A 144,179-nucleotide genomic window follows, 5' to 3' on the forward strand; every position below is an offset into this window, starting at 1 on the left:
ACAAAGCTATCATATAGCTTCAGAACATACAGAGTGCAAGTCATATAAACTACTTTTATGGTTCTTTTATGGTGTTTTTGGCCTTTATGGATCTTGGCAGATAGCTGCATGAAGATACTTTGCTCATATCCTAGAGGCATAGTTAAACCTTAAAAATGTTCTAATTAACATATTATTATTATATTAACAGCTAATTATCTGCAGATTCAATGAAAGGGCTTGACATCAATGGAAAACAAAGCTTACAGAAATGGTGTTCCACTAGAGGAACTTTAGGTTTTCCTTTTATATGTGGTTCAGATCAATGGATTTGAATTTCAGAGATAAGCTATAACAATGAATCTCTGCCTGCTCAGGGGAAAGAGTGACAGAATGAGAAGAAAGTGACAAGCAAGAGCATCATGTTGTGAAGACAAAGGCTTTTCATTTCTCAGCACTATGCAGCCAACTGATTTATTAGATTAGCCAACCCACTGATATTTTTTCTTTACACATTTGGCAGATTTGGCAATTTACAGTGCCCTTATAACAGGGACAATCCCCCTGGAGCAACCTGGAGTTAAGTGCCTTGCTCAAGGACACAATGGTGGTGGCTGTGGGGATTGAACCAACAACCTTTTGCTTACCAGTTCAGTGCTTTAGTCCACTACACCACCACCACTCCATGATATACTATTTATCACCACTCCATGATAAACTATTATAATCTCACATACAGTTCTGTGCAGAAGTCTTAGGCACAAAAGATGTTTTACTAAAGCATCTGTCTTAAGATGGTTATTTATATCTTCAGCTGTAGTGTATCAATAGGAAATATACATTTTACACCCCCAAACATTCCTTTTGTAAATAGAATAGAATAGAAGAACAGGGAGCCCTGTAACAGATGGCGTGGCCCCCACAGAGCCCCCCACTGAACATCGAGTCAGTCTGGGATACATGAAGAGACTGAAGCAGTTGAGACAGACTAAATAGAAAGAAGAACTGTGGCAAATTATCCAAGAAGCTTGGAACAGCCTATCTGCCAACAACCAAGAAAAACTGTGTCCAGGTGTACTTAAGAGAATTGGTGCTGTTTTGAAGGCAAAGGTTGTCACACCAAATATTGATGTAGCTTTTTTTATGTTTACTGGACTTTGTATGATGTTAATTGATAAATGAAAAATATTGATGGCATTATTTTTGAAGACATCCTCACTATGCAACATTTTTCACAAGTGCCTAAAACTTTTGCACAGTACTGCACTTATTATTATTATTCCGTTCCGTACACTTTTTCGGCACTTAACTCGTCCCGCACCGTTTGTCGTAGACCCACAAATGAGGTGTCAAAACGACCGGCCTATTGAGGACACCTGTGCTATGACTTTTTTTTGCCTCCCACACCTGGAGGGCAAAAACCCATCTCAAAAAGTCCTATAGGGTACTATGGGAAGGGATTTTTTTCCTACTATGAAAGTCAATACAAGAAATTTAACTGTCATCTTGGAAATGGCATAGCCACCCTCTAGCAACCATTTACAGCATCCTAGCAACCACCTCCATCGACTTCCATTCAAAATGGCTCAGAAGGATATCTTCAGAACAGAATGTCCTAGAGACTTGGGGATTGACTCTTTTCAGTCAGGTTATTAATCAGCCAATAAGAATCACTCTGGTTACTGGCTAGCCACGCCCTAGCAACCATTTAGAGCACCCTAGCAACCAAGCCCCATTGACTTCCATTCAAAATCACTTAGATGGGTATCTCAGGATCAGAATGTCACTGAGACTTCATTGTTGGCTTGTATGACTCAGGACAACAAGCAGCCTTCTTAGTATCACCTTGGCAACTGCCTGAGGAGAGGAAGAAAACACATCTCACAGTCCAGATGCACTCTAAACTTTCCAAACAGCTTCAGGTGATGTACTCGCAAAGTATGGGGGAATTATAATGCAGAAATACAAAATAAGTAAATACAGAAGCACTCTTGTTGTGGAATAAGCAGAGCCGGAGCTGACGCTCAGCTTAAGCAAAACTTGCGTGTTGAGTGTCTTTAAAGGAAACACCCCAGCGTTACTTCTATAATGCAGTTCTGTTTAATGCGTTATAGCTTTATTAAAGTTAAAATAATAAGGAAACTGGCATTTCTCTGTGCGGTCAGCGCCTCTTCTTTGAGTTGCGCGAAGTGTCCCGATCTAAGGGGGAGAGATTGAAACTACACCCGGCTGAGGTACACTCTGTTGCGGGGACGCTCATCCCTCGAGTGCGTGCGCTTAATGCAGCTAGATTATAATGCGATGGCAACTTATTGAATCATAATATACAGGTGCTGGTCATATAATTAGAATATCATCAAAAAGTTGATTTATTTCACTAATTCCATTCAAAAAGTGAAACTTGTATATTATATTCATTCATTACACACAGACTGATATATTTCAAATGTTTATTTCTTTTAATTTTGATGATTATAACTGACAACTAAGGAAAATCCCAAATTCAGTATCTCAGAAAATTAGAATATTGTGAAAAGGTTCAATATTGAAGACACCTGGTGCCACACTCTAATCAGCTAATTAACTCAAAACACCTGCAAAGGCCTTTAAATGGTCTCTCAGTCTAGTTCTGTACGCTACACAATCATGGGGAAGACTGCTGACTTGACAGTTGTCCAAAAGACGACCATTGACACGTTGCACAAGGAGGGCAAGACACAAAAGATCATTGCAAAAGAGGCTGGCTGTTCACAGAGCTCTGTGTCCAAGCACATTAATAGAGAGGCGAAGGGAAGGAAAAAGATGTGTTAGAAAAAAGTGTACAAGCAATAGGGATAACCGCACCCTGGAGAGGATTGTGAAACAAAACCCATTCAAAAATGTGGGGGAGATTCACAAAGAGTGGACTGCAGCTGGAGTAAGTGCTTCAAGAACCACTACGCACAGATGTATGCAAGACATGGGTTTCAGCTGTCGCATTCCTTGTGTCAAGCCACTCTTGAACAATAGACAGCGTCTGAAGCGTCTCGCCTGGGCTAAAGGCAAAGGACTGGACTGCTGCTGAGTGGTCCAAAGTTATGTTCTCTGATGAAAGTAAATTTTGCATTTCCTTGCAAGACAGGAAGAGGCACACAATCCACGTTGCTTGAGGTCCAGTGTAAAGTTCCCACAGTCGGTGATGGTTTGGGGTGCCATGTCATCTGCTGGTGTTGGTCCACTGTGTTTTCTGAGGTCCAAGGTCAACGCAGCCATATACCAGGAAGTTTTAGAGCACTTCATGCTTCCTGCTGCTGACCAACTTTATGGAGATGCAGATTTCATTTTCCAACAGGACTTGGCACCTGCACACAGTGCCAAAGCAACCAGTATCTGGTTTAAGGACCATGGTATCCCTGTTCTTAATTGGCCAGCAAACTCGCCTGACCTTAACCCCATAGAAAATCTATGGGGTATTGTGAAGAGGAAGATGTGATATGCCAGACCCAACAATGCAGAAGAGCTGAAGGCCACTATCAGAGCAACCTGGGCTCTCATAACACCTGAGCAGTGCCACAGACTGATCGACTCCATGCCACGCCGCATTGCTGCAGTAATTCAGGCAAAAGGAGCCCCAACTAAGTATTGAGTGCTGTACATGCTCATACTTTTCATGTTCATACTTTTCAGTTGGCCAAGATTTCTAAAAATCCTTTCTTTGTATTGGTCTTAAGTAATATTCTAATTTTCTGAGATACTGAATTTGGGATTTTCCTTAGTTGTCAGTTATAATCATCAAAATTAAAAGAAATAAACATTTGAAATATATCAGTCTGTGTGTAATGAATGAATATAATATACAAGTTTCACTTTTTGAATGGAATTAGTGAAATAAATCAACTTTTTGATGATATTCTAATTATATGACCAGCACCTGTATGTCACTGTGCATTTTTTATCGTGATGAAAATTGGCAAAACGCAGCTTTATTAATAAGAGAGAGTTTGCTTTTTTGTGAGTTAAAGATGGATTGAAGTGAACAAAAAGGTGAGAGAGGGTAGTCATCGCCCCATTATACACTGAAAAAAAAAATACATTTTTTATTTGTTTTTGTTTTGGCTTGTTTTCCAATATAAATATCTAAAACTCCTTTAAAACAATGTACATTTATACTTTAGAAGAATTTTTTTTTATCTGAGAACATTGAATATAATATTAAAAATACAAATATTTTAAAATATCTAAAAATCCTTTAAAAAAAGATGCATTCACCTGAGAAGCAGCATATAAGATGTTTAGATTTGCTTTTAGAGGATAGATCTTGAATATAAGTGTATTTTGTCTTTACTGCACTCGCAGAAGTATAACCAAGTGAAAAAATACACTTATATACAAAATACAATTATATTTAAGATACATTCTCTTAAAGCAAGTCTAAATATCTTATATGTTACTTCTCAAGTAAATGTATCTTGTTTTAAGGATTTTTAGACAATTTTAAATGAAAAACAAAACAAAAAACAAATACACTTGATAACAATAGGATTTTTTTTTGTAGTGAAATTTTTACTGAATTAAACATAATAAAAAGTATTTTTTCCCTTTAATTCAGTGAATGTCATTTAGAGGTATTTTTAAAAGATGATTGTGTCCTCTTTATTGTTAGCAAGCACGTTTAATACAACCTTTTAAGTTGGGGCACAAGCTGAATAGTCAGTTTAGAGCTAATGATTAATCATTGCAATAATCGCTCGAATAGTCGAATAATCGTTCTAATAATCATTAGATTAGTCGATTATCAAAATAATCGTTAGTTGCAGCCCTACTCTGCACCAAAACATTGTAGAAACTTCCTGTTTAGCTCGTTTGACTCTAGCAAGGAGCCTTTTAAGTATCACCCTGGTAACTGCCTAGCAACCAGATGGGGTTACCCTAGTAACCAAGTATCAAAACACATATCTCTGCACCAGAACATTGTAGACACTTCCGGGTTGGGTCATTTGACTCAGGCTGGCAAGGAGCCTTTTGAGTATCACCCTGTTAATTGCCTAGCAACCAGATGGGGTTACCCTAGCAACCAAGTATCAAAACACATATCTCTGCACCAGAACATTGTAGACACTTCCGGGTTGCTCATTTGACTCAGGCTGGCAAGGAGCCTTTTGAGTATCACACTGGTAACTGCCTAGCAACCAGGTGGGATTACCCTAGCAACCAAGTAATAAAACACATACCTCTGCATCAAAACACCATAGACACTTCTGCGTTGCTCATTTGACTCAGGCTGGCAAGGAGCCTTTTGAGTATCACACTGGTAACTGCCTAGCAACCAGATGGGATTACCCTGGCAATCGAGTAATAAAACACATATCTCTGCACCAGAACATCATAGACACATCCCGGTTGCTCATTTCACTCAGGCTGGCAAGGAGCCTTTTGAGTATCACCCTGGTAACTGCCTAGCAACCAGATGGGGTTACCCTAGCAACCAAGTATCAAAACACCTATCTCTGCACCAGAACATTGTTGACACTTCCGGGTTGGCTCATTTGACTCATGCTGGTAAGAAGTGTTATGAGTATCACCCTGGTAACTGCCTAGCAACCAGATGGGGTTAGCCTAGCAACCGAGTAACAAAACAAATATCTCTGCACCAGAACATCGTAGACACTTCTGGGTTGGCTCATTTGACTCAGGCTGGCAAGGAGCCTTTTGAGTATCACCCTGTTAATTGCCTAGCAACCAGATGGTGTTACCCTAGCAACCAAGTATCAAAACACATATCTCTGCACCAGAACATTGTAGACACTTCCGGGTTGGCTCATTTGACTCAAGCTGGTAAGAAGCATTTTGAGTATCACCCTGATAGCTGCCTAGCAACCAGATGGGGCTAGCCTAGCAACCAAGTAACAAATCACATATCTCTGCACTAGAACATCGTGGCGACTTCTGGTTTCATTCATTTTACTCAGGGTAGCAAGGAGCCTTTTGAGTATCACCTTGGTAACTGCCTAGCAACCAGATGGGGTTACCCTAGCAACCAAGTATCAAATCACATACAGTATCTCTGCACCAGAATATCGTAGAGACTTCCGGTTTCTTTCATTTGACTCAGGGTAGCAAGCAGCCTTTTTAGGATCACCCTGACAACTTCCTAGCAACCAGATGGACTTACCCTAGCAACCGTATGGCAAAACACATATCTCTGCACCAGAACATCGTAGAGACTTCCGGGTTCATTCATTTAACTCAGGCTAGCAAGGAGCCTTTTGAGTTTTACCTTGCTAATTGCCTAGCAACCAAACGAGCTCACCCTAGCAACCAAGAAGCAAAACACTTGTTAGTATCACCCTGGTTACTGCCTAGCAACCAAATGCAAAGCAACATGCTAGCAACATGCTAAAACATGCTAGCAATGTCTAGATAACTGTTAAAACATGCTAGCAACATGCTAAAACATGCTAGCAACATACTAAAACATCTTACCAACACCTAGCTAAGTGCTAAAACATGCTAGCAACATGCTAGAGACATGCTAAAACATGCTAACAATGCCTGTCTAAGTGATAAAACATACTAGCAATGCCTAGCTAAGCATTCTATCTATAAATAAACTTTCAGACTAGGCTTTTTCAAGCCAACCTAAAGTTTGTCCACAAACTTTTCAATCTAGTTATTATTCTTCTTCTTCTTCCGAGACTAAATTTCTGACTCTAACTCCTCCTAGAGCTTTCAAGCGACATGCACCAAACTCGCCACATACCTTCTGACTAATGATGTGCTACCTGTATATCTTTTCTAACTAATCGGAATTATGGTATTCCCGTATAGGACTTCCGAACAGGCCACATTTCACTTTGACTTCCATTCAAGGTATGAAAACTTTTTCCTGTAATAACTCCTTTAGAGGATTCAAGCTACATTCTATCACTCCACCACTCATACTTTCTATCTATCATCACTTCTTTTTCTATCTTTACATCACTCCACTCTTTTTATTCTTTCTTTCACTCCATCACTTTAACACCCTAGCAACTGCAAACAACCTAGCAACCATTTAGTGCACCCTAGCAACCAAAACCCATTGACTGCCATTCAAAATGGTTTAGATGGATATCTCCTGATCAGAAAGTCATAAAGTCTTCAGGTTTGACTCATTACACTCAGTCCAGCAAGCAGCCTTTTTAGGATCACCCTGACAACTTCCTAGCAACCAGATGGACTTACCCTAGCAACCGTATGGCAAAACACATATCTCTGCACCACAACATCATAGAGACCTCAATTTTGGCTTATTTGACTAAGACCAGTAAGGATCCTTTTGAGTATCACCTTGGAAACTGCCTAGCAACCAGGTGGGGTTACCCTAGCAACCAAGTAACAAATCACACATCTCTGCACCAGATTATTGTAGAGACTTCCCAGTTGGGTCATTTACTCTGGCTAGCAAGGAACCTTTTGTGTATTACCTTGGTAACTGCATAGCAACCAAATGAGTCCACCCTAGCAATCTAGTAGAAAACATATATCTCTGCACCAGAACATAACAGAGACTTCAGGTTTCATTCATTGGACTCAGGGTAGCAAGGAGCCTTTTGAGTATCACCTTGGTAACTGCCTAGCAATGAGCTCACCCTAGCAACCAAGTAGAAATACACATCTATCTATCTATCTATCTATCTATCTATCTATCTATCTATAAACTTTCAGACTAGGCTTTTTCAAACCAGCCTAATGTCTATCCACAAACCTTTCAATCTAGTTTCCTTCACCCTCTCATTTCTGTGCTTTCCACTGTCTCGTCCTCTTTTTCCCTGTCTCTCAAGCAAGCCCTTGTCTTGTTACAGAGACTCTTCCTGATTAGATCCCAATCTCTCTCCCTCTCAATGCCCGTATTATTAAAAATCCAATTCCTTGCCATTTTGACCTCCCTTCCTCTACATTTCCCTCTCTCAACATTGCACAAAACTTTTGATGTGTGCAAAATATCCTGACAAATCACTGTTTCATTTGCCCCTATGAGGACCCAATCTTTGTTCCATCTCCACTCTCAGGTAAATATGCACATATATTAGAATGCATTACCTCCATGTGTTCTAGTCCTTCCAGAGTTTATATTTATAGAATGCACCATTAGCTGTCATCAGGCAGCAACCCTATCATTTATTAAGGGTGCTGATATTTGGTGGGTTATGTTCTGCTTGTTGAGGGTTGACATATGATCTGATGGTATGACTTTTTTAGTTGCACTGGTTACACAACTGCTAGATTGCAGAAGGTTTACAGGCTGAAATGATTGCCTGTTGAACCATTTTGAAGAACCTTGTCTTGGATATCATCCTCCAAAGGATCGAGACCACTGGGGTGTTAATATTCACCATATCTTTCCATACAGCATGTCTAAGTAGGCTACATGGATGTGGAAAGACTATATTAAGGAAGTCATTTTTCTCTTGTTGACAGAGCATTTGTGAACAATCAAAAAAGTTAAGGTTTACCTATTAGGCTACTGTTTGTAACTGTCTTCACGTTAAACTGGACACACTCTATGTAATTGCTGAGTAATTCTTCGCTCGATCATAGAGCTTCACCTCCCTCTCATTAGTACCTGCTGTCAGGGGCTCCACAGCGCGCGGCTCCCACGCGCTATAGATGAATAACACGCGCTCTCATCTGGAGAAGTACAGCAGTCTCGCGCAGCTCCGAACACATTCCTCCACGCTCACTGTCAGTCCCATCAATTTTGGGGATTTCGTATTCCTGGGAAATCGCTCTAAAAAGGTTTCTTATTATTTTACCCTCTACCCTGCTCTCCGGAATCACCAAACGTAAGTAATTTTGCCAAATGTGGTTTTGACAACCTGTTTGTTGATGTGGCTTGTGATGTGAAATTTAGAGGAAATATCTTTTCTGGAAAATTATTTAGCAGTAGAGTTGTATTATCACTCGGGTGTCTTGTTTTTTTTTTTTTTTTAAATCTATAAACAATATTATATGTCTTTACATTGAGTAGATATAGAGGGTACATAATGTGTTTATATTTTATATATTGATGCAAATATAGCCTATGCTGATCTCATTAACCAGCAAATACAATAACGATTATTAGGCTTTAGACTGAGACCAGACTACAGGTTAACTAGACAAATAATTAAATAAAAAAAATTAATAATCTGGATTTGCATACAAATTGATTATTCAGTTAACCAAATTTAAATGTGCTTAACCTTCCAGAACATCTCATAAATTAAAAATCCATGTGGAATTTCTCATTCTAATCAGAGAAGAGAGTGAAAACAGAGTACAGGGATCCATAATTCCCAAAGGGTTTTGATTCAATAGAACTCAGCTTATGATGACAAGGAATTATTTAGCTTCCATCTTCTTACACACATATTCAATTGAGTTTTAGTAAGCTAGTAAGCCTTCTTGCCAATTACATTCTTGTCTCCATGGTCACATCATCCTCTCTCTCATCTGCTCTCATTTGTATCTATTAAGATTTTTCTTCAATAATTTTGAATGTCAGAAAATATCTGGTCATAGCTCTTTTGATAGACTTGTTTTTATTTAGGTCATTTATTATCTTGATTAAAATCATATAATGCAGACAAAAGTTGCCCTCATTAGATGGACCTAAACAACCTGAAGGACATTTAGGCTAAAAGTCACATGAACAGCGTTGGATGCATTGCTCCTAAGGTCATTATTTGTGAATCTGACACTTCTGCATTTGGAGGTTATAAAGAATATTAAACTGTGGGCATTAAATACTTTAGTCGATTAAATTATACACCATTTTGCTATTTCATTATTGTTAAAAAAATTTAGCATGCAAACATTTAAACTATTACGTTTCAGTTAATATACATAATATATATATATATATATATATATATATATATATATATATATATATATATATATACATACACACATACAGGCAGCCAAAAGTTTGGAATAATGTACAGATTTTGCTCTTATGGAAAGAAATTGTTACTATAGTCAGGACATTAATAATGTGAAAAATTACATTACAATTAGAAAAAAAGTATTTAGAACTTATTAAACTACTTCAAAGAGTCCTCATCAAAAAATCCTCCACGTGCAGCAATGACAGCTTTGCAGATCCTTGGCATTCTAACTGTCTGTCCAGATACTCAGGTGGCATTTCACCCCATGCTTCCTGTAGCACTTGCCATTGATGTGGCTGTCTCGTCGGGCACTTCTCACGCACCTTACAGTCTAGCTGATCCCACAAAAGCTCAATGGGGTTAAGATCCAGAACACTCTTTTCCAATTATCTGTTGTCCAAAGTCTGTGATTCTTTGCCCACTCTAACAGTTCATTTTGTTTTTCTGTTTCTAAAGTGGCTTTTTCTTTGCAATTCTTCCCATAAGGCCTGCAACCCCTGAGTCTTCTCTTTACTGTTGTACATGAAACTGGTGTTGAGCGGGTAGAATTCAATGAAGCTGTCAGCTGAGGACACGTGAGGCGTCTATTTCTCAATCTAGAGACTCTGATGTACTTATCCTCTTGTTTAGTTGTACATCTGGCCTTCCACATCTCTTTCTGTCCTTGTTAGAGCCAGTTGTCCTTTGTCTTTGAAGACTGTAGTGTATACCTTTGTATGAAATCTTCAGTTTTTTGGCCATTTTAAGCATTGTACAGCCTTCATTCCTCAAAACAATGATTGACTAATGAGTTTCTAGACAAAGCTGTTTCTTTTTTGCAATTTAAGAACCTAATATTGACCTTAAGACATGCCAGTCTATTGCATACTGTGGCAACTCAAAAACAAACACAAAGACAATGTTAAGATTCATTTAACGAACCAAATAGCTTTCAGCAGTGTTTGATATAATGGCAAGTGATTTTCTAATACCAAATTAGCAATTTAGCATGATTACTCAAGGATAAGGTGTTGGAGTGATGGCTGCTGGAAATGGGGTCTCTCTAGATTTGATAAAAAATAACTTTTTTTCAAATAGTGGTGGTGCTGTTTTTTACATCAGTTATGTCCTGACTATACTTTGTGATCAGTTGAATGCCACTTTCCTGCCAATTTCCTGCAATAGATTTGTGGGCTTCCCTGAACTTACATTTACTTACATTAGTAATAGTAATAAAGTACCTTGCAAAATATACTTTTGAATATTTATATACGCTGGCGGCCAAAAGTTTGGAATAATGTACAGATTTAGCTGTTTCGGAAGGAAATTGGTACTTTAAAGGAATAGTTCACCCAAAAATGAAAATTTGCTGATAACTTACCCATAGGCCATCCAAGATGTATCTGAGTTTCTTTCTTCATCAAAACAGAATTTAAAATTTTTAGGATTTCATTTCAGGCCTCCTTCTTTAAACAATGCAAGTGAATGTCCTCCATTTTTTGACGGTCCAAAATGCATATTTAAGGTACATCAAAATAATCCACACGACTCCAGTCGACAAATAAAGTTCTTCTTTAGAAACAAAACATTTACTTATATACTTTTCAACTACAAATGTTCACTTCCGTAGATCTCTGTGATGCACTCTCATGAGAGGGATGATGTAAGCTTGTTGGTAAGGTCACGCATCACGTGGAGGAGGCAGGAAGCGTGTCATTGTTTACAAGAGAAACTTGCACAGACCACAGACAAAGCGCCATTCACAAACCAAAACAATTTCAAAACAATATAAAATACAAATATTTTCCAAATAATAATAAAAAAACATTACTGCAGTAAATAACCATCCTTTACTTCAGAGCAATGCCGTTGTGTTTTCTACTTGTGTTTTTTCTTTAGCAGAAATATATAGGCTATATGACTGTCGGGAATTCAAGCTACACAAGTTGTAGTTATTGAAACCACGCGAGAGTGTTTACAGAGATTCACAGGTTTTACACAGTGAGCTCAATGGTACAGGTGATATCACACAGGAGAGACGCTTCACAAACGTATTTATGCAGGCAGTGATGAGCGAGTGAATTGAGCGCAGGTGCGGTAAATTAGAAATCGGGTGATGAGTGGAGCGCTGAGGGAGGTGTGACAATGACAAAGCTTTCACACATACCTGAATTCACTGGAAAAACAGCACAGGCACAGCTGATGAATTCAGATATCGACCCTTTGTTTCTTTCGATGGTCTGATATCCTCAGGGGTAAAATGTTCACTGCACACCCTCCAATATTTGAGAGAATGTAGGGGTATACTGATATCCAGGTTCAGCACGATAAGCCAGAGCTTCAATCGCTCATGATCATGTATAGGCAATCGATGAAAAGTTTATATTTTTTTATGCTTGCAGGTTTCAGCTAAAATATTCCACAAGAAAACAATAAAGATGTAGCATAGAGAAAGTCTGTATGATTCATCAACATTTGTTAAAGAGTAAAAAATAACAGCGCTCACTCTGGTTAGGTAGTCCCCATGAAAAATGAAACAAAGTTTTGGGGCAGAATGCTTGATAATTATTTTCTCAGAGCCACTTTAAAACGACAAAAACTATATCTGCAGCATAGAAAAAGACAAATAATGATTACTAATCAATCTCAGACGCCCATTGGTTTTAAGTTAATGTGGTTAAAAAATATATTGATAGACTGAGTGACATCCTTAGGTATGCCAGTCCTGCACATCTTCCTAGATGCCATTTGTTGTATCAGATTTTTTGTTTAAATTTGAAAAGGAATACTATTTATTTTTCTTCAAAGGTAGCCTAATGATTTTGCTGCATTACCCATGTTTATCAACATAATCATTAACAGCATATAACATATTACATATTATACCACTGGTCTGTTGAGTGCTTGATTCTGATTGGTTGACAGACTTTCTAAGGCGTGCAATTATTTTACAGTAAACACATGGCTATGAAGTACCTCCAGGTCTTGACTGCATAATGGTTCCATATCACTTAGGCTAATTATTTCGGTTATTTCAGAGAATACAGGATACCACAGCAAAATAACCAAATAAAACAAAAACACCGGCAAAGGACATGGAATAAGAAGAACAATGTCTATAATATCCTAAATTTATTTCAATTTCTTTTTGAAAAGTGCCCTTCCACTCCCGCTCTCTGTTTCGCTCTCACCAACACACACACTGGCACACACTGACACATGTGCATATACGCACATACACATAGATATTTGAGTCACGACCAACAAACAGAGCCTTGATGTAAATGCACCCCGCGACTTGATCAATACAACAGTTTCTATATTATCCAAAAGAACTTTTAACATATCTGTGGAAATCATAAAGCTCTCTCCAATGGTAAAAATGCGTAGGTTGTTATCTCTGTATAAAAGATCTCTGTGGCCACTCCCCCAAAACACAAAGCACAGATGCACAGACAAGACCTTAACCGAAACAACAAAATTATTTCCTTATTGGATTTAATACATTTACATAAATTAGATATCAAAACCACTACTATTTTTTTTATTTATTTTTTGTAAAATTTAAAATAATTTTCTAAATAACTAAAAGAGCTAATTTAATTTTAATGTTGAATTTAAATTAGTTTTCTTTTTCGTAATACATTTCCTATACATTATTATGTCCACACCGGGCCTGTTGTAAAAGATACTCTGATTGCCATTGGTCTCCCTATTCAAACTAAAGAATTTAAAAAAGTATAATAATAACAGGAAATGCAGCAAAAAGAAAGCTCCCTTTAAAAACAGATTACTATTTGCTTTAACCATGGCACATCACAGCTGCTGGTGAGGTGATAGCTGGTATATGAAATGTCAAGTAGATATTTACAAGACAGATAAAATGAGGCATGAAGGTAAGTATAAACTGACAAAGTATCATTTATTTTAGACGTTTGAATGGTAGAACACCAACTCTTTTGCTTTTCTGAAGATTGTAGGTTGTAGATAGCATATTGATGTTTAGTTCTTGTTAATTTCTGTGTATGGAGGTAACATTTCTGGATGAGTAATAGGGGTTTGAAAGTGTGTGTGTATATCATGAGCCAAATAAAAAGTCAAATTAAAATAAAACGAAAATCATTCTCAGGAGCAAAATAATTGCAGAAATCTCCTGCGGGGTGTTTATTTTTGTTATTTGTTTTTTATGTAAGGGATAATCCACGGCAAGGTGTGCGTTAAATGATTTTATTGCACAATGTGGAGGTGGATTATCCCGCTTATACCATGGTCACTTGCGAGCATTGATTAGTTACAGCTCTCATTGATTTCTGCAGAGCAAATTTCAACTGGAAGAATAATAATAACGGTTAACTTCATCAACAGGTTGTTGGAGTTCTGCCCATTCTAAATCAGACACAGAGATAAAGTAGTGTGATAAGATTACATTTATTTGAATAAATTAAATAAAAAGCTGTTTTTCGGTTGAATTGTTTTTTTGTTTTTTTGGAGACCACACACTCTGCAGAAAAATCTGTAAATTTAAATTAACAATCCAGAAATAATAATAGCCACATAATGTAGTAGGGTTGGCAGTCCTAAGAACATGTAATTAAAATTTTAACTAATTCATTAAACTAATTAATCAGACAATTTTCTGTGATTAAATTATGGTACATGATACATTACAACAAACATTAAACATCAACATAAATATATTTACTTTATACTTAGTCTTAAAAGAACTTGCAAGAAATTGGTTAGTCAACATTTTATACTTTGATACAAGTATATGTATACATGCCATAAAATCAGTGGACATGTTGTAATTACAATTTGGCCAAAATCTTCTGTCGTTTTACAGTGGACTATTTTAAATAATAGGATCAAATGGGCAGATTCAATTAATATCAAGCTTTATTGGCAAGAGAAACTTAAGTGTACACTGCCAATGCATTATTGGACACTATACTGTACATACAGATATAAAACATATTGAATGCTGAAGTTTCATTTGCTGGAGTTTAACATTTAAAAACTATTATTTTCTCTGACTGCCGTTCAGTCTCTACAAGTATACCTCGCTGCAGTTTGCCGAATTGCCAGGTCCTTCTCAGTCTCTATCGCACGCACACTGGGTCGCTCTTTTGCATTTTCGCTTTTGACAGTGGTTCAGATGAAAGTGAGCAAGCGTTTTCGTGCAATGTGAAGCTTGCCGTATCTCTTGCACGCCTGGTTCAAATCTGCATTCTCCATCCAGTAAATCCACTCCCTTGTTTATTATGCCCGGGAATAAGCATGCACTGCTCTCCACACAATCAGTTTCTGTGCTAGGATGTGAGAAACAACTCGGGACACCTTTCACCTATCACATGTCAGGAAGTTAAAAAAAACAAAAAAACAAAAACAAATGGATACTGCAATAATTGCATTAAAAAAGTATGTGTTAAACAAAAAAATATTAATCACAGAAATGAATGTTACATTTCCCAGCCCAGTAATAATTCATTTCTTTTTCATTTTCACATGGATGCAGAAAAACTGGCGTAGCGGACTTTACAGTTGAAAAAGTGCCACTTACTGTACATGATGAGGGGAAAACCATCCAAAAAGCTTTGAAACCTGCATACTTTGACCCTGAGAAATCGATACAGTATCCATTAAGGCTGCACAATTGATTGAATTAAGAATAAAATCGCGATATGGCCTTGCGTGATTACAAAACTGCAAAAGCCTGCATTTTATAAAGTATTCAGTGCTTCAGTAGGTGATACATGATCAAACAACCACCTCTAGCAGATGTGCTCAGCAGTGCAGTAGTATTTAGCAATGTTTATCATTTTACAATATATATATATATATATATATATATATATATATATATATATATATATATATATATATATATTTATTTATTTATTTTTTTGCCTCATCTTGCAGAACAGCGAAAGACTCATTTGATAGGTCCAGGTTTTCTTCTTTCCCTCTCCATGCAATGCAGTGGTCGATTTGCTTTCTACCTCATTTTGTGAAAAGAATCCACATGAGATCAATAAAAGTAACTTTTGTAACCACTCAGTGATGACTGAAAGTTTATACTTATGAGCCAAAACATTTTGACCACTCACAGGTGAAGCGAATAACATTGATCATCTCCTAACAAGGCCACATGTCAAGGTCTGGGTAGATTAAATGGTAAGCAAACAATCGGTTCTTTTTGTCAACATGACTGTGGTACAAGTCACAGAAAATTTTAATGATGATAATGGGAGGAATGTGTCACAACACACAGTGAATCGCACCCTGCTGCGTATGGGGCTGCGTAGCCGCAGACAGGTCAGAATGTCCATGATGACCTCTGTCCACCGTCGAAAGTGCCTACAATGGGCATGCGAGCGTTGGAACTGGAGCTTGGAGCAGCGGAAGAAGTTCGCCTGGTCTGATGTGTCCCATTTTCTTTTACATCACGTAGACGGCCGTGTACATGTGTGCCGTTTACCTGGGGATGTGATGGCACTAGGATGCACTGTGGGAAGACATCAAGCCGGTGGAGGGACTGTGATGCTCTGGGCAATGTTCTGCTGGGAAACCAGAGAAGACAACATTGCACGACTTAATGATGTTGTGTTTTGTGATGTGATGGTTAATTCATGTTTAGGGGTCGTTTGAACCGAGGTATAACTGCAATTTCTGGTGTACTTGATTCTAATTGGTCAATGGCGCCATCTAGTGGTCTGAGATTTCTCAGTAACAACCGTACATAAAACATATCAGACCGCTCATTCGGGTATTGTGAATCATCTGTCCTGCTATCACTGTGCGATATCTTCAAGTAAGCTAATAAAATGATTTGAACTCAAATCAATGTTACATGTAAATTTATTTATTTGGCAAGTAGTCTTGTAATAATAAGCAGTCAGATGGTCATTATTTACTAAATAAACACCAACTGAACTCTGATGCAATCTGGAGGTGGAATTGAGTGATTTATTTCTTGTCACATAATTACATAGTTTCAGAAAATCAATATTTTCTGTCCATGTATTTATTTATTTGGTTAATGGCCATATAATAAGCGAGATAATGTATAGTCAGCCAATTGTTATCACAAAATAAACCCCTTCAGGTTGATACAAGACCTCTCCGCTTCACGTCGGGGAACTGTTGGGGTTTATTTTTCGATAACAACCAGCTGACTATACATTATCCCTTACATTGAATGGTGATTAAATCTGACTGGAACTACTTGTGCATTAAACGGTTTTAACACCCACATTCCAGCCATTCAGAATCAAGTATTCGAGTAGATCATGGTATAAGAGCCAATATTTCATTGAATATTTGGAGACGACTTAAATGATATACTGTGTTTGCTTTGGTGCATCTGTTTTTTTTCTTTTTTTTTTTTTTTTTTTCTGTTATATTCATGCAACTTAATGAAATGAAGAACTGTTAATTAAATATATTTTCACCCCACTCATTTCACCTGATGGTTGATTTGGAATCTTTTTATTGTTCTTTGAATCCAGGGTATGCATATTTGCATGGACATTCAAGCTAAAATCCTGCATTTGTATCATAAGCATCAGAATATCTAATGAATTGTTAGCTCTGAGATATTTTCCCATGGCTTTTGAAAATGTCCCACAAAAATCCACTGACTTTACACAAAACAAATATTTGGTACCTCACACACTCCAACTAATTGAACATGATTGAAAAATTTCAGCTATGTAAATTGAGACAACATTTCCTTTCATTCTGAAATTTCCTTTCATTTAAGTGACAGGCCGGATGGCTCCCCGGCCTGAGTCGGGCGATGGGAGAATGTGGTGATGGGGGCATAGTCGAGCGATGTCTGTGGAGAACGAGGCCGGGAGAGGAACAGTGGTAAGGATTGACAACTGTGGGAAATTATCTCTAGCAGCTGTTTTGTGTTGCAGTGAGAGCTGGAGAGGGATAAAAGGGCAGTCCAGACAGCCGGAGGAGAGAGATAGAGACGCACACACAGCTGTTTTGATCTGTGTTAAATTGTTGTGCTGAAAGCAAACCATTTTGTGTTACACTGAAAAGTGGAAAAACTAAAACTTACGTGGAGGCCCTCACTTCCTCCACAGAGAGAGCTAGTGATCTGTCACACACACCAATAAAGGTCATTAATCTTTTAAAAAATTCATTAGCGAACAGATTGGTATTGTCATAGTGGTTAAATAGCTTGATTAGAATAGTCTGATCCTTCTCTAATCAGCAGAGGGAAGTGAGAAAAGCTATTGGCAAGAGCAAATAGCTGGGATCATGTTAATGCGATCACTGACTAGCATGGCTTGGCATTGATAAAGACAGGGTTGAACATCAATTCCCTGATTTTCAAGCACGCAGTGTGCTCACTGGTATGTTTCTACTGCACTGTGCAAAATGAATCACCAAACTTGTGGGGAGCATATTAGATTGAAGGGCAGCACTAATGTCTGTCAGTGTTATTAATATCTTACTGCCAGGCCAGATTACTGCCTCATCAGGAGTGATGCAAATAGTAAACATTTTAAGATGCTTTTATCCAGCTTGGCATGCATAACCATAAATCTTATGCCCCAAAACCGAAGACAAGCACCTTTTAAGTGAAGTGCACTGTGTATTTTAAAAAGTACCATGTAATTGAGAAAATCTTTTCATGTTCATATGAGGTGGTAAATTTAGACCAAAGAGGGGGAGAGTGAACAAATTTGTCACCTAGAAAACTGGATAGCAAAGACTGCACTTTACATATGATGTGAACATATTGTGTGAAAGGGAAGTTAACACAAATTCTCTGGATTTATGTCATGGTTTTGCAGGTTTGAGACTTGGAGGATAAAATGCTTTTTTAACTTCACTCTTCACAACAGCAGTGTTACCTGCTGCAAAGTTGGTGAGTTGATTCCTTTGGCCCATGACATATTCTAAAATCTTTTCCAATAGGACTTGTTTGTGTCAAGGCTGATTTGATACTACTTATATCTAAATATATTTTAATTGCTACTCTATATATCATATACTGTGTGCGTGTGTGTGTGTATATATATATATATATATATATATATATATATATATATATATATATATATATATATATATATATATATATATACACACACACACACACACACACACACACACACACACACACCTTTTTCCAAAATGTGGAAGTGTTCCACGATTCAACTGTTTTCAATTTCCGGTCTCCAGTGTTTTCACTCGTATCCGCATATTTTCTCAGCGGGTAATGTAATGTTTAAGGTATTACATTTGTAAAAAAATGTCAAAAAACATGCGGATACTTCACAGAGTCGAGATGACCGTTTTTAGTAGACAGTTTTGTAGTGTGTATAGATGACATGAAATTATGGTCAGAGGTGAGTTACGTAGATATAATTAATTATTCTAAGTTGTTATGACACCAAACAACTGCACAAGTTGAGCCTGAAATTATTTTTTACTCCAATTAAGACTTAAATGTTTGTTGTTCTCCTCTGGATCGCTCAATTTGGCAGTTTTTCATGGTGTCTCGAGACCAGAAATAGAAAACAGGCAATTCGAATCATCATGGCGCCACCCGGTGTTGCTTAAGAAAACTGTGGATATTTAGCCTATACTACTAAATATATGTCCCATTGTTTACTTTTGTAATGTGTATTTGTTATTATTTTATTTTGTTATTTTAATCTTCATACATCATCCTTGAGCTCTGGAAATGCATACAAAATAAACACAGTATTATTATTATTTATTATTAACATATTTTTTATTTTATATAATTATTATTCTGGGTTCCCACAGTCATGGAAAACCTGGAAATATCAAGGAATTTCAAAATTGTGATTTCCAGGCCTGACAAATTCATGGAAGTTAATAAAATTTTAAACGTCATGGAAATTTTAATAGTGAATCAAATTTTGTCTGGTCAAGCTCTGCTCTACAACTTTTCTACAGCTTTTGTTAAGTAGAGCTGGCTTGCAAGCCAAAGTGATGTCCGATTTGTAAGCAAATCTTCCTTTTTAGTAAGTCATTTACAGCTACTTCGTCAAAATCTGTCTAGACGATTCATTGTGAATCTGAAACAAAATTATTTAAAAAAAAAAAAATTTGGTTTCCAGAAATCCATTTTCCAAAAAGAGTGGGAACCCTGATCAATATAATTTTACTTTATTATATATTTTTATACACTCTCAGACAAAAAGGTACCGTTTCACTGGGGTGGTACCCTTAAGGAGACAAAAAGGTATGTTTTTGTTCCAAGAGGTTTAAAACATATACAGGTACATGTATTTTTAAAAGGTACACAATAGGTCCTTATGGTACAATTATGTACCCAAACAAGTTATACAGTTGAATTCAAAATTATCAACCCCCACGATCAGCAATACATTCTGGTGATGTGAATTAAAACACATCGACTAAAACCTCAGTAAACAGTCAAAGTAAGTTTTTACACATTTGAGTGATTTTGAGAACAAAGAGTTCAGTTTACCCAAATTTTAAAATAAAAAATAACTAATTCTCTCCACAAATGTCATGTCAAAAATATTCAACCCCCAAAGTCAATCATTTGTGGAGCATCCTTTATCCTTAATAACAGCAAATAAATGTTTCAGGTAAGTGTTCTCAGGCTTCGGACACCCCTCTATTAGAATTTTTACACATTTATCATGAGCAAAAGCTTCCAGCTCATTGACATTCTTTGGTTTCTGTGCTGCCACTGCTTCCTTGAAACCCCAACAAAGGTTTGCAATGGGATTTTAATGATGGACTGAAAGGGCTATTTAAGGACATTCCATGACCTATCCCTGAACCAGATTTTGGACAACTTGGATGTATCCCTGGTGTTATTGTCTTGCTGGAAAGTCCAGTGATCACCGAGCTTCAATTTACACACTGAAAGTATCAAATTTTTCATGCCAAAATGGCCTGATACCTGAAAGAATCCATGGTGTCAGTCACATAGTCAGGATAGCCGTTTCCTGCAGCCACAAAACACCCCCATAACAGGACTGACCCACCTCCATGCTTGACTGTGGGGATGGTGTCGTTCTTGTCATCACCTTGTCATCTTACTCCAGACATACTGCTGACCCATGGGTCTAAAACTCATTTTCAGTTTAATGTCATACTTCTATAAAACCTTCTTCCAGGACACCACAGGTCTTTCCTAATTACTTCTTGAATATTCAGTCAACTGGAGTCAACATTTCCCTTGGTGAAGTTTTGCTTACTTCCACACCCCAAGAAGGTTGCTGTTGTACCATATTTAAAAAAATGTATGAATGGTGCTGCCAACTTTGTCTATTGGAAATTGAAGTGCCTTGGAAATGTACTTTTAGCCATGACCTTTCTTGTGTAATGAAATAATCTCCTCTATTAGCTTTTGAGACAGCTTATTTTTAATTGCATATTTTGCATAGAAATACATTTTTGCTTACAACGCTAAACTTAAATTTTAAAATTTAAATAAGTATCATTGCAGATTAATGACTTAATTTTGTTTTAAAACAATTACTTGATTAGCCTTACATATTTAAGAAACGGCTACATGCAATAAGGGTTGAATAATTATGACATATTACATATAGACATATAGAAATATTAGGTTATATATTCACACTATGACTTTGAATGTGTCACTCAACTGATATAGATGTAAAGTTAAAAAATTCTGGGTCATCAGAAAAGCTTAACTTTGTAAATCCTTACTGTCTTGGGGGGTTGAATAATTTCGATTGCAACTGTACATGTTGTACCTTAACAGTACTATTTTTTGAGAGTTTAATGTATCAACCTCTATAAACCTTACATGCATACTTTTGTAGAAATGAAAATAGGCTTGGCACTTACTCATGCACTTTCATCATCCAACTCTTAAAGGTCACAACTATAAAATATTGTAAACATGGACCCCATCAGTTGTTCAGCTGTGGACTTCTCTGATGTTCTGGCCAACAAGCTGAGCCCCAGTAAGACCCTCCTCTCCTTGACTCTTTCCTTTCTGGCTGTGGCCACCACGGCCATTAACTGCCTGGTCATCACTGCCATCCTGATCACCCGTAAGCTCCACCAGCCCGCAAATACCTCATCTGCTCTCTCGCTGTGACAGACCTGCTGGTGGCTGTTCTAGTGATGCCTGTCAGCATTGTGTACATCGCAGAAGAGACGTGGGTTCTTGGCCCGATTCTGTGTCACCTGTGGTTGGGTGTCGATGTTACATGCTGCACCTGCTCAATCCTACACCTGGCTGCTATTGCCCTGGACCGATACCGTGCCATCACTGATGCCATTGCCTATTCCCAGAAACACACGTATAAAAAAGCAATCATGACCATTTTTGCCCTGTGGGTACTGTCTGTGCTGGTGTCTCTACCACCTTTGGTGTGGAGGAAATTCCCCTGTGTGGAACGCAAAGATGGGGAGAGGCAAATCATGGACTGCTGGATAGAACATGACCATGTAGCCTTCACTGTTTATTCCACATTTGGAGCATTCTATATTCCACCGACCCTCATATTAGTGCTTTACTACAAGATCTACAAGGCAGCAGAGACACTGCGCAACCATAGAGGGAGCAGCCGAGTGGTCAAACAGACAGTGAGCAGTGTTATGCTTTCTGGAATGAGTTCTGATAAAGATACCACCCTCAGTCCAGATACCTTCAGCCCAATTGAGAAGTCATTTTCAGATCCATTAACAGATGGAGAAAGGGGCTGCGTGGCTTCTTCGTCAGGGAATCACATCAGGGTTCAGAGGACCACTGGGGCCAGGGAGAGACGAGCAGCTTTAACATTAGGGTTAATCCTAGGGGCCTTTGTGGCATGTTGGTTACCATTCTTCCTAAAAGAGGTGATCGTCAATATCTGTCTGACCCACAGTACTTCCGCTGTGCTTGCAGATTTCCTCACCTGGCTGGGATATCTAAATTCCCTCATCAATCCACTAATATACACCATCTTTAATGAGGACTTTAAGAAGTCTTTTAAGAAACTTCTGCCCCTCTGTTGTTGCAACATCCTGTGAACTTTTAAAGTGTTGCTGAAATTTTGAAAAAAAGAAAAGAAAACTACAGTCACTGGAAGAGAAAAGTACAATTGCTCATCTCATGTGAAAAAAACTCAAAATTGCAAACTGGTGGATGTTTGCAAGAATTACTTGGAAACAGTACTGAACCAGACTGATCACAATGTGAATTCAGCAACAGGTTAAAAGTTCTGTTGCTGAAATTGGTCTGTGTTTACCAAAAATTTGAACCACTGCCCCTTGGCCGAAGCTGGAAGTGTTGTTAAATGTATGGGCACATGTGGGCTCCTGTTTCAGGATGAAATGTTCACAAAGTGGTGCCAAAAGCAAGTTGAATGTTTTGTTGCACATTATGTAATACAGTCAACAGGAATGCATATTTTATTAACTCTACTCCCAACCTAAACCCCAAAATCTATCCGTCAGTGGACTAAAAATGTAATTTTAGATGCAACCTCCAAATCGTGCTCACCATTGCTTATGTGAACGCGATTACTTCCTGGTTTCCAGGGGACTAGAATCCGTGTCCCAATGTTTGTTCACGCAAAGCACTATCAGTAGTGCTAAAGGGAAAGGTGACCACAGATAAGCTCAGAGTATGTACAGTGGATATAAAAAGTCTACACACCCCTGTTAAAACAGCAGGTTGTTGAGATGTAAAAAATGAAACAAAGATAAGTCATATCAGACTTTCTGCACCTTTAATGTAAAAATTACAACCTATGCAATACCACTGAAAACCAAAGTGAAACATTTCAGAGAAAAAAAATAAAAATAAAAAACTTAGTATAACTTAACTGCATAAGTGTGACCTTTTATAATTGGGTATGTGGCTGTGTTCAGAATCAACCAATCATCAAGCTCATGTGAAATAGTACACACCTGTCTTCACCTGAAGTGACATTGATTAACTCCTAATAAATCTCAGCTGTTCTTGTAGGATTTTTCTGACATCTTCTTGGTTGCATGCTACAAGAGCCATGGGACACAAAGAGTTTACGAAGCATCAATGGTATCTCATTGTTGAAAGGTATCACTCAGGTGAGGGCCAAAACATTTTTTCCAAGGCATTAGATATACCATGGAACACAGTAAAGTCATCAACAAGTAGAGAAAGTATGGCACAACAGTGACATTATCGAGAACAGGACGTCCCTCCACAATTGACGAGAAGACAAAGAGAAAACTGGTCAGGGAGGCTGTCAAGAGGCCTACAGCTAAATTAAAGGAGCTGCAGCTCTTTCTGGCAAGTACTGGTTGCTAAATACATGTGACAACTATCTCCTGTATTCTTCATCCGTCTGTGCTATGGGGCAGGGTGGCAAGACAAAAGCCTTTTCTGACGAAAAAACCAAACATCCAAGCCCGCAAAAACCTACATCCAGTCTCCCAAAACCATGTGGAAAAATGTGTTATGGTCTGATGAGACCAAGATTGAACTTTTTGCCCATAATTGTAAAGGGTACGTACTGTATGTTTGGTGCAAAAACAACACCGCACATCAGCAAAAGAACACGATACCCACGGTGAAGCATGGTGGTGGCAGCATCATGATTTTGGGCTGCTTTTCTTAAGTGAAGGTGGAGGGAATCATGAATAGCTCCAAGTACCAGTCAATTTTGGCACAGAACCTTCTGGCATCTGCTAGAAAGCTGAAAATGAAGAGATCTTTCAGCATGACAATGATACAAAGCACACATCCAAATCAACAAAAGAATGGCTTCAGCAAAAAAGATGAATGTTTTGGAATGGCCCAGATCTGAATTCTATAGAAAATCTGTGGTGGGGGACATGAAGAGGGCTGTACATTGTAGATGCCCTCACAATGTGACAGTTCAGGAACATTTTTGCAAAGAAGAGTGGGAAACTATTCCCAAGTCAAGATGTGGCAAGCTAATAGGCTCTTATCCAAAAGACTGAGTGCTGTAATAAAATCAAAGTTTGCTTCAACTATGTATTAGTTCAGGGATGTGTACACTTATGCAGTTAGGTTAATTTTTTTTTTTTTTTTTTTTTCCTTTCTCTCTGAAATGTCACTATGGTTTTCAGTGGCATTGCAAAGGTTGTAATTTTTACATTTAAAGGTGCAAAAATTCTGATATGATTTATCTTTAATTTTTTACATCACAAAAACCTGCTGTTTTATCAAGGGTGTGTAGACTTTTTATATAGACTGTAAGTGGAGTGATGCGCCAACCATTTGTCCATCCCGCTCACTCCATGAAAGAATTTCCCCAAAATACCACTCCACTGTAAAGTTACTTCAGTATGCTTCTAAATATCACAAACCTCTGTGCAGAAAATGTATTATATATATATATATATATATATATATATATATATATATATATATATACACACACACACACACAATACTACAAGAAATTCTTTAATATGCCTTATTGAAACACTAACATTATCGTAAGTCTATATTAAATGATTTAGCTTACTTTTGAAACACGTCGGCAACATTCTCTGGATTCAATAAAAGTTAAAAAAAAAATAAATAAATTACCAAATGAAAATAAATTACCAAACAAAAAGTAAAATATTAACAAAATGGAAAAAAATACATTAAATTACCAAACAGAAAAAAATATTATAAAGGCACAGTAATTGTTGCCCTTTATTCAATTTATAAATTAACCTATACCCCATAATTCTTTGAATGAAAAAAACATAGGTTGAATGACATTCTCTAAATGGTCTACACTTTTTTTTTTTTTTTTTAAATCGACTTAAACTGAAAAGTTAAGCTGCTTTTTAAGTCTTTAAAAGTTTAGACTGAAGACCTTTAGATTTTCTTTCCACATGTGAACAGAACACTTTGTGTTTTATGGATACATTTGGACTTTTAAGTTTCCATAACAAAATTTTAGTCGTGGAAATTACCTCTGCACTCGTGTTCATTAATTTTCAATATTCATTTGCATTTTTTTTATCACATCAATATATCAGAATTACATCTATCTTTAATTCCAACAGTGTTTAACAACACATGGTGAATTCCAATAACATGTTGTGCTTGTCATGGAGCATTAATGGAGTGCTCTTGCAGCTAATGTCCCAATTTTAAAAAAAACAAACAATGCTACTCCGCTCACATTGAAGTGCTGCAAAAATGCCTAATGACCGATGGTGCTTGTCAGTAATTCAACAGTATATGGTGTTGATTTAAGGGTACACAATCATTCGGAAGCAACATGCCGATTTCTTGTGGTGATGTTGCTTGAACATTGCATTATTATGCTTACATACTGCCTGTAAATACTTTGTATGTACAAATCAACCATTTGATCTTCTTGAAAGGATGTCAGTATTTTGAAACTGATGATTTTTTGTAAAATTAAACAAGGTTTAGCACACAATGTATACAGCTTACAAATGCCAATTAAATTTACTTTCTGCAAATGTACCCAGAGTCTATTATTGATGGAATTTTGTTGGCAGAGCATGGTAAAACCAATGCCAAATTTACCAATTCCAGAATCCCACCTCACACAGAGGGTCTATGTTCAGAAAGGAGTACTAGCTTACTGAATACTAGGCAGTATACACTGAACTGCTTAACATTTTTTAAACAGTAAGTGAAACCATAGATATTAATCCACAGTAAACACTGCAGTCCAGTCATATAAACATTTTCAATTCAATTTTGTGTTAAAGTGTCTTAACATCTGGCATGATGTTAATCATGATAATTAAATGTAAAAAAAAAAAAAAAAATTAAAAACACTTTCACAGTACAAATGGAAGGTCAATCATTCAACATTGACAACATTCCACATAATAAGCTTTTGTATAGTGCTCATGTATTGGCCATCTGGTTATTATGGGGAAGGCTCGATCTTAGTAGTTTTAAGGTTGAGTTAGTCAAATTAGAAAATGTTTTGTTTTCTCTTTGCAGTGAAAAGTGGTAGGAGCTCCAAACCGCCAGTATAAGTATAGACACCCTAATCTAATCTGTTCCCTAACCGTGTGTGGTGTTGTGTCGCCAATTTTTGTAGTAACCCCACCCCCTTCTGGAGTAACCCTGCCTTCTTCTGGAGAGCTCCGACTTGCAGCTATATACCTACTCGAAAGCTGACATGTTTATTGGGGCAGGTTGCCACAAGTGTTTTAATATGTCCTAAATGTATGCAATTTATCAATTACAATATTAGTTGGCCACACCCATAGTAAAATACACGTGTATTAGTTTTCTCAGTTTTTGTCTTTTCATGAGTCATATTGCACCTCGTAATTGTTTATTTTAATCCAACCAAAAAGCCTATAATAGGTTGTTTTAAATGCAGGCATAGATGCATTACTTATTAGGGCATTTTGACACACACGTCAGTTAATCTTTCTTCCTGGGCAATAAATGGTCGTGTTTTAGCCAACACTAATGTCACTATACAGAAATTAGCTAAAAAATAAAAAATAAAAATAAAAACCTACCCCTAGAAACATACACTGAAATAAAAAGGGAAAACTAGCCCTGGTCTCTCCTTGCACAAAGCAAACGTGTGTCCTGTACACACAATACACATGAAACACAGCAGCAACAGTAATATGGCATTATGCTCTTCCAGACATAATCTTGCTAAAAGAAGTGGTGCACATCTTTGAATCAAGACTGCCCCCTGTAGGATAAGAAGTATTTTATTAGCTAATTGAAGGCAAATTCAGCAACAGGTTGAAACTTTCAGTGTACAGGATGCCAAACACACATTTAAAAGAAGTAAAAACGTCTTAAACACATATACTTCAGTTCTCAGAACAGTCAGACACATCCTGCACTCACACATTCCAAACGCATCCTACCATTTTGAGATGCTGGTTTATACCGACCCCAACTTGATGCTCTTCTGTTGGAGCAAGAGCTGCAGGAAACCTCCTCCTATCAACATGAGAACTGCCACCCCCCAGCAGATAAAGACAGCAGCTCCCAACTCCATCTTCTGAGCATGTGCCACTAGAGGATTGTAGAAGTCTGCAATGACCTTGTGGGCAGTCCAACTAGGTGGCACCAAACCCAAGACCCCAGCAGCAATGAAGGCCACCCCAGCTGTAGCAACCCGGGCTTTCGTGGAACTTAATACATTTAGCAGTTAATACATTTACCACCTGCAAAACTGGCAAATATGGCTACTACACCAACAAGGGCAGCAATGAAAACAATAACTCGAGAGGCCTGAAGGTCTTCTGGTAGAGCCAGCATGGAGTCATACACTTTACACTGCATTTGACCAGTACTCTGCACCACATAGCTAATCCACAGCCCTCAAGTGATTTGTAGACTAGTACTTACGATAATGATTGCTCATCGTTAGATTACTTATAAAAATGATTAAATTACCCAGTTGGTCACAGTTTATACTATGATGAGTTTACATGTCTAATTTAAAGCAATATTAATTATTATTTAATAAAAAAATATGTTTTATAATCATTTATTTATTTAAACCCATAGTCAGAGGAACAAAACAAGCTCAATAACTGTTAAACATGTTAGAATCATTCAGGCAAGAAAATAGAAGTGCTTGTGCTTGGACTGTATATACTAAAAAAATAATTCATAAAGAAGACAGACAATTAAAAGTTTAATTGACAACTTATTTGTTTTGGGGCGTTCATTACTAGACACAAAAAATTAACGTCCCTTTGTGACCAATCATGTATCCAACTGTTTGATTGAAGGGACCATCGTCCAATTACAAAACAGACGCCTACTGCTCAGTACATGATTGACGGGACAATCCACCAATCACTTTCATTGGATGGGCTGCCATCAGCTTCATTGTAACATTCGTAGTCTCTGTTGTACGCGCTGGGGTAGACAAGCAGTATGGCGGAAGAAGATAGTGAATTGGAGTTAGACAGGGTTACAAAAGAATTGGAGAGTTTGTTGAAGACGAATGCAGACGACGAACGCGGGCTCCAGAGCAAGACGTACTGTGAAAGATTTTGCGAGGTAAGATGATGGGAGGACTAAAGCGAGCGTAAGCTGTTAGAGATAGCAAACAGAGATGTGCTAACCAGTGTTAGCAGCATGTCATCAGATTCCCCTCCCCCAGTGCACAGACACCGTCAGCCAAACATCACGCTCCCTTTACACACTTTAACTACGAGTACCGTTTAAGTGCTGTTAGAGGAAAGACCAGTAGAGCGTTAATGCGTTTCTGAGCACTATTTCTAAGTCACGGGTTGTCATTTTCTTTTAATTATTTCCATTAGCCTGGTACGTTGCTAACGGTTAGCCTCCCCAAGTTACATCCCAAAACAAACAGCCTGCGAAAGACCAGCTTCTGCAGACTTCCTAATACCAGTGGTTAGATCTGAGAAAACCGTCAGACTCAGTCTGAAATCTCATTTTGTAATTACGCTCGGCTTTGCGGTGTCAAATGAAAAAAAAAAAAAACTGCCGTGGACAGTGCTGTCATTGTAAACGGTGGCTAATTTTTTGTATTAACTAGTGTCTGCAATAACTGTTTTTTTCTCTCCTCCGGTTGAGTCTCAACGGCTACTATACTCTCATTAACTCTTTATTTTGTATTCAAATGATTACCGAATTAATGAATACACATTTCGGCCATGAAAAACACAATTTTGGGATTGTTTCACGAAAGTTTGATTGATGTTGCCTAATTTGTATCATTAGTCCATTTTTCTGCCATTTAATGTCAATGACCAACTATAATCATGCAGTTAATTGTCTTGACTGCAATGGTTGATTCTTTTGGGAACACTTAAAATAATGTTTGTGAAAGACCAATATATTGGCTCATATTTGGCCCCTTGAATTTTAATTATCACCATTACCTGTAGCCAATAACCAGCTAGAGTTATCTATAGAGAGCTAGCTAGGTTATCGAGCTGATAACCGATAACTGTTTCCTTGTGGCCGGTTAAAGGACTATTCTGGGTTCAAAACAAGTTAAGCTCAATCGTCAGCATTTGTGGCATAATGTTGATTACCACAAGAATTCACTTTGACTCATCCCACCTTGTTTTCTTAAAAATATATAAATAATAAATAAATATCGAGGTTATAGTGAGGCACTTACAATGGAAGTGAATGTGACCAATTTTTGGAGGGTTTAAAGGCAGAAATGTGAAACTTATGATTTTATAAAAGCACTTACATTAATTCTTCTGTTAAAACTCATATACTATTTGAGCCTTAAAGTTGTTTAAATTAATTTTTACAGTGCATTTAGGGTTTGATGACTACATCGTCATGGTAACAAAGTTGTAAAATTTTCAAGCTTAGTAAGTGATATTGTCACACTAAAATCATGTATACACTCATATTGTTTACGTCTTGTGGCTATAATTTTGAAAAAGTGGGTATTTAACATTCAAAAATTGGCCCCCGTTCACTTCCATTGTAAGTAACTCACTGTAACCCAGATTTCTGCTGGGTTTTTTTTTAAGAAAAGGAGGGACGAGTCAAAATACATTTTTGTGGTAATCAGTATTATGCTACAAGTCCTGTCGATTGAGCTTGACTTGTATTGAACCTGGAATATTCCTTTAACAGAAGTGGCTATTATGCCTAGTCTTTGATCTAAAATCTTGGGCAAAAGTTTTCCAAATTTTTATTATTTAATTTTGAGTAAATATTGTGTAAAATAAGGGTGTTAAAATGTAGTTAAGCAATTTTGTGTACCCTGCTGTCTAAATATCTGCTTTTGGCCAATAAAAACCCATAAAGGTTGACACTCAGTATTATTTTCTTATAATCTCTTCTATCACTTTTGTCTGTATTCTCTCTTTTTTTTTCTGCCACTATTTAGTTGGTTGTGGAGCAAACAGGGCATTGGCAGGTTCCTCTTCCCCAGCTCCAGGTGTTGCAGAGTGCCCTGTGCTCTTTTGTCCAGGGTACAGCATCCTTTCCCCCTGACTGTGAGCATGTGCGCTACACCCTGAGTAGCCTGGCTCTGTGAGTACGCACTGCTGTTGCCTTTGAATCTTATTTAGGACCTGTTGCAGTGATGAAAGATAAAGAACAGTGTCACCTTTTTTTATTTGCAGGAGTGTTTTTGAACTGCTGTTGTTCTTTGGAAGAGATGAATTTGTCGAGCATCCTTTAAAAGATATTCTAGACTCATTTCAGGTAACAGCATGCAGCATTACCTAAATCTTTTTTTTTTTTTTCTTTGCGTGGACGTATTGTGTAAAGTTCCAATCTATCCTTTATACCAGGGGTCGGCAACTTTTTTGACTTGGAGTGCCATTTTTTATTTTCCTGGTTAATGGCTGTGCCAATGTCTCTCTATCTATCTATCTATCTATATATATATATATATTATTCTATATCTCACAAACACACACACACACACACACACACACACATCGATCAGCCACAACATTAAAACCACCTGCCTAATATTATGTAGGTCCCCCTCGTGCTGCCAAAACAGCGCTAACCCGCATCATAAAATAGCATTCTGAGATGTTATTCTTCTCACCACAATTGTACAGAGCGGTTATCTGAGTTACTGTAGACTTTGTCAGTTCGAACCAGTCTGGCCATTCTCTGTCGACCTCTCTCATCAACATGACCTCTCTCATCAACAAGGTGTTTCCATCCACAGAACTGCTGCTCACTGAATGTTTTTTGTTTTTGGCACCATTCGGAGTAAATTCTAGAGACTGTTGTGGGTGAAAATCCCCGGAGATCAGCAGTTACAGAAATACTCAAACCAGCCCATCTGGCACCAACAATCATCCATGCGATTTTCTAATCAGCCAATCGTGTGGCAGCATTGCAGTGCATAAAATCATTCAGATATGGGTCAGGAGCTTCAGTTAATGTTCACATCAACCATCAGAATGGGGGAAAAAAAAAATTTGATCTCTGTGATTTGGACCATGGTATGATTGTTGGTGCCAGATGGACAGAAATGCCTTGTTGATGAGAGGGGTCAACCGAGAATGGCCAGACTGGTTCGAACTGACAAAGGGGGACCTACACAATATTAGGCAGGTGGTTTGCATGTGTTATTTTCTGAAGTTTGTGTCCACTTGTGAAAATGTTTCTATTTTGCATTTTTCTAATTTAATCATTTATTTTTACAGTTTGAGTGAAAATTGTGCAAAACCCAATGATTATGATATAATAATGAAAGTGAATTTTCACAGAGCATCTTGTGAAAGTGCTTTAATGAAAGAAAACCAGTCATTTTGTACAAAATGAGTTAACCCAGTTAATGTCACAAATTCGCTTATTTGATTACTTATCACGAAATTGTGGAATCTTAAATATTTCTTAAATTATGTATGTATATTTTTCAAAATAACGCAGAGGGGTAATCACTATTATGCAAGCAATAGCGAGAGCAGAGCAGTCTATTTTATTTGAGGTTTTCCACACCTGCATTCCAGTTTGCATCTTTATGTAATCCTTCCTCATGATCACACAGCGTGTTTTCATCAGCTGAATGGGAGGCTACACAAAAAGTTAAAATGTGACGAGACCCTCACTACGCATGCAAGCCATTCACGCATCACGAGCCGATCAACTATTTAGCCCTTTTCGGTAAATCACACCTGCAGAATCCTAAAACTTTATTTCCAGGTTTAATTTATATTTTGAATAGACTCAGATTTTTGAACCCCACGATGTGGGTTTATGTTTTCTCTTTTAATCATTTAATGTAATTTTCAGTATGACCATGGTTTAAAGATGGTGTGCCTGTATGCTGGGTTCGAAATCAAGGATTAATAGTGGTGTTTTCCTTATTACATCACCTGGTTTTCTTTTTGCTTTCAGAACCAAATGAAACTTGGAATGTAGGCTGTCATCCACACAGCCTGACCAAATCAACGTGGGCGTGTTTTAACTTGCGCGTTAACTGAAAGTGAAGCGTGAATGGCTTGCACGTGCTGTACAAGTCAGTTGGGTACTGCAGTCTCGTCACATTTTTACTTTTTGTTTAGCCTCCCATTCAGCTGATGAAAACACGCTGCGTGATCATGAGCAAGGATTACATCAAGATGCAAACTGGAATGCAGGTGCGGAATTTCATATAAATAAAATAGTCCTCCTCTCCTCCTGCCATTGCTGTCGTGCCAATGATTACCCCTCCGCGTGCCATAGGTTGCCGACCCTTTCTTTATATTATAGCACAGGACTTTCAAGTGCTTTTTGTGGTTTGTCACCTTGTTACTATATATGTGGTGTGAAGTTTAAAATGTCCCCCCCCATACTAGGAATGCTACGCGAACCTTGTAAGGCACCAGAATGTGTACCTTCTGCAGGTCAGGCATATTATCAAAGATGGGGGTCCTTGGGCAAGCCCAGTACTTCAGGCCATTCTCAAGGATTCAGAGATACCACAAGAGGATGGTCAGTCAACCAAGCTTTTATAAAAAACAACTTAATGTGATAAGTGTAATCTTTACTTTGCATTTCCTAAACTGTGTATGTAGTTAATTATAAATTGTACTCTTTACAGTTGGTGCCTTTATTTAGTAATGGCAGTTTTGGAGAAAATGCTTTGAGTAGTTCTTTTTTTTCATCTGTCCAATTTGCTGCTTTATGTCTTTTTGCAGTGGAAAGATATCTAGGCTCAGAAGTTTATGTTTTCTTTGAGCTGCGTGTACGTTACCTGGTAGCCTGTGAGAGGCTTCCGGAGGCCATAGCACTGGCAAAGAGATGCAGCCAGCACTCTGTTGCAGGGAGGCATCTCTACTTCATGCAAGCTTACCTCACTTGCCTTTGGAGAGCTTCTCTCCATGAACGCTTGCACAAGGAGGTAAGGTTTTTTCTTTTTTTTTTCTTTTTCACATGACTTTTGAACAAGTGAAATAGCAATGAATAATGTTTAGGTTCAGCCCATACTACCTTTGTGGCACACAGAATTAACTTGGTGGACTAAACAATACAGATTTGTAGAGCCGATTCATACCAAGGCGACAAAGCAATACAAATCAGAATCATCGCAAACAGTTTATGTAACTCAGCACAGTGCTAATTTTTTATCAGTCTCTGACTCCAGTTATTCATGTGTTGGAAGGAATATTCTGGGTTAAACATGACTTAAGCTCTATTGATGGTGTCTGTGACATGAACAGCTGCACCACACAAAATTTCATCCTAATTAATTAATTTAATTTATCACACATTATACATTTTGCACATATACAGTGAAATTCTTTTTTTTTCACATATCCCAGCTAAGCTGGGGTCAGAGTGATATGGCGCCCCTGGAGCAGATAGGGTCAAGGGCCTTGCTCAAGGGCCCAACAGTGGCATCTTGGCGGTGCTGGGGCTTGAACCCCCGACCTTTTGATCAGTAACCCAGAGCCTTAACCGCTGAGCCACCACTGCCCCTCATCTGTACACTTTTACTTTTATAACTGAGTATAGAGTATAACCATGACATTTATGTATTTGACAGACTCATTTATCAAAAGTGACTTGTGCATTCAATGTATACATTTTATCAGTTTGTGTGTTCTCTGGGAATCTAACCAATGATTTTGGCATTGCTAGCGGCATGCCCAACCATGTCTGTGCAAAGTTGTAGCTAACTCGCCAACTGGTGTCATGAGTAGGGCTGCACGACTTCTAATCATTGCGATTTTGACAAATATTGAGTTGCAATTTGAACTGTGATATAAACCATATTGGTACTGCTTGGATATCAAGACTTAAAGAACAAAAAGGCTTTGGTCCTGCTACCAGTAGAAACATTAAAAGCCCCGGCATACTTCATACGAAATCAAAGAATGAACGAGTGTGAACACTTTTATAGACCCATCATTGCAGTAGTGTCACAAGGTTTTTCCTGGCTCAAAATGAGGCAGAGGTGGTCCCATTCTGATCACGTGCACACATACACTTGTACCATGCCTTCCACTGGCTGAAGCAAACACTTACAAGCAACATATTTTAGGTGTTCTAATAATTAGATGATTGAAGAAAATTACAATTATCAATTTATAGCATATTTAATTAAAAAAGCTAACCTGTTCAACATTAAATACAACATAACAGCTAATGTGTTCATTTATAGTTAACAAACAGCAAACTTGATTAAACTCTTAAACCAATAATAAGATCATCTCCGGTATGTGGGTGGGTATGGTGGGAAGGGACGATGTGTAGAGACCAATCGGCCACTGTTTTTCAGCCACTGTTTTTCAGCTTGGATTGGCTGATCGCTTAGATCGACAGGTCTTGATTTACCATGCGCACAACTGAAACAGTGCTGGATCTGTTGTTACTTATTCTGTGTAATTGTTTCTGGTTTATTGTGGCATTTACAAATGTAAGTAGTTCTTGGGTTCAGTAAAACCCTCAGATTTTTTGGGAGAGTTTTTTGGACTTTTGATAAAGGCTACCTTGGTTCCAATTGCCATAACTTGCTTTGAGAGAACAATACAAAATTTTGCCCAGATACATTTGACATTATTGTAGTCATGTCAAGCATGAATAATTAACAAAATGAATAAATAAACTGCATCACTTTCTCAGCAGTGTTGTAACATAAAAGCCTCCAAACATGAGATGTACATGTTTGCATATTTGAGAAAATCAAGATTATGCGTTGTTAGTAATTTTTAAGTCACTGAAATAAGGCCATGAAACACACAATAGATTTTGTAGACTCCAGTTTTCGCTCACAAAATTAACTTTTGTGAGACACTTTTTGTGTTATGCCGTATTGGATCACGCTCTTCTTCTGAGGTAAATTCACAGTGTGTCTTCTTCCAAAAATGATAATGAGCTCAAACGGGAAAGACTACCTCTCGTTGGTTTCATACGGATTACACAGTCAGAGAATATTTGTTTTCAATTTAAATTGGTTCATTTAAAAGTAGACAATTCAAGCTTTCTATAGACATATTTCTCATGTCTGCGAGGCAAGTATACGCTGAGTTTCGGTTCATCTTCGTGACGCGCTCCAGACAGAAGTTCACGGAGACTGAGACGGCAGAAAGCGCATCCTGTATGATTTCTTTATTTTACAAAACCACAATGTTTTGCTGTTATTATGAGTGTACACAAATAAAAGTTAACCCTTTTATAGTTTCGAATGATGTCTTACTCTTATCTGTATGACCAAAAATGACGGAGTATTTCTGTCTGCTGTTATCAGGGAAAAAGTCAGGTGATCGTGCCGGTGCCTCCGGTGACCACAGAGGATTAACTATGTTATCAATATAAAAAAACAACTCAAACAGGAGCAGTTCAAATATAGAATTTTGGGGGCATTTCTGAACCTTCACGACACTATTTTGAGCCAATGCCTGATTAGCTTGCTCGTTGTTAAGCTTAATGGGGGGCTATTGCCTAAGTTCTGCTGGCTCTATGGAGATTTTTATTTTTATAGTGGTTTAATTTCACAGCAGTGGCAAACAATGTCGAAGTTTAGAGCAAACATTATCCTTACCTGGCTGTCACAAATGAAGGCTGGTCAGGTAGACTTCGATGTTGCTCCTCAGGGCACTTGTTCTGCATGCATTAACTGTGTGGGGACTGTGACAAAGAATGTCAGAGGGGAGGGGCAGGGGCTCGTGTGGTTTTGCAGAATTACAACTTAAATGCAGATGTCAGGCACACGTTTAAAGGAGTAGTTCACCCAAAAATGAAAATTTGCTGATAATTTACTCACCCTCAGGCCATCCAAGATGTATCTGAGTTTCTATCTTCATCAAAAGAGAATTTAAGACTTTTAGGACTTTTTTCATTTCAGGCCGCCTCCTCTAAAAAATGCAAGTGAATGTCCTCCATTTTTTTGACGGTCAAATGCATATTTAGGGTGCATCAAAATAATCCACACGACTCCAGTCGACAAATAAAGTTCTTCTGAACGCAAACGATTGATTATTTTGAGAACCAAAACAATACTTATATACTTTTTAACTACAAATGTTCGCTTCCGTACATCTCTGTGACACGCTCATGAGAGGGATGACGTAAGCTCGTTGGTAAGGTCACCCATCACGTGGAGGAGGAGGCAGGAAGCACATCATTGTTTATAAGAGAAACTTGTGCCGTTCACAAACCAAAACAATTTAAAAACAATATAAAATAAAAAATATTTTCATAATAATAATAATGACTCCTCCATGTGACGCGTGACCTTACCAACGAGCTTATGTCATCCCTCATGGTGTAACAGTATGAGTTTTTTACTGAACGAGAACAGTCACAAAAAAAAAAAAAAACACAGTTTTATGGTATCACAGTAATACAGTGCATTTCTAATATTATTAGCAGTGTAATATTTAGTTGTAGCTAGATATAGACTAAAAAGACGTTACCTACTGCAATTTTATTTTATACCATACTGTCAAACATAATTTTTATTTTAATATTTATGAAATTGTAATTGAATTCACCCCATTGTTTTTGAACAATACCTACTGAATTTATTCTTCATAATTATTCATTTGCAGTTTATTTATTGCCGTTTTTTTTTTTTTTTTCCCATTACTATCTATATTTCTAATAAGGGGCGGTCACACTAGGCTTTGAGTAAGCACATATTTTCTGACAACGCAACGGACCAGGATATGTCACGCAGGAGCGATTCTGGTTTTAGTAAATAATACTTCTCAAATAACATTATATTATTTTTAAAATGTTAACGTATACCGTCTACTCACTTTCCAGCAACAACAAAAACACACAGCTTTGAAATAAGTATCCTTTGAATTGAGCCAAGAGGTCAGTGTATGATGTTACGGTCTTCTTTTGGTCACGTGTCCTCTTGTCATCCAGATTCACAGTTAAGAATTCACCAGGCTTGAACTTTGGGACGCAGTGTTGTATGAAATTTCTTTGCATGAGCTTGCGTTTCCGGTCTCCCACTTTCCGATGCGTTTGAATGGGAGTGAATGGATTTTGAAGTGTAGTGTGACCGCCCCAGTACAGTATCACTGTCCATTTCCTGTATGCCTGAAGTACTTTTGAAAACCTTATTTAGTACTTTTCAAATAAAACATCTCATCATTAGTAGTATTAAACATTGTTGAATGTTGCACTGCACATCATAATGTTGCACATAAGCTCTTAAATCTGTTTGTGACAAAGCACTAGCAAAACGTTAGTCTACCTATAAACCTAATGAGACATTACAAATCATGTAAAACTGCCTGTATCTGGTGTTTTTTATGAAAGGATGTCTATAATTTAGTTCACTTACTGGTACATTAATTTTAGACTGTTAAACTATCTTAGACTCGTCTATAAGCAGATCAGTGCCACCGTAAATGGTAGCTTTTTTCATCTGAGAGCAGTCGCTAAAGTTAAACATTTCCTTTCCAGCAAAGATCTGGAAATTGTGATCCACTTCCTGATCTCATCATGGTTAGACTACTGTAACTCGTTATATATTGGTCTCCCTCAAACTGCATTATCCTGGTTATAGCTAGTTCAATATGCTGCATGCAGGCTGTTAACAGGGTAAAAAAAAAAAAAATCACATTTCCCCGGTTTTGCCGTCTCTTCACTGGTCCCTGTGAAGTTCAATGTCGATTTTAAAATTCTTCTTTATGTATACAAGGGTCTATTTGGTATGCAATACATTTGTGACCTTCTCCATCCTTATTCCACCCCCAGAGCACTTGGGTCCTCTGATCAACTTTTATTGAGGGTCCCCCATTGTCGTGATAAATTAAAGGGCAATCAAGCCTTTTCTGTGGTCGGTCCTAAACTATGGAACTGTCTCCCTTTCCATGTGAGGTCAGCTTCATCACTAGCCATTTTTAAATCATCCTTGAAAACATATTTTTATTCTTTAGTGTTTGAAAATGTTAATATGTGATATTGTATTTGTATTATGATCTGTACAGCACTTGGTTCAATTTTTAAATGTGCTTTTTAAATAAAGATTGTCTTGACATTAATCTCTGCAAATTCTGTGGGATGATGCTCATTGAGATTGTGCTTTAGGTTTGAAGTGTTTCCTGCCAAAGCCGATTCTTTTTTATTTTTTTATTTTTTTGCAACAAACCTTACAAGCTGGGTAACTAAGAAACATTAAAGGTCCCATGTGGGTCTTTTACATACCCAATTGTATGAATAATAATAGTGAATGAAGTGTACGTACCCTTAGTATGAATAAAGGAACAGGAAATGTGTTTACAGTAAAATAAACAGCTTAGGAGTGCTTTGTTTTAATGCTTAGACTAGCCTACAGTCATCTAAGATTCATTTGTGAGATGGCAATTTTTTTTTTATTTTTTATAAATGTTGGAAGATCGACTTGCAGTGCATCCGGAAAGTATTCACAGCGCTTCATTTTTTTCCACATTTTGTTATGTTATAGCCTTATTCCATTATTTTCCTCAAAATTCTACAAACAATACCCCGTAATGACAACGTGAAAGAAGTTTGTTTGAAATTTTTGCGAATTTATTAAAAATAAAAAATGAAAAAAATCACATGTACATAAGTATTCACAGCCTTTGCCATGACACTCAAAATTGAGCTCAGGTGCATCCTGTTTCCACTGATCAGCCTTGATGTTTCTACAACTTTATTTGGAGTCCACCTGTGGTAAATTCAGTTGATTGGACATGATTTGGAAAGGCACACACCTGTCTAATATAAGGTCCCACAGTTAACAGTGCATGTCAGAGCACAAACCAAGCCATGAAATCCAAGGAATTGTCTGTAGACCTCCAAGACAGGATTGTATCGAGGCACAGATCTGGGGAAGGGTACAGAAAAATTTCTGCAGCATTGAAGGTCCCAATGAGCACATTGGCCTCCATCATCCGCAAATGGAAGAAGTTTGGAACCACCAGGACTCTTCCTAGAGCTGGCCGCACGGCCAAACTGCACGATCGGGGGGAGAAGGGCCTTAGTCAGGGAGGTGACCAAGAACCTGATGGTCACTCTGACAGAGCTCCAGCATTTCTCTGTGGAGAGAGGAGAACCTTCCAGAAGAACAACCATCTCTGCAGCACTCCACCAATCAGGCCTGTATGGTAGAGTGGCCAGACAGAAGCCACTCCTCCGTAAAAGGCACATGACAGCCCGCCTGGAGTTTGCCAAAAGGCACCTGAAGGACTCTCAGACCATGAGAAACAAAGATTGAACTCTTTGGCCTGAATGGCAAGCGTCATGTCTGGAGGAAACCAGGCACCCCTCATCACCTGGCCAATACCATCCCTACATTGAAGCATGGTGGTGGCAGCATCATGCTGTGGGGATGTTTTTCAGCAGCAGGAACTGGGAGACTAGTCAGGATCGAGGGAAAGATGAATGCAGCAATGTACAGAGACATCCTTGATGAAAACCTGCTCCAGAGCGCTCTGGACCTCAGACTGGGGCGAAGGTTCATATTCCAGCAAGACAACGACCCTAAACACACAGCCAAGATAACAAAGGAGTGGCTACGGGACAATTCTGTGAATGTCCTTGAGTGGCCCAGCCAGAGCCCAGACTTGAACCCGATTGAACATCTCTGGAGAGATCTGAAAATGGCTATGCACCGACGCTCCCCATCCAACCTGATGGAGCTTGAGAGGTCCTGCAAGAGAAACTGCCCAGAAATAGGTGTGCCAAGCTTGTAGCATCATACTCAAAAAGACTTGAGGCTGTAATTAGTGCCAAAGGTGCTTCAACAAAGGATTGAGCAAAGGCTGTGAATACTTATGTACATGTGATTTTTTTTTTTTTTTTTTTTTTTATTATTTATTTATTTATTTATTTTTTATACATTTGCAAAGATTTCAAACGAACTTCATGTTGTCATTTTGGGTATTGTTTGTAGAATTTTGAGGAAAATAATGAATTTAATCCATTTTGGAATAAGGCTGTAACATAACAAAATGTGGAAAAAGTGAAGCGCTGTGAATACTTTCTGGATGCACTGTACCTCAGGATGACCATGGCCATAAATCACACTGTTCTTTCATCTTTTTCTCTAAAGATGGCTGATATTGATGGGAAGGATGCTGTAGAGATACTCTGCATGGCAGAGAATGAGCAGAAAGATGAGACTGTTTTGATGCTGAGTAAAGGCTTTCTCTCTCAGCAGCTCCAGAGAGGAGACATGTACTACCTTTGGTGGGTCTCACAAGTACACATTTCTGAACTTTTATGAAGTGGAATACAATTTACAAAAAGTTCCATAGATTTCTATACTTAAGAAGAATATTCTTGCCTTGTTTCCCCTATAGGAAATTGAGATATTGCCCTTTTTATTTTATTTTATATTTACATTCCAACAAAGCTGAGAATAATGTTGAAGATGCAAAGCCACAGAACCACAGTTTAATAAAGTCTAATAAGAGTCTAATTTCTCTACTCTGTATGTTTTTCTTTACAGGGATTTGGTCTTTATATGGAGCAGACTTTACCTGCGAATGAATGCCTCAAAGCAGGCATTTCTAGAGGAATGCAGAATAATGATTCAGTCAGTCACCAACTTAAAAGCAATTTTCCCATTTATGAAGGTGATTTTGGCAGAGGTGAGAGAATAAATTATTTTGTCATTTTGAAATGTGGATATTGTACATGTAAATGTACACACACAGAATATTTTAAATGTTAATTGTATTTTTTATTTTTAATAAAATAACATTTATGGTTTTATGTTTTCAGCTAGGAAAAGTTGGCTTGGGGGTTTGTATAGAGCTTTGTGCACGAGCCTTGCAGATTGACCTAAAGAATGATCCAGTCACCAAGTCCCTCATCTACAGAACCATTGCATATCTACTCCCTAATGACCTTGAAGTCTGTAGGGCTTGTGCGCTGCTGGTGTTCTTCCTAGAACGAACTGTTGAATCGTACAAGACTGTATTCCTCTTATACTCTCACCCCGATCAACAGTACCATGCAGATACCAGTCCTGTTGGAAATAATGTTCGCTTTGAGATTCTCCAGATCCTGAAGAAAGGCCTGTACTTTGACCCTGAGTTCTGGAGCCTTCTCAATATTGAGAAAAACTGTCTAAAGCTAATGAGTGATAAGGTTGCTGAAGCAGCCTTGTGTGAAATCATGCAAAAGGACAAGTGGGTGCCAAGCTACTGTATGAAAGGACATTGTCAGTGTCACACTGATGACACAAACAGGACTGTCAGAAGTGTAGAAAAGCCTACCAACAAAAATGGCAAAGAAGGAGAGAATGTGAAAATGCAGACTAATTCTGCCTCAGGTGAAGCATCCTCTAAACCTCCTGGCAAAAAGAGGGGAAGGAAGCCAGGGACACGCCTTGTGAAAGTTTCAGAGGCCTGTCCAGTTCGACATTCTTTTAGACAAGTGGACTTGGCAAAGGATCATGTCAGACAACTTAATAGCAGGCATCAGAGATTCCTTGCCCGGCAGGCAGAGGGGAAGTCTCTGAAACGCAGGGGTAGGAAACCACAATGGCTTTTGGAAGAGTTAGCTGTCCAGGCAGAAAACAGTGTACCCAGACAAGGCAAAAAACCGGGAAGGAAACCAAAGCAGTTAAATGTTTTGATGGATATTTCAGTTGAGGAACCAGTCAGTGAAATCACAATGAGCCTTTCTTACCCTGATAATGAAGTTGACCTCTTTTCTGATGTTCAGGCTTCATTGTCTTCCACAGACACCCCTCACTTGACTGAAAGCAGTTCTGTGAAAAGCAAAACTGAAGAGGTTCTGAAATGGTCTTGTGACAGTGCTACGTCTCTTATTGATTTACTATCAGCTGAATCTACTCCATGTAGCAAAAAAGACTTGAGGGTCAAGGAGGAGCTTGTTTTCTGGGAGCAAGGCCTTTCAATGGTTCGAAAATTCCATACATATTCAAGAGCGGCTGAAGTTGAAGGAATAGCAGTTGACCTTTTTAGCAGTGATAAAGAGGTTAAGCCAGACCATAATAAATCCAAGCAAGAAAAACTGTTGCAGTCTTCAGAGCTACAGAATGAACCTGCTGAGAGCCCTAGAGCTGCCACAAAGGTTGAAACTTTAGGAGAGATTGAGGCTACACAAATCCCAGCTACAAATCTAGAGACCTCCACTCCTGTTGAAGTCACTCTTGGGCCAAATGAAGAAATCATTGTAGAGCAAAAAGCTAATCCTGGATTACCAAGTCAACAAGCTGCTGATACCAAATGTCCAGACAACACCGTTAGTCCTGCTGAAATTATTACTGTTGGTCCTCCACCAGAAGTGACCTTACTTAACGCAGCTGACACCACTCCTATATCCGATAGTATGCCAGAGAACAACACAGGTCATCATGAGGATGCTCCTGTTCTTACTAAAGTGATGAACGTCCCTGAAAATACACCTTCGACTTGTAGTGAAACTCAGTTTGCTGCTCCCTCTGAAACTATGCCTGAGAATACAGAGGAGCCAGTGGTGCAACAAACATCTGAGGAGACGTTACATAACACTCATGCAGATTTTGATAGTCTAGTCTCTGACCTCAACCCCCCAAGTGATGGAAGTCCCCAGCTTTCTTTTAACTGCAGCATTTGCAATAAAGAAACCAAATACCATTGTATTCTACGGCATGCACTGTGGCATTATCGGATTGACAAAAAGTGCATGTTTTGTCACAAATGCTACACTCATGGGCGCAGACCATCACGTCATATTAAAATGCACATTGAAGCACTGAGAAAATCCAATGGGCTTTTTAAAGAAAATATTTGCGAGAGTATTGCTGACCTACCTGAGACAGCAATGCAATATGCCCAGACAACAATTCTTAAACATGTTAAAAAACCAGTGCAGAATAAGTTCAGGAATATTAAAATGAGGTTAAACTGTAGTTTGGAAATTGCACAATTGCATAAGGAATGGGACAGTTCAGAGTCTAAGGTAAGATTGCGGACAAGGTTAGCAAAACATTCAGATCCCCCAAGTACATTGGAAGAAAGAAAAGAGAAGGTTTGCCGGAAGAAGAGAAGGCGTTTAAGGATGGTTTTGCCAGGGAGGTCTCAGTCCACAGATGAGAACAAGAAATTGTTTAGGATGAAATTAGCAAGGAAGAAAGCAAAAACTATGCAAGTACCAACACCAGAGGAAGACGATTCTAATACCAAGGTCATCTCAGCTCACAGGATAAATGGATTGATCAGAAAAAGAAGAAAAATTAAAAGTGTGCAAGAGGCAAATATCTCAGATGAGAAAGCTCAGACATCTTTAACACAGGGCAGCAGAGAGCAGAGAATGGAGAATGTCCAATGTACAGAAAGTTGTGCAACCCACAATGATGTCAAGACTGAATCTGAGAATGTAGGGATACATTACCATAATCACAAAGACATGATTGGGGAAAAAATAGAAGTAAAATATGAAGACAAAATTACCCTGAACTCTGTTTGGGCAAAAAAGATCATACCTGCAGATCATAAAGAGGATGTTGTAGCTGTAAAAAGAAGGAAGATAATGAATGGTGAGGATGATGGTTCTGTGAAGAAAGAACACAAAGAAGAAACTACAACAACCAAGGAAACAACATCAACAAAGGAAACAAATGCTTTTAGTCAGAAAAATGGCATTGAGACAAAGCCTAAACAGTTATCCACTCCATTCCAGGGAAACAGAACAAGAGCATCTACAGAGGTCAGATGCCCTGTGGAGATTTGTACGTTTACTGCAAAGTCAATCCTTGTCCTTTCACATGTGTTGTCACACCACCATGGTGACAAGAAGGCACTTGTGTTCTTTTTTCATTTTGCCAAGGAAAAATGTCTTTACTGCAGCAGGAAGATATTTAACACACAGCATTTCTTTGACCATGTGATTTGCCACAAAGGTGAGCTAAAGTTCCCATGTTACCATCAAGGCTGCAAGGAGAGGTACAAAACACGTATGGAGCTTTCAGAACACATGGTAGGCCATAATCCTTTGCGAGCAATGTGCTGCTTTCCTGGTTGCTCTATGCAAGTTGAAAGTATTTCACACCTGTATAGACATGAAAAAATTCATTACCGACTCGATACAAATTTGGAACAAAATACAGTGCCCAAGATAACTGAATGCATAGCTCCTCTAAGTCAGGAATATGGTATGGAGGTGAAGCCAGAGTCAACAACAAATTCTTCAAATGGTCTCCTAGTTCAGGGAGCAGGTCCTTCCTCTGCAAATCAAGATGCTGATGGGAAACCTTTGGTCCTAAATAAAGGGTCTGTAAGCTATAGTAGCAGAGACCATAGTCTTGTTAATGGGCATGGTGATTGTGACAAAGATGTTCCACCCAAACCTTTCAATGCAGCCATCAAGGAGCAAGAACCAACAGGAAAACCTACAACTCAAAAATACATTCGACCTCTTCCCTCTTCTTATCTGGATGAGTCTTACATTAGCATGCCAAAACGCTGGAAGGAACCCCACATGAACTCTAAGTTACTGGGCTCTGTGACTAAAGCAGTAGCAAGCTCTATGAAGCAGCGTTGTTCTCGTTGTTTTGAGTCTTTCAGCAGTGAGGAAGAGCTGCAATCACACAAGGACAAATGCACATCTCTCTTTGGCTTTGATTCGGATGATGAAAGTAAGTAAATTTGTTTTTTTTTTGGCATTGTGTTATTCTAAACTAGGCTCATGTTCTTAAGATTACTGTATTTATTTATTTTTGTCTTTACAGGTACCTCCTGAAATTGCAGACAGGCCTTTCTACTGAGGTGACAGTCACCAGTGAGACCTGTTGTTAAATGCTGCTGTTGGCAATCAGAGTTCTAACCATATGGGCTTAAAACATCTCAGTCAGCGTCTTTATATTAAGGACTACATGGGAAACAAATTATTATTCTTTGAAGATCAGTGTAATGCATTTTCTGCTTTATTTTAGAGCAAAGGTTTAGTTCTTATCTCATTGTACAAGATCTGACTTTCCAAATTTGACACTGTAATCTTACATAACACTTGTACAAGGTGATTTTATTTTTATTTTTTTTTTTATATAATGTTCATCTGCTTTGCTAGCAAAACAATAATTTTGTCTATATATATATATATATATATATATATATATATATATATATATATATATATATATATATGTTTTTTTTTTTTTTTTTTTTTTTGGTAAGTTGCTGTTTGACTATTGTCATCACTTGCTGTCACAGGCTCAGCCTGTTGTCTAATGTTTGCTTGTCTTCTCAATTCCTGGTTGTGAGAAATCAACAAGGACCATGAGTTACTAGAGGCATTGGTCTTTCTGGCCATGGTAATTACCTGCTCTGCTAAGAAAGTCTGGTGGTTAATGAAAGGCTTAGCTTGGCTGTTTTGTGTCGGGGGTCAGTTGTATACCAGTGTGAGGAGCAGCCATATTAGATGGAACACATAGGCTGTTCAAGCCCATGTATTGCAAGCACACTCTAAATATGTTATTTTATTATTTTAAAACACTTGATCTGTGACCAGATTTGTAAACTGTTACTAATTGCATATTTTGCAAATGTCTTTTTCTTGCTCATGTAATTCAGTGGACGCTTCGGAAGATTTGAAAAAGTCTTGAAGCACTTTCACATAGTTGAACACCTGAAGTACTGTTGGCCTATTATAGCAGGTTGGGCTGCTTAAAAGGCCTACTCTGAAAGCTCACAAGAATGCAGATTCTCCTGTTAACATAGGAGTGTACATGTGCCACACGACCTCTTTGATCATTTGGTGTTACATATTCTAAATTACTTCTCTTAAAAATCAATACGTTTTTAAGGGGAGGACTAAATCGTCTCAAAAAGAGGCATGCTGTTCCATTGAAGAACAGTTACAGTCTTATTTATTCATTTTTGTTTTATATCTTATGTAAATTTGTGAAGAATATAAATAGCATATTATTTGATTGGGTGGCTGGGTTTATAAATCAAAAGCCTTTTCTTTTTTTGTCCTGATTAATAAACAATATATTTGAAAGGGGAGTGGAGTGCATTAGTTTATTGTAAGACGTCCTGATTTCATGTATTTTATATTGCAAATTAGCCTTGCAAAAAATGCTGAAATTACTTTTTTACAAATTGAAATATGCCATCGGGGTGTATGATTTTTTACCCCCCATTGCAATATTTAGTCATTTAATTTACGACTCCGTCCACTGGAGGCGCTGTTAATACATTTTTTTGTAGTGTTGCTCGGTTACGGAGCAGGTTTTGCACTGATTTTTACCCCCTGTTCGCTTTCAGTACACTTTCGCAACTTGTTGCTTATTGACAATTAAGAGTTTCCGTGTAAGCTGTTTCAACCAAGATCTCAGACTCCAAATATATGCCACAAATTTAAAAACAAAGGTCATTTCTTGCGTCGTGAGTGCAAACACCTGGCAACCACAACCTTCGACGCAATCATAGCTGCAGCCATAGCAGCCAGATTCAACTGGGTAAACAAGGCGGACCGCTAGCGAGCTAACAGTTAGCAAAACACCACGTCTGCAAAAACGGATTGAAATTATACCGCATTGCTAATGATCTATCAAACTCTCTCTTTGATTATATAATATGCTTATGTAATAATGTTCATCTGTCGTAAACAGCGGCTAACTCGTTAACCAGTCAGGCTTTAGTGAGGCTGCTTTGATTGGCATTGGGAGCGAGGTTAAAATTAGTTCAAATGACAAGCTATCGTTTTGTTTCACTGTTGTTGAAAATTGTTTGTTCGGTCTGTTTTCAAACTCTGAGTCCATTTTAATAGGTGTTTATTTGTATTACACGTTAAGTCAGCTTCCATTTGGCTAACCAGTTTCTCGAGAGATGAGGTGTTACCGAGCCGATGAAATTCCACTTTATGTAGCGTTTTAAGAAGTGACAGTTCGATAATGCGACGATTGATGGTAAATGGCAATCTCTAGATTAGCTCTCATTTCCCTCTAGTTGTACCAAACAAAATGCCTGCACTTAAATCTTTACAAGTTGTTCAGGCAAGCAGATAGAAGCTTGCTAGCAGATAACGGTTTTATAAGAAAACGGAAAAACTGCCAGTCAACGTACTAATAGGCCAAAGCGGCTGTCATGAGATAATTCTCGGCTCAAACGTTGGATGAGATGTTCAACCTGATGGCGAACTGCTGTAACTGGTTGAAAAGATGGAGAGAGCCTGCGAGGTGAGTGTCTTGAACTTTAATTACTTGTATAAGAGAGAAAGTTTAGATATTTCTGCACTGTATACCTGCGCACACCTGTCAACGAACCCCTATACTGTATCTTTATAATGATCTATAGTGTATTATTGTATACAAAGGCTTGTGATCATGCATCCTTTGCATGATATAACACTGCATCTTGACATGCATACTATTACATGCAATCTACTGTATTTATTTATACAATCAGTTAGGTTACGTACTGTGTAGGGCTGGGCGATATATCGAATATCCACCATATACAGTTGAGGTCAGAAGTTTATATACACCTTAGCCAAATACATTTAAACTCAGTTTTTCATAATTCCTGACATTTAATCATAGAAAACATTCTCTGTCTTAGGTCATTTCTTTGAAATTCTTCTCATAAGGCCTGCACTCCTGAGTCTTCTCTTTACTGTTGTACATGAAACTGGTGTTGAGCGGGTAGAATTCAATGAAGCTGTCAGCTGAGGACATGTGAGGCGTTTATTTCTCAAACTAGACACTCTGATGTACTTATCCTCGTTTAGTTGTATCTGGGCTTCATTTAACGAACCAAATAGCTTTCAGCTGTGTTTGATATAATGGCAAGTGATTTTCTAGTACCAAATTAGCAATTTAGCATGATTACTTAAGGATAAGGTGTTGGAGTGATGGCTGCTGGAAATGGGGCCTGTCTATATTTGATCAAAAATGACTTTTTTCAAATAGTGATGGTGCTGTCTTTTACATCAGTAATGTCCTGACTATACTTTGTGATCAGTTGAATGCCATTTTGGTGAATTAAAGTACCAATTTCCTTCCGAAACAGCAAAATCTGTACATTATTCTAAACTTTTGGCTGCCAGTGTGTAATTTTTCTTTAACATATTCTGAAAATAATAATAATTCAGTATTATATTATAATAATAAACTTGACTGAGTTCCACAGTAATAATTTAGTACTCTGCAATATTCATAGTAGTTTTTGCACACCTTGTTCGTTCACAAAAAATGATACGTTGTAATATAAATGAAGGTAAGATTTTTATTAAGCTTCCATATATCAGGGGGCCTGGGTAGCTCAGTGGTAAAGATGCTGGCTATCACCCCTGGAGTTCGTTAGTTCAAATCCCAGGGTGTGCTGAGTGACTCCAGCCAGGTCTTCTAAGCAACCATTTGGCCCGGTTGCTAGGGAGGGTAGAGTCACATGGGGTAACCTCCTTGTGATTGCTATAATGTGGTTCATTCTCAATGGGGCGCGTGGTGAGTTGAGCATGGATGCCGCGGTGGATGGTGTGTAGTCTCCACACACACTATGTCTCCGTGGCAACGCGCTCAACAAGCCATGTGATAAGATGCAAGGGTTGATGGTCTCAGACGTGGAGGCAGCTGGGATTCATCCTCCGCCACCCGGATTGAGGCGAATCACTACACGACCATGAGGACTTAAAAGCACATTGGGAATTGGGCATTCCAAATTGGGAGAAAAAGGGGAAAAATCCAAATAAATAAATAATAATATAAAAAGCTTCCATATATCATTGTATGTTAAATATAAGTATAAATGTCCAAATCAATGAACATTTTTGAATTTTACTCTGCCTTGTGTTAATTTAGTGAACAACTGTGGGAAACATGCCTTCATAATTTTTAAAAAGATTATTTAATGCCTTTTAAATATTAATTCTACTTGACTACAATGGCTGTTTAGATGAAATGATGGTTCCTCTAATTAAAAAAAACAAAACAATTTCATGCTATTTCAGAGCAAATACATCATTATCGAGATATATATTGAATGTCATCAGTTTGCTGAAAAATATCGAGATATATTTTCTGAAGCCTTATCGCCCAGCCCTAGTACTGTGTTGAGGGAGAGAGTATAAACCATGTTGTATTGTAAGTAAAACAGCCAGTGCATTTTCCAGTGAGCATATCTCATCCATCTTTTCCTCATGCATTAGAGCTGGTGATATTTCCACTTCAACATTTAATTCCTTGCTCTCTCTGGAATACTCTGTGTTGAGTAGTAGTCTACTCTAAACATGCACATAGGGGAGAATGGGATAAAATGTGCAATCCCTTAAATCTAGGACAATGTCATGTACCATATACTTTTAAATGTTATGTGCATCAAAGGCTTCAGCTGCCTGCCATTGAAATATGAGAAAAGTTATAGGCCTGTTTTTATGTTACAAACTAATGGTTTGCATTTCTCTATGTTGATGAATTGCCAATGTGTAAGACTTATTTATTTGGCTAAAGATAAGCCATGTCTGCTAGATGTTTACTTAGGGTAAACATTGACTCAAGGATTAGTCATAGTAATCTTTGCATCTAAATGTAGAAAATACTGTAACATTTGTCTTGAGAAACTTGAGGGCAAGGAAAAGGGGGCAAAATATATATATATTTTTTTGAGACGGGTTTCTTTTTTAACTGTGCTCCCTCTGATTCTTTTAAGTTATGTATTGAAGAAACTACCACAGCCTCACAAAGTTGAGAAAATTATGAGGAGGAAGCAACATTTCATATTTCACTGCAACCTTGATGGTTGGAATATGGAATCATAATGGTCTGTTTTGTTGTCAAAAAAAAAAAAAAAAAAGGATCTTTTTGTAAACTTGCATTTAGTTATCATGAATTCAACATTTGTTGTTTCTAAACAAAACAAAAAAGAAAAAAGAAAACAATATTAAAAATATTGTGAATTGTTTTACTACATTAAAATATTAATATTTTTATAAAATGTAAATATTTTGTGCAGCATAATAAGACCTTGGAATGAGATAGTGACTTATTAAATAGTAAAAAAAATAATAATTTTATTATAGAAAATTACAGAAATGTTCAGATATTCCCCAATTGTCAATTTCTATGGTCTGATGTTCTTATATGGGCCATTGGCAATAAGGTTGTCTGACGCCAGGTTCACACATCCTCCGTGAGCTGTGCATTTTCGTTTCGGCGCCCATATTAACAGATGACACCGTTTACACTGCAAGCGTGAGTTGCGAGGTAACACATCCCAGAAGGGTTCCAGACGTGGCAGTGAGGGGATAGTTTCAGCGTTGAGCCTATTTTTGCTGCGCGGCTCACGCTGAGCTCAACAGCTCTGGGTGCAGTACAACACTAAAATAATCAGGAGTTTATAGAAAATACACAAGCAAATCAAAATTATTCAAACCAAGCCTATAGTACACTACAATTTATGTCTGCATGCAAGTAAACTGAATAAAATAACTTTATAAAGGAAAGAATTAATAAACCGCTGGACATTTTGCCATTCTGTGTATATAGGTGCACAGTATAGATGCAATATTAACCAATCACAATCAAGTGTGTTGATAAAGATGAAGTGCACATGACTGCCCGCTGTTGTCCTTGAAGCAGCAATAACCTCAGCGTATTATGACCTTATTAAAGAAATATTTTGCTAACTTTATTTTTTGCAGTGGCGCTGCTGTTTCTTGTGGAAGAGACGCGGCCAATGTGAACGTCCAACGCGACCGCGCTGCTCATGATGTGTGAACACGCCTTGAGATGACAAAAATGAGAAATGTTTTAAAAATCTAGTTCAAAACATGTGTATCACCTTTGTAGAAATGTAATATTTCTGTTCTCACTGGTTTTATATAATTTTGAAAAACATTTATAGCTTTTAATATAATAGAAAAAAAAAAGCCAATTGGTGTAACCAAGTAAAAGGTATTTAAAAAAAGAAAAATGTCACCACAATAAAGTTGTTTTCTTAGGATTGCTCCCAGGAGTGTAAAAAGTACTCTGAAATTATACTTAAGTGAAAGTATGGATACTGAGTGAAAAGTTGACTCAATTAAAATCCAAGTATTTCGCCAAAAACATACTTGAGTGAAAGTAAAAAAAAAAGTATTCACATTAAATTGTACTTAAGTATTAAAAAAGTATAAACTTTTTTTCCTAGATAGAATGAAATCAAGAGAGGAGATTGTGTGAGAGATGATGTTAAATTTGATTGTTTAAGTTGCATTTTTACTGTCTCTGACATATTTTCCCCAGTGGCATTCGCAACCTTGTCATAGAATCATGTTAAAATAACTACATTTTTGCAAAATTATTTTTATGGCCTATTGTACATAACACGGCAAATTTCTGGTGAAATAAATACGAGGCACTAAAACAACAATGTCTTTTATCCCCTTTCACTCAAATCACGAGGAAAGCGGCAGATTATCAGTTAATAAACACTTTTCGCTCTGTTCCTCACACAGTGCTATCTTATGACATCTAAACACTTTTACTATAGCACATGACTCATTTTAACATTTGCATTACATAACTAACTACATTTACAAACATGTTTACATAAGTGTGATCAAATTGCGCAGTATCTCAACTGATAGTTTTGCTTAAGCTAGAAAAAGGACCGAGATATGACTCTCTTAAGAGCACGTGAGTCAACATGTGAACAGAAAGTGTCATAGAAGCACCACAAAATGACGTGGTTGCTTCAGAAATTGTTTTTCATCTCACGTTTGCTGCTTATGACACTATCGGTTAAGTTTATTTTTAAGGTTTAGGGTAGGGAGGTAGGTTTTGTTGATTTAAATCTCGATAGAACATTAACCTTAAAAACCTCATCTGTTCAGGAGAACATTTCACTCGCTTTTAGCGCCACACAGTGGACATTTCACTTCGGAGAGGCCCTGAGACTTGTAATGAACCACATAATTTTATTTTGCAAAAACATTTCCACAGTCACGCAAAGAGCACCCAGCCCCTTGAGACAAACAATAAATGAATAAATAAAAAATAATCAAAATAAGCTTTGAAGAAAGTTAGTAATGTTGTTGGTCTTGTGAATTGTTTTCTTAGGTTTGCTGCCAAACATTGCTGTTGAGCAGATGGATGAATTCAATAAAATTCATAAATAATATTTACTCCAGATTCCATTATTTCTATTATCATTATTATCATCATCATCATTATTACTGGTTTTATAGTTATTATTATAATTAATACTGTAGTTGCCTAAAAACAACAACAACAACAATAGTAATTCTGCAAATAGGGAGTAGAAATTCATAGATATGATTTAAATATGAAGGCAAGTGTAGAAATGAATGACATGTACACATTTAATTGCAAAAGCCTTTTTTGTTTATATATATATATATATATATATATATATAATATATATTCAGTGTGAATGATTATTTTTGACTTCATAACTGCCCAATCTGTAGAAGTAGCAAGTGTTCAGAAAAAACTGTCAGTCTTCCTCACTTCATGCACATAGTTTTGAATGAATACATCACATTCAGTCGGGCAGTCACATACGGTTCAGTTGCACAAATATTTCAACGTATTCGAGCTCAAATCAGATCCGAATTTCTGCCTCCACAGTGGTCGGAACTCCACACAGCCGCCGTGTGACACTCCATTTGAAATGACTGACCTCTGGTCTTTCATCTGTCGTATGCATTGAAAAGGAGGCTTCAGTCCAGTAAGACGAAAGAAAATTATCTACAAAAATTTCATGAGTACTTTTCTAGTATAAATAAAATTAAGGAATAAAAAGCACTATTTTTTCTTTGGAAAAGTAATTAATTAACAGTACAAGTATTCTGTTTAAATTGCACTCAAGTACAAATCTCCAAAAATAGTACTTAAGTATAATACTTAATTATTTTTACTCTATTACTTTACACCCCTGGTTGCTCCATTTGACCTGAACAGACTGTGCTTTTTCATAACTTTTATAAAACTTCACACACTGTCATGAGGATCTAAAGGGATTCTCCCTCATTTATGTTTTTATTTTGTTTTATTTTTTATTGTAGTACAACAGAATGGCGTTGTGCATGCTGGTTCTACCACCTGACTTAAATTTGGTTGACTTTTGACGTTTGAATTTGAATTTTTTAAAATATTAATATTATTTTAAAACAAAATTGATTCCCCACTTATTTAAAAATAATAATAATAAAGGATTATTCCAAACTACATATCAGCATTTCTTTTTAAAATTTTTAGCTTTTAATGAAACTTTTATTTATTTCTGCTGTATCTCGTCTCCAGACGGTTACACCACTTATTTTACTTTAAGTCCCAGAAAGAAGTCAAAATAACTTTAAACTCAGAAATGAAAAACATGTTCATCACAGCAGATGTGTATTCAAATAATTGTTTTGTGTAAACTGCATGTTTAATGTATTTTTGAATGACTTAATCGATCTGTACAAAAGAAAATGAGCATCATGTCATTCACCCATATACGCTTTACATTTCCATTGATGGGAGATGCCCTGAATTATAATTTGATGTATTAGTTTTACTGTTCATTACCCCTTTCCAAGTGGACAATTTAAGAAAAAGTTGGCACTGTCAATCTCACTCTCCCCTACAGCAGGGTGTTAAGAGACATCAGGCATCTGTGATGTACTTACCTGCACCTTCCACTGTACATGTTTGCAAATGACTCACAGTCATGCAAAGGCTTACGCCCAAGTGAAAAATATCTGATTACTCACATCACCTGCTGTCTCTGATGCTTGATAAGCCTAAATCTGGGTCAATTGTCTGTATGAACTGGACATGTCTGGCCCTAATCAGGACCCCAAAAGTGCCAGTGATGTTGAACAGACTAGCTCTCCACTGACAGCTCCTAGCACAGAGGTGATGGCAAATTGTCAAAAATATTGGCTTCATTTGATTGGCTGAACAGTGTGTCCTCCAGCACCCCATCTCAGACCTTGTTCAGCTTTAGTAGAAATCCCCAGCTAATCCCTCAGCTTCAGAGCTGACCAAGGGCCAGAAGAGAGACAAGAGTGTGTCTGTGTGTGTGGATAAAAACAACTGAAGATAAGGAAAAGCTAGCTAGCATCTTGCCTTGTTCCCATTGTCGATGAAGGCCTCCTGGCTGCAGAGAACTGTCACCTGGATAGTGCGTTTGATGTCACTGCGGCGCAAGTGCCACAGGTATCTGTTTGTATGTGTGCGTTTGGTAGCGGGATGGATTTTGGATAGTTTTCCTTTCTAAATTGATGGTCGCTGCAAGGTTTGTTTATTTTTGTCTGGACCGTGTGTCTGACATTTCTTGAGAATTATATATAGGTTGCTGGGTAGATCAGGGTGTTGAAAAGGGTGTGTTATTCCATAGATGCCTTGCTATGAATAATAAGCCCTGTATTGTCTTTCATGGAATTCTGGAAGTTTAAACCGCTGACTCCACAGCCCCTGATCGCTTATCGTAGAATTTATATTTTTGATGCCATTAGTGTAGGATAAGGCAGCATTATTTACTTTGTATATTTGTATGTTTGTGTGTGGTACGCTGAATCATCCTGTTTTTATCCTCGTGTGTATTTACCAGTTAAGAGAAGATGCATTATTATTCAGGCTTAGCTTGTCTTGACACAGCTCTAGGTGGGTTCATAAATTAATGGGAAGTTTCTTTAATTGGCAAGAGGTTTTAAGTGCATTAACTTTTTAAGTTAATGAACTTAAGCCTTAATAAACTCATGAATTTCTTGTTCTGACCTTAGCACTCATAATTGACATCCTCCACCTCCAGTGATATACTGAAAACCCTTATTTCTCATTAGAGTCTTGAATTTTAGGAAGTCTGTGGGTGACAGATAATGAAATGAAGCTCTATCTGCCGTCTTACAGGAAAGTGACTCTTGTAATGGTTGGATTGGACAATGCAGGAAAAACAGCCACTGTCAGAGGTATCCAGGGAGGTAAATCTTCACTTTAGTATTTTCTTGAGTATTTTGCTATGCTGTTCAGTATTTTTTTTTTTTTTTTTTTTTAAAGCATTCAAGATCATTCTCACAATGTGTATCTTTCTGTCATAGAAAGTCCTTCAGATGTAGCACCTACTGTGGGCTTCTCAAAGGTGGACCTGAAGCAGGGGAAGTTTGAGGTCACAATCTTCGATCTAGGTGGTGGGAAGCGTATTCGTGGCATCTGGAAAAACTACTACTCAGAATCTTATGGAGTGGTGTTTGTTGTAGACTCCAGCGATGTCCAGAGGATCCAGGAGACCAGAGACACAATGGCTGAGGTCCTCCGCCATCCCCGTATTGCAGGCAAACCTGTATTAGTGTGAGTTTATTTCAAAACTTGACTTGTTCTTGTTGTTGAACTTGACTTGATGGCCGATCTGAAAAGTTCTTCAAACATGAAAGATGATATGGATTCAACAAATGTATTGTACTTTCATATTAGCCCAAATCAAAAGAACATCACTGATCATGCAGTTAAAAATAAGAAAATGTTAAATAAATAAATCAGTCAAACATTTTGTGATGGGGTCTCAGCTCACATTTTATTAGTTTTTGGATTCCAGTCAACTTGAACAGGCCTATTATATTATTGTAATATAATTCTTTGTAATTATTTCTGAACTTGCATGCAGCATTGCTATGCAGTCTCAAGCTCTTATTTTGGCAGAGAACTGAAGGAAGACCTTAATGTTTTTGTGTGTAGTTGACAACAGCTTTGTGCTCCTCATTCCAAATATGGTGAAATGCCCTCATCTCCTCGGTCGACAAAACCACAGTGTCATGGGATCACTTTAGATTTGTTTATTAACATGCTTTGGCCAGACATGTTTGAAATATGCAAATGTGCATGTAAAGTTAATCTGGAGCGCTTTAAATATGAGTCTAAATGGTCTGTGCATGTTTGTGAACTGCATGAAGTTAACTGATCTCTGAGCACATTTGTTCAAAGAACCGCTCTGAGATTGCTGAAAACACTGTATCATGAGCCTCATGTGTGCTGTTTTTCAGAGTGTGCTTGAAAGTGAAAGAGATTTTCAACAGATTTTCAAATTGTTTTAAACAGGTCATTAGTGAACTTCTGAAGAGAACATGATAGGTCACTTGAGGTGAAAAAGGACTTCTAAAGAGTTTGTGATTTGTCCTCTCATCTGTAGAAACAGCCCATAGTAACAATGAATAACAATTTGCAACTTAACCTGAATACTAATTTTGCTTACTAGTGCACTAACACCGCAGATTGTTATGCTTAATTATCAGTAAGAGGCAGAAATCATGATCCCAGTGAAAATACAATTAATTGTGCAGCCCTGTACACAACAAATATATATAGTACTACAATATACAACAAATATACAGGAAATGTATGTACATGCTAATGATATATGCAGATTTGTGTGTGGAAAGGTGTGGTTAAGTATCCATGGGTAAAGGATGGTTAGTGCAACATATCATTAGGATCTGGATACACTTTGGAAATAATGGAAGATGCGTTTGTACGGGTGGCTGGGGTCTAATGCTTTTTCTGTCTTTTGTCCTGTTCTGCTTTGTGAATATATCCTACATGTTGGGTAGCACAACCTTGTTGATAGAATTCCGCTTGTCAAACCCTTTGCAGGTCTTTACAGTTTTGTGTGGTGCAGCTTCCCTGCCAGTTATACTACATGTTAGAACACTTTCAATGGTACACCTGAAAAAAGATCCAGCCCATCCTCAATTTCCTCAGGTTCCTGAGATAATATAGGTGTTGAGGTGCCTCTGTCAGTGTGAATGGCTCATGTCAAGTTATTGATTGACGCTTTGTTCTTGCTTATATTCAGTAAAAGAGAATTATCCTGACATTACCATGTCAGATTCTTCTCCTCAGCACTCTTTGTGATCAGGCCCATCACAACTGTGTTGGAGATGTTTAACAGCTTTGTATTTAATAGGGGAATAAAAGGGGGCTCAGAACACAACTCTGGGGAACCTCTGTATTGTGAAGGTGACCCTGTTTTTGCCAAGTAGTCTATGTTCCTGGATCTACATCCTTGTTAGTCCTGAATCAACATTTCTATCAACCAGTCAGATTTTAGGGTAAGGATTTGGGTAATTTTAGGCTTAGGGCTAGGGTTAGGGTCTTGTACACCATTCTTATCAACCTATCATTTTCCTCTAATTTTAGGACTAGGTTAGGGATAGGGTTAGGACTATTTCGTTGACAGTAGGTCAAAAGCAGTCAAAAAGCCCTGGATACATTGGCAGAGGGAGATGTTTAGACTCAAGTCTGTGAGCTTGCTAACAATTCTGGAGGGTTTGATAAATGTTGATGTAATCAGCCACAAGCATCCTCGTATGATTCCCCTGCTTCTAGTTAAGTGGAATAGGGCAGTGTGCCATAAACGGGCAATGAATCTTATATTTCTATTGGGGTGTTAAGCGAACTGCAGTGGGTCTAATTAACTGGGGCAGTAAGGAGCAGATGTCCTTGACTAAATATAGCGTGTTAAGTGTGCTAAATAGTCCAGAGTGCTTTATAACACAACGCTAATTATTCAGTCCACATCAAGTGCAGACCTTGGGTCATTTGTTTGTGACAGCTTAATCAGGGGCCTGCACTTATAACAAACTCTCTTCCTCTGACTGGCTTGCAGACTGGCTAATAAACAGGATCAAGATGGGGCATTGGCTGAGGCAGATATCATCGAAAGCCTGTCATTGGAGAAGCTTGTCAATGAGAATAAATGCATCTGTCAGATTGTGAGTTTTTTTTCCCATCAGCTCAGCTACGGTTTTGATCTGTAGTGATTAATTAAAAGGTAAAAAAAAAAAAAAACTAGTCTGTGAAATTTTCTTTATTTTGGCAAACATCAGAAATTTAACATCAGAAATTGTTGGAAAGCAATCTTATAAAACTAAGCTAAATGTGTTTTTTCTACCCTCAGGAGCCCTGCTCTGCATTGCTGGGTTATGGAAAGAAGGTGGACAAATCCATCAAGAATGGCCTTAATTGGCTCCTGAGCAATATTGCAAAGGACTACGAGGCAATTTCGGAGCGTGTGCAGAGAGATACAGCAGAACAGAAAGCTCAGGAAGAGCAGGACAAGAAAGAAAGAGCAGAGAGAGTTCGACGAATCAGAGAGGAGAGGTCAGTGCGCAGACCGGAACCTCACTGTTTTACTTGGATTATGGTATCATGCAGCTCCCTCCTTTCAGATATGTCAAGAGTATATATGACCTAAAGTAAGAAAGTCTTAGCAACATTTAAATGATTAAATTGCAGCAACATAGTACTAGAAACATAATTGTAGCTGAGACTTTCCATTTAACTTTAGTGCACAACTCATCAGTTTCTAGCAGGGACTAAAAACAAAATGTTTTTCATTTCGGTTAATTCTGAACAGAAACAGTTTCGTTACGGTTCGGGCATTCCGCATCCTTCTTTCCAAATGGCAACTGGTTAGAACAAAATAAAAGAACTTAATTTTTTTTTTTTTTTTTTTAATAACTAAGGGTGCTAAGGGTGGGTGAAATACCATTTGCAGTGTTACCAGATCTCGCAAGAAAAACAAGTTACCTGGTCTAAAAAAACAAAAAAGCCTAAAATGAGCACTTGTCTTACTTGTGTGGTGGATTTACCAGCATCAAAATCGTATAACAAGCATACAGTTAATTCAAGTATAATTTTAATATATCTGCTTCAGTCAAAACCTGGCAACATCAAATCTGCCTTAATACATCATATCTAACAATAATTCAGTGAGGATTTGGAAACAGCTGAGAAATGTACTTTTTCATTCACAGAATGCGACATCCATAACGTGCATTAAGGCAAAGAAATGCAGTTGCTTTCAGAATCAAAGTGCATGCTTATCATGAAAAGAGTGAAGCCCCATTTTGGCTACAGGAAGTGGCGTAATTCCAAAAATCTACTGTGATTAAACCCTTTGGCTTCATGAAAAATTATCAGAACAAAAATTAACCGGTTATAACTTATAACGTTTTCGCTCTGAAACTATTGAAAATGACTTTGTTCACATTTGCAGTTACATTCTGCAAATACATTTTTTCGTTTTCGTTTTCATTCCTTGAACCATTTTTGTCCCTAGTTTCTAGGTCAATGTGACAAACTTTAACAAACCAAATAAAAACTCGTCATTAGTATAGTAGTTTGAGATGATGTTTAATTCTAAAATGATTACACAATGATTTAGGCTGAATCAGTTTTTAGCTAAAGTAGATTTAAAAAACCTTATAAAGGGTTTTAAGCACTAATATACCTTTTATTGTATTAACATTTTCACCATGAAAATAGCTATTGAAGTTGGCATGGCGTTAAACCACAAATAAACAAACAAACATTAATTTAGGCAGTTTTTATTTGCTCTTATATTTAAAGGAATTTTCTGGGTTTAATACAAGTTAAGCTCAATCGACAGCATTTGTGGCATGATGTTGATTATCTCAACAAATAATTTTGACTTGTCCTTCATTCATTTAAAAAAACAAAAACAAAAAAGAACATTGTGGTTATGCCACGACACACGATAAAAGGTATCTTTTCCATGTTAGAGTTTTTGTCCTAACCAGCCACTACAGCGACACACAACAAGCAACAGAGCATTCCATCTTTGTCCACAAATTAACTCTAATGTGTCTAAAATCCTTCTCATAGCAGTATATTAAAGCCGGTATCTCACTAGCCGGTTCAGAACAACTTGATTTTGGCTGAGGGTGTCACACCTATAGACTGTTGTGCTTGAGGTCTCGCTCTCTTCAGTCGGAGGTCTGTCACACGCCACATACACGCATGCACACACACACCCACCCACTCACACGCACCTATTCAGAATGGTGGAGGGGTGAGACATAGTGGCTCCCTCTGGTTTTCTCTCCAATTCCCTGTCACGTGGAGATAACAAAAAGTAACTAAAGGAGTACAAATAACAAAAAATAACAACGCAAAATAACAAAAGGAGTACAGCGTGCAAACATACACCGTGATAACAGACTTTGGTAACTTTGCCCTGTGTATGTGTGTGATTGTATATATATATCCCCTCCCTTTCAAATGTATAGCTAAAAGACGTGATCGCACTAGACGCAGTGCTATGCGCAATGACCGTGCGTTACGTCTCATCCAATTTCTGCGAGAGCACTAATTCTAAGTGCAATTTTCTTGCCAGCGCAAACCGCAACTGGGCATCGGTGGTGTTTGTTTGCGCTATTTGTGGGTGTGTGCATGCAAACTGTGGGTGTATTGTGTGTTAATGAAGTGCCGCAAAGTGTAATTTGCTATTTTCCTGAGAAATAGGTCATTGCGCTAAGTTGTTTGAGAACCATGTCTGATCTAGGCGCAAAGTCTAAAATCAGTTCCTGTATTTGCAAGGATTCCACCAGCAGATTATATCAAAGAGCTATAGATCACTTTTAATACTAGTTATGATTTGTGTGTCAGTAAATCTTTAATGATAATAATAATAACAATAATATAGCTGCATGCAGCAATTATGGGGCCAAGCACCAACATGGCAACCGCAGCACAATGAGCACATATGATATACAGAGCAAGCAAACACCACAAGCATACCTATCTTTTTAACTATTGGTGGCGCTGTCTCCAAACAGTTCAGGTATCCTCAGGACATAATATTAATGATGCATAACAATTTTCTTTTAAATACAACAGTGCATTCAAAAGATATAGATACATTTTTAACAAGCAAGCAGAAAGTAGAAATTATCAGGGATAATATATATCAGAAGAACAATAATAATAAGAATAACAAAAATAACATCTTCAAGAAGAAATGATCAGGGATAAGCCCTGCAACCATTCATTAAGCAGAATTCAAAAAGCTCCAGTGTAACACAAATCATACTGAATGTTTTGCTTAGGTCGGGATTCTGAACTACAACCTTTCAAACTATAAACCAAGGCATTAACACACTGTGCCACACAGTTGACATGTTCAGTGAGAGGCAAGCTGAGTTTAGAGTCAGCATACAAGTGTAGGTTATCTTTTTAACTATAGATGGTGCTGTCTCCAAACAGTTCAGGTATCCTCAGGACATAATGCTGATGATGCATAACAATTTTCTATTGAATTCAACAATGCATTCAATGTGTGTATGTATAATGTGTGTGTATACACACACACACACACACACAGTACACAGCATAAATGAGTACACCCCCTCTGAACATAAAGATATAATTCTATTTCTAAATGATTACCTTTATAATTTATGCAAAGATGACAAAATTGAAATGTATTTAACATATAATTAATAACATAATCGAAATATGTTATCAGTATCTGTAAAATAATTAAATTAGGCAGTTTTGCTTAAGTAAAGGGTTGCAAAAATGAGTACACCCTTGAATAAATTCAAATAGTGTACAATATTTTAGTACTTAGAAAGTCCTCCATAACTTTTAAATACTGCTCTGACCCTTCTTGACATCGTGTACAAGTTCATGACATATTGTCATGCACATCCTCTTCCACTCTTGGAGCATGACCTCCTTGAGTACTCTGTTTAATGGGGAGTGATGCTCGACTTGCACCCCACAGGTGCTTAAATAGGGTTGAGGTTGGGTGACATACTATCTTGTTTATCCATAGGAATGCAGCAGTGGCTTTGGAAAAACGTTAGGGTTGTTGTCATGGTAAAAATAAAAAAGTGGTGACTTTGTGATGGGAAAAGAGGGTGGCACCTTCTCTTAAGATTTTGAAGAAAAAAAAAAAAACATCTGTGAGTTCATTATCCCATTTGAAGTACAATTCCCCCACACCTTCAGCACACCTAAATCACCATATAAGAACTTTACCACCACTGTACATCACTGTGGGTACCATGCACTTCCCACTGTACTCCCGTATGACGCCATGCATTTTGGATTCCATCAGATCCAAAAACAAAAAATTACTTTGGGCTCATGAGACAAGCTTATAGATTCTTAAAAGTCTGCACCTTTATCAGTATGGGCCTTGGCAAAAGCTAAACAAGCTTTTTATGCTTTGGGTTCATCAGTGCCTTCCTGTGTGGATGATAACCATGCATTCCACTTCTTTGCAGATTGTGTCTTACTGTGTGAGATGAAACAATCCCTCCAGTTTGGCTTCCCACAGCTTTTGCCAGCTCTGAGGCACATGCTTGGCAATTCTTAGCAAAAATCGCTCATCATGAGGTGAAAGCTTACAGCGACTGTCTGAACATTTCAGCAATCTTGTCACGAGTCCATTCTTTTTGAATTTCTGTGTTACTTTTGCTACTGTGTTTTGAGCCAGTGATTTGCTAATACTCTTGTACCATTGTTCCCTTTTGTGCAATTAAATCATTTTCTTTTTTCATTTACTTGACGATTCTCTCCCATGTGGTCCATTTGTTGTCAGCATTGAGTCTGAGAGTGATTCAATGAGATAAGTAAAACTTTTACACTTTAACCAACTGTCTATTTGAGTGTGATGGTTCAATAGAATAATCTGATCAATGTCCCTCGTCTAGCACCAGAAAATATTTTAAGTTTTGTATTATAACTTTCAAGAAGGTGTACTCATTTTTGCAACATGGCCTTTTATCATTTTGATAAAGGAATTTTTTTCTTGTTTAGTATTTACATGTTTCATTAGTATCTGATAAACCAGAGTTGCTTAAAACATTACATTATAAATGAACACCAGATATGTCTTATTTGTAAAGAGAGAGCTGAATTTGTTAGGTTTCAGAAGGGGTGTACTCATTTATGATGTGTACCCTGTGTGTGTATGTATATGATATAATATATATATATATATATGAGAGAGAGAGAGAGAGAGACACGATCATCCACAACATTAAAACCATCTGCCTTATATTGTTTACCATTCTGAGTAAATTCTAAAGACTGTTGTGTGTGAAAACCCCAGGAGATCAGAAGTTACAGAAATTCTCAAACCAGCCCATCTGGCACCAACAATCATCCATGCGATTATCTAATCAGCCAATCGTGTGGCAGCGGTGCATAAAATCATGCAGATACGGATCAGGAGCTTCAGTTAATGTTCACATCAACCATCAGAATGGGGAAAAAATGCGATCTCAGTGATTTGGACTGTGGCATGATTGTTGGTGCTAGATGGGCTGGTTTAAGTATTTCTGTAATCTCATGGGATTTTAATGCACTACAGTCTCTAGAATTTACTCAGAATGGTGCCAAAAACAAAAAACATCCAGTGAGGGGCAGTTCTGCAGATGGAAATGCCTTGTTGATGAGAGAGGTCAACAGAGATTGGCCAGACAGGTTTGAACTGACAAAGTCTACGGTAACTCAGATAACCGCAATGTACAATGGTGGTAAGAAGAATAGCATCTCAGAATGCTATTCTGAGATGCGGGTTGGTGCTGTTTTGGTGGCACGATGGGGACCTACACAATATTAGGCAGGTGGTTTTAATGTTGTGGCTGATCGGTGTATGTGTACAGTTAAAGTCAGAAGTTTACATACACTTAGGTTGAAGTCATTAAAACAATTTTTTTTAACCACATATTTAATATTAGCAAACTATAGTTTTGGCAAGTCGTTTAGGACATCTACTTTGTGCATGACACAAGTAATTTTTCCAACAGTTATTTACAGACAGATTGTTTCGCTTTTAATTGACTATATCACAATTCCAATGGGTTAGAAGTTTACATACACAAGTTAACTGTGTCTTTAAGCAGCTTAGAAAATCCCAGAAAATGATGTCAAGCCTTTAGACAATTAGCTTCTGATAGGAGGTGTACCTGTGGATGTATTTTAAAGAGCACCTATTATGTTTTTTCAAATATTACCTTTCATGTAGTGTGTTATATAGCTGTTTGTGAATGTAAAAAAGTCTCAAAGTTTCAAAAATCAAAGTGCACGAAATATGGAGTTATTGACACCCAAAAGAAAGAACCGAGTCTGATCACCTGAAATGAGTCGTTAGTAATTCCAGACTTACTTCCTGTACTAACCTACGTAATTTGGTAACAAAAAACCTGCCTCTGGTCTGTTTACATGTACAGCCAGTGTACGCTGCTCTAACCTCTAGCCTCTGCTAACCGGCTAACTCACGTTATTGTCAAACTACATTTAAACTTACCACTGAGAAACGTCCTGTTCTCTTTGTACTTGCGATGGTGGTTTGGGTTGATCTTCCGATGTATCACTATCGGACTTGGGCTCAAATTGGTGAGGTAAAACAGACATTTTTTCAGATGGAGCTGAACTCGGATACGGTAGTGGGCATTTCCTTTCCGACACGCACTGTAAGCAGTAGACCAATCACAACAGACTGGGACATATGACCAATCAGAGCAGAGTAGGCTTTCTGAAAGGAGGAGTTTAGAATGAATCCTTTAGAACGGTTCATTGGAGTTGTTTGAGACACTGGGGAAAAAAGGTAATGCTGCAATTTAAATTATGAGCAAGTTAAAGTGTTTTTTGACCTTGGATGCATGTAAATCTATTGTATGAGATCTTTAAAACAAAATGAGGCACGTTTAAAAACCATAATAGGTGCACTTTAAGGCCTACCTTCATACTCAGTGCCTCTTTGCTTGACATCATAGGAAAATCAAAAGAAATCAGCCAAGACCTCAGAAAAACAACTGTGGACCTCCACAAGTCTGGCTCATCCTTGGGAACAATTTCCAAATGCCTGAAGGTACCACGTTCATCTGTACAAACAATAGTATGCAAATATAAACGCCATGGGACCACACAGCCATCATACCACTCAGGAAGGAGACGCATTCTGTCTCCTAGAGATGAACGTAGTTTGGTGCGTAAAGTGCAAATCAATCCCAGAACAACAACAAAGGACCTTGTGAAGATGCTGGAGGAAACAGGTAGACAAGTATGTATATCCACAGTAAAACGAGTCCTATATCGATATAACCTGAAAGGCTGCTCAGCAAGGAAGAAGCCACTGCTCCAAAACCTCCCTAAAAAAGCCAGACTACAGTATGCAAGTGCACATGGGGACAAAGATCTTACTTTTTGGAGAAATGTCTTCTGGTCTAATGAAACTAAAATTTAACTGTTTGACCATAATGACCATAGTTATGTTTAGAGGAAAAAGGGTGAGGCTTCCAATCCAAAGAACACCATCCCAACCGTGAAACATGGGGGTGACAGCATCATGTTGTGGGGGTGCTTTGCTGCAGGAGGGACTGGTGCACTTCAGAAAATAGATGGAATCATGAGGAAGGAAAATTTTGTGGATATATTGAAGCAATATCTCAAGACATCAGCCAGGAAGTTAAAGCTCAGTCACAAATGGGTCTTCCAAATGGACAATGACCCCAAGCATACCTCCAAAGTTGTGGCAAAATGGCTTAAGGACAACAAAGTCAAGGTATTGGAGTGGCCATCACAAAGCCTTGACCTCAATCCGATAGATAATTTGTGGGCAGAACTGAAAAAACGTGCACGAGCAAGGAGGCCTACAAACCTGACTCAGTTACCCCAGTTCTGTCTGGAGGAATGGGCCAAAATTTGAGCAACTTATTGCGAGAAGCTTGTGGAAGGCTACCCAAAATGTTTGACCCAAGTTAAACAATTTAAAGGCAATGCTACCAAATGCTAACAATGTGATAAAAGAAATAAAAGCTGAAATAAATAATTCTCTCTACTATTATTCTGACATTTCACATTCTTAAAATAGTGATCCTAACTGACCTAAGTCAAGGAATGTTTTCTACAATTAAATGTCAGGAATTGTGAAAAACTGAGTTTAAATGTATTTGGCTAAGGTGTATGTAAACTTCTGACTTCAACTAATATATATGTATATATATGTTGATGAAGCATACCAATTTTCTTTTAAATTGAACAATTTATTCAAAAGATACCACTTTTTAATCAAATTAAATATGGCAGAGCGCCTATATGGTTAATATGGGAAAATTTGGTATCGTTGGAATCCTCATGACCCACAGAATCCAAAGACACCACAGACATGAATTTAGGACATACGGTTCAAAGGTTACAGGCAAAAATAGCAATTTTTCACTTTTGATTCATAGGTGGCTCTGTCTCCAAACTGTGCATGCACCCTCAGATCATGGCCCTGAGCAAGTATAGCAAGTTTCATTTCAATACGACAAACTGTTCCGAGATATAGCCTCACATCCATTTTTACGTCGACCTCCTTAACTTTGCGATGCCATTACTTTTAAACCAAGGCACAAAACTACGTTTTATCAGTTCTGTGCAGCTCGGTCTGGAGATTATTTTGAGCCATTGTTTGGGAAAATGAGATCAAGTTTGGAGGATGTGAAAAGTTTAAACTGTAAATGTAATAATCCAAGATGGTGACCACTATCATGTGCAGATTTTTAAAGGGGTCCATTTGAATCATCAGAAGATCAGTAATCAGATGCAAAATAATATTTTTTTGTCATGGTAAAGATATTATTGTGTAGATTCAGAATGCAAAAAAGGGTTTAATGCAGATGAAACACACTTACAGAGACGTGCAGGAGCGAGAGGGGAGGACGGTCAAAGAGGAGGAGCTAGAAGAGTTCAACATGGCCAACCCATTCCAGCCAATAAACAATGTTGTTACTGAGGTTGGTTATCAAAAAGTCACAACATTTCTTTTATGCATTGTTGGATGTTAAGATGCAAATCCTTAATTTATATGAAAATATTCAGAATGAAGACAGGCTGAAAAGGGAGGAAGACATGCAGAGAGGAGTTGGTCAGCAGGGCAGTGCACGAGAACAGACAGCCCTCCAAGATGAGGAGGAAGAGGAAGAAGAGGAGGATGAAGAGAGTGAGAGACAGACCCCAGAGAGCACAGAATCAGGTAGGACCTCTAAATCTTCAAGCAGAGCCTATGAATAAACTAGGAACTCGAGAGGTTTTACTACACTCAGAGTAATGAGATGTTAAAAGTTTTCATTTAGAATTGGTGCTTTTGTGTTACATAGAAGAAACAAAGTCATACGTGTTTGAAAAAACGTGGGGTTGAGTAAATTATCACATTAAGCAAATGAAGCAATAGATAGAGCATGCTGGAGAACCTGTGGGTGATGTAGTGCCTCTTCAGTGTAAATGTTTCTGTCACCTTTAATCAGGAGCCGTGGACCAGGCCAAAAAGAAAACAAGGAAATTACGACTGAAACGCAAGCACAGAGTTGATCCTCTTAGGGTGGATGAAGCAACACCCAAAAGCCCCCCTCCTCCTCCCTTGCCAGGTAAAAATAACTTTTGTACCAGTTGTTTCTCAGACATGAAAAACAAATCCATCCATAAATCCATTTGAGTGTAAATTGGTTGTTGAATTACAACAGGCTCCAGGAAACTCTATTACACACTTGTTCTTTGCCTTCATTAGCTGACATTAATTTTCAAAATGAAATGTGTGCAAAATGTTTCTATTTTTAACCACCATTTTGTCAAAGCTCTCCATTTTGTTGCTTCAAATTAATGACTTGAACAGCTAATCCTTTCACTTTTTTCTTTTAGTTGGATGGGCTACTCCTAAAGTTTCTAGGCTCCCCAAACTTGAGCCTCTTGGTGATACAAGACCTTCTGGTAATTGTCGGTTTAATGTCATTGCATGTATTCCATGCCCAGCATGTTGACCACATCATTAACATTCTTTTGTCCTATTCTTTTTTCTAACCATGCAACAGTCTCCCATCGTTCAGTCTTTAAAGCATTGTTTTCTCTCCATTTACACAGCAAGTTTCAACCCCATCCTTCCAGTTAAGTCATCTGTCATTGGGACAACAAATATCCAACAACTGTCCACCTTGATATTGTGCCTAACAAATGCTACTAACAGTCATCTTAACGCATCAATTCCTGTGCTCTGACTAATGTTTATTATTTGTTTTCCTTGTACTCACGTCTGAACATTTTGAATGCTGCATGTATTGTTCTGTGTCACTTTGACCTGAGTTTAATCGTGTAGTTTATCCATGTAGTCAATGGAAATGATTTAACCCTTGTTTATTGTTGCAGCTATGGAAAATTGGACATTGCTGACCTAAATGTGTCTTTTTTTCGTGACTCTGTTTCATTGGCAGATTTCTATGGCAAACCCCTCCCACCTGTGTCAATTAGACAGAGGCCAAACAGCGATACTCATGATGTAATTTCCTAACACCCTTCCCCTGCACTGGCTTGCAATTCTTAATGGTCCCAACCAATCAAAGTCTTGTTTTGTTCTTATCTTCAAGCACGGGCATTGTAGCAAACAACGCAGATGTAATTGCCCATAAGCGAGGAACTGATACCCAGTCAGCATACCCAGATGGATCACTTGACTTGAACAACCAATGACTGATGGTCAGCAGAAGCTGTGTTCCCTGGCCAGTGTTTAAGAAAATGAGATGGACAACCGCAAGCTCTATGGAGCAGTGATTGATTGGTGGGACACATGGTCCATGGACATTCTTTGTATAGAATGTTCAGGTAATTTTCTTACATGGATAGCATTTCACTATTTCAGTTTAGACTTTTTTTTCTCTGGTATTCTTTAGAGCCTTTTTGTCTTTTACATTTTTACACATCAGTATTAACACATTTAAAACTTAGACTTTCTTTTGTGGAAAATACATTCCAAAGCTATTTTTTAAGAGCAATTGAAAAATATGCATTGTTTTAAATTAAGTTGAAATTGTACAAACATGTCCTTCATGGTTTTATGGTTCACATGCATATCTGTGCCCAAGCTTTAGCTGTTGTGCATATATCTTGTGCAGTTGATTGTGACACAACTTGCCTTGTATATCAGATGGTCTTGTTTTTCCCCCGCAGCATCTATACAGTAGGTCTATACACTACGCTGTATGAGATTCATACCGTGCGTTCAGACCAGAGAGGCGAGAGCGTCAAAATTCACTCTGGCTGCCCTGCCAACGCTATCGAAGATTCGTGGACGCTCTGACGTAGTTGAAATAGGCAGCAACGTTCGTTCGGAATGCTTGGTTTTGTGAACTATATTTAAGGGGCCGCAAATCATCCAGACATGTCGACCGGTATCTTTTTGCCGACCTATCACAAGTAGCGTATATCCTCATTAAATCTTTTAAATGTGAAAGTAAGAAATCGATCAATGGCAGAAAGTAATTAAATATAAAAAGACAAACGCTGATGGTATAAATGTGTTACCGATTGATCAGGCAGTACAGTTTTGCATGCTATGGCGCCAAAGTTAGCATGCAATATATGATATATAATATTATATAAACCATAATATCCACTTCATCAACTCGCCTGGCACACCAACAATTTCAGACACCTTTGTCCACGCATCGTTTTTTAAAAAAATATTTATATCCATGTAAGCAAACGGACAGATCGTATATTACGGGAAAACCCGCCATGGCAATAATTAGTTCCTCCTCCATTTTGTCTTCGGAACTATTGTTTGGTGGGAACCAAAGTTTACACTGTTGTGTTCTCTAGACTTTGCTAGAGCCGAGCACTTCTCTATTCCAATAGGTTGCCGCCAAACCGCGTCAAAGCTCTTTACCATAATGTTGCCCGCACTTGAACTTTCCTCTGACGTCCACAACGCCCAAGACGCGCCGCTTCTCGCTGCTGAGAGACGCTGGCTGTCATAGAAAATGAATGACGTCCGGTCGATTTGACGCTCTCGACGCCTCTGGTCTGAATGCACGAATACTCTCAAATAGCACCAGCAACTAATCTTCACACTGCACTCTGAGTGAACTTTTGTATATGGGTCATGATGTGTAATGTTTTGAAGATAATACAAACTCTTTATTGAGCTGCACAATTTGAACCAGCATTTTAATCTCTCAAATAGTACAGTACATTATTCTTTATTAGTGACAAAAAAAAAAAAAATCATATTTAGAAAGAGGGTAATTTCCTACCTTGCAGATTTACAGATGCTATAGAAATAGTTCTCACAAAAATGAAAATTCTCTCATAATTTACTCATCCTCATGCTATCTCAGATGTGTATGACTTTCTTTCTTCAGCAGAACACAAAGATTTTTAGAAGAATATATCAGCTCTGTAGATCCATACAATGCAAGTGGATGGTGATCAGCACTTTAACACTCCAAAAAACTAAATTAATGGTTAAATTAATGTCTTCTAAAACGATATGATCACATTGGGTGAGAAACAGATAAATATTTAAGTCCTTTTCACTAAAATTATTTACTTCCGGTTGCTCTCCAATACATGTCCATGAGGGGAATCAGTTCATGCTGCCTCTCGCGTGATGTAAGCGCGTTGGCATGTTCACACGAGAACTGATGCAATACAACCAGAAGTGCAACTTGGTTTATTTATGACAGCATGCTGTTCATAAGCTTAATTGGTTTTGCTTTCATTTGAACATGCGAATGTGCTTGCGTCACGCGAGAGGCCGGAGAGTGACCGGAAGTAACAATTATAGTGAAAATGACTTCAATATTGATCTGTTTCTCACCCAAAGAGATCGTATCGCTTTAGAACAGTGGTTCTCAACCAGGGGGCCAGGACCCACTAGGGGGCCTCACCACACTTCCAAGCGGGCCTCAAGTTGACTTAAAATTAATAAAAAATAAGAAATATTAAAATAATTCAACTTAATTAAAATGCTAAAAAAATACTTTAAGATGTATGCCAACAAATTATAAACAGACTCTTTCTGAAACTTCCACGATTAATTATTTTAATCAGACACGTCTAGTTTCAGGCGAGGGGGGCCTTCAAATATTGTCTTGGACAGTGGGGGGAGCCTTGGAGTCAAAAAGGTTGAGAACCACTGCTTTAGAAGACATTAATTTAACCACTGGAGTCTTATGGATTAATTTTACTATGACTATCTGTGCTTTTTGGAGCTTTAAGTTGCTGATCACCATTCACTTGAATTTTATGGACCTACAGAGCTGAGATATTCTTCTAAAAATTGCTTTTTGTGTTCTGTTGAAGAAAGAAAGTCATACACATGGGATGGCATGAGGGTGAGTAAATAATGAGAATTTTCATTTTTGGGTGAACTGTTCCTTTTAAGAGATTCCAATTGTCTCTAATGCACAACTTCTCTCTATATTTGAATGTATAATGACATCACAAACTTTACACACTGTTTTCATATTTATTTGATGTTCCAAGCTAATGCTATTTTTATACTTCACATTTGTTTACACGTATGATCAGTTTACATGTTTCTTTTTCTATTTAACACCTACATACTTATTTGGCAACAGTTATATTCAGTCGATAACTCCTGAAGTTCTGTGCATCATCCAATTTGCTCTGCTTTAAGTACATGCGCCTTTTGTACCCAGTTTACATTTAACATGAATGTCAAATTAAAAAAAATATTTTTACTCTTATGTAGTAATTACTCTTTAATTACTTTCTAATTTGAGTTAGATGTATGTGTTTTGTTCTACAAACAACTACCTAGGTCTCTCCTTTATGCATTTAACAGTTTAATTCATTAAAGGTGCTATATGTAATATTTTTACTGTACTAAATCATAAAATGACCATAATGTGCCATTAGACAATTAGGAAACATGCCAAGTTTAAATGCTGGCTTCTCCGATGACAATGCTACAGCCAGTATATTCTACTTTGACTAACTACACAATTGTCTTAAAACTAAAATAAATAAAATAAAAACTAAAATAAAAAAATATGTCCAAGCATGGAAACGTCTTGGAATTAAAATCTGTAAAATCATGGAAAGTTTATATATAGCAATTAAGTTATGCTCCGTTCTAAAATATTTCTAGAATTATTATTATTTTTTTAATCCTCATCCAGTAATCATCGACTGGAAAGATTATGGAAACCCTGACTATGGCACAATGGGTCAAGTGTAGGGAGGGCACGAGTACTCGGACGTGGCAGCAATGATCGATCATGAAAACGATGATCAATGGTGATCATGCATGATGTGACTTTTCACTTAATTCGAAATTCAGTGACAATTACCCGACAACTAAACACACGTTTCAAAGAGGGAGCTCATTAATTTTGAGATTGATTACATTGTGGTTTTGAGGGGTACATTGATTGTCAGAGATGGCTCGCAGCAACCAAACTGATATACGACGCTGCAATAGTATTATCATAAAATTAGTCCATGAGACTCATGCCTCGTATTCCAAGTCTTCTGAAGACATACAATTGTTTTAGGTAAGAAACGGTACAAAATTGTAATCATTTTTCAGTGAAAATCTTCATGTGGGAACTTGCATTGTTGTTGTGGTAAGTACATTGTCACAGTGCTGCTCCATAAATTACACTATATATTCCAGTCCATGTTTTATACATATGCCTCTTCAACTCCCAAAAGTAATTTCTGACATTAAAAATTATCTTCTTACACATACATATTTCCTCCTTGTGCTGATAAGAAGTTCAACATCAGTTCATGACGAGATTAATGCACTACAATGATCACTATGCTGTAGAATATTCCTGACCAACTCTGAATTAGAACGATTAGAGACAGACAGAATCCCTCTTGACCAGGGAGTAAGTTTTCATTGTGTCTAGTCAGCAACTAGACTGAGATTAACCAATCAGTTTGCAGTACACAAGTCCCAGAAGAGATATGGCAAGCCTTCGCTGAAGTGATATTTTATCGTGAGTCAACACTGTGCCCTAACCTGATGCGTCCGCCATAGACAGCTATAATACGGCAACATTGGACAAACACGCAACTGCAGTAAAAGTTTTTCACATTTGCTTTTGATTATTTCGGACGGCGTTGTATAGTTGCCCGTTGTAGCATATCAAGAACAATTGACAAAGCATCAAATAATTCACAATAACAGAAATATGAATTTTATGCTGTACTACACCGCAACTGACATGGCAACTTCTGAATTGAATATACATGTCGATTTTCTGCACCTGTCCTGCACGTCCACAGACGTCCAAAAAAAAAAAAAACCTAGCCAGACGTTCAAAAGTTGAACATCATATCTACGACCAAGAGGGGTCGTAGTCAGACGTCCATATACTGAACCTGATTTGCACGTCGTGCAGACATACAGATATGGGCTGTGTCTCCTTTGCATGGCTGCATGCTAGAGAGAACGCGTCCTTTGAAGGCTGCAGTATACTGAGTGTCCTCCTTTAAACAAGCCTCGTTTAAACGAGACAGCCTTCGTAGGACAAACGGAACGTAACATGGTTGCTATGACAGCACGCCACTCTTTAACAAGCGGAAGCGCTTTGAGTGAGAAGGGAACAAAGTCCCTTTAGAAGGGACTGTATGAGGTACATTTTAGGAGAGTTATAATGATGTAAAGAGAAAAAAAATTAGATTTTACAGGTGTAGTTTTAGTCTAATACTTTATTTTAATTATGTATTAATATAATTATACATATTATATACTCTGCACTCATCTACTGAGGTACTTCAACTTGGGAATTAACATTACTTTCGTTTGAACATCATATTTACGGGAAAATTGGCATCCTTTTTTTTTTTTTAACATTTCCGTTGAAGCAAAGTATTGTTGGTTATGAGTGCCCACGAAGAATATACCTCATGCATCATCCGAATTCCCGTGAAAGAAGGTCGCATTCGATGGCTGCATTCGAAGTGTCCTACTCGCTTTTTTGAAACGAGACAGCCTCGATGACGATTGTCACTTGTTTTTGTATTTTATCTAATGCGGTTACATTTTGTAAGGGTTCAAATATTTTGAGGGACAGTCAGACAGACTGATAGATGTAAATCTAGTCTACAGGGCAAAAATACATATACACTTTTATATATACATCACATACTGTAATATTTCGTTGGATCGCCTTTAGCTTTGATTACGGAACGCATCTGTTGTGCCACTGTTTCAACAACCTTATGCAACGTCACAACATTTATTTCCATCCAGAGTTGCATTCATTTTTGGCCGAGATCTTGTATAGATGACGGAAGAGTTGACCCGGGTGCATCGCTTTATGCGCTCCCTTCTTACTGCGTGCCCCATCGCTTTGGAATAGGGTCAATCTGGACTCATCAGACCACATGACCTTTTTCCATTGCTCCACAGTCCAATCTTTATGTTCCCTAACAAATTTAAGTCGTTTTTGCTGATTAGCCTCACTAACAAGTGGCTTTCTTGTGGCCACACAGCGGTTTAGTCCCAATCCTGAAAATTCTCGTGGCATTGTGCGTGTGGAAATGCTCTTACTTTCGCCATTAAAATAACGGTGAGTTACTATCGATTTTTTACGATGTGACTTCAAGCGTTTCAGTGATCTCAGATCACGATTATTCAAGTTTTTTTCCCGACCACATTTCTTCAGCGAAGCTGATGGTTCACCACTATCCTTCCAGGTTTTAATAATGCATTGGACAGTTCTTAACCCAATTCCAGTGCTTTCAGCAATCCCCTTAGTTGTTTTCTTTGCTTGAAGCAGGCCAATAATGTGCCCCTTCTGAAACACAGTAAAAAAAAAATTCACGACCACGGGATTTGTCTTCCGACATGGTTGTTTAAGAAATGAGAAGCTACACTACACACTGCATCAGTTAGGGTTAAAATAATTGTTGCCAGCTGAAACATATTAATCACTGCAATAATGATCCAGTCAGGCTCTTAAATATATAGTGTTGTTATTATTATTATTATTGGCCAGGCAGTGTATTTTACGAAATATATTCACAGCTGTGGAAAATCGGAACTAATATGATGATCCACGTTTCTCGGGGAATACAGTAAGACGGACCGCACAATTGAAGAGAAATAAATAACCCAAAATAACGAGTCCTTACCGGTGCACACACAAATGTCAATGTTTTCTCGGAAGTTCTGTTGCAGTGAGAGTTTTTCCAGCATCTCCATTCTCTTTTTGAAGTCTTTTAAGTGTTTTCTGCTCTCCTCGTCTCAACGCCACTGTGTGCGCACTGTCACTCTTCCAGTGAGCGCACACAACACGAAGGTTTGTTTTACGTATCTAGTTGTATTCTTTAGTCATGTTTATCATTCTTTGTCAATTATTCAGTATATGTGGTGTGTTTTTTTCCACGTTAAAATTAATTTACGTTGGTGTGCACTATGCGTTGCACTATTGTACTTTTATGCAGTTAAGCCGCAATTTGGCCATATGAATGTACAGGTCATCAACAGATAAACTTGTCCGAACTGATCAAATTCGATATATATTTGTTTAAAACACTTGTCAAGTTCATGGAAATTTAATCTTTATGTCTGTTTGTTTCATAATAATAAAAAAAATATTTTCAAAACAACAAAAAACATATTGATTAATAATAATTTAATGACTTTAAAAATGTCAAGTAGTGTAACCAAGTAAAAGGTATTCAAATACTTTCCTTGCTCTTTGAATACACACGTGTACACAACTCATTAATAATAATAATAATAAGTGCTTATAAATTCAATTAATTGTTTTGTGTGAATTTGGATTTTTTCTGGCAAAATAATTCGTGTCACATCATTGGCCCACAAATGTTTGGCAGTAAAGCACATCAAACTGAAAATGTGTAAATTACTGTACATATGAAAACGGAAACTAACCTTGCCAACACTTACTAAACATGCATTATATTGAGTTAAAGCATTTGACGTATTTGTCAAACATCATATACATTTATTTTTAATTATGATTATACCAAGCAAGCCAGTCCACTGTCGGCCATCTTTGGAAGGCTATTTCCAGTCATGCCAGTGCAGCTCCTATCTACTTGAATGGAGAGAGACCAAAATCTAAAAAACGATTGGTCAAGATTACGATCAAAGAACATATTTCAAATCAGCAATAAAACATGACAATACTGTAATCATAAATTGTGATTCTTTACCTCATATTATGCTAAAAATACGCAGTTTTCCCGGTTTGTATAGCTAAGGTGCATGCGGGTTCTGGAGCTGATTGACAGGTGATTGGCTCTTTTAACTAATGGCGGGACTTCCTTTCTACATCCATTGACCATTGGGCACTCAGCTTCTTGGTTGAGCGTTCCAGTTTCTCCCATTCATTTTAATAGAAGTGGCCCATCTCTGCTAAATAATCTCTGATTATACTATAACATTTATATTAAGTCTTATCTCATCAGCTTGCAGCTAAGTGTAAATCTAAACATCAGAGGCAGGTTTGCAAGTCTGTACTTCAACATTTCGATGCACAGTACAGTGAAGAGCTTGGAGAGCAGTGGCAAAGCGCAAGGTTGGTATTGGTTAATTTTATAGGGCATTTTCAAAACCATATTCTGTCAATCATTATAGAAATGCTTTAATTCTAAATACTTTGTGCAGTCTTCAGCATGTTTTCTCTAACCACATGTTTTTCTTTTGGATCTGTATCATGGTATTCTTTGAAGTACCTTGTAAATTCCATGGTATATGAATAAGGTACTCATTTAGTACAATGGTATATTCCAAGTACCATGCTATTATCTGATACCATTGCTATACCATGACATGCATGACAACGTGTTTCTGCACACAGACCTTTATCAGGACTAAAAGCTTTATCCCTGATGAAGGCCTGTGTGCACTGAAAAGCATTGGCAAATAAAGTTTTTTCCTTATATTTCTCCATTCCATGAGTGTTGCTGGATTTGCTTTTCACTGTTTTTATAAATAGTCTCAGAACATCTTGGTATGGTTCTTTGAGGTTACACACCCTACATGAATGTTTTATGTCTCTAGGGATGTGCTACTGAATCCACACTTGTGGCAATATGGTGTCCTGCTTAATCGCTTCAGTGACCTTACAAACCTCCAGCAGGGCCTCACAGCACTAGGATACACAAGCCTCCTTCCACAGGTACATCCTGAATCCCAGTCCCATAGAGCACATGTTCCCCTGCAGTGTTTTATTCACCGAGATCCAGTGCGTCTTCCAAACCAAGGGCACCATCCGGGCTGGCTTAAACAGTACTACCTCCTGAATGCAGCCTCCCTTCTCCCAGTACTGTCCCTGGATGTGAGGGAAGGAGAAAAGGTGCTTGACCTTTGTGCGGCTCCTGGGGGCAAAAGTCTGGCCATACTACAGACAGCCACTCCTGGTGAGTGTCAGACTAGTCCAGAGAGTTTAACTTAGTACATCTGTGCATTTACACATGTACATTGCCATGAGAAATGTATATGAAATAAGTGACTGGAGCATGTCTAATCACAAGCTCCATTCCTCTCTTTGTTTGATAAATTAAAAGCTATTTATTCACTCCATGTTACTATGTACCTGTATAGTTGATAGTCTGATAGTTCTTTGATTAATTTAAGAATTTCACCAATGGAACAAGTATCTCTTCTGTGCTTGTCTACTATTTAGGCTCCATTTCAATTTTTAAAAATTATTTTTATGATAATTATAGCTTGGTATTAGATGTTATATTCTAAAATAACATTGTTTAAAATATATTTAACTATGAGCACTGATGAGCCAAAACATTAAAAATGTATGAATAACATTGAACATCTCCTAACAAGGGCATTAGATTAGATGGTAAATGAACAATCAGTTCTCTCAAAAATGGGCAGGAGTACAGACCTGAGCGACTTTGACAAGGGTCAAATTGTTATGGCCAGATGACTGGGTCAGAGCATATCTGAAACAGCAAGGCTTGTGGGGTGCTCCTGGTCAACAGTGGTGAGTGCCTACCATCAGTGGTCCGAGGAGGGACAAACCACAAACCGGTGATAGGGTGTTGGGCGCCCAAGGCTCATCAATGCTTGAGGGCAACTAAGGCTGTCCCGTCTCGTCCGAACCGACAGAAGGTCTACTGTGGCACAACTCACAGAAAATTTTAATGATGGTTATGGGAGGAATGTGTCACAACACTCAGTGCATTGCACTCTGCTGTGTATGGGGCTGCGTAGCCGCGGACTGGTCAGAGTGCCTATGATGACCCCTGTCCACTGTCGAAAGCGCCTACAATGGACATGCGAGCATTGATCCTGGACCTCGGAGCAGTGGAAGAAATTCGCCTGGTCCGATGAGTCCCGTTTTGTTTTACATCATGTGGATGGCCGTGTACGTGTGCGCTGATTACCTGGGGAAGAGATGGCACCAGGATGCACTGTGGGAAGACCACAAGCTGGTGGAGGGAGTGTGATGCTTTGGGCAATGTTCTGCTGGGAAACCCTGGGTCCGGCCATTCATGTGGACTTCAGTTTGACACGTGCCACCTACCTAAACATCGTCGCAGACCAGGTACACCCTTCATGGCAATGGTATTCCCTGATGGCAGTGGCCTAAGTGGAGCCGCTGTGGATCGGACTTGTTTGCCAGCACATCCCACTGTTGCTCAATCGGATTGAGATCTGGGGAATTTGGAGGCCAGGGCAACCTTGAACACTTCATCATGTTCCTCAAACCATTCCCGAACAATGTGTGCAGTGTGGCAGGACACATTATCCTGCTGAAAGAGGCCGCTGCCAACAGGGAATACCATTGTCATGAAGGGGTGTACCTGGTCTGCAACGATGTTTATGTAGGTGGCAGAACTTTGCCCAGAGCATCACACTCCCTCCACCAGCTTGTTGTCTTCCCACAGTGCATCCTGGTGCCGTCACTTCCCCAGGTAAATGGTGCACACGTACACAGCCGTCCACATGATGTAAAAGAAAACGGGACTCATCGGACCAGGCGACCTTCTTCCACTGCTCCAAGGTCCAGTTCCGACACTCGCATGCCCATTGTAGGTGCTTTTGACAGTGGACAGGGGTCATCATGGGCACTCTGACCAGTCTGCGGCTATGCAACCTCATACACAGCAGGTTTCGATGCACTGTGTTGTGACACATTCCTCTCGTAACAATCATTAAAATGTTCTGTGAATTCAGTCCAGACAGGATAGCCTTCGTTACCCTTGCACATCGATGAGCCTTGGTGCCAACCCTGTCGCCGGAATGTGACTTGTCCCTCCTCAGACCACTGTCGGTAAGTACTCCCCACTGCTGACCGGGAGCACCCTTCAAACTTTGCCGTTTCAAAGATTCTCTGACCCAGTCGTCTGGCCATACTAATTTGGCCCTTGTCAAAGTCACTCCGGTCTGTACATCTGCCCATTTCTCCTGCATTCAACATGTTGACTACGAGAACTGATTGTTCGCTTACCATCTAATCTACCCAGACCTTTGACATGTGCCCTTGTTAGGAGATGATCAATGTTATTTGCTTCACCCGTGAGTGGTCATAAAGATATCAGTGTATATATATGAAAAATCAAAGTGGCTGGTAAAATTAGGCATTCATTTGCCACTGTGGCTGGTGGGCAAAAAAAGTTAATTTCATACTCTGGTCTCATACTGAGTTGATATAAGTGCATTTTAGCATATTTGTTTCCCCCAAACATTCACCCTATTTTCAATTAGTCGCAGACTAAGATGGTAGAAGAGCATTTTTGCTTATGAAAAATTACATTACATGTAAGATTTCCATGTAAATGGCCAATGTCTGTGCCTATGAAATGAAAAACAAAGCTTACATGTTGTGGGTTTGCCATCTGATCCAATATAGTTTGCTTCACTGATTTCTTCAGTTGAACGCAACATTGCCCACCCACTTTTTTAGCTGTCTTGGTTTGTGGAAGTATTTTTTCCCATTCATTCCTTCCATAGGAATTTCATAAAATCCTTCATAATAGAGTTTTAAGCCATGAACCGAACCAACTATGTCAATCACAACAGTGCAAACGTTGATTTGAAGCAAAAAAAAAAAAAAAAATGAAAACGGACAAAAAGACAAAGGTACAAGACCGTGTACCTACTGTCTGTCATGAGAGCACAAACTACAATCCCATGAAGCATTGCGAATGATGTAATCAAATTAAAAGCTAAGGATTTAAAGTTGATTATAAGTAAAGAGACCATATGTTTTTAGTTGTATTGCAAAATATTCCAAGTAGGTATAGCTGCAGGCCGGAGACCTCCAAATGGGGGCAGAATCTACAAAAGAGGGCAGGTCACTTTCACTCACGGTTAAGGTTGGGGAAAGCGTTAGGTAAGGGGCTCCCTATTTCTTTAATGGTGGTTTGGAGCTCCTGCCCCCTTTTGGAGCAATGCTTGCAGCTATACCCTTCTCAAATATTCAGATATTTGCAAATACTGTATAAACCTACTGGATTACATCATTCAAAGTAAATCATGGGAGTGGGCGGTCAATTCGGAGCTTGATTGGTTGGCCGTGATTCTGTGATTGGTGGATCTTTCTTCGCTGGATCTTAGCATAATTCTTCACCAGGAATTCCTCTATTAAACACAATTTTTAAACAATGAAGTTGAAATAATGCAGACTGATGTCTTAAAGAGAGGCATATACCTTCGTTTACAACCTTGTAACTCAAGGTAGGTCTGTATTTTCAAAGGTTTTTTTTTAGTTATCGTTAAATCAATTAGCCTATGGAGAAAATTAATGGAATTTTTACTTTCGGAACCCGACTTATGTGCTCTATAACAGCTGGCTTTGGTGCTGAACACAAGCAGGCACCATTAAAGTATTAAATGTATTAAAATGTATTTCATTTTAAAAGATTAAGGATAATTAGATGAACCGCTTTGGTTTTTGGAAAGTGGTTTATGTCAGCAGTTGTTATGATGTAGTAAATTTCTGATGTGCCCTGCACACTTGATCATGTGGTAAAATTGAACTCTTAGGGCTCCTGCACTGCAATGAGGTGAATGAACACAGACACAGTTGGCTATTGAAGACTCTTGAGTCATATGTTCCTCCTACACTACGACACCTGCTTTCAGTGACCCATCTGGATGGCAGGAGCATCGGGAGCACACAGCCAGGGGTTTACGACAAGGTATTACACTCGCCACTGCTCATCTGTTATAGATGACAAAACTAAAACCTTTAACCCATCCTTGGACTATTTTAAAATCTGATATTTAACCAGAATTAATCATTAAATGCCCTCTTTATAGGCGAGAACATTACCTAACATTTGTTAGACTCAGGTTGTATTCTGTTAACTGCAGGAGCTTAGTGCACTGAATTAACTTCCCCAGAATGTCATCAATCAAAATGTTATTTATTTATTTTTAAACTGTGCCTATTTGTGAATGTCACAGGGGCGCTCTCACATAAACCTTTATGACATCACTAGGACTGTTTCCTAACTCCATTTATCATAGTTGGCCTATTGCTTAATGCAAGCCCTTACTTTCCATCTAGAAGCTACCAAAAAAACAGCAAGGTGGAATAGAGGTTCCTGCACACTCATTCATTTGAAAAAGCTGCATATGTACACAATTTTTCCCTCTCATCACGGGTGATGAGACACTAGGCAGGTCACTAGCAGCCTTCCAGGCAAAACATGCCAATCAAGCACTGAATGCGGTGCTTTAAGGTGCCCATATACTGCTGACTGAGTATTATCCTCTTCTGGTGCAGAAAAGAATCGGGCCACTGAGCAGAAAGGTAAATGAATATACAATGTGACAGGAGGTGTTGTGATGTTTTTAAATGAAAACGGCTCAGGGTGGGTGCTGTGCAATGAAAGATTAGCTTTTCATTGCACAACGTGTGTTTGTTTAATGTGCTGAATATAGCAATAACACACCTGACTGTGATACATGGGGTTAACCAGAAGGTGGCAGTGTTATTACACTGAGCGACCATCTGCTCACATTGGTGCAATACTTAGAATACTTGGGAGCTTTGGCAGAGTAGACACAGTTACACATTCAAGCTCTGATTATTAAACTTCCTCTCCTGAAATGTCAAACAATTATGTCTCTGAATGCAATGAATTCCATGACTGAATCTCTTTTATCAGCACCGGCACTTCGATCAGGGTAACAGGTTTTGCTTTTCCTCTTAATTGTGCTGTCTTTCCTAGATCATCGCCTCAAGCCCACGGGGGTCTTTCTCCACCATCATGTCCTTTAGTAAAATTTGTCTCTGGAGAACCCCCCCGGCATTTTTTTAGCCAGACAGACTGCAGCGCTAAGAAAGGGAATTAAGAGGCTCTAATATAAAGCTGGCAGGGAGAAAAACATTGGGGCTCAATTGTCAGCTTGACAAGGCAGATTCAGGCAGTTCTAATGAGGAGAGAGTAGTCTCAAAGTAAGCCAAGAAAGGTGAGCTTAGCTGGAGCAAGGGATGAGGGGTATGGTGGGTGAGGATCTGTTGAGAAAAAGCATGCAAATAAAAGAGAAGCTCCATCTGAATCTCCCTACTTTCAGAGTAAGTACTAAATTAGATGAAGAACTTGCTTCTCAACAGCTGACAAAGACTATTCTTTAGTTATGCGGGTGTGTAATATAAATAAGCACTGTCAATAGATATTGTTTTGTGTAAATTATGACATATAATTGATTAATGACATAATATTTGCTGGAACAAAAAACCCAAAATAAATATAATTCAATGTGTATAATCAAAATAATTATATATAAAATACCAATACAAATTCAGATAATTCAGACTTCACATTATTGGCAGAAGAGTAAAGCATAGATTAGACAATACAAAAAGTGGCTTTAGAAGTTAATATATTGTTTGGTTTATTTTCAGTATTGAACATAAGCCAATCACTGGCCTTCAGTCCACAGCAACCAATTTTGTAGTAGAGTTTGTTAGACTTGGACTGTTTTCACAAACCAGGGAAAAATAAATAAATAAAATATTGCAGACAGAATACAATAACAGGTTCTGCATGCGTCAGATGGAAGCTTTTGCAGCGTCTCGTGGTTGCATCACATTTAACTGGTTTTGAGTGTCCCTAGCCATAAACACTGCATTTTTGGACACTGTCAAGTTGAATGTAGTTTGAAACTTAAAAAAAACAAAAGTGGCTGTGCACCGTCCAGCTGTCAGTTTGTTGTATGTCTGCCCTCTGCTGACAGCGACTCGCAAAATCAGGAAGATGGTAATTCAAGCTTAAATTGCTCCATAGTGAGGAAAAATTCCTTATCATGGAATTTAAGTACAATAAGGAGGCATTAACCACATTATTTCGACAGCCTTTGTATAAATACATTCCAGACCCATATGTTCTTGGAAATATGACATATTAACAACAACTGCACAAATAATTTACCGTACTCTGGTGTCAAGCAAATAAAATATAACCACGAGGAACAACTTTGTCGTTACCTAAAACACACTAGGGGGGAAAAAAACTCACCAGAGCCACGGTTCTCCAACATTTTAATTCAATGTTTGAATCTGCCAGCTTCTCAGCTCCTGTGCTTTTATGGTAAATTGTCCAGTGGTTGCACACTTCAGAATCTCAGCAGATGAAGTACCTCGTCCGGTTTACTCTTTCATGAGTACCGTGTATTAGCGTATCCTCCTCATTTGACGTACTGCTTTTTGTGTACTGTTTAGTAGGAAAGTATACATATTCAGACGTGGGCAGAGACTTTGGAAGTAGAAGAGGGAGGAAAGAGACAATGTTACGGATGGCTTGGTATTTTTCATTCTGTCCCCTCTTCTGCATCTTTCTGGGAGATTATCTTTGTTTGTGTTAGTTGTTTGTTTAACCACTGTAGAAAATTCAAGCTCAGGTGTGTTTTGTTATTATTGGCCCCAGGTGTTTAGAGTTTCCACTATCTCCTTCAGCCCCTCTCTTATTTGCTGTTTCACAGAGGATGGTATGAGTGTGTTGGTTCTTTTAAAGAGCTAATGAGGCCCATACTGGCAGGTCCCTGCTGTCCCTCTGCTTTGCTCTCTGTATTATGTTCACCATCCCCAGGTGAACATGAAATATTCCCCTTCTGTTTCTTACACTGTTTTTTTTCCTCCCTGTGGAGTTAAAGCCTGCTCTCTGATGTGTGTTTGTCTGCATGTGTTGCTCTGTCCTTCTGTGTCAGGTGCTTGTAGATACCCCATGCTCTAATGACCGGAGTTGGCTTTATACCCCTGATATCCACCAAGGGGAAATGTGGCTAAAGGAAAAAGCTCAACTTCCATTCTTACAGAAAGAACTGCTCTGGTAAGTATCCACCTCAGACACTCACACATGTTCATGTCTGACCTGCTCTATAATTCTGAGTCTCACTGACACAATCACATTTTGAGATTTATGCACTAAAGTTAAAAGACCGGTCCCAGCTTTCTAGTGATATAATATTTATGATTTTGTCCCAAACCATTGTCGAGATATAATCATTTAAATCACGGCTGTCATAAAACCTTGTTTTTGAGAAAACAGTCTCTAAATATTTCAAAATATTTTTGACATTATTTGAAAGAATTGGAAGATTTATTCAAGCATACATTTAATTATTAAGACTTAAATAAGATATGCATATTAATATAAAATTTCTATATAAATATCTATATAATGTCAATCCAGGCTCAAAGCATACTTAGAACATATCTATGTATTTACACTTAGACATGCACCTGCACTCACACTGTGCAAATACACAGCACAAACACACCTCGAAGCTGTTGGATTTTGCGCATCAATGGAGAGATTGCGCATTCAATGAGGATTAAAATGCTATGAAATGAGTTGTATCCACTCCGCATCTGTTGTCGCATCTCTGACAGTCATGGTATTTCACATTTTTGCAATATGCTCTTCTCTGGAGTTAATTTTTTCAAGCTAATTACTATGGATATTGGATCACTTTCTTGAGGTAAATCAGGGTTCCCACGCATCCTGGAAAACCTGGAATTTTGCAATGCAGTTTTCCAGTCATGGAAAAGTTATGGAATGTAATTATTTGTCCTGGAAAATAGTTTAGTATAATAAAACCGTTTGGCTGTGTTGCTAGCAAGGTTTTCGTTACATGTACAAAAACATGGTAACGATCGGGACTTGGAATAGGAGTCGAATACACACATTCGTATTGTTTTGTCACTGCCGGCGGCTGCGCATTTATGAAACGTTGTCAACGGTTAAGGATGCTTACACACTCGTGATTGATTACAGCAGCGTCCAGTCATGTGTTTGGCAACCGTGGTCCAACCGAGGCAGATCGCTTGATTGTTTACAGCTACAGCCAATCGCGTGCTTGGCACGTGCACAGTGGGAAGCGGCACTCGTGAAATTTCTCATTCATAAACAAACGGAATGACCTGGTACATGTACCGACCGACTGAATGAGAGGGGTATGTTGTTCATTTACTTCAGCATCGGCATGTGAGAAAAGGGCGGAAGAGCTATTAATGCATAAAAGTGACTGTTTATACACATTGAGGGGCTTGTACATGACTTGCATCAGCACTGCCGAATACATTGAAGTCTATGAAGTGACGCGTGAGCGCAACCTCGGCTCCAACTTCACACTAAAGTGTTTTTCACACACGTTTTTGCCTCTCACAAATTATGTCTTGGAAAATATAAAGCTACGAGAAATATTTTTAAACTGTCCAAATTAAGAGATTTTGAATGTCTCGTAATTTATTTTAATTATTACCTTATCGTTTCCGGTTATCCAGAGACCACAGTTATTGAACTACAGTAATTACATTTACCCAAAAAAACTAACAAACAAACAAAAAAACCACCAAGACCTAAACAAGTCCTTTTTATTTTCTGCAATCAAAGCAATTGCCTTTTTTTTTATTTTATTTTTTTATTCCAAATACATGTTTCCAATGTTTATTGTGCACACCTCCCGCTTTCTTACATGGCAAACTCATAAATTCGCCCCTCTGCGACGCTTTCTGCAATGCTGGTCACGTGGAAGGGCAAAGCGCCTCTTAACGCTGTCGTTGAACAGAACGTTGATGCCTTGACTCAACTCATGTGAAATGCACTTTACATTGACCAAAGGACATTATTGAAACTATTATTATTAGGCTATTATTGTTGTCTTTTCTGATAAAAGTCATGCTCAGCATTTTAAATGCTGTAGGAAAATGGAACCGTACATCTGCTTTATTCTTATAATGCTTAAACATTTTACTGAAGTCAGTAGATTTGTCATGCAAATTTTAATAAAGGAGAAGGTAAAGACGTAATTGATACTCATTAATATTATTGGACTATTATTGATTATCCTTTTGGATGAAAAGTCATGCTCGGCAGTTCACAAACTTAAGGAAAACTATAGATCTGCTTTGTTCATATAATGCTTAAATACTATAAAGTCTCTTGGCAGATTTCAGTCGTAAACACCTGAAAATTATTCAGTGACTCACTCATAGCACATAAGATGCATATTTTTTTACCACCTATTGGCATCTCCAGAAGTAGTCACTAAACTAGTCAATTAATTAAACTGAACAAATTTGTGAAACGGAAGCAAGCCACAACAAAGTACCCTTTATTTTTGCAGCTAAATCTGTACAATTATGCAGATAATTCGCTATACTTGAATCATTCAGATAGCTTAAGTTGGTGCTTTTAGCTTATTCTTTAAAAAAAAAAAAAAAAAAAAATGGAGAACATGTTCGTGGATCAGTGTCTCACCTTTTTCACCACTTATGAGTTTGCATCCCTGTGAGTTATAAAATTTAGACAATGATGACAGTCGGACCCCTGATTTAAAAATAAAAAATGAATTCACACTGGGTTGGTAGCATGGTGATTTGGCTTAATACCTCAGGATGTGGATTAATTTTCAATCATTCAACGATTGGAGTCCGCTTATACCGCGGAAAACATGGGATCTAATCGTAAAAATGGCATTAGCAATAAAATGCACAATATCGTGGAATATGAACAGGTGCACAGGTAGCTGTAAGAATCTGCCGGGCATTATTGGCTACCGCACTTCCACCAGTGCCTTCAGCCCAGCTGCGGGGTCATCAGCCGGGAGCCATCTATCTTCAGTGTTTTGCCCCATTAGTCCTGGAACGTCTGGTGGTGGGGCAGCGGTCAGTCTCCCTGCCATCCCCTGCAGCTGGACTCCGGATCCCCTCCGACACCTCTCATCCTTGCCTTCCCATCCAGACATTCTTCCTTTACGAATTACTTGCAACCAGGGCACTAGATGTCATAATACCTCGACACGACCATACGCGCCAGCCCGTTGGCCAACTGGCACTGAGATGCGTACTCTGTGCCCTACTGGCACCGTATCTCTCAGTAACTCAGTGCCACCGGTTCCAGATGGCATAATACCTCAGCACAAGCCCTCACCACATATCATCCAGTTTCCTATTCTTCAATTTCCTACTTCTGAACCCCCCCCCCCCCCACACACACACACTTTTTGTCTTTCCTTCTTAACCATAGCCAGAAACTCCCTTTCTCAGCTTCCTCTGCCAATTCCTTTTTGAAGCTGCTGCTACGATGCCAATGTCTTTAAAAAGGTGCTGCATTGATGATCCCATAAAACCTCGGCATCCAACCTCCACAGGGTAGGTGGCAGTCCTCCATCCATTTCCCTGCACTCTGCAGCCAGATCAGCATATTTTAGCTTCTTCCTCTCATAGGCTGTCTCCAGACCCTCTTCCCATGGAACAGTAAGCTCAATCATTGCTATTTTCCTAGCTGAAGTCGACCACAATACTACATCTGGCCTCAAGGAGGTAATGGCAACCTCGGTAGGAAATTTTAGCTGCTGGCCAAGGCCGATCAACATTAACCAATCACTTCCAGGTACCAAGATTTCCTCTGGGGAGCATAGTTGCCTTTGTTTGCCTTCACTCTATGCACCTCTAGGATCTCTGCCAGCTTCCGCAGGACCTGATCATGCCGCCACCTGTACCGTCCTTGTGCCAGGGCTATCTTGCACCCAACCAATATATGCTGCAAGTTTGCTCTTGGGGCCTCACAGATGGGGCAACTCTCCTCTTTGCCATACCACAGAGACACATTCCCAGGGCTTGGTAGGGTATCGTAGGTGGATCTTATTAGAAAACTTAGCCTAGCCTGGGGAATCTTCCACAGGTCAGCCCATCCTAACACTATCCCCTCACATATGGTCCAATGCCCTTGCTGCTGCTGGCTGACTGCTCTAACCTCATATCCTTCCTCTTCCATCCTAGTTACTTCTGGAACTACCATTGCTTTCCTCTGATTTTGGGAGACTGCTGACTACAGTTTGGGAGCCACCCCCCATCCAAGGCCTGTTCTTCCTGACTGTGTTCTTCCAACAGTCTCTTGATGCTTCAGTCTTGAAACCACCTGGTTTACGACCTCCTCTGCCTTCCAAGTTCTGCCTGTTCGGACTTGGACTTGACCTGCCCTCACTGCCTGGTCTGTTGATTCCCATAGCTTCAAAATAAGCCTGGTCTTTTCCTGCTTGTAGCCCAGAGTGAGTTATTTTAGAGGCAGTTGTAAAGCATTTCTTCCAAACAAAGCTAAATCTGAGAGACAGTGTGGCAGGCCCAGCCACTTCCTGATATAACTGTTGGCCTTGGCGTCCATCCTTGCCACTGCCGCTACAGAAATCTCACACATTTTTAGCGGCCACATCAGGCGATTGTAGAGTGTAAATTGGTAACATCAAAGCTTGAATTTGCCTGGGAGATGATAATTGTCTATCTTATCCAGGCCCTCTTTCAGTTGCTTCAGGACCAACTCTGCCATGTGTTTGTCTGAAAGATCTGTGGTGTATTTTCTCTCTAAACTTCGAATAGGCTGCTCTGACACAAACAAGATTCTTTCCACCTCAAATGAAATCCGATCATCCCTCACCCCCTTTCTAATAGAGTACGTGATTTTTGTTGGCTTAATCTTCATTCTGGCCCATGCCAGTAGCTCTTCCAACCTTTTCAAGAGCCGGTTTGTACATGCAGCAGTCTGGAGGATGCTTGTGACATCATCCATATAACTGCGCAGAGCTGGCAATCTCACCCCAGATTGTGCACGGATTCCTCTGACCATTTGTCTTGCACCAATTAGGATGATCTCAAATACAGCCATGAACAGGATGGGAGAGATTTCAACATCCCATCACTATTCCTTTTTCCAGTTGCAGCCATCATGTTGTGTAGTCCTGTGTTGCATGACATATCTTCAAGTCCCCATAGTACCTTCAGTGCATAGCTAACAAGCTGGTGTGGAACTGATCCATAGGCATTTGCTTAGTCCAACCAGACTATGTTAGCTTAGTCCAACCAGACTACATAGGATGTCTTTCTTATCTCTCTTGGCAGACTGGATCTGCTCCCATATTACTGACGCATGCTCCACGCACCCAGGAAAACCTGGTATGCCTGCCTTCTGGCAACTTGTGTCTATATCTGGACGAAAATGAATGTTTGAATGTACAATTAATCAAATTAAAATTGTGATGTGTCCTAGTGTGATAATTACACTAAAAAAGTATCTGATTTAATTGAATAAATAAATAATCTGCAAGTGATGTGCACTTCAAAATGAATGCTTGGAGCCGGCCACTCATACACTGAAAACACCTCATTATGATCATCACGTGTACTCTTGTGTGTGTGTGAGATGATAGAGAGAACTCTGAAGTGCACAGACAGACTATGTACTTATTAAAATGAATCACACCTTTTACGGGGATTAATAATCACACTGGGCAAACTACTTTGCAGTTTAAATCTGGAGGTGAGAAACTACCATCAAAAACAAACAGAAAAGCCAAAATAAAAGCTCCATTTAAATGGACGCATGTGTTTTTGCTTAAATATTACACTTGTTGGGCATATAAAATGTCCTGGAAAATTGTGCCTTGAAAAGATTGGGAACCCTGTAAATGTTCCTTTTATTTATATACAGTATGTGTGTGTTTGTACATACTGTATATACTAACTATGTGACTAACAAAAATTGAATAATGTGTCCCTGAACAAAGGGAAGGTCAAAATCAAAAGTAACAGTCATTATCTGGTGTGGCCACCAGCTGCATTAAGTACTGCAGTGCATCTCCTCCTCATGGACTGCACCAGATTTGCCAGTTCTTGCTGTGAGATTTTTACCCCACTCTTCCACCAAGGCACTTGCAAGTTACTGGACATTTCTGGGTGGAATGGCCCTAGCCCTCACCCTCCGATCCAACAGGTCCCAGACGTGCTCAATGGGATTGAGTTCCGGGCTCTTCGCTGGCCATGGCAGAATACTGATATTCCTGTCTTGCAGGAAATTACACAGAATAAACAGTATTGCTGGAGGGTCATGTGAGTATGAGCCTGTAGGAGGGGTACCACATGAGGGAAGAGGATGTCTTCCAAACGCACAGCATTGAGATTGCCTGCAATGACAACAAGCTCAGTCTGATGATGATGTGACACCACCCCAGACCATGACGGACCCTCCACCTCCAAATTGATCCCGCTCCAGAGTACAGGCCTCGGTATAATGCTCATTCCTTCGATGATAAACGCTAGGCCGACCATCACCCCTGGTGAGACAAAACTGCGACTCATCAGTGAAGAGCACTTTTTGCCAGTCCTGTCTGGTCCAGCGAAGGTGGGTTTGTGCCCATAGGCGGTGTTGTTGCCGGTGATGTCTGGTAAGGACCTGCCTTACAACAGGATTACAAGCCCTCAGTCCAGCCTCTCTCAGCCTTTTGCGGACAGTCTGAGCACTGATGGAGGGATTGTGCGTTCCTGGTGTAACTCGGGCAGTTGTTGTTACCATCCTGTACCTGTCCTGCAGGTGTGATATTCAGATGTACTGATCCTGTGCAGGTGTTGTTACACGTGGTCTGCCACTGCGAGGACGATCGGCTGTCCTTCATGTCTCCCTGTAGTGCTGTTTTAGTAATTTTTTACTGTAAATCTACATTTTCATCACTCAATTTCACACTCAGCCACCTACTGGTTGGGGCTGGTCAAATGTGGTGATTTATAGTAAAAAAGGATTTAAATGTTGATCTGTTTCTCACCCACATCTATCATATTCGGCCGTTCCCCACGTCCGGGTGGTCGGGCTACTCCGTCCCCCAGCGGATGGCAGCGGCGCTCCCCTGGGTGGACAGCAGTGTCGAGGACTCTGCGACGGGCATCCCTCCTCCTTCCCGGTTTTCTGCACCAGTGGTTCTAGGGAAGGAGGAGGCGAGAACCGGCTTGAGAATATAAATAATAGTTTAATGAACAACTTAACCAAAAACACACGCAGGGCAGCTGCCTGTAATTCTCTCTCTCTCGAACTGTCGTCCACGGCCGCCTTTATCCCTCGCGTGCCCCATGAGGCTGATTGGGGATCGGGCGTGCGTCATTCCAGCCCGGCCCCACCCTCCTCGGCTCTACGTATGAGTTAGAAGGAACACATTTCAGGTTTGGTGTTAAAGAAAGTATACTTGAGACTGACTGACTGGGGTTGTGGGGGTACTACCCAAGACAAAAACGTTTAAGAATACATTTTGGTTGTAAGTGAGTGTAATTATGTTTTTGTTGTTTTTCAGCTCAGCCCTAGCAGCAGTGCGTCCTGGAGGACTGGTTGTCTACTCCACGTGCACCATGTCACTTGCAGAGAACCAATCAGTTGTGGAGGCTGTCCTTGCTTCCTATCAAGGGGTGGAGCTTCTGGATCTTGAGCACAAGTTAATTGACTCACTATCTGATAATTTCAACTATGCCAACCTCCATCCATCAGTGGGACAATTAGTGATTCCGCAAAAGGGTAAAACTTGGGGACCCATGTATGTTTCTAGACTGAAGAGAATATATTAAAAACTCACATTGGTCCGAGCCATGGTAGAAAGTGTGTTCTTAAAAGAGATGTAGTGCTCTAGTTGGAAGTTCAAGTCCTGATTTCAACAGAACTCGGTAATGGGCCTGTCACGATAACTACATTTGTTGGACGATATGTTGTCCCAGAAATAATTGCGATAAACGATATTATATTTATTTATTTATTTATTTATTTTTCTCACCTTTTTCTCCCCAATTTGGAATGCCCAATTCCCAGTGCGCTCTAAGTCCTCACTTGAAAATGTTCTCACTAATATAGTGAAACTTGTAGAAAACCCACTAGTGAGTACATTTTAGGTGGTCCTCACTGCTAAAAAAGGCTCATATATCAGCCAAATCATGTTTAACTTTAAATCTACATATATGCACAGGTTTCTGCAAGGGTTAGGTTTAGGGGTAGGGCTCGGGGATAGAATATATCTTTAGCCTGCTATGAAATCAATGGAGTTTTGAGGAGCTTTGCTGTTGACATCATTTGAGGTCAATTACAAATTTTTGTCTAATAAAATTTTAAAACACTTGAGTTTTTCTGAATCATACTTTGAATGTTTACCATTAATAAAATATATGAATATGAGATTGTATGCACCCTGCAAACAAGGAATTTACATTTAATTTAAGGAATAATCTGTAAGTGCTGTAACGGCACCATTGTAGCTTTATTTTTATTAAAAAACTTGAGCATCAGTGTGTGCTGTTGTGTTATGTATTAAAATTAAAAGCAAGGCAGTTAGGGAAAACTGTAAATAAACTGCTAATGTGTCTTGGTTTATTTACCCACTCTCCAAAGTTAAAACCTGGTAGATTTATGACAGGATTACAGTTTCTAATCTGTTAGCATTGCACATCTTGATAATGGAATTTTTGCCCATTCATCTAATAAGCAATATTGCTCAAGCTCTGAGCAGTGTGGCTTTGGCTGTATGTTTTAGGTCATTGCCCTGTTGAAAGATGAATCGTCTTCTAAATTTCTGCACGGTTTCCTCAGGGATTCTACTGTACAGGATTTTTTACTATACAGGGTATGATCATCCATTTTTACTTCTAACTTTCTAATCCTTGCCGCAGTGAAGCATCCCCCAAAGCTTGATGCTGCAACCAACATGCTTCTCTCTGGAAGTATTGTGTCCTCACTGTGATGTACTTTGGCATGTTTTTTGCCACATCACGGTGGCCCAAATGTTCAGTTTTGGTATGGAGAATGGTTCCAACGCTGTAATTAGCATGTTTGCCATTTTGACAGACAACACTGCACATAATCACAAGGATTTTTACATGGCAGTTTTTCTCTTTTTTAACAGATTATTTTAGAGCTACACCATCCCTTTCAATCAGATGGAAATGCCATTCATATCAAGCTCTTATATTTTTTCTTCATTTTTTTTTTTTTGTGCTGATTGAGCAATCAGTCAGATTATTAGACTGCATGTAAACATACATATTGTCTCATTTTTGCCATGGAGGACTTGTGCATTCTGTCTTGGTAGGCCTCTTGGTTGCCTCCTGTATTATGGCTCTTCTTCCTCGGACAGTCAGTTCAGCAGGATGACCATTTCTGGGCAGATTCGCAGTTGTTCCAAATGTTCCACATGTGTCATGTGAAACACAGCTTTTGCACGTATAGCTGCAGGAAAGCTCACAAAATAGACAAATACAGTACAGTCTGCCTAAATGTTAGGAATAGATTAGGTGCTCAGATAGTCACTACACTTTCACAATACACCCTCCATCCACTTGGGGGAGCACCTTTTATCACTTGCAAATCCCTATAATGGAAGGGGAAGTGCCTATTTGAGAGAGGACTCTGACCAGTTAGAATGCCAATCTGGTGGTGATGGCAACAGGTAGTGATGAAGAGACAATCCTAACCAGGTGTTGAGAAGCGAACAGGCACCCCTGTTTTTTTGGATAAGCCATCCATCCGTTTTCCTCTCTTACCCTTTTCTTTGTTCATATAAACAGATTGGACTATCAACTTTTCTGGGACTTTAGTCTCCTCCTGTTAGAATTGACACAGGGGCTGTCCAAGAACCGATTCCGTGTTTGGGCTCGCTGCCAGATAAGCTGAGGTAAGACAAGCAATACTTCCCTTTTCCCGTAGGCAGCAGAGCTGTAGTATTTGTGTGGTGGTTAGCTGCCGAGTTCATAACACTAAATATCACACAAACAATGATTTCTTGTCTTATCGATCAATTGAACATTTACACTGCAGGGTGGGAAAAGTATGTAAATGACTAGCCTAATGACTTCTACAAAAGCTAACTGTAGTCGCCTAACCTAAGCACATGAGATGAGCTGTTAGTGAGAGCCATGCTGCTCTAATAAAAACACTTGCAAATTTTGAGTTTGCAGTTGACAAAAACATTTATGTTTATGTGTCTATGATACAGTGTTCATGGGGGGACACAACTGAGGAAGCCACTGCTGTCCACAAAAATTTATTAAAAAAAAAAAAATGCTGCTGCATTTCCGAAGTTCACAAAAAGCTCCAGCATTACTGAAAGAATGTTCTGTGGACATTTTAAACCAAAGTTGGGTAGTTTGAAAAAAATAAAACAGCAATATGTGCAGAGAGAGAGAAAAAAAAAAAAAAAAAAGGCCCCGAACACCAACATCAAAACCTCATCCCAACTATAAAGTATGGTGGAGGGCCCTTCATGGTTTGGGGCTGCTTAAGTGCCTCAGGGCCTGCACAACTTGCTGTCATTGATATAAATATAAATTCTAAAGTTTATCTAGATATTTTGCAGGAGAATGTAATGTCACCTGTCAGCCAATGTAAAACTCGACAGAAAAAACACAGAAGTTGGGTGATGCAACAGGACAACAACCCAAAGCACCGGAGTAAATCAACAACAGAATAGCTTCAACAGAAGAAAACACATTTTCTGGAGTGGTCTAGTCAGAGCCTTTTAAGCGGTATAAGTGGCCGCCTAGGGCCTTGAAGCCACCAGGGGGCCCCGGCTGGAAATCAGAACCCAAGGGGCTCACCTCAGCCATTTTGCATTGGGCCCCTAAAAGGCTGGATATGAAAGTCCTGACTTCAACTCATTTTATATGCTTTGGCATGACCTCAAGAGGGCAATTCACACCAGACATGCCAAGAACTGAAAGAGAAATTACTCCTGGTCCAGAATTCCTCCAGACCTGTAGTACAGGCCTGATCTGCAATTACAAGAAATTATTAGTGAAGTTTATTGCTGCCAAAAGAGGATCAAGCAGTAATTAAATCTAAAGGGTTCACATGTTTTACTGCAACTGTTGGTAGATTCTGATCAAATAATTTCACTAAGAAAAATTACTTTTATGTGGATGCATACTTGACAATAAAGCTCATTCTGATTATGAAATAATTGTGACTCACAGAAAAAAAAAAAGGTTACTTTAGAGGTTAGGTGTGTCAAAGCAAGTGGGAGAATACTTGCCAACATTGTAGGCTTATTTTATTTATTTTTTTAGTTCGGTAAAATGCTTTATTGAATTGGGTTGATCAAGTGACAATTTCCCAGTTAAATACATCATGGTTCTTTGCTGCAGAATAGGAATTTGAAAAGGTCCTAGAGGGCTGAATACATTTTGTTGGCACTAAACTGAAAATAATATTTTCAGATTTTAACTTGTCTCTAAACTCGTTTTACCCATGGAACCTTACAAATGTGTGTGTGACATCTTTGCACTTGAAAACCATGGTACTTTCCTGTGGTTACACTCAACAGGTCTCTGGCGTAGATTACTTTATTGCCTTGTGCAAATCTACAATTTAATTCCTTCATAGAGACCATTAGGAATGACTGATGTTAACTTCTCTCATCATGAAATTAAATTTTATTTAATACAAATGGAAATAGTGGTAACGTGTATGGAAGGAAAAAAAAAAGTCTCTGTGACTTTGTGCCAGGACGGCGAGTGTCTTCGCCCTTCCATTTTCCACGTTGGGCTCCGCTTGCCCTTTCAAATCACTTTGAGTGGCTCACTCGTGCAGGAAATGAATTATTACCTCTCAGAGGGAGAGAGGAAAAGAGAAAGAAAGGGGGGTGGGGGGAGAGACTGGCAACGCAAAAGTGTACTCTGTAAAGATCCATTGCTGGTCTGAGAAATGAGTCCCGGCTGGTGGAAAAGACTTTAAAATAGCTGCTGACATTTACACTAGCTCACCATGTCTGCTGTTTTAATAATGCCACTGTGAGAGAGACAGAAATGCTTTCACACCTGTGATGAGCCAAGAAACCCACCAGACTGTTGATATGATTTTTATGGAGGAATCTAAATGTTTGAGAGAAGGGCTAAGCTATACTTTCTAGAATACAGGGTCCCACTTGATGTTAGGTGTCTTTACTATGTACTTGCATAATAAATAAGCATTTGAAGAATTTGGATTACTATAATTGACATGCGAATGATACTTTTGTGATGGGTTTTGTCTAGTGTTTTTGAGCGTATGTCCTCACAGAGATAAACAGACCCTCTTCACCTAATCCACTTCAGTGCTTCCTTCTCCCTGTGAGATGATCCTTCCACTCACACATTTCTCTATTAAATATTGAAGTCTTATTAACATGTCACAATAACTGACACATTATGTCCCACTGTGTAGCCGAGTCCCATGTCTTCATGTGGGTGACAGAGCACTGGTGACCCATACTGATGTCTGATATAATCTGGTTTTACCCTTTGCTCTGCCTCTCTCTCTCTTTGATGATTAGATTGCCATCCTGGCCTGTACAGCAGATACCAGGCCAACTCTGCGAGTTGCTACACAGTGTAAATGGGGGTCTGTTTATGACTGGCTTGGCTCAGCTCTTCTTATACAGAAAATATGATCATGCAGCCAACAATGTCTGCATGTATGCCCATGCTTACAAAGTATAGCTTGTTTATTGATGTTTTTCCTCATTTTAATTATAGTTACTATAGTTGGTTCCAGGGATTAGAAATGTAATGTTTTTCATTTTGAGTAGAAATCACATTTTTACGTTCCAGCTCAAGCATTGCACTGCCTCCTTTTCAAATGGTAGCCAGTTAGAATAAAATAAAAAAGTGGTTAAAGCTGAAAGTTGTGTGCAATTTCTGCACCACTAGTGCCTCTGAATGGACTTGGCAAAAATAATCATTGTTTTCAAACAGCTTTCCGAATGTGCCCCCATTTGCTGTTGATCGAACAAGATAGTCCTGCACCCAACTCACGCCATTGGCTGAGTCACTGTTGTGTCAGGCTGCAAAAAACAAACAGAGGCACCACAGAGACATACTGTAAGCTGTGTTCAAATCTGCGGGGTCCCTATGCAGTGTTCACTGCTCCCTACTAACTGAACACAGGATATCTGTTAAAGTTCACTTCACTTGACAGAATTAGTTCATTTGGAATACGCTGCAACGTCATCAAACACAGACATCGCATGAGTCACGCTGACTACAGGGTTCAAGTAAGATGACACAATATACTCGTGTAAATACGTATAAATTAACTTTTCCACCCATATATATAAATTTATATAAAACATCCCACGTGTATAATTACAAAAATGTATTGTTATATATTTATATTAAGATATTTCTCCAGACTTGTAATCTGTAAGTTAAATGACTGTTGCTGTTTAATATAAAGAATAAATGTTATTTTATAATACGTATGTCTTCTTAACTGTTATATGACCAGTTGTTATGATGGATGTAATGGACATGTCTTATGTGCTTTACACTCATGCACAGCTGCACAGAAAGCAAACCTGAGTTTAAAGGTGGAGTAAATATTTTTAATCCAATACACTTTTTGTCAAATTCCGCGAATATCTCTTCATGGTCTGCTAGCTGTCCGTTCTGTGTGTGCGCTGAAAAAATCTGGTGTTTGTACACAGCCCTGGCTCTGTAAATGGGAAAATAAACAAAGTGGATCGCCAGCGTCTCAAACCACTTTTGTTTATTTTATTTAGCGTTTATTTTAGCGAAACATCATCAGTACTTGGATGTTTCGCAAAGACTGGTGGGCAATTTTCCCTCTGCACTTCCTGTGAAGTGATATATTGATGTACACTTATTCCATATACCATTTGGAGTGCCCTTCCAACTGAACATGTACACTCCTTTTGTATTGGAATCTCAATTAAGATACTGTGTGAAGTCCACTTCGGAGGACCCTAACGGTCGATAGGAATGCACCAACAGTGTATACAGTTTTCGAGAAAATTAACTACCCTAACCCTACAAATGACTTACAGTATACTTTCTGCATATTAAACTGGGTGAAGAGATATAGAAAAACCAAAAAAAAATTACACACTTTAATAATGTTTTTTTTTTAAATGAGTGTACACCATGCTTATAAACTTTGAAGTGAAATAACAATGGCATCAAATCAATCACTGCTGAAAATATTCAGAAACAGATGCAGTTGTAATCTAAAATGTTATTTGCGATTTTATTTTTATTAATCCACAGTACATGAACAAATAACTTAAAAAGGGTATGTGCAATCTGTCAAACCAGTCAAAATAGATGAAAACTAAAGATACAACACCTTAACAGAGATTGTACTTAACTGGTGTAACTCCATAACACAATGACTGATGTTTGATAGAAAACACATCTTACCACAGTATAGCCTTCTTGTTACAATAGTGCCAAACACTAGTGCTTCGCAGTCAGCACTGGACAGGTGAACTTTTCCCCCCATAAGAGCTGGCAGGCAATGAACAGGTTTGGGCAACTGGAGGTGCTGTAAATCTGAAAGTTTTATGTGAAATTTTTTTATTTTTTTTATTTATTGAAATATTATTGGGACAAAATAATAATTTAATTAAAATTGTATAAGCATTTAAAATAAACCTTTCACTCTGAAACAATAGAAAGGGATTGTGTTCCTGTTTTCTAATACATTCTGCAAAACAATTTGTTCAATTTAATTTGTGTTCCTTCAATGGTTTCTAATCCCTTGTTATAAGAGACATAATAATGCCACATTATGATATCTTGTGAAATGAAGAGCTTTTTCTTGATCTCATGCCAAGTCATGACAATAGTATATGTCGAAATCATACGAATATGGTTGTATACCACGGAAGAAAGAGCAGGGTTTTGACGTAGCGTTCTGACTATTTATCATAAGTTTAACCCCTAACTCAAACCTAAACCTAACCATAACCATAAAATACAATACCATACCCAAACCCTAAACCTAACCATGATTTTAAGAGGAAAATCACTGTTATGTACCATGGCATTTGGAAGGAGATAAGTGAGGTATATTACAGGTTATTCACATACAATTCATCATGAGTAACACAATTTGTTCACAAATGATTCCTTTACTAAAAGAAAGTGTTAGATAGGAGGTTAACAAAGTTTTGATCCATGGATTGTATCAATTTGAAATTGTTTGTTGATTGTGTGATAGGGACCAAGACATTCACGAGGAGAATCACACCAAAGAGAAGGAATAGCATTCCATAAAGACGTTTATTTTGTCAAGTGCAAAATGTGCAAATAAGGAGTGTTTAAAAGCAAACATAAAACCAAGGTCACTTTAAAAAAAAGAAAATAGACAGTTTTGATACAAAGAGCAGTGCCTACTCCCCTCCATAAACAATGGATGCCAGTGTTTCCTTGTACTCAAACAGCGCTAATGTGAGGTTTATGTGTAGGTGTTTTAGGGGCATAAATCCTGTGCTGATTGTATGGATTCATAAATAAAACCCATGGACACAAATGAGTTCTTCCATCTTTTTCAGTCTTTATTCTCTCAACTCCTCAACTCAATTCTTCCACTTGCATCTCCTCTCCCCACCACCCCCCCAATGATCCTACTCATCAAAATAAAAGTCCCTTTTTCCCAAACACCATGCAATCCACTATTCCAATACAGAGATGGAAATGTACTAATAGATTTGTCTTTACACTACTTCCCCTTTATGAAAAGAAACGTCCTCATTTCTAGGAATAAAAAACATAAGCATTGCACATAGACATCACATGCTTCAAACATTAAGATGTCAGTGCAAGTAAAATTGAAACCAATAACTTGCAGTTATACGAACAAAGGCAGTAACAGAATTTTAAAGCTACTTGAGAGATGCAAAATGGTTTTGTCAGTCACAATATCACTTTACTGTTCAGTGGAGATGTGTCAATGTTAGTGTCAAATGTCTCAGTGTTCATTGTGCATGTCTATTGCATTGTGGAAGATGCACTGAACATCCAGATCTTGTCCATAAGCCATTTGTTGACTCTACATTTGGAGGATCCATTGATGATGAGGTTGTTGAACTATCAGGTATTCTGACCTGAAAAGGAGGCAACGTACTGTGTCTGTCCTGAAGTAGTGGAGGAGGCCTCACAAGCTTGAGTACAGAAGGGTCACTAAAGACAAAAGACTGACAGCCTGTGAGTGCTGTGAGAAGTAGGCATCCACTTGTATGCATAGGGGACATTTGAACTCTTTGTGAAGCAGATGCTGATGGCCACTGTGAGCGATAGGGTTTAAGGCGGTTATGGTGAATCACTTTAGACCTAGCCCGCGGATCAAGCTAACCTTTAACTTCATAGGTCACACCAATGTCACCCGTGGGTGAGTCCAGTCTCCTCACAACTTTGTATGGACCAGCCCATTTTGGAGAAAATTTGTGTCTCGACAATGCTGGAAGATCAACCCATACAAGGTCATTAGGTTGATGAACTATGTGTCTCATGTGGCAATCATAGTACTGCTTTTGCTGTGTGTCACGGTTGTCTTAGGGAAGAAGGACCCAGTTGCAGAGATGAGGCCAAAATGAGCTTTAAGCAAAAAGTCAAAATACAAACAAATCTCTCATGATGGAAAAAAGGTAAACTGAAAGCAGAACTAGCAAAATATTAGAACCAACCAAAGCTACAAAAGCTAACACACAGACTAAGGAAACAGACTGACACACTAACAAACACAAATACAACGATTCAGCACAGGACTAGAGACAAAGTGAACTGATATAGGGAGAGGTAATTGGCAGAGCAGGTGCTGTGGATGATCGTCTGATTGGAGTAACAATCATTGCCAAGGCAACTGGAGCTGGCCAACTTGACGTGGCACCTGCAAGACATGAGAGGGTGTGAGAGGCAAGGCAAACAAAGGATAAACATTCAGACAAGACAAACAGATAGTCAGGGGAGGCACAGTCAGACCAGACTGTGACAGTACCCCTTCCCTGATGGACACCTCCTGGAATCCACAAGAGACAGACCAACACAAAAGGAACTGACCAGGGAGGGAAAAAAGATGTTTCAAGATGTGAAGAATGAATGTCCACATCCCGATCCCAGAACTGAAACCGAACCAGACAGGAGAATCAGGATCCAGACACCATGCTCCGAATATGAAACACAAAATCAACCAAAGATCGCATGGCAAGGAAACTGCAACCAAAGCCGTGCTCCCACATAGAGACAAAACAAAAACAGAAAGAGCACATGGTCAGGCGAATAACACAGACCCAAACTAGACAGATGCAAAACATGAGTGTCAGGGTTCAGCCACAAAGACAATAAAAATGCAACCAACAGAAGTGGCTGAATCCTGCCCCCCCCCCCCCAAAAAAAAGGAGACATAAAACTACAGACAAGACAAACAGAACAGGCACTAACACAGAGCAGAAAGAACACAAGAAAGGGAGGGAAGGGATGCCAACCAGGGAGGAAATTAAAGGAAGGGAACAGGGGGCCTGGGTAGCTCAGTGAGTACTGATGCTGACTACCACCCCTGGAATCGTGAGTTTGAATCCAGGGCATGCTGAGTGACTCCAGCCAGGTCTCCTAAGTAACCAACTGGCCCGGTTGCTAGGGAGGGTAGAGTCACATGGAGTAACCTCCTCGTGGTCGCTATAATGTGTGTTCTCACTCTCGGTGGGGCACGTGGTGAGTTGTGTGTGGATGCCACGGAGAATAGCGTGAAGCCTCCACACGTGCTACGTCTTCTTGGTAACGTGCTCAACAAGCCATGTGATAAGATGTGCAAATTGCCGGTCTCAGATGCGGAGGCTACTGAGATTTGTCCTTCACCACCCGGATTGAGGCGAGTCACTACGCCACCACAAGGATTTAGAATGCATTGGGAATTGAGCATTCCAAATTGGGAAGAAAAAAAAGGAAAGGAACGGGGTCCAGTGACCATGGAGGAGGCCTCAGGAATGGGACAGGGAGCCAAGACCGGTCCAGTGGGCAGCCAGAGAACCAGAGCAGACTGGGCGGAGCATTAGGCAGCCAGAATAGGTTGGGCGGATGGCCAGGGAACCAGGGCAGACAGGACGAAGTTGGCAGGACAAACCAGGGCGGATCTAGCAGATCTGACCAGGGAGCGGGGTCTGGCAGTCAGGGAGAGGGCTTTAGGGAAGGAGCAGGGTCAGGAGGCCAGGGAAATGGTGTAAGGAGAGGAGTGAGGTTAGGTGGCCAGGGATGAAGGCCCAGGAACGTAGCGGGATCAGGTAACGGGCAGGGAACAGGCTGGGCAGACAAGGAAGCAGATCCAGACCTTGAAGGAAGGCTACATGGGGCTGACTGGATGACCAGAGTTTTGGGAAAGGGTAAAGGACCAAAAGCTGAGGGGACTAGACCAGCAGTAGGGAATGGATTGATGGCTAACTGATAGACTCAGGAAACAGACTGACACACTAACAAACATACAAAACGATTCAGTATAGGACTAGAGACTAAGGGAGCTGATATAGGGAGAGTAATTGGGGGAGCAGGTGACGCAAATGATTGTCTGATTGGAGTACGATCATTGTCAAGGCAGCTGGAGCTGACCAACTCGACGTGGCATCTGCAAGACACAAGATGGCTTGAGAGGCAAGGCAAACACAGGACAAACATTCAGACAAGACAAACAGATATTCAGGGGAGGCACAGTCAGGCCAGACTGTGACACTGTGCCCCAGCTGCTTTGATATTGTCTTTAATAGAGATATATGTGTCTGAGCATAGAATGTATAGAATGCATACTCACTAGGTGTTTCAGGAGTAGCCTTGGAAAATGCTGGGGTCTCACCATGGACAAAATCTGCAGGTAGGTAGGATTCTCTACCATGAGCTAAGAAGAAAGGTGAATGTTTAGCTGAAGAATGAAAACCCGTGTTGTATGAACATCCGACTTGCATTAGGTGCTCATCCCATTCACCACCTTTGGTGTATAAATACATTGCAAGTTGGTGTCTGATTGATCTGTCCATCAGACATGGCATGATACAGTGAAGTTTGAGTTTTGTGAGAGAGGAGGGGCGCAGTAACTTTTCCCCAATTTGTGGCACGTGATGGGTGCACTTAAACTCAGCAAAGAGCCTCATCACTGCCGCCTTTAAAAATCGAGTGCGCCTCTCCTCGGAAGACTGGTCTCTACCCACTGGCGTCTTCATAGAATGGCACAGGGAGGGTCCTAGGCAAGTTAGATGCATCGCCAAACCCACACCCCAGATCCCTGGTGCAAATTAGATGCAACGCCAGGGGACTGGAGCACGTATCATGGCATATGGGCAGGATGCTGGGCCACTATTCCCCTCACACGCTGTGGCCCGGGGAAGCCAAGCTGCAAAGAAGAAGCCACCACCCCTCGCATCCTGGACCAAGGAGGGGAGTGTGTTGTGGCCTTCAGGCCCCACCCACTATACCTGGACATTACCCCCTCTGCACTACCTTCCTTCACATATCCCCTTTGGACACTTTATCACCCATTTACTTTTTATTATTATTTTCAATAAATGCCTCTCCGAGGTCTGACACCAAACCCACTGTGTCTGTCTCTTACTCATTAATATTCACGAGAAAAAGCACTAACTGACTGGTCAGTGACACATTCTGTTCCTACATTTCTGAAATTTGCTCAGGGGCCACATGAAAGTAGCGGGTCAGACAACTGTGCTTTACCAAATCACAGTCAAATTGACGACCTTGGTCTGTGTGCAGACTTAAAGGCACATCATGATGACTTATGTAGTCCCCAAACAAACATTTTGCCACTGTTGTTGCACGTTGGTCAGGAGGTGCATAAAGGTTCATATTCTTATAAAGCTTCTTGTAGTAATGGACTATTTTACAGATTACCTTTCTGTGTCATAGGCAACTTGGTTAGATCAGCAGCTACTTTCCCAAAAGGCATGCTAGTGACTGTTTTGGATTGGGGCCTGTTGTTGTGGTGTTTGTGGCCTCCTTGACACACAAGCCTGACACAGCAGACACCACAGTGTAAGGTCTTTAGACATGTGGGGCCAGTATTATCTCACTAGGGCACATTGTAATGTCTTTTGTGCACTGAAATGTCCAGTGTGGAAATGTCAGTGTAAAGTCTCAAGCACTTTGAGATGAAGAGCAGTTAGGATTACAGCTTGCAGATTGAGATCACTTGGTGGAGGTCTATCTCTTGGACAAAGGACAGACTTGACAAAGGTAATCCTATGGAACTCTTTACAGAAATGCCTCAGCAAACTTGATTGTCATTGAGCTTAGCATATGGGGGTCTACTCTTAGCTAACACCCATTCAATCACAGTGCTCAACAAAGGGTCGGCTCTTTGTGCCTGGAAAATATTTCCATTATTCATAGAGGTATGTGTATTTGACTCATCATTCACCATGAAACATGTAGTAGATTAAACTGTTGTTTCAGTGCAACTCAGCAGAGGGTTGTGCTGAAGTAGGATGTAACTCAACTACATCAGTCAGTGTGCATGCAGAAACAAAATGAACAGGCTTGATCTCAGAGTCAGTAGGAACTTCAATATCTCTGACAGGCCGACATGACATTGGGTCAGCATTGGTGTTTATTCAATTGTCCAGTTATACAGGTCAATCTCCAGAGCCCACCTTGCTTTGCAACCTGTTGGATCTCCATACAAAGTCATTCATCTCAGACTACACAGGGGCTATTCAGAAAGAGTGGCCCATGAGATACTGACAGAAGTGGAGAATAGAACATACAATATCCCCCAACTTCCTATCATATGTTGACCATCATTTCTCTGTAGGGGTCAGAATGTGACTGCCATAAGAAATAAATTTTCTTTGTCATTATCACTGATCTGGGACAAAACACATCCGATAGCTATGTTTATGCATCAGTAAAAAGCAAAAGGAGTGTGCAGAAGGAGTGGACACATTACATACAGAATCAAAGTCTTGAATGGCATCATCCTGGTATATTGGAGTGAACTGCCCTAACTGCATACCTGCATGCAGTACAAAAGGGTTATTTGTTGGATTCATAACAAGCACTACAGTTGCTATTATCAGCAACCGTGTGGGTACGAGCAACATCAATATCATCCAACTTAAATGGGTATGGCTCAAGTAAACAACTGTAACCATCTGCTAAACCTGAATTAACAGCAGAGGGTATAAGTTTGGCTGTTCTGTACAGTGCATCTCACATTGGGGATGAATGGTAGTTGTCGCTGTAATTTGGTTGGTACAATGCACAGGGGCCAGCTGGACTGTGCTCAACAATGCTGGGGTTTGATCATAAAGGTTACACAATCCTTTGCCTACATCCAAGACAAAGGAAATCCCAACCAAGTATGATACCCAGATTGTCGCTTCTGACGATTTGCATGTCATGCTGCAGTATTACAGTACCCAGTCTCAAAGTTACAGTCACAGTTCCTAATGTCTAAACTCTGACCAGTCATAGATTTGGACAAAATGAGATTGTTTTGCTTTTGCACAGTGAAGGAATCGCCATTCGTGTGGTTTCATTAATGAATGAAATGCCAGAACCAGTACAGTTGAAGTCAGAAGTTTACATACACCTTAGCCAAACACATTTAAACTCAGTTTTGCACAATTCCTGACATTTAATGGTAGAAAACATTCCCTGTCTTAGGTCAGTTAGGATCACTACTTTATTTTAAGAATGTGAAATGTCAGAATAATAGCAGAAAGAATGATTTATTTCAGCTTTTATTTCTTTCATCACATTCCCAGTGGGTCAGATGTTTACATACAATTGGTTAGTAGTTGGTAGCATTGCCTTTAAATTGTTTAACTTGTGTCAAATGTTTTGGGTAGCCTTCCACAAGCTTCTCACAATAAGTTGCTGGACTTTTGGCCCATTCCTCCAGACAGAACTGGTGTAACCGAGTCAGGTTTGTAGGCCTCCTTGCTCGTACATGCTTTTTCAGTTCTGCCCACAAATTTTCTATCAGATTGAGGTCAGGGCTTTATGATGGCCACTCCAATACTTTGACTTTGTTGTCCTTAAGGCATTTTGCCACAATTTTGGAGGTATGTTTGGGGTCATTGTCCATTTAGAAGACACATTTGCGACCAAGGTTTATCTTCATGGCTGATATCCACATAATTTTCCTTCCTCATGATGCCATCTATTTTGTGAAGTGCACCAGTCCCTCCTGCAGCAAAGCACCCCCACAACATGATGCTGCCACCCCCATGCTTCACAGTTGGGATGGTGTTCTTTGGCTTGTAAGCCTCACCCTTTTCCCTCCAAACTTAACGATGGTCATTCTGGCCAAAAAGTTCCATTTTTGTTTCATCAGACTAGAGGAAATTTCTCCAAGAAGAAAGATCTTTGTCCCCATGTGCACTTGCAAACTGTATGGTGGTTTTGGAGCAGTGGCTTCTTCCTTGCTGATGTCAATATAGGACTCATTTTACTGTGGATATAGATATTTGTTTATCTGTTTTCTCCAGCATCTTCACAAGGTCCTTTGCTGTTGTTCTGGGATTGATTTGCACTTTTCGCACCAAACTACGTTCATCTCCAGGAGACAGAAAGCATCTCCTTCCTGAGCTGTATGATGGCTGCATAGTCCTGTGGTGTTTATACTTGCATACTATTGTTTGTAAAGATAAACATGGTACCTTCAGGCATTTGGAAATTGCTCCCAAGGATGAACCTGACTTGTGGAGGTCCACAATTTTTTTTTTTCTGAGGTCTTGGCTGATTTATTTTGATTTTCCCATGATGTCAAGCAAAGAGGCACTGAGTTTGAAGGCAGGCTTTAAAATACATCCACAGGTACACCTCCAATTCAGTACAGCTCCTATCAGAAGCTAATTGGCTAATTGTCTAAAGGCTTGACATAATTTGCTGGAATTTTCCAAGCTGCATAAAGGCACAGTTAACTTAGTGTATGTGAACTTCTGACCCACTGGAATTGTGGTATAGTCAATTAAAAGTGAAAAATTACTCATGTCATGCACAAAGTAGATGTCCTAAACGACTTTGCAAAACTATAGTTTGCTAATATGAAATCTGTGGAGTGGTTAAAAAATGAGTTTTAATGACTTCAACCTAAGTGTATGTAAACTTCTGACTTCAACTGTATTTCTCCTCACTGGTGTTCGAGTGACATCACTGCTTAAAAGCTTCATCACAAACATTTACTGCTCTTTAATGGACAGTTTGTGAGCTGTGAGAACGGATCACTGTGCAAATCAGTGCTTATTGGTAGTTAACTGCTAATTATTGCTCCACGAAAGATGCGGAGGCGCTCCAGATAGCGCTACGAAAGATAGCTTCTTTCAAAAAGAGCATTCAGGTACCTCTAGCCTTGTTTTATTTTGCTCAGTCGATACATGCAGATGAGGGTATGCTCTTTGATTGTACCTTAGAAATAAAATCATATATATCTTTTAAATAGCTTTCATGTTTTTGAGAAATTGGGTTAAGAATAGGATCTATACATTGAGCAATATGATATGATTCGCTCCCACAGTCTGATACCATGGGGTGGCCTCTAGGAATTTCAAAAGGAACTGTCCGTGAGGTGGGATCTGCATGAATTTTGGGGAGAAAGTAAAATTGACGTGGTCTAGGTAGATTAGGACCCATCAAATATATTTTTTGTTTATTGTTAATATATCCTTTTTCTTTTAAAGTCTGAAGAATTGATATAATTTGTTTTTGAGTTTCGAATTGTAAGGAATGTGTTAAAGGAATAGTTCACCCCAAAATTAAAATTAGCTGATTATTTACTCTCCCTCAGGCCATCCAAGAGTTTCAGAACTGAGTTTCTTTCTTCATCAAAACAGAATTTAAGACTTTTAGGATTTCATTTCAGGCCTCCTCCTCTAAAGAATGCAAGTGAATGTCCTCCATTTTTTGTTGGTCCAAAATGCATATTTAGGGTGCATCAAAATAATCCACATGACTCCATTCGACAAATAAAGTTCTTCTGAATGCAAACGATTGATTATTTTTAGAAACAAAACAACACTTATATACTTTTTAACTACAAATGTTCACTTCCGTACATCTCTGTGACACACTCATGAGAGGGATGACGTAAGCTCGTTGGTAAGGTCACGCATCACGTGGAGGAGGAGTCAGGAAGCGCATCATTGTTTACAAGAGAAACTTGTGCTGTTCACAAACCAAAACAATTTCAGAACAATATGAAATAAAAAATCATTTCCAAATAATAATAATAAAAAAAAAAACAATGTAAACAATTACGCGCTTCCTGACTCCTCCTCCACGTGACATGTGACGAGTGACCTTACCAACGAGCTTACGTCATCCCTCTCATGAGCACAGGTCACAGAGATGTACGTAAGCGAACATTTGTAGTTAAAAAGTATATAAGTATTGTTTTGTTTCTCAAAATAACCAATCGTTTGCATTCAGAAGAACTTTATTTGTCGACTGGAGTCGTGTGGATTGGAGTACATTCACTTGCATTGTTTAGAGGAGGAGGCCTGAAATGAAATCCTAAAAATCTTAAATTCTGTTTTGATGAAGAAAGAAACTCAGATACATCTCGGATGGCCTGAGGGTGTGTAAATTATCAGCAGATTTTCATTTTTGTGTGAACCATTCCTTTAATGGTTTATAATAACTTGTATTATTAAGTTGTCTTTTTGCCTCTAAGGCTAACCCTAATCCTTTTTGCCACTAACACTAACCCTTTCTATTAGGGGTGTCACGATATACCGGTATTAACGATAACCGTGATATTCAAATCATGAAATATCGACATCGTGTTAATTTAGGGTGTGACGATATACCGGTTTTGGCGATAACCATGATATTTAAAATGAACAGGACTCTTATGATAACATGACACGTAAATTATCCAGCGCTAGTGCCTGGTTGATCTCCCAGATGGCAGTATTGCGCCTTAACGCTGACACCTGCTGTCAAACAAGAAGAAGACGAGGCGCGCACGCAAGAATCATGTCCTCCGAGCGGGAGAGTGAGAGGCTTTGTCCGCATCCGAAAAAAGTAAGCTCGTCAGTATGGGAGCTTTTCGGCTTCAGAGAAAACAGCTCCTTCTTAGACAACCCAGTTTGCAGAATCTGTCGGGCTGTGGTCAGTGCGAAGGGGGGCAACACCACCAACCTTTTTACCCACCTCCGTGTCCATCACCCCGTGGATTACGCCCTTTTACAGAGAGTAAGTTGCGATTATTTTATTAATCATGGAATGGGAAATGTTACATTAACCTGTTAACAGCGGTTTTCTGTTTTTATATTTAAATAAAGGGTGATTCTTTTGAGTTTGTCACAGTGCCATGCACGTAATGCCTCAACTATGCTGGCGCCGGTGCAACCATAGTTTAAAAAGCTTAAAATAGGGGTACGTAAGTTAACAGGTTAAAGTATCAGTTTTGATGTTAATATTTATTCATCATACTGTTTATCTTGACCGTATTTTCTCTCTTGTAATTTCATAGGGAGCTTCAAAGAAGACTGAGAAACCCAGAGTCTCGGGTCAGCTGACACTTTTTGAGTCTGTGGAAAGGAAGAGGAAAGCAGACATGGCTAGTGCATCTGAGGACACAGCCATCACTGAGTCACTAGCCTACTTCATAGCAAAGGACATGATGCCCTTTAGAATAGTAGAGAGGCCAGGATTTAATGCACTGATGAAAACAGTTGCTCCAAAATACAAAATCCCAAGAAGACAACACTTTTCTGAAAAATAAATCCCAAACATGTACTTAAAATTAAAATTTGACATTGCCAACACTATGGCTGAAGCTAAACACTTTGCATTTACAACTGATCTCTGGACCAGTAATACTGGACACCCCTATATGAGCTTAACAGTTCATTTCATCACACCAGCATGGGAAATGAAAGCTGCATGTCTAGAGACTGCATTTTTACCTGATGACCACACCAGTGAGAACATTAAAGAGACATTCGAAAACCTAATTAAAGAGTGGGGAATTCAGCAGTCAGCAGTGGAGTGTGTCACTACTGACAATGGCACAAATATGAAGGCTGCATTTAAATCCCTCCTCCCATCGAACTGGCTCAACTGCTTTGGACATAATTTTAATCTTGCTCTTGGAAAGGCCCTGAAGATTGACCAAGTGGATGCTTCTGTGAGGGCTTGCAGGAGTGTCGTACAAGGATTTAACCACTCATGGAAGAGAAGGAGAGAGCTGGCAAAAAAGCAAGCAGAACTTAATCTTCCTCACATACCCTGATCCACGACGTTGTGACTAGATGGGGGTCTACATACGACATGATTTCTAGGTAGGTTTGAATTTCTTGTGCATGGCAATAATCCTGTTCATTTAATTATTTTGTCAGTGTCAACTCAGCATAAGCTTTCTTATGCTTAAAAGGCAAAGGGTGCATGAAAACAAAAATGTAAATGAAAACAGCAGATAAAGAAATGCTTTAGTTTTACAAACTCACTTGCCTTTTCTCACTCTCAGACCCGTGCGCACACACACACATATGCTGGATGCTTCTCAGCAAGCCTGTTGTGTAGATTAGGAACATTTTTCTAACTTCATTTAATGTAATGTTTGCAGATTTGTTGAACAACATGCTGCTGTGACAGCAACTCTCATGGCTGACAGAAATACCAGGCATCTTGTGCTAAGGGGGTCATACATCTCTACACTTGAGGACACATGTAAGGTGCTGAAGCCACTCAGAACCTTTACTGATTCCCTGGCTGCAGAGACCTGTATCACAATCTCATCCCTGAGGCCTGTCCTTCAGCATCTGACTGAATCCATCCTGGCAGAAATGGATGATGACAGCAGCCTTGTGAGGAGCATGAAACATGCAATCTGCAAGAACTTACAAGAGCGGTATGAGGATTCTAATATGGCTAATGGTGAGTAGGCCGGTACCACAAATTTCTCCAACCTCACCTTATTCATAGTCTTATATAATTACTACTCATCATGACTGATTGTGTTTTATGAGCTCCGTTAATAATGAATTTTCTCTTTGGTTCATCTACAGTGATTAACATGGCCTGCGTACTTGACCCCCGCTTCAAGTTGAACTTCATGGAAGAGGCAGATTCAATCAAAAGACAGCTAGAGCAGCATCTCACGCAGGAGTCTTCTGACAATGTAGGTAGCACTTCTACTCTCTCACAGGAGTCTTCTGCCAGAGGAGAATGTGAAGATGAGGGGACCAGTGTCTCTATCCCTGAGGCCCCAAAAGGCTTGGCTGGTTTTCTCAAAATGATAACAAGGAAAAAACAGGAGAAGAGACAATCAGCAGACATGGTAAAATCTACACCAGCATTTCAAGAAGTTTCTGCATACACAGCCTTGCCCACTATTTCTGTGGATAAAGACCCACTGCAGTGGTGGAAAGACAATGAGGAGGAGTTTCCAAGGTTGGCAAAACTGGCACAGAAGATCCTTTGCATTCCCGCCACCAGTGTTGCATCAGAAAGACTTTTCAGTTCTTCAGGAAACATTCAGACAGTGTTTGGCTCCAGTTTGAAACCAGAGAAACTTAACATGCTTGTCTTCCTTCACAAAAATTTGCCATAGATTGAGAATGTAAGAAGTGAAAATGCATGTGCCCTGTTTATCTGTCTCCTTATGTTCAGTTGCATGGGTAAAAAAAAAAAAACTAAATAAACAAAGTAAAAAATAATTTGACTGAAAGTTTTTTCCCCAAAGGTTTCTATAGATATCGCGATATATCGATATCGTGAATTATTTTGGCGAAATGTGAAATATCGAATATCGTGACAGCCCTACTTTGTATGAAAGTGGGTGTGTTTGTCATGAAGCTGTAATTTCAGAGCAGATAAGTCTTTACCGAGGTCTTTAAGGGTCAACAACAGCTTGCTTCACAAAACGTCTGTAAGTGTCAGAAACAGCATTTACTGTTTGGGCTGCAGCATTATCTCTGACAGAATTAGCAGAAGAATTTGGCTGTACCAGTCTGGTTGCTTGACAGGCATGTTCCACTTGAATGGAAACTTGAAATGCATTTTTAAAAATTTTAACTCCTCTCTCATGGCACTTAATCTGGAGTTCTTGGTATAGTCCAGCCAGAAATCATGACAGTTGCATGTAAATAGAAATCAGGGTAAGCCTCATTGACCTGTCTACATACAGTATGTCTGGAGCATACACTTCCATTGGTTAGTCTGGCAATTTGTGACATAAATTTGGAAATGTTTGAAGAGAAGCAAGGGAATCTTTTTGTCCAAAAGCATCTAGTAACTGTTTCTTTGCAGCCACAAAGTGTTGAAAGTTAGAAGGAAAATGGTCTCAAACAATGAACAGTTCAATCGACTCAGCAATTCACCAGTCGAAACTACATCCAGATCAATGCCAGTATCTTTGTAACGAGCCTATTGAATGACCTCATAATGATGAGCCCAGAGTTGGAAGGTCTCACTGCCGTCTTTGTGAAATGGCGGAGGTAAAAGGAATATCTTTGGCACTGCTTGTGCTCAGCACAGTGGTGCAACATGAGTTCTGTTCTCCCTCGGCACGGGTGCTTCCTTGTCCAACATGACTGAAGTTTAGTCACACTAAAATGACACTAGAACTTCATGTTGATATATGGACTGTACTGTCAGATAAACAAAAAATTAAAATGGCTATGGCTTTCAAGCACAATGAACTAATTCATGTTTATGTGTGGGTGTTTTAGGGGCTTAAATCTTGTGTTGACTAAGGACTCAAATAAAACCCATGGACACGGACTAGTTCTTCATCCATCGTCTTCCATCTTAATTCTCTCAGCTCCTCAACACAACTCTTCCACTCGCATCTCTTTTTTTTTTTTTTCAGACCAATGATCTTACTCATCAAAAAAAGAAGTCCCTTTTTCCCAAATACCATGAAATCCACTATTCCAATACAAACATAAAAATGTACTCATATATTTTAAAGATTTGACTTCTACACTAACAACCTTTTTTCCATGTTCTCAAACATTCTTTGTCCACCCCCAAAACCCCAATAAATACTGCAAAATGATTAGTCAAACAAGAAATAGGTCCTTTAGCCACATTAAATTCCTGTGATGAGACTCACAGGCTTTCCATCACAGAATGGTTGGTGTGTATGTGAATAAAAGTCATACATTTTCATATGAGGCAAGCTGTAGAATATTGTACGAATACGCCATATCATATGAATTATTATGAATTTTCATGAGCCTGTGTTGGCTTATTCTATTTACACTAACAATGAAACAGGTAATCCCAAACATTCCATGTCAAATATATAAATGGATGACATCTGTCACCCCATCAGTATCGTTACCACGTACTGATTCCAAACCAGCATGGAACACAATAGATCAGCTTCAATGATAACAGACATGGCAGTGTGTAAGAGTGAAACAGCTGTAATGAGTCAACTCCGCCTTGCCTGTTAATTACTTCATACACATTCTGCACTGTTGCCTATGCGGCTAATTGTGAGGCAAACAGGCAAAGATTTTAAAGTTTCTCTCCTCCAGAACACTGAAATGTCAAATGGGGGTGTATTCACAAGTAATGATGTGTGGAGAGACCCAGAGGAAGTTCTTCTCCATGGTGTTGGTTTGCTTTTGTGGTTATGTCTAAGGAGCATTCCACATTTTCCTTCATAGACTATGCCATAAGAGCTGCGTGCATTCAAATCAATGACCATTGTTGCTGCACTTTTCTATGTTAGGCCTCAGCAAGCAATGGGTCAATCACCCATATTTATTGAACCTTAACTTCTTTTCATAAATGTTATAAGGGTGAGTATAGCAAGAGTATCTGTTCATGTTTGGTGTTATAACAGACGATATGGCATTTTAAATAGATGGACGATGGATTACAATTTTTATGAAGTCAACATTTGTAGCATGAGCTGACCTTATCCTCAGCAGCCATTTTGTTGACCTCTGTGTGAACCTTGTCTTTTTATTTATTCACTTATTTTGGAGGGCTGTCCCTGAGGCAGCTGAGCTGTGTCGAGTTTCACCCCACTTCAAAGGGAGAATATAGGCCTGCTTTGCATAAACAAGCGGAGAGAGGAAGTGTGAAAAGCTCAGCAGAGAAGCTACAGCAGAAACATACAGCGACTGATAATCCCTAACACTAGTTGCAGGGCTGCTTACAACCCAACACAAAGGGAAGATTGAGGACATCAGGCCTGTCAAAGAAATTTGGCCATCATTACAGCCATGTGTTTATCTATGTGTTTTGTTATTCTCTCTCCTTCATGTTTCGCAAGCGCTGCCGGCATGCATGATCAGTGTTTCCATGGGAACAATGGTCATGCCACTAATTAGCATGCTAGCAGCACCTGGTTCTCCACCGATTCACTTCCTACTTAATCCCTTCGTGTTCTCAGTATCTTTGCTAGATTGTTGTTTGGTGTGAAGTAACTTACCTCACTCTCTCTGCCTAGTTTGTCCTGTCTCATGTATCTGTTTGGTTGCTCAGCTCTGCCAGTGTGTCGGGACTGTGGTTACCTTCTAGTTTGCAGTATGCTTGTTCTCTGCACTCACGAATCTTCAACGGATGATTCCTCGTTTATGTCCATGTTTCAGGAGAGTTATTGCCTTCCAGTCTGCCATGCGCTGTTATCTGCACCTCACTACGCTTCAACAGAGGATTCCTACGAATCTGCTTCTGACTTCCACAATGCATACACTCGCCTACAAACACACTAATCATGGATTTGCCCATTGTGCGGCCATGGCGCGCATGCATCCATACATTTCTTCCCGAAACTGCAGCCGGTGCCGGGATCCTCAGTCTTCGCTGGCACAGTTGAAGTGAATATTTATTGTTAATAAATCCTTTGAACTGTCCCTCTGCTCTTGGGTCTCTTTGTCTCTTGACAGGTAGAAACTTAGAGGTTAATAAATTGAAGGAAGAGCCTCAAAATGGCAAAGAGTCTTACATTTCTTGATATCTAGTTAGGTTGTAATTTAAATCACTTAAAATTATCATTGGTTTCACTTCCAGAAACAGATTGATCAAACAGTCATGATTAATCTCTTGACCTTAGAAAAGACCAGTCTTTTTCATTCATTAAAAAATTCTGATGACTAGTCAGGCTTCTGAAGCTTCTTAGCAAGCTTAACCAGTGAGACTTCCTTGGTCAACCAGCTTCACAGTTAAGCTTTAAGGCCGTGCTGACCAACCAGCTAGACCAGCACCTAACCAACACAGTATAATATCGTTCGACTTGCCTCATACGAAACTTGTATTCACCTACACACCAAACAGTTAATACACACAATTTCAAATCGATACAATACACGCATCATGATTTTTTATCTCTCTCTCTCTCTCTCTCTCTCTCTCTCAAAAAAAGGGACCTGGTCTGTAAAAACAAGCTCAAAATAAGGGACTTGCCTCAACCAAAATAAGTGAAAATAAGCTATTATTATTATTATTTTTTCCATGTGAGGGAATTATCTGAAAACATAACATGCAATTTCAAGCATTGTATAGCCTTCATTCCTCAAAACAATGATTGACTGACGAGTTTCTAGAGAAAGCTGTTTATTTTTTTGCCATTTCTATTGCATACTGTGGCAACTCAAAAACAAACACAAAGACAATGTTAAGCTTCATTTAACAAACCAGATACTAGCTTTCAACTGTGTTTGATATAATGGCAAGTGATTTTCTAGTACCAAATTAGTAATTTAGCATGATTACTCAAGGATAAGGTGTTGGAGTGATGGCTGCTAGAAATGGGACCTGTCTAGATTTGATCAAAAATGACTTTTTTCAAATAGTGATGGTGCTGTTTTTTACATCACTAATGTCCTGACTATACTTTGTGATCAGTTGAATGCCACTTTGGTGAATTAAATTACCAATTTCCTTCCAAAACAGCAAAATCTGTACATTATTCAAACCTTTGGCCACTAGTATATATGTATATATATATACAGTGGTGGCCAAAAATATTGCCACCCTTGGTAAATATGAGCAAAGGAGGCTGTGAAAAATATGTCTTTATTGTTTATACTTTTGATCTTTCATTGATAATATTCACAAAAAATATCCTCTAATGGATATCAAACAATTGCAAACACAACACAAGTTTGATCAAAAAACAAATATCTTTGTCAAATATATGTGTGGCACAATTATTGGCACCCCTAGAAATTCTTATGAGTAAAATACGTCTGCATTATATTCCCATTCATATTTAAAAGATTTTAGTACATCTGGGTGACTAGGAACATGAAATTGTTCAGCCATGACTTCCTAATTCAGAGGGGTATAAATATGAAGTAACACACAAGCCAAATTCCCTTAGTCATTTATCACAATGGGTAAGACCAAAGAATAAAGTTATGATGTGCGGTAAATGTTTGTTGAGCTTCACAAAATGGAAAATGGCTATAACAAAATATCTAAAGCATTGCAAATACCCATTTCTACCATCAGGGCAATAATTAAGTAGTTCCAATCAACTGGAGATGTTAAGAATCCATCTAGAAGAGGATGCATGTCTATATTGTCCCCAAGCATGGTGAGGAGGATGGTTTTAGTGGTCAAAAAAGGATCACAGCTGGAGAATTGCAAAAATTAATTGGGTCTTGGGGTAAGAAAGTCTCCAAAACTACAATCAGAAATCACCTACATTACAACAAGTTGTTTGGGAGGGTTTCAAGAAAAAAGCCTCTGCTCTCATCCAACAACAAATTCAAGCGTCTTCAGTTTACCAGACACTGCTGGAACTTCAAATGGGACTGGGTTCTATGGTCAAATAAAACAAAAATAGAGCTTTTTTGCAGCAAACACCAGAGATGGGTTTAGCGCACATAGTGAGGTAGCCATATGGAAAAGTACCTCATGGCCACGGTTAAATATGGTGGTGGATTTTTAACGTTGTGGGGCTGTTTTTATGCCAAAGGTCCTGGACATCTTGTTCTGATACATGGCATCATGGACTCTATCAAATACCAACAGATAACAAAATTAAAAACCTGACTGCCTCAACCAGAAAGCTTAAAATAGGCTCTGGTTGGATCTTCCAGCAAGACAATGATCCAAAACACACATCAAAGTCAACACAAAAATGGTTCACTGACCACAAAATCAAGCTTCAGCCATGACCATCCCAGTCTCCTGACCTGAACCCCATAGAAAACCTGTGGGGTGAAGTGAAGAGGAGAGTCCACCATGTGGACCTCAGAATTTGAAGGATCTGGAGAGATTCTGTATGGAGGAATTGTCTCAGATCCCTTGCCATGTGTTCTCCAACCTCATTAGGCATTATAAGAGAAGACTCAGAACTGTTATCTTGACAAAGGGAGGTTGCACAAAGTATTGAATAAAAGGGTGGCAATAATTGTGCCACAAATATATGACAAATATATTTGTTTTTTGATAAAATTTGTGTTGTGTTTGCAATTATTTGATATTCATTAGATGATATATTTCTGTGAATATTTTGAACGAAATATCAAACGGATAAACAATAAAGACATATTTTTCACAACCTTCTTTGCTCATATTTACCAAGGGTGCCAATATTTTTGGCCACCACTGTGTGTATATATATATATATATATATATATATATATATATATATATATATATATATATATATATATATACATATATATATATATATATATATATATATATATATATATATACACACTACAAGTCAAATGTTTTGAAACACTTGACTGAAATGTTTCTCATGATCTTAAAAATCGTTTGATCTGAAGGCATATGCTTTAATGTTTGAAATTAGTTTTGTAGACAAAAATATAATTGTGTCACCATATTAATTGATTTCATTACAAAAATAAAATTGTATTTAAAAAAAGAAAGTTTTTTTGAAATGGATGACTTTGATCGAATAATAAAGAAAAGCAGCCAGTAAGTGCCAGGCATAGATAGGAACTCCTTCAATACTGTTTAAAAAACATCCCAGGGTGATACCTCAAGAAGCTGGTTGAGAAAATGCCAAGAGTACATTTCTGCAAAATCTAGGCAAAGTGTGACTACTTTGAAGAATCTAAAATATAACATAGTTATGATTTATTTTGGATTTTTATAGTCACGACATAATTCCCTGTTCCATTTCTGTTATTACATAGTTTAGATGATTTTACTATTATTCTAAAATGTGAAAATAAAAAAACATTAAAATTAAAATAAAGAATAAGTGACCCTAAACTTTTGACTGGTAGTGTGTGTGTGTGTGTGTATATATATATATATATATATATATATATATATATATATATATATATATATATATATACACACTGTATATGTTATATATATCTCTGGGAAGGTTTTGGGCTCTGCTCTGTATAGTTTAGGAGTAGCAGTTTGTTGTTGTTTGATGTTTGGATAACAAAAAATGCTACTTCAAAACTCTGCTGTTTCACTTTCTTCCATGGTACACAGCAGTAGAATTTGTTCATTTTTTGTGAGCCAACATGCAAAATGTCATACGATTTCACCATCTTGTACCATTATTATGACTTGTCATGAGATCGGGTTGTACTAAATTTAAAGCAGAGGACCTTTCTGTTTTTTGAAAATATTTAACCATACCACCAACCTATGGCCCCACAGAGGTCTTAACAAAACTTCCTGTCCATATATCTGCCTAAAAGGCTACCACCAGGGAATGCTGAGTTATGTCTGGCCTTAGACCCTATGAACTCCTCATCAGCAGGGTCAGTTACAGTCCAGTGCGGTTTAATGACCATCGCTTGAAAGTATTGTGTTGATGCTGCTCTTTTGCTGATCTGAGACCGGTTTTACAGTTCGGTCTGGGCATTTATGTTGGGCCAGTTTTTCCTGTAGAAGTTTCAGAAGGAGTTTTCGACTGAGAGGTGGCACGTAGACAGAAAGCATCACCCTTCAGCCATGGCCATAACAGTCTATCGTGCTTTATGTAGCCTATTACTGTAAATATTATTCTTAAATAAAGCTGACTATATTAGCTAACTGACCAGCCTACCATTAAAACAGGATGTAGAGTGCCACTCATCTGAGTAAAAAAGCTAAAACACACTGTGAGCGTGTGTAGGAAGGGAGACAAGGAGAGTATTGGGCAAGATTTTTTAAAGCCTCATTAAGTGGACTATTTAATAGCTCAAGACATTATTTGTCAGAGTCTGTGGGCAACATGACCAATAAATCCTCATGTTCACATTTTATTATGCAAATATATTCTGAATTTGGTATGACAGACCCCAGGGGCTTAACAGCAGAAAAATGTATTAAAGTAGTGTTGTTAGACAATCATGTTTTAGCATTATAGAGTGTTCAATCAGTCACAGTTCCACCTGAAAGCTCTTCAGTATTTATACCTGGATTAAAACTGGCTACGCTTTTTTCTCTCTCAATGTAAACACTATTATCCTCAAGAGCATCGCGTGCCATCTTGAAATATAGTCGTATTTGGTGTTTCAAAACACCAATAAAACACTTTGAGCAGAATATATTTCTGCCATTTGTGCTTTCATAATTTTAGTATCAGAGCCATAACAACCAGAGTGAAACTTACCTCATAGTTCGAACCATGTGATTACAATTTTTTGTAATGTCACTCCCTTAAATATGATGTCAGAAAGATCAAACATTGTTTTTTAAAAGGTATAAATGTCTCAGCATAAGGGGTTGAACAGTGAAGTAAAGGGGCAAGAGGAATTCTACATGTTCTCTGAAAAGAAAAAAAAAATGGTTTCACTAATACTAGATAGTGAAAGCATGGCATTTTAATTTCAAGAACAGCAAAATGTAGGTAGAATTTTATTTTATGTTACTACATAAAAATGTAATTGCAATTATTCTGCACTTAAATTGGCTTATATTCCAAGAAAAAATAAAATTTTTCTTTTGCATTACACAATAAACAGAGATCAGACTATGTTCAGTAAACTGTTAATGACATCAGAACGATGGCGCCTTCAAGCGCACCTGGGAAGCTCTTACTTCGGATTTAATAACTTCTGTTATTACGCATTCAAATGCATTCAAACAAAATACGACAGTAGCTTAAATAAAACTAACAAAAAATGGACGTCTGACAAATGTATTCTTGTGGACTTCGTTTTCATTTTAAACATAAAATGTCTCAAAGCTGTTTTGTGAAACAGAAGCAGATTGAAAAGGTGAGAATGTTTAACTGGTAGCTTAAGTTTTGGTGTTTATTATTAGTTACAGTTAACTGATAAGCCTACGTTAAATAGCTTGACAGGTTGTTGTGCATTTGTGCTATTTTAACTTTATGATTTAGGTTAAAGAAAATATGAAAATGACAACTTGCATTGTATGCCCATGTATTTGTTGTACCAGACAGTGTATAAGCATAACTGCCATCACTCTTACCCAGCATGAAGGTCCTAAGAGAGTCCCTGCAGTTAAAAAAGATTCTCATATTTTTTTCTTGTACATGGCAAATCAAAACTCTTTTCCGAAAATAGCTGATAAATTTGATGTCTCAAGGCTTGACACACAAAATGATCCTGGAAATGTTGGAGGTGACCTGTGCCATGACCCAGTTGATGTAACTTATTGATGTAACTCACTGTCATGTTGTTCCAAATCCTTTTGACTCTCTTTATTCTGTGGAGATGTAAGACACTATGTTATTATCAGTCACCATTCACTTTTCTAATTATCTTTTCTTTTTTTTTTTTTTCATATACGTAATGAAAGTGAATGGTGACTGAGGCTGTCATTCTGCCTAACTTCTAGTTTTTTGTTTCATGGAAGATGTCATACAGATCAAACATCATGAGGGTGAGTAAATGATGACAGCGTTTTTATTTTGGGGTGAACTAAGTCCAGGAGCCAGCAGTGAACAATTGATTACCTCAACATGAAGCCATTCTACTTCGGTTCTTGATTTGTGAACAACTATGGAAGTTTTGATAATGCAATAAAGCTATTCATTTTATCAGTATGTGTATTTCCTGAGAATTGAACCCATGAGCTTGCTAATGCCATGCTCTACTAGTTGAGCTACAAAACACTCAGGATGTTTTTGCTAGGCCACCAGACAACAGACAGAGTACACAATGCCAGAATGTTGAAGGTGTTTTTTGGCACCTGTGAGCAGTCAATGGAAGAGTTTTATCTTCTGGGAGATACAGCTTTCCAAACACTAGTCCTTCATCATTACACCAAGCCGTAACAATTGAGATTTGAATCAGGAGGAAATGGAAAGAAACACAAGGATAAGGTGATGGTAGAACAGGCTTCTGAAATGTTGAAATGCTTTTTTTAAATGTAAAAGTAAAAGTACAAGCAACTACAGTAAAGATCATTGTTGCAAGAAGTGTCATCTAACTGTAAATGTCAAATAACTCTTTATTGTCGTTTTTATGTCATTTTATGTCATTTTTGTATCTCAGACAAATTGTTCAGAAAAAAAAAATATATATATATATATTTTTATTTTTATTTTTTATTTTTATTTTTTTGGTGTGGTCTTTTCAGTTCATTTTTAGAGCTATGATTATCCAAAAGAACTCCTTTTGTCCCTTTGCCTTTTTCACAGTACCAAACGCTGCCAAGTTTTTGGGAGCTTTGCCTCATTGCTCATGATATGCAGATGCATCAGTTCAAATAAAAACAGACTGAACTGTCGAAAAACTAATGAGCAGACAAATAAGTTGTACTGGAAGATGGGCATGTGGTAAGGTGTGACAGTTGAGGGAACAAGGCTTGTTATCTGGGGTGTTGGGCAGTTGAAGCAAGAAGAGGCGAAGTAGTGGTTGCAGGGGTAAAAAAGTTTGTGGAGACAAAGGTCTAATATATCCATTAGCATTTCCATTCAGTTCAATGACTGAAGATGGAGCTACAGCTGTGATGCACTGCACAAGCGTAAGCACTTAATTCTGTGGATGTGACTATGAAAAGCACAGCACATCAAATTTTCAGAAACATTTGAGTGGTATGTACATACTGTATAATATACTCCAAACCCAAACCCTAAACCTAACCCTAACGCTTTAAGATATGATGTCCAAGGCCCAGCACAGGCAATTTTCAGGGCATAAACAATTGCCGCATGGTGGTGCTTATCCGAAATTCAGCACATTGGGTCCAAATATGTGTAGCAAAACATTAGTAACTAACACTCTGATTTCCCATGTGGTCATGTTGCCTCCTGATATTGTATTTACTTGAACAATCCTCATCAATATACAATGCTGAATCTCTGTTAGCTTAATATAAAAGTTAAAACTGGATCCCCCCGAAAAAAAAAAAAAAAAAAAAACTGTATAAGAGATTCTAAGAACTAAATAAATAATTAATACCAAATAAATTAATGTAAACTAAAAAGTAGGGTACAACGGGGCTAAAGGCTCTGCGGGGTAAAAGGCTCCATTGATTTAATTTTCTCCCAAAACACTAAATAGCAACACAAACTACCACAGGACTTTCCTAAACACCTAGTTTTCCTGTTCCATGAGATCTTTGCTTATGGTGTCTATAGTTATATATGTGTATATACATATACATATATATATATATATATATATATATATATATATATATATATATATATATATATATATATATATATATAAAATGTTGCAGATTTGTGTAGCTAATGAAAATCCTTGAAATTAACACATTTCTTTTGAGACAAAATACTTATTTATCATTTAAGTTTTGTTTAAGGTCATTAAATCAAACATTTTTCAATAACTGTCCAATAAGTGAAAGGATGGTATTTGGGGTAAAAAGCCCCCGTTACTAAGTGAGGGGAATAGATTTGTTATGAAAAGTGGGCTCAGATTGACTCATTCAATCATCCCTGGAAAAGACGGTGCTGGATGGCAGTATATGTTGCTCCAAAATTTGTATACATCTGTCTGCATTCATGGTATTCTCACAGATGTGCGAGTTACCCATGGCAAGGGCACTGACACACCCCTGGCCCATACAGACATTGGGCTTTGGACCTGATGCTAATAACAGCTTGGATGGCCCTTTTCCTCTTTGTCCCAGATAACATGACGACTTTGTTTTTCAAAAACTTTTTGAAATGTGGACTCTTCAGTCCAAAAAACACAGTTCCACTGTTCTACTTTCCATCTAAGATGAGACTGAGCCCAGAGAAGTCGGCAGTGCTTCTGGACAGTGTTGATGTAGGACTTCTGCTTTGCATAGTAAAGTCTTAACTTGCATCTGTGGATGCAGCGGCGAGTGGTGTTGACTAACAGAGGTTTACTAAAGTTACCCCAAGCCCATGTTCATGATATCCATTACAGATGAATGATGCTTTTTTAAGACAGTGACGTCTGAGGGATCAGAGATCACGCTCATTCAGATATGTTTTTTGTCTTTCCCTTTACACACCGAGATTTGACCAGATTCCTTGAATCTTTTAACTTTATTGTACAATGTAGAGGGTGAAATGCCCAAAATCCTTCCAATTTGTCTTTGGGGAACATTGTTCTCAAAGTGTTAGATTATCTGCTTAAGCATCTGTTGGCAAATTGACAAGTCTTGAACGATCCTTGCTCTTGAAGGACTAGGCTGTTTTTGGATGCTCCTTATACAGTATACAGTATTATGACACAATTGCCTCACCTGTTAAACATCTCCTGTTTCACATCGCCTTGTTATTTCAACTCGTCAAATTGATATTAGTCTTAAATTGCCCCATTCTCAACTTCTTTGGAGCGTATTGCAATCATCTGATTTGAAATTACTGTACATTTTCAAAAAACTATGAAATTCATAATATAATTTAATGTATAGTTATAGTGCTTTCAATATAGCAAAGTGTCTCTTGCTCATCGTAAAGGAGGAAGCAGGGACCGGGTTTACAACCAAAAGACTTTTAATTTAACACAACATAAAACTGATTTTCAGCATAATAAAACCATAATGCGCACACACAGCTCCGTGTGCTCTCTCATTCTGATGACTTTTCAGTCCAACAGGTGGAATGCACAGGTTTAGCAGCTGTGTACACCTCCCTCTCTCTCCCGAACTGGCGTCTCCATCTCCTCTTTATCCCTCTCCCGGCTGATTGCGGTAACTCAGTGCCAGATGTCCATCTTAATGGCCTGGCCCCACCCGCTTCCTCGTCACACACTCCTTTTTTCTTTTTATTAGCATTTTTCATACTGTACCAACTTTTTCGGAATTGGGGTTGTAAATTAAAATGACAATATTTCCAATTCCACTTAACACAAATGACACCATTTCCTGAGAATGACCTAGTAATATCCCCCTCCAATAGTTATAAGCAGAAAAAACACTAATCTTTAATCATTGATGTAAATTACCTCAAATAATAAAAAAATTCAGTTTTGATTTCACATTTAATATTAATCGAAACTGTGGAAGTGAGGTGGACTATTTTTATGGGTCTGCTGCTACAGGGCTAATTTGACAGAAAGACTGTAAAACAGACATGATCCCATTTTAAACTCTATGCAGCTTAGTCTCATTAGAGTCTGCTCTCAGAGCTGCAGAGTGCTGACTTCATTATCTAATATTGGACACCAAAATTGGCTGTTGAAGAAGGCGAAGACATCCGGCACTGCCAAGAAGGTGTCCAATATTAACTAATGAAACTGAGCTAAAATGAGCTCACAACAGCACTAAATTGCCACGATTCTAAGCTAACATCTTTGCAGTGCCATAACTTTTATTGGGCTTTTGAGTGAGGTATGGGCCCATGTCACCAAGGAGAACATACAGTAGTTGATTTGTCAGTCGGCTATAGCTTTATCATTGTTTTTCTGTGGCTTTCCAAGGCAAAAACCTTACGGAAGACCACAATTGAGGTTTGTTTGTGTTTTTCTACACGTCTACCTTGATGACTCTTTGATCAAGGTCTCTGTCTCCTCTGTCAGAATGGCAAATGCATGCCTTGCGTATTCAATGAGCCGGCGTCTTTGTCTCGCAACTCTGTGTATGCGATGTGCAAGTTGTGCTTACATAGAGTTTTGCCTGGAACAGCTTGGCTCTCCGGGGGGATTTGGAAATGTAGAGGGAGGAAGAAAGTGAAAATGTCTGAAACATTAATATTGTTGTAATCTGATATAGATTTCACTCTGGGCAAAGACATTCATCACACAGAGAGAGAATGACTAATGAAGGATTTATGATGTGTGGCGTATCTCAGTAGACATTTATTACAAGTTTAGAGCTTGATATGTGTGAGTGCTTGTGTGCGCACATGTGAGCTTATCTGCGTGTACAGGAATATAAACAGGGTTTATATTATGAATACCTAAAATTTATGTTTGCACAAATTGAAGGGTCTGTGCATTAGTGTCCTGAGAAGCTAATGCAATTTCACTGCTGATCCTCAGAGCAAACTGACCTGCCAAATTGAGTGAAAAATTGTAGGAATAAAAGTCTTGTTCTTTAATAATAATAATATATATATATATATATATATATATATATATATATATATACAGTGGTGTGAAAAAGTGTTTGCCCCCTTCCTGATTTCTTATTTTTTTGCATGTTTGTCACACTTAAATGTTTCAGATCATCAAACAAGTTTAAATATTAGTCAAAGATAACTCAAGTAAACACAAAATGCAGTTTTTAAATGAAGGTTGTTATTATTAAGGGAAAACAAAATCCAAACCTACATGGCCCTGTGTGAAAAATGATTGCCCCCTAAACCTAATAACTGGTTGGGCCACCCTTAGCAGCAACAACTGCAATCAAGCATTTGCGATAACTTGCAATGAGTCTTTTACAGCGCTGTGGAGGAATTCTGGCCCACTCATCTTTGCAGAATTGTTGTCATTCAGCCACATCGGAGGGTTTTCGAGCATGAACTGCCTTTTTAAGGTCATGCCACAGCATCTCAGTAGGATTCAGGTCAGGACTTTGACTAGGCCACTCCAAAGTCTTCATTTTGTTTTTCTTCAACCATTCAGAGGTGGACTTGCTGGTGTGTTTTGGATCATTGTCCTGCTGCAGAACCCAAGTTTGCTTCAGCTTGAGGTCACGAACAGATGGCCGGACATTCTCCTTCAGGATTTTTTGGTAGACAGCAGAATTCATGGTTCCATTTATCACAGCAAGTCTTCAGGTCCTGAAGCAGCAAAACAGCCCCAGACCATCACACTACCACCACCATATTTTACTGTTGGTATGATGTTCTTTTTCTGAAATGCGGTGTTACTTTTACGCCAGATGTAATGGGACACACACCTTCCAAAAAGTTCAACTTTTGTCTCGTCAGTCCACAGAGTATTTTCCCAAAAGTCTTGGGGATCATCAAGATGTTTTCTGGCAAAAATGAGACGAGCCTTAATGTTCTTTTTGCTCAGCAGTGGTTTTCGTCTTGGAACTCTGCCATGCAGGCCATTTTTGCCCAGTCTCTTTCTTATGGTGGAGTCATGAACACTGACCTTAACTGAGGCAAGTGAGGCCTGCAGTTCTTTGGATGTTGTTGTGGGGTCTTTTGTGACCTCTTGGATGAGTCGTCGCTGCGCTCTTGGGGTAATTTTGGTCAGCCGGCCACTCCTGGGAAGGTTCACCACTGTTCCATGTTTTCACCATTTGTGGATAATGGCTCTCACTGTGGTTCTATGGAGTCCCAAAGCTTTAGAAATGGCTTTATAACCTTTTCCAGACTGATAGATCTCAATTACTTTCTTTCTCATTTGTTCCTGGATTTCTTTGGATCTTGGCATGATGTCTAGCTTTTGAAGATCTTTTGGTCTACTTCACTTTGTCAGGCAGGTCCTATTTAAGTGATTTCTTGATTGAGAACAGGTGTGGCAGTAATCAGGCCTGGGTGTGGCTAGAGAAATTGAACTCAGGTCTGATAAACCACAGTTAAGTTATGTTTTAACAGGTGGGGCAAACACTTTTTCACACAGGGCCATGTAGGTTTGGATTTTGTTTTCCCTTAATAATAACAACCTTCATTTAAAAACTGCATTTTGTGTTTACTTGTGTTATCTTTGACTAATATTTAAACTTGTTTGATGATCTGAAACATTTAAGTGTGACAAACATGCAAAAAAATAAGAAATCAGGAAGGGGGCAAACACTTTTTCACACCACTGTATATATATATATATATATATATATATATATATATATATATATATCTTGCTAAATAGCTTGAATTCCATTGTTATGAAAGTAAAACTATATCAGCCTGCAAATTGCAGCCTGACATAATGTCAGGAAATACATTCAAGTCATAAAGCTTTTCTCAAAATTCTTCTGCTAAACTAAGGAAATATTACCTAATACTTAGACATCGTTTGTTGGTCTTAACTGGTTTAAGCTGGTCTCCTAGCTTGACCAAGCTGATCCAAAGTCTTTCTAGCAAGTCAGTCCACTGTCGGCCATCTTTGAAATGCTCTTGGAAGGCTATTTCCAGTCATGACAGTACAGCTTCTATCTACTTGAATGGAGAAAGACCAAAATCTCTCAAATGGTTGGTCAAGATTACGATCAAAGAACATATCTGACAATACTGGAATCATAAATTGTGATTCTTTACCTCATATTACGCTAAAAATACGCAATTTTAACAAAATATTACGCTAATATGCATGCACATTCTAGAGTTGATTGACAGGTGATGTCTGTATCTAAAAGGTGATTGGCTCTTTTAACTGTGAGGTGGGACTTCCTTTGTACATCCGTTGACCGTTGGGCACTCAGAGCTCCTTGGTTGAGTGTTCCAATTTCTCCCATTCATTTTAATAGAAGGGGCCCAACTCTGCTAAATAATCCCTGGCTGATCTAGCTGTTTTTTAGCCTGGCCAGCTGATAAGTGCTCCAAACCCCTCTAAAACCAGCAAACAGGCCAGCCTGACCAGCTGGTAGTATGGCTAGAACTACCAAACCAGCTCAGGCTGTTTTAAACTTTTTTCAGTAGGGAACTGAAATGAGAACTAGTTATGTTTAGAGGGACTCCATGCAAGGTTCAAGTTCAAAGCCTTGATCAGAGGCCACAATCTCTATTTACAGCATAGCACTCTCTTGATTGTTTGCTTATCTTGCAGAAAACTCTCCACCACTGATCGGGTAAATGGGCTACTCTTATGCATGTATTGCAGAAGTAATATTTCACAACAGAGGTCTCAAATAGGTGTTCCACGAATCATGAAGTGTTACAGGGCAAATTGGTGTCTCTGTGCGAGTGTGTTTGCTGTAGTTAGGCTTATTTGCATGCTTTGTGTCAGATTGAATTAGAAACATAAGCTTTAAATTGGATTAGGTTTGACTGTGCCTGCCACACAAATCCAGGTAAACAAGGTATTTCAAGGTCTCTGTGTGTGTGTCTGACTCTATGTCTGTTGGTGAGACAGAGAGAGAGAGAGAGAGAGAAAGAGAGTGAGGCAATCTCTAGCAGCCAGTAGACAGGACAAGGGTTGACGTGATGCAAATTTCCACCTGTCTCACTTGCTCCTGGCTGATGGATTGTGTGTGTGTGTGTGGCATAACACCCTTTAAATTACCCTGAATATATTTGTTGACACATGCCAGAGGAGACCTTTAATTCTTTCCAGTAATTCACAGCAGTAAACCGAACTATGAAAATCAGCCAAAGCAAGTGCAATCATTTTCTAATAAATAAGAAAATAAACAGACGTGATATGGAACAATAATTCTAAGTTGTATATCATAACATCAGATCTGGAAGAAAAACTATAAAAAGTGGTAACCTGCAATTGTTACCTTAGGAAGCTATTTCTACCTGACCAAATCATTAATAATTAATTTGGTCGGTGTAACTGAATGTACTGAGGTTGATTTAAACATTTTTTGAAATGATGAGCAGTCCCTCCAGGGTTTAGCAATGTTGCAGTCGCAAGTATTCTTACCTATTCAACCAACCTCCGTGTTATTTGTGGTAGCATGCATGTATTTTTAAATGTAAATGTAAATCTGAGGGAATTCCATCACTTTCCTTCATGTTTGACAGCGAGGAAAAAAGTTTGAAGCAGTCACAACATATCCAAATGCACAGCAGCCGTTGTATCATCTCCATAGTAACAGTATCGTCTCCGCCTCGTCTCCTCCACGTTTTGCGTTCACTCTAAAAAAATCATTGTCTGGACTTTCGCGGGACAGCAGACAGCTTACATACATCACATCTAGTGTTTAATCTTAACCACGAGTGTTGCGAATGAGACACAAAAACCCGCGTTTATACACAGAATCCCTAACATTCACTTAAAAACCCCATTAGTTGTGTAGCACAATGTGATTAGAATTTGAAATGCTTAATACAGTAGGCTACGAATCTGAAATTGGCAATTTATGCGGAAACACTCATATGCTGAAAATAAATGTTCATAATTTTTTTTTTTTTTACGGATATAAAAGGTAACATATATACATATATGCAACATTTATTTGAAAATATGACAAAAAATTTACATTTTCATAGTATATGTTACATATTTTTGAAACACTTGTGGTTTTTAAATGTGTACATTAATGCTCAAATATATGAACTCTAATTGTATTTGCTCATATGTGGCCATATATCCGATTTCAATATCAGACAATGTAACAATTGCAACAGACATAATTATTGAATCCTCATTTGTGTTTTTAGTTTACAGATTTATTGCATGTCTATTTTAGCCTTAGTGAAGATTTCTTGCATTGTCTGATTCTGAAAATTGTATACAAAAATTATTAAGGGTCTTTCAATACCCACAGGTTTCACCTAAATGTAGGCTATTGCATTTTTGTGTTTTTTTTTATTTAATTTGTTTTGCTTGCTAACTGCATATTCAGTTATTGTGCACTAAAATATTTACATGTAATTGCATTTACAATGTAATAAACACATTATACACAGGGGTGTATAATGAAAATGTGTGAGTTTTCACTGCAATTTCTGATTCTGAAGTTTTTTTAACAAGTGATCTTATTATTTAGATGAATATTAATGCATCTCATAAGCATGAGTGAATTGTTGTATGGCACCGGAACTGTTTTTTCTTCCGCTCATCTTGACGCACAGAAATGCTAAAATACACTAACAGTCAGACAACACTCACCCTTTCAGACGTAGCGCTCGTTCAAAGAGGGAGCAGTGCTTTCCTGAGGTAATGACAGGAAACATCATTTGGAGTTATTCACACTAAGTTATGACAAACCTGGACGTGACATGTATTATAATGGGCTTGTTTGACAATTTTTACTGGTTTATTTAAATTCAGAGTTGTTTAAACATTGATAATGATCTCTAATCCTCGTTAATAAATGTTACCCTTATGAAAACTTACCATGGATTTACTGTAATATTATGTTAACCATGACTAGTAACCACGACTGTAGTAACCATGTTTTTTTTTTTTTTTTCTTTTTGGCAGTAACCAAGGTTTTGATACAATTAACCATGGCTTTACTACAGCATTAATGTAGTATCCATGGTAACTTAATTTTATTAATAGTAACCATATAATAATATCTATGGTTAATTTTGAGGTTTTATATGTGGCTTATACTAAATAATTTTTAAAAGGCTAACAAAGCAGCCTAATCATTTTCTGTTTGTGCCCATAAATATATATATATAAAAATGAATTTTATCCAAAGAATTAATAATAATTCAATTTAATAGAGGTATCGGTATTGACATACAACCACCCATTCCCCAACTAAGCAAAAACTCCATCATTCTCAACAATGGTAACCCCAAACAAAAACATTTCCAAAACCCACATTAAAGAACATAAAACATCAACACATATCTCCTTTTTACTTAGTTTGCTGTAAACACAATTTAAATAACATTTAACTGCACAAATAAACTACTAAACCATTTTCTAAGCATGCTGGGAAATGGAAATCCCCATGCCCAGATTCAATAACACTGGGTCACAATATGTTTTGACTTCAAACCAGTTAACTTAGATATTACTACATTAAACACATCTTTTTGTTTTGTTTTAGGTTAATGGTAATGATAGTGGATGGTGAATAATAAGCCCAGTATTCAATTTTAGTGCCACTTGTCTGTGTAAAACTGTCAGCCACAATGCTAGGGTGTTACAAGGTGATGATGGGAGAGGGGATCAAGAACAACAATTCACTTCCAGGCTAACAACACATTCTCGATAGAGATGGCTAAACATCAAAATGTGAGCAGAGACAAAAGCAAAAGAGTTTTGGGGCACTTTGCTGTATATCAGTCATGGGTTTGTGTTTTAAATATAAATTTGGGTTTAAGATACTGCAAGTAAAACTCTATTGATGGCATTTGTGGGATAATGTTAATTAACAAAGAAAATACTTTTGATTCATTCCTTATTTTCTAAAGAAAATATTTGTGTTCAGGAAAGCACATATAATAAAAGTAAATGGGTCCAATACACAAAACATTAAATACACATTACTTCAAAAGTTTAGCCACAAATCTTCTGATAAAATGTGATAAAATCGCTTACTAACCTAGTCAGTGTAAAGTTATCCAGTATGTCAACTTTGTTGTCTTGACGGAATGCCGGTAAACCCTGTATGCATAAATCCCGGTGACATTTGCACGACGAAAAGGATGCCGAAAAGAGTGTTGACATGACTTTGATTTTTTGTTTTTTATCATTGCCTTCTGTTTTTGAACAAGCCATTGTGTTATCCTGTCCATGATCAGATGTACGGAGAAGTTGCGATGGAATATGTGCATCTAAACAAACAGCTACTTCATGTCTGGAGTGTGAGAAGCAGAACTGCGGCCAAGAAACATGCTCGCTCTGGTCCGGTTATGGACTGCAGTCTACTATGACGAGTGATTTTGAGCTAACAATGGTGTTTAGTGCAAAAGTCCCTCTCATATCTATTCCGTGAGTGCTATTGAACTTGGGACGGCTGGAACGGTTGTCACGTCCATGAGTGATTTTTAATTCTCCACTGTAATGCGATTTCATGCATAAGCCAGCGCAGTGATCGAATGGAAGCATTCTTTCTCATGAATATTGCGGAGAAATGCTCAGAATCTAATGACATTTGACATACTTTCTAACCAGTCACAGACTTTATGCATATATCTCACATTTTGTGACATTGCTTCAAGCTTTGTTTTTAAACTTGATGAACGAATTGGCTCAAAAAATGAAAATGTATCCACTTTGCCCCTCTTATTAAACATAATGAGTGCTATCATAGTTTTCAGTGATGCAATGTGTACATAACTGATAACATCTCAAAAAATGTTTTGGGGTTTCATGACCCTTCAAAGAAAGCCTTCTATTTTGCATCTCTCTTGTTTCTCACTTTAGTCCTCCTCTCTGTGCCCCTATTCTACCTCTGTCAGGACACTGGGTCAAAAGAGCAAAAACGATTGTGCTGAAATGTATACTTGGGTCCGAAGTTAATTAGTGAGGTAAAAGACTTTTCACATTAATGATAACAAGCAGTGGTGTTGGGGAATGTAATGCACTCTCTGCCACCTTATCCAGTCAATGTGTGTGTATGTCTGTAAGTATGTGTGATTCTGGGCTTATTCAAACAGAGTAATTGAATCTCTTTCCACTAACTTTGTCAACCTTGGCCTACCTAAACAAGACTTGCCATGCAAACTTTGAGAAATGAAGTCAGTCTGATAAGGAACAGGATATATCTGGGAAAAGTCAAAGGTAGGATAGTAATGATATAGAAATGTTTGCATGAAGGTCACACATCTGACGTTGAGAAAACCGTCTTGTGCACTCTTGTCAGGGTGCATTTAATTGCCATGAAAAAATTGCATTGCCAATAGGCAGCTCTATATTTAGAGTCTGTCTTTCTCTCGGACCTTCATTCTTGATATTCATGTTGTTTTTGATGTTCATCGGCCAGAATGATTGATGGTCTGTGGTCCGAGGCCACATGACAGTTTCATTGTCTGAGTTCCTCCATCAGTCTACCCTCTCTTTCCCTCACTCTCTCTACTCAAGACATGTTTGCTTTCAACCTCAAGGGCATGAAACCCGTATCCAGCTCCTGAATGCACCACAAAGTAGCTAAACCACAAGTGACACATTTACTTTAAGGGACGAATGAATCAACCAAGCTCTGGCGGAAGCCTCAGCGGTAAAGCCAAGCATCACGCTAATGTGAGTCTCCTGTATTGGAGCCAGACACAGAGCAGAGGTCACATGCATTGCATGAATTACAAATAAATTACAATCATCAAGACGCTCTAGCCGGACTCTCTGTTCTTTGTGTAGATGGCTCTATGCTCTCAAAACAACTTTTGTTGAGGCACTTGAGGCCCTGTTTTATCAGTGATGCAGGTGAAAAGCTGTTTTGTGTAGGATATACCATAGTTTCCCTAGACATTGAAGCCAGACATCTTTCTGAAAATTCATCTGTCCCAGAACGATTTCACAATAGCAAGTTAGTAACATTGAAATAACCTCTCTCAGTTTAAATTCATCTGTCCCAGTGTGATCTCACAATAGCAAAAGTTTTTCAAAAGTTGAAAAAACCTTGAAAAGAACAGTATATTGAAACAGGGCAAATATTCAGAGCAGTTAGAATACTAGCGCAGTATACTCCAGCCTTGTGCGATCCTGCGTCCTCATGTGCACACATTGTGTTTAGTCTTTGCCATAGGTGTAACTAGAGCCTAGTTAAAATTCATCTCAGCCCCCCTAAAAATCTGTGACTTTTCAATCAGCAAGTAAGTGTTTTAAACAGCTGCAGCTGCAACACTACACTTGTTTGAAGCGTGAGGCGCTTTGGTGGCTTTTCTTGCCTGTAAAGACTGACTAAAGTGCAAGCTAATAGCATTGGAGTGTGGGCTGTGAAGGAGCATAACATTGGTTTGACCCGTTAAACGAATACGCCCCATTTACTCATAAAATTCATGAACAAGCGAGGATCAGCATCTTTTGACTGATTGAAGGAGAGGAGGCATGTTGCTTGTTTAGTTCGGTAATCTTGTTTAACAGGAGAGAAAGGGGCTGGATTAATTAAGAGTAAAAGTGACTAATGACATTACAATCACATCAGGATGTAATTAAAACCTGTAATTACTTATTAAAACTTATGTTGTCCTTTTTGTATACCTTGATGGTCATGCACAACAGTTCACAAAATGATATGCTTTGTTGTCATTTGCGGGGAAAACGCTTATGATATTATAACACTGCTAAAGTATCTTAGTAGACACGCTGATTTTAATACAGTATAATTAGACTTCCTTCCTTCGTAAACATTTCTGTGCTTTATCAATGATTTAATGACCCCAAAACACATAAAAGATGTTAATCTGTTGCGACATATTGGGGTAAAAGTGTGATTTACAAAAATGTATACAGTATACTGAATATATATATATATATATATTGTTACAGCCATGGTGATTAATGTTACATTTTGTCCACCAGATGGCGTTGTCACATTTTCACTCTACAGGGTGGAGTCACAGAGCAGGTGTAACGAGTCACCTGAAATGAGAGCAGGCTCGAGCGGGCTTTTATAAAGGCCCTTCTCCCCAGAGTTTTTTGCCTTTTTTCACTAGCACCTCCTGGATCTGCTTTTGGTGTTCTTGCTGAATTTATTATGTTTGTTTAATTAAAAAAAACAGTTATATTTTATGTTAAATTGTATCCACGTGTGCCCTCCCCTTCATGTTACTCTACCTTGAGCTGTGTGGTTTGTAACAATATATATATATATATATATATATATATATATATATATATATATATATAATACACTGGTGGCCAAAAGTTTGGAATAATGTGCATATTTTGCTCTTATGGAAAGAAACTGGTACTTTTATTCACCAAAGCGGCATTCAACTGATCACAATGTATAGTCAGGACATTAATAACATGAAAAATTACAATTTGAATTTTTTTTTTAAATTCTTCAACTACTTCAAAGAGTTCTCATCAAAAAATCCTCCACATGCAGCAATGACAGCTTTGCAGATCCTTGGCATTCTAGCTGTCAGTTTGTCCAGATACTCAGGTGACATTTCACCCCACACTTACTTTAGCACTTGCCATAGCTGTGGCTGTCTTGATGGGCCCTTCTTACGCACCTTACAGTCTAGCTGATCCCACAAAAGCTCAGTGGGGTTAAGATTCATAACACTCTTTTCCAATTATCTGTTGTCCAATGTCTGTTTCTTCGCCCACTCTAACCTTTTCTTTTTGTTTTTCTATTTCAAAAGTGGCTTTTTCTTTGCAATTCTTCCTATAAGGCCTGCACCCCTGAGTCTTCTCTTTACTGTTGTACATGAAACTGGTGTTGAGCGGGTAGAATTCAATGAAGCTGTCAGCTGAGGACATGCGAGGCGTCTATTTCTCAAACTAGAGTCTCTGATGTACTTATCCTCTTGTTTAGTTGTACATCTGGCCTTCCACATCTCTGTCTGTCCTTATTAGAGCCAGTTGTCCTTTGTCTTTGAAGACTGTAGTGTACACCTTTGTATGAAATCTTCAGTTTTTTGGCAATTTCAAGCATTGTATAGCCTTCATTCCTCAAAACAATGATTGACTGATGAGTTTCTAGAGAAAGCTGCTTAGTTTTTTGCCATTTTGGACCTAATATTGACCTTAAGACATGCCAGTGTATTGCATACTGTGGCAACTCAAAAACCAACACAAAGACAATGTTAAGCTTCATTTAATGAACCAAATAGCTTTCAGCTGTGGTTGATATAATGGCAAGTGATTTTCTAGTACCAAATCAGCAATTTAGCATGATTACTCAAGGATAAGGTGTTGGAGTGATGGCTGCTGGAAATGGGGCCTGTCTAGATTTGATCAAAAATAACTTTTTTCAAATAGTGATGGTGCTGTTTTTTACATCAATATCGTCCTGACTATACTTTGTGATCAGTTGAATGCCACTTTGGTGAATTAAAGTACCAATTTCCACAGCAAAATCTGTACATTATTCGAACTTTTGGCCACCAGTGTGTGTGTGTGTGTGTGTGTGTGTGTGTGTGTGTGTGTATATATATATATATATATATATATATATATATATATATATATATATATATATATATATTACCAGGGTTATTCTATTGAAATAAAATCTCTTTTTGGAGTGATTTTCTCTTTTGAATGAGTTAATGACATACAGAGAAACAAAATCTGGATTTAATTCACTGTAAAATATTTATTAACATTTACATACAACCAAGAACAACATTTATCATAATAATAATTTTTTTGGGATGTTTGATATAACTTTAATCTATATAAGTTGTAAAATTATTAATATTCTAAATGGATTGAATGATGTGAACACAGTAAAAAACAAAAACAAAACCACTATCTATGCTAAAGAGTGAAATATATTAAATGTGCACATCTAATAGTGTCATTGGGGCTGAGCCCCCCAAAATCGAAATTCTAGAATCGTCCCTGATCTTTGCTATATGCAGTGCATAATTTATTTTAATTTAAATTGACTGATCATTTCAGGACACTCTGAGCTGTCAACAAAGGATTCAAATTTTGACGCATGGGGTCATGTGACAAAAAAACATGGCGCCGATCTCATTGGAGTTTCTCTTTGGTGAAATGGCAACTAACTATATCCGGAAAGGAACCTCGTAGAATTTTTACAATGAAACCTGTTTGTATCAAATGAGTAACATGTCTAGTTTCATCTAATATGCCATTTAAAAAATTTCTGTCTGTGATGTATCGCGAAATGGCACACTGTTAAACAGGATTACCTCTGACGAGGAATAATTTACTTTAGAAATCTTATATTCACTGTGCATTATCACATTGACAATCAATGGGTGCATCTAATAGCTGGAAAATATTGCTTTCAGAGGCTGTATATGGAGTTAGGATGAAAATAAGGTGCCTTTCAAACTGTTCTGAGACCTGTGAAGTCAGACAGCACACTGGAGGTTAAGTATGGTTACCACCTTGGCCTGGAAAATTCCTGGACAGCCAGTCGATGACTGAAAAACATATTGCTGGCCATCGTACAAGAAATAAATAATAATTTATGATCGTTTACTCCTTTTTTTTAAAATGGAAATTATCGCATACATAGCAAATGATACATTTCCATCAAACAATAACATTAATACACTCCAAAAATATTTTAGCCTATTTTTAAGATACACATTTAAATTTCACAACAAAATTCCATCAAAATGAAGTGTATAATTTGTAACAAAATTAAAATAATTTATTATTATTTTTTTATTATTTTGTTATAGATTACTCAATTTATGATGAATTTGATGGAATTTTGTTGTAAAAAATAAAAATAAAAATTAGTGTAATTTTGTGTGTGCGCGCACAGGTTTAACATATTATTTACTTATTCTAGTCCTTAGAAGTTTTCTTGTGTTTATGGTTCACTGAACATTTAAATGTTTTAAAATGTATAAATATGTATATATAAACTAAAGAATGAAGTTATTTATAAAGTTTATAAAACATTTGTACATTTAAACTTAAAGGAAATCAAATAAATGTGCATAAAAATTCGCTCAAAAAATATTTTCTAGGTCAAAAGGGCATTAGGTGTTTTAATTTCCATCAAATTAAATTGAGTAACCTTTAACAAAATAAAGTAAAAAAAAAAAAAAAAAAACTTTACTAATTTTTAATTTTTACTAATTTAATTTTGTTAAAGGTCACACAACTTAATTAAATTTTTTTTAATGACATTGAAATGTGTAAATCTTAAAATTAATCAGACTTTGGAATATCATAATTTATGGCAAATCCTGAGTTTGTCCTGATCCACTGATCTTTATGGAAATCTAAAGAAACCCAAATCTTCAATAATCTTTTGGAAACGGGGTGTTTTTTTTTCACCCCACAAACAGCACATTTGAGGCATTTTCAGCTCAATTTGAACAAAGCAGTCCTTTTCTGGGGTGCAGAGTTTTTTTTTTTTTTTTTTTTTTTTTGTAAACAGTAATTCACTTATTCCTTTTCTTTTCTTTTCTTTTTCTTTCTTTTCTTTTCTTTTCTTTTCTTTTCTTTTCGACCTTGCTGGTGATGGCCTGGAGTAGAGCAGTGACAGTGTGGAGTTTTTTCTGTTTGTCCAGTGTTCTGAGTTAGTCCAGTGAGTAGTTAAGGGAGCAGACCTCATCCATCAGGCACTGACGGGAGTGCTGGAGTGTGTTAGAGCACAGCACCACTGTCATTATCTCTTATGATTCCCTCCTGACACTCAACCTATCATGTAAGCTGTCTTCTATCTTCTTTTCTTTCTTCTTCCTTTCTCCTTGTCTCTTCTCTGTCTAGATATCCTCTATAGGCAGTCTCTATATATTTTAATTTGAGACCAATACTTTATATTTCTTTTGGTCTCTCTTTCTTTTCTTTATTACCCTTCCTATTATAGATTCAGTTCAATCCAATGTCCATCTCTTCTTTCCTTTTCTCATTATGTCACATACACACACATGCACTTATTCAGAGTAGCCTATCCCTAAAACAAATCCATCTTTGTAACTGAACAGGGTACTTTTGCCTGCTGCTGAAGTTACACTGTTTGTTGGATTTTTTTGTACGGTCCCCACAGAGCAGTTGATTTAAAGTGTATGGTTTTAGGCCTTGAAACTCACTCCTGTCACTCAATCTTTCACTGTGGTCCACAGTCTGTCTGCTGTTCCCCTCTGTAGCAGGTCCCTGCATTAAAACCTGAACCAGAAAAAAAGAACATTTTGCAGTTTTACAAATATTAAAGGAATAGTCCACCCAAAAATAAAAAAATATGTCATTATTTACCCACCCTCATGTTGTTCCAAAGAAGAAATAACACATAAAAGGATGAATTTCCAACCTGTCCGGTTGTATGTCCCGTTTGCTGATTTCAAAAGTGTCATACAAGTAGTCCATGTGACCCGTGTGTCATATTTTAAAGGCATACAACCTTAAAGGGATAGTTACCTCAAAAATAAAAATCATTATCAACCATAATTGACTCATACCATCTCAGATGTGTATGACTTTCTTTCTCAAAGATTTTTAGAAGCATATCTCAGCTCTGTAGGTCCATTCAATCCAAGTGAATGTTTACCAGAACTCTGAAGGTCCAAAAAGCACATAAAGGCAGCATAAAATAATCTATCTGACTCCAGTGGTTAAATCCATGTCTTCAAAAGTGATATGATTGGTGTGGATGAGAAACAGATCAATATTTAAGTCCTTTATTACTATAAATCTCCATTTTTACTTGCACATTCTTCTTTTGTTTTTGGTGATTAACATTCTTCGTATATATCGCCACCTACTGGCTGGGGTTCATGAAAGGTAGAGATTTATAGTAAAAAGGAGGGATGTGCCCTAAGCCGAATATCATATTTGGAAAGGAACGCATAATGACTTCAAAATGAATAACAGATTAATCCGAATAATATATATAACATTATCCATGAAGCACAAGGATAAAGCAACATTTTAAATAAACATATTAAAAATTACAACGAACTTATGAGTCTGTGCAGACAATATTTCTAAAGTGTAAACATTATAAATGAAAATGCACATGGTATGATTTCAGATCGGATGGGCATGGTCTTGACTCTAAGATGCAACATCATAGACACTTTCCACTTCTTCAAATGTCTATGTTTATGTCTATGTTTCTCATGTATTTATTTATAGCCCAAACCTGAGCGCAATAGTAAATTCCTGAACTAAAGTGATGATTTCAAGTTGGAGCTCATGATCCGTCTCTTAAAGTTGACCACATTTATGTTCACATCAGTGATTAAGGAAATTACCTGGTTAAGACTATATTCTGAAAAAAAATAAAAAAAAATAAAATGCTCTATAAAGTTTTAAATGCTCCATGGAGTATTCATCTATTTGGGATTTTCTTGCTTATGTAAAACGAAGAAACTGAAATAGGCTCCGTCTTTTTTCTTCTTCTTCTTCATTAAACTGTGCTAAATTTGAGAATGTTAAGTGTTCTTGAGCTCTGGAAAGGCGTTATATAAATGTAACATTATTATTATTATTATTATTATTATTATTATTATTTAACTAAATAATGGTGTCCTATTATAAAAATTCCTGATAGACTTGCAGGACTTTCACCTGTGTGTAGGCTATATTGATTTATTTTCATTTATTTACTGCAAAATGTGTGCTTGACATTTCACATTTTGCTTGACTCCTTTTTCCTCCATAATTGTTATACATGAACAGATGAACGAAAATTCTGTTTCATGCAGATATTATCAGAAATACCAGGAGAAACCACAGTTAACAACATATTCCACAGTTAATATAGCCTAAAAAGTTCAGCTTCATCTGGTAAAATAATGATTTAATTACATAATAATAATAATAATAATAAAGGCTATTATTATGAAAAGGCATATACAAGGCATATTTTATTAATAGAAACTATATATATAAGAGTAACATTTAAAAATGGGCTTTTCTTTTAGTTTTGACGCACTTCCAGTTTAAGCCCTGCCCACACACGGTTCTATCCGAATACAGAGACAGATAATTTTGTCATATGAACAGATACAGATACAAATACAGATAATGGCCTCGCTGCACACCCCTAGTAAAAAGGACTTAAAAACGTATCTGTTTCTCACCCACATCTATCATATCGCTTCTGAATATATAGATTTAACCACTGGGGTCTTATGGATTACTTTTCTGGTGCCTTTATGTGCTTTTGGAGCTTCAAAGTTCTGGTCACCATTCACTTATATTGAATGGACCTACAGAGCTGTGATATTCTACTAAAAATCTTTGTTTGTGTTCAGCAGAAGAAAGAAAGTCATACATCTTGGATGGCATGAAGGTGAGTAAATTATAAGAGAATTTTAATTTTTGGGTGAAATCAAGGTATTTTTAAGTGAAAATCTTAATTCAAGAACTTTTTGAAAATTGCAAATGAGTTTCTCTCATGAATGTGCAAATGATAGCCATGTCAGAAGTAAATATTTTCACTATAAAATTACTTTAAAATAAATGTAATGCTGTTTCTAACCGAAACCTATCGTATGAATTGTAATATGATGCACAAGTTGCAGGAACAACTTTTATGCAATTCTATACCTAAGTCACTATCAACTGCTGATGTATTGAAATCATTGAGCAGAACATCCTTTACAGTTTCTCATTTTATGTTTTGCAGAAGAACAAAACTGATTTGGAACGATGATAGGATGAGCATGTAATAGAATTTTCCTTTTTGGGAGAACTATTCCTTAAATTTTCTAGAAATGACATGATTCAGGAGAAAACCATTTAAACACAAATTCTGATTAAAAGATTTGTGGCTTCCTTTAGATTACAGGGTGGTATTTTGCTAATTAAAATATTTTTTTATCCACTAAAAAAAAATTCTTGCTCAACCCAGTGGAAGCTGAAGTGCAACAAGACACAGATTAATATTCTTCACGAAAGAATAAACAAACTTTTCTTCAATGTACTGTAGTATGCCTCTGAACCTGAACGGTGGCATGACAACCATAAATTTGACTTTAAAATTAGTTGTTTCCAAGCACCTGTGTGGAAAATAAATACATAAATAAATAAATGAGCAAAAACAAGCGGATATTTGTTATGCACAGGGTTCCGTGTCTAATTTCCCCCCATTTGTCAAATTAAATTTGCAACTTTTATTGAGACACAATAAATGTTAATGAGGCTCTGGATGTTTGTTACAGGCTTTATTTATGCTCAGAAGGGACTGAGGGAGATGCTTTTTTAATGAACTGCTTTCAAAGAATCATGTTTGTTTTTCCTTGTGCTGCCCATTTAAAGTCGGCATGAAATGAAAATTCACCCTATCTATTTTCTTAATGCATGTTGTTAATCTTATTGGGAACGATTTATCCGTGCATATATATTATTATTTTATTATTTTATTTTTTTTTACCTTGTAATCTTTAATCAAAATATAATAACTCAATCTTCCGGTGAAATGACAGACTTCTCCCTGGTGACGTATGCAGGAATTCTCCAATCATTTAGTCAGCTTAAACCCTGCCCCTTTCTTATAAATACCACAACCTTGCGTAGAGTTGAATGAAGCGTCAATCGCATGCTGGTTAAAATGGCAAGGTGTATTTTCCTCTGTTTTCCTTTAAAACTATCGTTCCTTAACCCAAACTTCCTTTGGTACGGGTTATCTGGCTTGAATTTACATTCCAAAAAGGAGGAATAACGGTGAATTTGTGGTTGTGTTCGAGACATTTCATGCCTGAATTGCTGAGGTGATGACTAATGAATACAATGCTTCGGATGCCTCTGGAGTTTATTTATATTTTTGAAAGCAGTTATCTTGGGATGGACAGCATCCTTTATATTTAGTGTATTGTGATTCAAAACGTTCAAATATGGTTATCGTTTACTCACTCGTTTTTCAACGGCTACAACCTTTTCGTGAGCAAAGATCGTGATGTGCTTGTGCGTTTATGTTGTCAGTTTGATAATAAATGTTGAGATCTGATAACCGGCTCTGACTCGAGCATCACGGTGTTAGGAGTGTGTGTGTCCACTGCAAACTCGCATTCGTATCTGCCTCTGTTCCGCTATGCAACGCCCATATTTTCACAATCCAATCAACAACCAATGGATAAACTAAAATCCCCACCCTACATTTTTTTCTAGTTCGATAAGCTGTTTCACTCGGAAATACGTCACAATACGGAAGTAAAGTCGGTCGCAACTTCCGTTTCATGCCAACTTTAATAACTTCTCCAACAAAATTCTGTGGACTATGGCAAGGTTTAAAACATTTTAGGTTTACCTCAGTTTAGGTCACATTTGTCTTTTCTTTGTTCAGAAAAATGTATTCACCCTTACCAACATTGCTCCTGTGTCTCCCTTGACACCTGGACATAAATGACTGCTATTATGGGTACTGTCCAGCCTGTGTGTTTTGTTTCATCACTCTTCTTGTCCTGTTGACAGAGAGAGGAGAATTATGGGAAAATGATGAGATATGATAAATGAAGATAGATCCTTTCTCCTCTCCTGTCAGACAATAATGATGGATTGACAGAGAGAGAGAGAAAAGTGTGAGATGTTCTTTCTCTGCTTTACCCCTTTTATGCCACTTTTATTTTACATGTAAATACAGATGAAATAAGCTTACACTCACTGACACACTAACCCACACACACACACACACACACAAGCACACACACGCACACACACACACACATGTTGGTGCGACTATCCTTATGAGGGTTCTCCATAGACATAATGATTTTTATACTGTACGAACTATAGATTCTATCCCCTAACCCTAACCCTACCCCTAAACCTAACCCTCACAAAAAAACGTTCTGCATTTTTACAATAATAAAAAGAAAAAGACATTGTTTAGTATGTTTAAGCGATTTGAATTATGGGGACACTAGAAATGTCCTCATAAACCACATTTATAGTATAATACCCATATAATTATCAGTTGTAACCTAAAAAAATTTCCTCATAAACCACCCAAACCAAGCATGCCAGTGTGTCACGGCAGGTTTGACATCACTGATGCCATATGTCATAACCAAATGCGTGCAAGTTCAATATGCAGAATGAGATTTAAAGGCTGCAATGAAGAGGAAAATTTTCAGTGAAAAATGACTCACACCAAGCTATTGTATTGGTTTAGAACCCTTGGAAAATAGCACAAGAGTCATCATAGACTATTTTTTACAGTAGTTTAAAGGTGTTTTGTGTGCATGCGTGCGTGCATGCGTGCGCGTGTGTGTGTGTGTGTACTTTTTGAAGTTTGAAAGATGTCATTTTGGACTATCTTACCTAAGGAAAAGGGCAGCATGGAGATTCTTCAGAAACTCTCCTTTTGTGTTCCACAGAAACAATAACAGCATGTGGGTTTGGAACGACATTAGGGTAAGTAAACAATGGAAATTTTTTTATTTTTTGGGGTGAACTATTTCTTTTACCAAATTCTGCTTAGATACAACAGCATCATAATCTTTGAGGAACACTTTCGCCTTGGGTGTTGTACTAAGCTTTTTCTACTTATTTAGCTTTCAGGCAAATTTACTTTGTATGTGGGCCGAAAGAACTAAATTCACTGAGTTAACAAACACTGTGTTTGCTCTGACTTAC

The 144,179-nt window shown here is 38.3% G+C and overlaps 4 protein-coding genes and 1 pseudogene across 11 annotated transcripts; all 5 read left to right on the plus strand.

Annotated features, from left to right (window-relative positions):
- Positions 1-21,750: 21,750 nt before the first annotated feature.
- Positions 21,751-22,938, plus strand: LOC127444845 (5-hydroxytryptamine receptor 1F-like; annotated as a pseudogene).
- A 5,744-nt stretch (positions 22,939-28,682) lies between these two features.
- On the plus strand, positions 28,683-45,752 carry LOC127444829 (zinc finger protein 654-like). 2 transcript variants are annotated; one of them, XM_051704377.1, is made up of 9 exons: positions 28,683-28,824; positions 30,650-30,795; positions 30,888-30,969; positions 33,069-33,204; positions 33,411-33,613; positions 40,751-40,887; positions 41,150-41,291; positions 41,425-45,289; positions 45,383-45,752. In XM_051704377.1, exons 1-9 carry the CDS (start codon positions 28,699-28,701, stop codon positions 45,391-45,393), a joined length of 4,848 nt encoding a protein of 1,615 aa, XP_051560337.1. In that variant the 5' UTR covers positions 28,683-28,698; the 3' UTR covers positions 45,394-45,752. The 2 variants fall into 2 exon arrangements, with proteins under 2 accessions (XP_051560337.1, XP_051560338.1); XM_051704378.1 differs by having other exon boundaries at positions 33,117-33,204.
- Positions 45,753-46,781: 1,029 nt separating this feature from the next.
- LOC127444840 (ADP-ribosylation factor-like protein 13B) lies at positions 46,782-71,913 on the plus strand. Of its 7 annotated transcripts, none has more exons than XR_007897879.1 (11): positions 54,645-54,796; positions 55,490-55,560; positions 55,678-55,927; positions 58,239-58,344; positions 58,530-58,732; positions 67,071-67,170; positions 67,256-67,409; positions 67,681-67,800; positions 68,072-68,140; positions 68,291-68,702; positions 68,791-71,913. XR_007897879.1 is itself a non-coding variant. In XM_051704409.1 (11 exons), the coding sequence occupies exons 1-11, from the start codon at positions 54,723-54,725 to the stop codon at positions 68,830-68,832; spliced, it is 1,254 nt and encodes a 417-aa protein (XP_051560369.1). In that variant the 5' UTR covers positions 54,646-54,722; the 3' UTR covers positions 68,833-71,913. The 7 variants fall into 7 exon arrangements, 6 of the variants coding, with proteins under 6 accessions (XP_051560368.1, XP_051560372.1, XP_051560366.1 ...); XM_051704409.1 differs by having other exon boundaries at positions 54,646-54,796; positions 68,638-68,702; XM_051704408.1 differs by lacking the exon at positions 54,645-54,796 and adding an exon at positions 46,782-47,833 and having other exon boundaries at positions 68,291-71,913.
- A 3,147-nt stretch (positions 71,914-75,060) lies between these two features.
- Positions 75,061-92,557, plus strand: LOC127444842 (tRNA (cytosine(34)-C(5))-methyltransferase, mitochondrial-like). The gene is made up of 6 exons (XM_051704418.1): positions 75,061-75,486; positions 76,625-76,734; positions 77,220-77,578; positions 81,171-81,325; positions 84,342-84,463; positions 91,749-92,557. The coding sequence occupies exons 1-6, from the start codon at positions 75,334-75,336 to the stop codon at positions 92,014-92,016; spliced, it is 1,167 nt and encodes a 388-aa protein (XP_051560378.1). The 5' UTR covers positions 75,061-75,333; the 3' UTR covers positions 92,017-92,557.
- Positions 92,558-109,182: 16,625 nt separating this feature from the next.
- LOC127444753 (E3 SUMO-protein ligase ZBED1-like) lies at positions 109,183-111,763 on the plus strand. The gene is made up of 4 exons (XM_051704313.1): positions 109,183-109,401; positions 109,682-109,854; positions 110,777-111,087; positions 111,219-111,763. The coding sequence occupies exons 1-4, from the start codon at positions 109,183-109,185 to the stop codon at positions 111,761-111,763; spliced, it is 1,248 nt and encodes a 415-aa protein (XP_051560273.1).
- Positions 111,764-144,179: the final 32,416 nt, after the last annotated feature.

The sequence above is a fragment of the Myxocyprinus asiaticus genome, chromosome 8, assembly GCF_019703515.2.
Source record: "Myxocyprinus asiaticus isolate MX2 ecotype Aquarium Trade chromosome 8, UBuf_Myxa_2, whole genome shotgun sequence".
NCBI classification, from domain to species: Eukaryota; Metazoa; Chordata; class Actinopteri; order Cypriniformes; family Catostomidae; genus Myxocyprinus; species Myxocyprinus asiaticus.

Excerpts from the sequence above, each read along its gene's own strand:
- LOC127444840 (XM_051704406.1), top strand. The coding sequence starts at position 54,723 with ATGAAGGCCTCCTGGCTGCAGAGAACTGTCACCTGGATAGTGCGTTTG. Across the intron at positions 54,797-55,489 it reads CTGCGGCGCAAGTGCCACAG|GAAAGTGACTCTTGTAATGG; the intron begins GTATCTGTTTGT and ends GCCGTCTTACAG. Across the intron at positions 67,410-67,680 it reads CCCAGAGAGCACAGAATCAG|GAGCCGTGGACCAGGCCAAA; the intron begins GTAGGACCTCTA and ends ACCTTTAATCAG.
- LOC127444842 (XM_051704418.1), top strand. The coding sequence starts at position 75,334 with ATGTCAATGTTTTCTCGGAAGTTCTGTTGCAGTGAGAGTTTTTCCAGC. Across the intron at positions 76,735-77,219 it reads GAGCAGTGGCAAAGCGCAAG|GGATGTGCTACTGAATCCAC; the intron begins GTTGGTATTGGT and ends TTATGTCTCTAG. Across the intron at positions 84,464-91,748 it reads TTACAGAAAGAACTGCTCTG|CTCAGCCCTAGCAGCAGTGC; the intron begins GTAAGTATCCAC and ends GTTGTTTTTCAG.
- LOC127444829 (XM_051704377.1), top strand. The coding sequence starts at position 28,699 with ATGGCGGAAGAAGATAGTGAATTGGAGTTAGACAGGGTTACAAAAGAA. Across the intron at positions 33,205-33,410 it reads AGAGATACCACAAGAGGATG|TGGAAAGATATCTAGGCTCA; the intron begins GTCAGTCAACCA and ends GTCTTTTTGCAG. Across the intron at positions 33,614-40,750 it reads ATGAACGCTTGCACAAGGAG|ATGGCTGATATTGATGGGAA; the intron begins GTAAGGTTTTTT and ends TTTTCTCTAAAG.
- LOC127444753 (XM_051704313.1), top strand. The coding sequence starts at position 109,183 with ATGTCCTCCGAGCGGGAGAGTGAGAGGCTTTGTCCGCATCCGAAAAAA. Across the intron at positions 109,402-109,681 it reads ATTACGCCCTTTTACAGAGA|GGAGCTTCAAAGAAGACTGA; the intron begins GTAAGTTGCGAT and ends GTAATTTCATAG. Across the intron at positions 109,855-110,776 it reads CCCTTTAGAATAGTAGAGAG|ATTTGTTGAACAACATGCTG; the intron begins GCCAGGATTTAA and ends TAATGTTTGCAG.